Source organism: Sus scrofa, chromosome 3 (assembly GCF_054392235.1).
Source record: "Sus scrofa isolate SSC_HxYL_T2T_F1_AM1 chromosome 3, Sscrofa_HxYL_maternal_Yorkshire_Landrace_v2.0, whole genome shotgun sequence".
NCBI classification, from domain to species: domain Eukaryota; kingdom Metazoa; phylum Chordata; class Mammalia; order Artiodactyla; family Suidae; genus Sus; species Sus scrofa.
This window is the reverse complement of record NC_139385.1, coordinates 106,456,832-106,601,010: the sequence shown is the minus strand read 5'-3', so window position 1 is coordinate 106,601,010 and position 144,179 is coordinate 106,456,832. Positions and strand designations below refer to the sequence as shown.

At 46.7% G+C, this 144,179-nt stretch overlaps 1 protein-coding gene and 2 long non-coding RNA genes across 7 annotated transcripts in view; 2 read left to right on the top strand and 1 right to left on the bottom strand.

Moving 5' to 3' along the window:
- Nucleotides 1–62,014, top strand: part of PRKCE (protein kinase C epsilon) — a 514,046-nt gene extending 452,032 nt beyond the window's left edge. For 4 of the 5 annotated variants that reach the window (XM_021088294.2, XM_085019379.1, XM_085019382.1 and 1 more), the window contains 4 exons: nt 24,508–24,646; nt 30,584–30,772; nt 34,363–34,509; nt 58,712–62,014. In XM_021088294.2, the coding sequence (XP_020943953.2) occupies nt 24,508–24,646; nt 30,584–30,772; nt 34,363–34,509; nt 58,712–58,858 (622 nt within the window). In that variant the 3' untranslated portion in view covers nt 58,859–62,014. Of the gene's footprint in view, nt 1–24,507; nt 24,647–30,583; nt 30,773–34,362; nt 34,510–39,639; nt 39,670–58,711 lie in introns of all 5 variants that reach the window. The other variant, XM_085019380.1, reaches the window with a different exon arrangement.
- Nucleotides 10,164–21,077, bottom strand: LOC146404831 (uncharacterized). The gene is made up of 3 exons (XR_014842030.1): nt 20,875–21,077; nt 18,227–18,285; nt 10,164–15,970 (listed from the first exon to the last, which is right to left on the bottom strand). It is a non-coding gene; the product is annotated as an uncharacterized LOC146404831 (long non-coding RNA).
- A 688-nt stretch (nt 62,015–62,702) lies between the features above and the next one.
- LOC106509830 (uncharacterized) lies at nt 62,703–142,371 on the top strand. The gene is made up of 3 exons (XR_014842028.1): nt 62,703–63,031; nt 139,469–141,925; nt 142,211–142,371. It is a non-coding gene; the product is annotated as an uncharacterized LOC106509830 (long non-coding RNA).
- Nucleotides 142,372–144,179: the final 1,808 nt, after the last annotated feature.

Here is a 144,179-nt window from a genome sequence, read left to right as displayed (position 1 = left end):
CTTGGAATGTATATTTCAAATTTAAGAAATAGGTTTACTCAAGTTCAGTAACAAAAATGTGCAAATACAAAGGAAAGGAAAAACTTTACAAAGGAAAACACTTCAGCCTCCCCACCTTTTTTTGTCTACACACTGCTCAAGGGAAACTCAGCGTAAAAAGATAAGCAAATCACACACTTTTTTTTTTTTGTCTTTTTATCTTTTTTAGAGCTGCACCTGTAGCATATGGAGGTTCCCAGGCTAGGGGTCGAATCTGAGCTACAGCTGCCGGCCGACACCACAGCCACAGCAACGTGGGATCCAAGCCACGTCTGCCACCTACACCACAGCTCATGGCAACATCAGATCCTTAACTCACTGAGCGAGGCCAGGGATTGAACCCGCAACATCATGGTTCCTAGTTGGATTCTTTTCCGCCGTGCCACGACGGAAACTTCGCAAATCACACACTTTAATGTTTTCAGCTATTGCCTCCAATTGTGGAACAGTTACTGGGAAGTAGGGAGACTAGAACAAGGTGCAATGAGATAATGGGGCTAGAAGAATTGTGGGTAAGTCAAAAGCACGACTCCAAAGCAAGGAATTATTTCTCTTGGAGGAATGAACAATTTCTCTCCTGTTTGCTGTGTAGAATCCTAAAGAGTTCCATTCTTTATCACAGAGCTCTAAAGCAAATGCAATGGTTTTTATATTTTCATCCTTCTTTGACCCTCTTAGGTGTTTGGTGGCAAGGATTAGGGCCTTTCCAAGCACTGAGTAATCAAGTTGCTAACAATAAATAAACCAGTGTTTATGAGTCACAAATGGATTGAAAGAGAGGCAAACTGAAGACATGGCAGAGTTCAAGCGACTGAAGCAGTCAGGCCATTTCACTAAGCCTTCCTGTTTAGAAAAGTGATGTTTAAATGTTCGCTTATAAATGAGGAAATGTGGAGTTCCTGTCGTGGTGCAGTGGTTAATGAATCCGACTAGGAACCATGAGGTTGCGGGTTCGATCCCTGGCCTTGCTCAGTGGGTTGAGGATCTGGCGTTGCTGTGAGCTGTGGTGTAGGTTGCAGACACGGCTCGAATCCCTAGTTGCTGTGGCTCTGGCGTAGGCTCCGATTGGACCCCTGGCCTGGGAACCTCCATATACCATGGGAAGTGGCCCTAAAAAAGGCAAAAAGACAAAAAAATAAATAAACAAACGAGGAAATGTTAGTGTCAAGCTCTGGATACTCTTCTTATTTCCACTTAAAATGACATGGCTGGAGTTCCCGTCGTGGCGCAGTGGTAACAAACCTGACTAGTGTCCTTGAGGATGTGCATTTGAATCCCCTGGCCTCACTCAGTAGGTTAAGGATCCTACGTGGCTGTGGCCAGGGGCTGGCAGCTGCAGCTCCAATTGGACTCCTAGCTTGGGAATTTCCATGTGCCGTGGGTACTACCCTAAAAAAACAAAACAAAAAAATGGCATCCTGCCTCCTGAGCTGTCACAAAGAGTATGAATAGACAACATCCAGAAAGACTCTCCTTTTAAAGAACAGTTCAGTCTAATCAGCTGATATTAATAAAATTGAGTCCCTCTTCTTCTTCTGTGAAACCTTATTTGATCAGTACCCTTGACATGGTTCTATGTTCATTCCCCAACTGGAAATCCCTACTTGTGTTCAAAAATGACTGCAAATCTGTGGCTCTACATTTATGTTAGGTCTTCTGGGTGGAAGAAAAACATCATATTCTTTGTACCCCTCGCTCGTTGATCTAATGTTGACATACTACAAACCCTTTAAGAGCTCTCTGATCTTCAGCTGTGTCTAGCAGAGACCTTCATACAGTCCATGTAATGGCAAAGATGGCTGTGTCGCATGTTTATATAGTATCAGATGGTCCCGAACAATTAAAACATTTCTCCACGAGTAACCTCTGCTCATTTGGTAAATGTGTGATTTTGAGAGGAACTTTTTATATACAGTTAAATCTGTTCTGGACAAAGGGATATCTCACTTGGGCTCTCTCACTGGGGCACCAATGAGACACTTTGGTAATCATTCACAATAGTGTCTCGCCTATTTTAGCCACTAATTGCCCAGTATTTTGTGGTAATTTCTCAAATTCTTCACTGCCATGCTTTTGTCAAATATATGTACATAAACTTTAGAAAATGTGAATTTAGTTGGCTTGCATTTCTATCGATCTAAATATTAGTAAAACTGGCTTTGGAAAGAGTATGTGGGGGAATGAACTGATGGTCTGTACCACGGACCATACATTCTGTAGAACTCGGTGATCCAAATTCTGATAGGAAGGAAAAACAGGCACGGTCCCCATTATGAGACTGACAAGGAGGCCTGTTCCATTTCTGATAGACGGTGCTCCTATAGAAAGTTCTTTGAACCAGCCAGTAAGTGAACACAATAATGACTTGGGAGGCATTTTAGGTAACGATGGGTTTAAAATAAAAATTGGAGTTTGTGGAGGTTGGTTTGTCTGGAACAGAGGACTCTTGTGAATTTGGTCTATTGGACATTTATTTACCCTGCGGGGCTTAAAGTAGTGGGGAAGGAGTGTCAGTTTCCCGGATAGGGTTAACTGTATCGTCAGGAGGGAAATAAATTTGTCATTGACTTCATCTAGCCAAATACAACTGGCTGATGGAATTTTCCCACTTTTTAGTGTCTTTGAATAATTCTAAGTTCATACACACACTAATACATATGTACATAAAAAAAAAATTAAGTGCCAAGATACTTATTAGGTCCATAAGTAAGGACCCTCTGAGAAAAACAAATGTCTCAGCCTATGACAGTGAGTCATTCCTAATTCACATGAGAATTGAATAAGCATGAAAATCAAAGTCCATTCCATACCTGATCATTGCCTAACAAAATGGAGTGTGAATCAAAATCATGCTGTACGTGTCTCCATTGTATCTCAGTAAAGTACCTGTTTAAAATGATTAAAAATTATTTGAGGCAAGTTAATCTGTGCAAACAGCGGGGCAGACGTCAGCAGCAGGATTGGGGCTGCCAAGCCAGGGTACTAATAGCCCAGCAGGTTGGTTCTTGTCGAGTGGGTTCAGACAGTGTTATTTTATCTGCTTGGCATCCAGGCTGTGGCACAGGCTACACTAAGTTTCCCGAAGAGATTTCCTTAATGGGTCTGTCTTTAGTAAGTATGTCCAAGTGCAGGCTGTCTTGGTAGCTGACCCCCTTCAGCACACAGAGATCTCTCTGCATCTCCTCTCAGTGCCTCTCTCCATCCTCAGGAAAGCAGCCAGCAGATGTTCATTCAGCGCCCACTACATCCTAGGCCCCGTGTGGGGTCCCATGGGGATGAAGTGGTGAACTTTGTCCCTTTGTCCCCTCCTTGTGCCTAGTGGGGGAGACAGACAAGCAAACAGGCATTCACATCTCCTCTTCACCAACACTATGGCAGACACCTTGCACCTCTTAGCAGGGGCACTGGACCTAATAGATTGAGCCCATGAATGCTGTTTGCAGGAAGTGCTGGGAGGGGAAGAGTGTTACAGGCAGAGGGAACAGTCTCTGCAGAAGCCTGAAAGTGAACACTTACTATTTATATCTTTTATTTGATGTTTATTGAGACTTCAGTCTATATTTTCCACTTTAGCATCAGATCAAAAGCATTTTTCCCTGTGGAAACTCTTTCTGTAGTGTCCTTGGGTACCCCCACGGAAGCTAGCTAGCATCGATCAGAGTTTGACAGATGTGAGGTCCCGCCCCTCTCCCCACTGGGTTCGTTCTCACTGGAAGATGAATGCCATTGCCAGCAGGCCCTGAACCAGAAGGAGGCCACCCCTGAGGACAGGGGCAGGGGCGAGGTGAGGAAAGCTCTGGATGGTGAAGACACACCTCACTCATCTACAGTTGTCTTAGGCTCAGCATTGATAGACTTACCCTAGATGAGCACCTTTGAAACATGGGTGGTGGTGTTGAGCTTTAAAAACTGGCGTCTCTGTGTGCTATTTTAAGCCTCCAGACCCTTAGCCTAGGAGTTGAAGGGCAAAGGATGGAAAAAGAGAGGCTTCAGGGCCAGAGAGCCTGCAGAGTTGGGGCTTCCCAGTAGCTCTGCTGCTGCTGCTGCAGTTTCGATTCTTTATTTAGCTTTCAGGTTTGTTCAGTTCAAACTCGTTGATCCTTGCCCTTTGACAATTCATCATTGATATTTTCTTCCCATACTGCAAAAACCCTGGATTCTTCATCTCCTTTTCCTACAGCGTCCTGTGCAATGATTCCTTCAGGCTCGGATAAGATACTTAATGTTTTCTCTTATTCTGTAGTTGGAGTAGAAACAGCTGTATAGACTTTTTTTTTTTTTTTTTTTTTTTTTTTTAAGAGAAGGGGAGAGAGCCCTAAACCAGCATCTGATCCTAACCTCTCAGCTTCTGGGTCATGTCAACATGCACCGAGTAGCTATTATTTGTCCCAGCCTTCGCTTAGAGCACGGAGACAAATGCATTTGGTATTGCCTGTTCCTCACTGCTCTTCTCCCTATTGGTGTCTGCTCCCAACCTGTGCTGTGCACATAGTAGGTCATCCACAGGCACTTAGGAATGTATGATGGCCAGCAGGGTCTTTCCACTCTCAAAATACCTGTCTCCTGCAATAGTTCCAGGTTTGTAAGCCTTTGACCATGAGTAGCTGTCATCACAGGCAGTCTGCATAAGTGAGGGGTTTTTTGACTGGCCTAGGGCTGCGGGGCAGGGGGCTTAGGGGTCTTAATGGTGGGCATAGCTCTGGCTGACCTGCACAGAGAAGGAATTTGCTGGACAGAGATGGGGTGGATCACAGATACAACAGGCAAGCTGAAAAATCAAGGGGGAAATGGGTGGAGACCAAGAAGGCTGGACACAGCCAAGGCTCTTAGACATGACCATGGCCCACCACAGCCTGGGCAGCTCACAGCCTCTTCACCTGGGTGCCCTTGCCTCAGAAGTCACAGGGGTATCAATATGGCCCTACCTGGATGTCCCATGTCCTTCCACAACTCATAACTGAGGTACCTTCCTCATCCACCCATAACAAAGTCAGCTCCGGTGGGAAATAAAGATAAAATCTAATTATCATTAGTCACCAGTCAGAACCAGAGTCATCTTCAGATTCGTGTCAGACTTCAGTCTCACATCTGGAGATGGCACAATCTCCAGCTCGGTCTCACATGCTCTACCTTTCTAATCCTTATGCGGCATCATGGAGAGTCCCTGTTTTGGTGCATGTCCCCTAATCTTTAAGTCCTTGATCTTTAACCAGTTTTTCAAAGGCCCCTAGGTCCCTGGTAGATCATTAAAAATAAGATTGACAAGGCAATGACATGTTATTGAGAAGTGAAGGCTGAATGACGGCACATGATGTGCACAAGTAAGAACTCACCACACACTACCACTGAGCACGATGGCTTTAGGATTTTCTCCTGGTTCCATCAGATGGCAGAAGCCAAGTCTTAGAATTCTGTCTCACAGAAGCCAGAGCAGTTAGAAGGTGCTCAGTAAATGCTTACCCCGTAATGGACAGGAAACAAGGACATAGACCAGAGTTCATCCCAGCCTAAATGTTCCTTTCAATTCTAAACGTACTATTTATTGTTATGTTAATTGCTTGTCTCTTTCCACTTAAGAGTGTAAGTTCCATGAGGGCAGGGAACTTGCTTCCTCCATGCCAAGAACAGTGCATGTCACACAGTAGTTGTTCAGTAAATATCTGAATGCATGAATACATGGTCTTTTCTATGAAAGGGACACACGCTGACTAGATACCCTTGGGCAGCCTCTTCCCTGGAAGCTCTTGAGCCCTGGGCTGACCATCCCACTGTCCCAAGGGGACACCAGCTAGCCTTGGCTTCCTGCTGGAGGCCACCTATGGGAAGCTGGCTGGGCCCGTCTCTCACCCCAGCTCCAGCCGCCTCACCCATGGGGCCCAGGGCAGAGCTTTTCAGATTGGCAACTGCTTAGCTGGATGTTGTAAGACTCAGAATTGCTGCCATTTGGATTTATGATTTTAATTGTTTTATAGTTTATACTTGTGCCCTGCAGTGATTTTCCATTATGTCAGAACATTTATGTTTCAAAAAAGAGCAGGTATGATTGTGGGTATGTCTGTCTGTCTGTCTATCTATCTGTCTATCTATCTATCTATCTATCTATCTATCTATCTATCTATCTATCTGTATGTATATCTTAACAGCTCATCTCTGGAAATGTTATCCACAGATTAGGAAATTAGCATTTGTTTAACTTCTATTTGAAGCCACTAGTGCATGAAAATAGTGATTTTTTTTTTTAGTCTAATAAGATGACAGATTTAGCATTTGTATATTCTGAAGACTTCAAAAGTCGTTGTTTGCATTTCTATTAGCACACCAGTAGGTAAAAATAAATTGCAAAATTGAGAAGAAACCAATAACACCAATATTATCTAAGTTACTTACACTTCTATTGATTTTATGTAAAACATATGCTTATATATATGTATTATACTACAGATAGACACGCTAGTATATAAAATATGAATATACATGTACAAATTATACTAAAATATTTGTTACATATATTAATCATACTAGATACCTTGTTACATACACACTTTATTGTACGCATATATAATCATACATAACTCCCATCTCTCTATATATATGATATGTATTAATTATATTGTGTATGTATTACATGTATGTACAGTTGGCCCTTGAGCAAGGCAGGGGTTAGGGACACTGACCCTCCATACAGTGGAAAATCTGTGTACAGCTTACACTAAGTCCCCTGTATTTATAATTCTGCATCTACGATTCAGCCAGCCGTGGAGCATTATGTAGTACATAATTATTGAAAAACATCCGTGTATAAGTGGACTTGGACGCTTCAAACCTGTGTTGTTCAAGGGTCAGCTATACTTTCTTATGTGTGTATATTTTTTTGTTACCTATGCCATATTATACATGCCATAAAGTATTTTATTTAATTTTTGCTTTTTTTATAGCTACACCTGTGGCATATGGAAGTTCCCAGGCTAGGGGTCAAATTGAAGCTGTATCTGCCAGCAATGCCAGACCTGAGCTGCATCTATGACCTACACCACAGCTTACTGCAATGCGGGATCTTTAACCCACTGAGAGAGTCCAGGGATCGAACCTGCATCCTCATGGATGCTGGTCGGTTTGTAACCCACTGAGTCACATCGGGAACTCCCCACCATAAAGTACTGAGTATGATTAATATATGGGAGAGAGAGAAGAGAAGAGACTGAGGGTTATACATTGCCTGGGTCCATTCTTACATTGCATGTTACCTACTTTATTTCATGTGTACTGCATTGTGTATATTCAGGTAACACATAATCCCCAATATCTATATATTTATATCTATATATTTAAAATATCTCTACACAAATCATACTCTATACTTTATTACATCTATAATAAAGTAATATATAATTCTATACATGTATCTTATATATGTAATACAGTGTGGAGTATGATTAGTATAGAGGTATGTTTTATTATGAATAATAAAATTGTATTAATCATGCTATATACTTTATTATATGCATACATGTAATAAAGTATATAGCATAATTCATATGACATGCCTGGGCACATCCTATAGCTTGTGTTAACCACCTTTTTTTCATTTAAGTTTCTGTTTTGCTGCAGCACTTGAAAAAAAAAATCACAAATCATTTCTTTATATCAGAATAGAATATTTGGAGGACTTAATTTGCCATTGATCTGAACCTCCAGCAAACTGTACGTTCCTATGTTTAATTTGGTCAGACCACTTGCTTTCTGGCTGAGAAACTATCCCTCTCCCAGACCTTGTCACTGTCTCCCCTCGGCAGGCTCATTCATTGGCCAGCTGGGTTACCCCACACACTGACTTCATTTAAAAAAAAAAAATTAAAATATATACCTTTAGAGATTTGAATGTCTACAGGTGGAAATTGCCACTTGTCCTGGCCCCTCAGGTTAGCTCGAGAACGACAGCTATAAATGCTAAATCTGAGGGTCCGTGCTGCTCTGTGAGTACACCCCTGTGCCCTCAGTACACTCCCTGACCTTGACTGTAATTGAAAAAAGCTTTGCTAGAAAGCCAGGTATCACTTTTTCCAGAGGCAGAGTTAGGCCAACATTTTATATGCACCTCCCTCCATTGAATGTAACCTATTGCTTTTCATCTGTGGCCCAACATCCCGCCCTACTGTGAAGATACCTTCAGCTGGTGATTGCCAGAAAAGTCAGGGAGTGAGCAGTACTCTGAATTTTAGCTGAACGACATGAAGAAAATCCAAATCCTGCTCCAAGAATGGTCCTAAGGTTTTAAAAAAAAAAACAAAGAGTGACTGACTCAGACTTGCGTGCAAGGCTGGGTTGAGGCAGCGCCACTAGGAGGGCCCTGGGAGGGATCTAGGCCCCCTCCAGGCGGCATGTGAATAGTGGGATTGCAGCTGTGCCCCTGGCCCCACCTCCTCACTAACTGTCCAGAATCTTCTGATCAGTCTGTGCAGGTTCCCCAGGGAAGTGATGCATCAAGTCCTATTTTAGCCACTAATTGCCCAATATTTTGTAGTAAGGTAAGTGCCCACCTTAGCTTAATGACATTGAACAGATTTTCATGTCATTCAGAAGGGCTTATAGTTTGGGGAAGAGTGATTTTTAATGGGAAGTGAAGAAATCTCCAGAAGACAGTTGCCCCACAGATGGGGCAGAAGGTAGGTGTGCCAGAGAGGGCAGCCAGGAGACAGGGGGCCTGGGAAGCTGGACTGTTGCTGGGCCGGGCCTCCAGTGCACTCACTCACCCAGAGCAAGAAGGAAAGCTGCTTGATCCTTCTTGATGGAGATCGGAAGCCTCCTGGAGAGCACAGAGTTCCAGTGGGTTTTCTCTGAATCGGGGCTCTTCCTACATGGAGCCTAGGCTGCCTTGTGCAGAGATGTGTCTCCCGTTGTCACTCGCAGAGTCATTGCTTTGTTTTTCCCTCAGAGTGGAATTCTGGAAGTCCCTTCTCTTCTTCCCATTGCTAGGTTTGATGTTTTCGTTACTAAAGCTGTTCCCTGGGCCAACCCTGGCACATGATACCTCTGTTGATCTGGAAAGCTGTTTTTTGAAATAGACGATTTTATTTTATTTATTTATTGTTATTTTTTTAAATAGTTATTTCCCCAATACAATTTTTTTTCTACTATACAGCATGGTGACCCAGTTGCACATACATGTACACATTCTATGTTTGCACATTATCATGCTCCATCAAAAGTGACTAGACATAGTTCCCAGTGCTACACAGCAGGATCTCATTGCTAATCCATTCCAAAGGCAATAGTTTGTATCTATTAACCCCAAGCTCCCAATCCACCCCACTCCCTCCCCATCCCTGTTGGCAACCACAAGTCTATTCTGCAAGTCCATGATTTCCTTTTCTGTGAAGGTTCATTTATGCCCTATATTAGATTCCAGATATAAGTGATATCATATAGTATTTGTCTTTCTCTTTCTGACCTACTTCGCTCAGGATGAGAGCCTCTAGTTCCATCCACGTTGCTGTAAATGGCATTATTTTGTTCTTTGTATGGCTGAGTAGTATTCCATTGTGTACATATACCACATCTTCCTAATCCAGTCATCTGTCAATGGACATTTGGGTTGACTCCATGTCTTGGCTATTGTGAATAGAGCTGCAGTGAACATGCGGGTGCATGGGTCTTTTTCAAGGCAAGTTTTGCCTGGATATATGCCCAAAAGTGGGATTGCTGGGTCATATGGTAGTTTCATGTATAGATTTCTAAGGTATCTCCAAACTGTTCTCCAAAGTGGCTGTACCAGCTTACATTCCCAGCAACAGTGCAGGAGGGTTCCCTTTTCTCCACACCCCTCCAGCATTTGTTATTTGTGGATTTATTAATGATGGCCATTCTGACTGGTATGAGGTGGTATCTCATGGTAGTTTTGATCTGCATTTCTCTAATAATCAGTGATGTTGAGTGTTTTTTCATGTGCTTGTTGGCTATCTGTATATCTTCCTTGGAGAAATGTCTGTTCAGGTCTTTGGCCCATTTTTCAATTGGCTTGTTGGCTTTTTTGCTGTTGAGTTGTATAAGTTGCTTGTATATTCTAGAGATTAAGCCCTTGTCCGCTGCATCATTTGAAACTATTTTCTCCCATTCTGTAAGGTGTCTTTTTGTTTTCTTTTTGGTTTCCTTTGCTGTGCAAAAGCTTGTCAGTTTGATTAGGTCCCACTGGTTTATTTCTGTTGCTTTAGGAGACTGACCTGAGAAAATATTCATAAGGTTGATGTCAGAGAATGTTTGGCCTATGTTCTCTTCCAGGAATTTGATGGTGTCTTGTCTTATATTCAAGTCTTAAAGCCATTTTGAGTTTATTTATGTGCATGATGTGAGGGTGTGTTCTGGTTTCATCGATTTGCATGCAGCTGTCCAGGTTTCCCACCAATGCTTGCTGAAAAGACTGTCTTTTGAAATAGACAATTTTATAATCAGAATCACGAAGCATAAAGAGGAAGATAGCAGTAAACATAAAGGCAAATGATTCTATCTCCCTGGGCCTCAGGTGGATAAAAAGATCTCTGAGCTGCTATGTCGCCGAACTTGAGTCCCATCGGCAGCATGGCAGCGACTGGCCGGACCATTTAAAGGTTGCGATACTCTCTCCTCCTGGGGCTTCCTGCACACCCAGGCTCTTGCATTTCTTCTCTGGTTGTTCCATTGCACGTCTTGCCCATTAAAATGTGGGCCTGCTCACAGACCCATGGTAGCCTTCTTCTGTCCTCATATCATACCATCTTCTTGGGACATCCCACCCATACCCATTATCCATCTGGCCCAAACCTTCCTATATCACCCCCTGGTCAGCGTGTCCAGTTAGCTGTATCCACGGCACCTCAGACTCAGCCTGTGCAAGTTGAACGACTGGCGGGCCCCTGCCCCCACCTCCATACCCTTGGCCACGTTGTAAATGCACGTCAGGTGCAGCATTGAAGGTTGTCTTTAGTACTAATGATCTTTGTTTCATGAACTCCACTGGAGTGTGTCCTCCCTGAGGAAAGAAAGGAATCTCTCTGGACCTGCCTCATCCTCGTGGACCTGTGCATTCCCCTCAACCCGCAACCCTGAAAGAACAACATGTGGTGTGAACACACCCTCTGCGCTTCCCCAGCGGCATGCACGCACCCTCGCATCACTGATCAGCTGAAAAGCGCCGCTTGGTCTCCAAGCAAATACCTTCCGTGGCCAAATTAAACAAATACACATAGAAGGCTTCTTTTCTTAAGAAAAATAAAATCTGTTTTCCGTCCCTTCAGAGGTCAGTCCGTTTTCAGCTCCCTGGCCTTGCCTGAAGCCTCTGATATCTTCTGAATAACTTGGGTGACCCCCCACTTTGCAGGAAGACGTGCTTTCTCTACATCCCCCTCAACTCGTAGGAGTTATATTTGTGTTTCATCTGCCCTTTATCTGGGCCGGGGTGACCTTCAAGACGCCGACCACTCTCCTAGCACGTGGCTCCTTGTATGGCTGGACACGGAAGCCCTGCGCTTACTAGTTCTGGCAGCTGCTCACGCTGACAAAGGAGCTTGAGGAGCGGTTTTTCTGGCCTGCGGGGTCCAGGAATGCTGGGCCCTGCGTAAGGTTCCATGGTCCACTTACGCCAGGCTCCAGGCCCACCCCACGGAAAGGTTACTCTTGGTCCTTTAGCTGGAGTGGCCCTTTCTGTGCTGACAGAATGCTGGCTGGATTTCGAACTGCAAGTCGCTGGGCCCAAAAAAGGCAAGATCAGCCGCCCTTGCCTTCTAAGGACAGTCGCAGTGTCCTGTTTGTCCCTCCGGTATAGAACTTACACTTACCATCCCACGTAGTCTGGACATGGGTCCACCTCTCTCTCCAGACCCATCCTTGAGGACAGGGACTGTGTCCTCTCTTGCATCCTCAAGGCCAAGCACGAAGGCAGACCCCAAGTGGCAAGTCAGTAAATATCATGGAACATTATGCCGCAGGGCCAAGTAGGGTGTATTAGGAGTTGCAATGATGCCATTAATTAGACTGTCATTAGAAGGGGCTTAATACAGGTGCCGCCTATTTTCCCATCCAGACCCTGAGCAGACCTTGGGTGCCAGGCACTTTGCAGAGCTCTGGGGACCAGGCTTGTGTGTGAACACAAAGAGGTTAGTTCTCATGGAGTTCGTGGTAGGGAAACTGTAAACTCAAGGACATATACAAGCCAAATAACTGCAAATCGTGATCATTGCTGCGAAGGAAATAACTGACGAGACTGGGATTAAAGGAGGGGTTGGAGGTGTTGCTCCTTCCTTTACCGTGGGATGGTGGGGTGCTTTAGACAGGGTGGCCGAGAAAGAGACATCTTTGAGGAAAGGGGATGGAGGCAGTGGATTGGAATGGGACAAGGAGTCTGTTCTCCGGAGAGAGGGAGCAGCAATGTGGCAAAGGTCTCAAGGCAGGAACGTGCCCAGGGATCTTGAGGAACCGTCAGACACCCCTGCGGCTGGACAGAGGGGAAGGTGGCACTAACTGAGAGGGTGGAGGGTCAGCCTGGGGCCAGAGTAAGGTGCTTGGATGCTGTTCTGACTGCCTTGGGGGTTGCTGGTTGGCAGAGGGTTCTTCCTGAGTATAACCAGAGAAGGGATTAGGAGATGCAAGAGAACATTAGATTGCCGCTGCCTCTGATGGTTCTGGCCCTCAGGGTCCTTAATAATAACATGTTTTAGTAGTTCTTATGTTATCTGAGAATAAGGTCATTTGGCTGCCAAGGGCCATGACCCACAGATTCACTTCTCTACTCTTTCATCCATTTGACCAACAGGTATTGCAAAGCTAGGCTGCATCAGGTGCTGGGGGAGTGGGCCAGTATGAAAGACACATACCCCAGGGGGACCTGTGATGAGACATCGAGGCAGGAGACAGTCCCACACATCTGGGAACCACCCACCCACCCCAGGTCTGGATTTTGAGGGGATGTGATAAGGGAGGAGATGACAAGGCGAGGCTGGTGATGAGAGAGTCCACAAAGGGTCTCTTGTGCCATGGAAGGAAGCAAGTTCATGGGGCGCCACTGAAAAACGCAAGGAGGAGGAGAACATCATCTGATTTATATATTGTGTAACACATCTCCTGGCAGAAGTTTGCCCCAGCATGTAAAAGGGAAGCATTTGGTGTGCAACAGCCAGGATTGCAAGTTCAAGCTTCATGGGCTTCAGCTGCCTTGGCCTCCCAGGATCTGAGATGAGAAGGGTCCTTGGGGATTAATTCCTCCAGCCACAGTATCTCGTATTTGAGGACAAGTAAAGATGAGAGACACAGTTGTCTTGAGGTCACCATTGTCCTTGGTTCTGGGCTGTGCAGTGAACCCCACAGAGCCATTTCAGAGAGCCAGTTGACTGATGGACTGGAGAGGAATAGGGGGACTGGGTGTAAGTGTCATGATGGTCAGGGCAGCTCATCCCACTTCCTGGGGACACAGGTCAAGACCTGTTTCCCATCAGTGGAGGTCAGGGTATTCTCCATGAGTATTCAGAATAAGAATTTGCTTTCATTACCTCGGATTAAAAAAAAAAAAGTAATTGGAGAATCATGCCCTCAGATACATTATTCTGCAGTGATTCCAAGTCCAAGAGCCAGGTACAGCCCCAGGCTATTTATTTTGGCTGTGAACAGGCATGCTGTTTTACACCTCAGGTTTCCAGCTGTCTGGGGTAGTAGCTGGGAGCCTGCTCTCTTCAGACAAGGGGTCATCTCTTTGGTCAAAACAGTAGTGTCTAGCTTATCAGTTACATCTTATAACTATGTTGCTATCAGTGGAAAAGCAACTACCACTCCAAGAGCAACAACTATGTTTGCGATCCTACCAAAGGACAAGCGTGTGGATACAGTGCTTTTTTTTTCCTTCCCCAAGCAACATAGCAAAGTGATTACAAACATGGGAGTTGATGTCAGGTAGCACCCACTTTGTCACTCACCACCAATGTGTTCTGGGCCAGGTCAGTCACCCCTGGGAACCCTCTTCTTCCACTTTAAAATGGGGAGAATAATTGTCTTACCAGATCCTAGGCTCTTTGTGAGATTAGATGAGATATGGCATATAAAAGATTTAACCCTAAGCCTGGTATACAAAAAAAAAAAAAAAAAAAAAAAGGCATTTGGAAAAAAAAAAAATGGTCGTTATGAGTTTGTTCCTAAATGATTAGACGTTTCCTATGAAAAGACTTGGAGAAGTCTTTCTCTGCACACCAGCCCAGAGTGAAATATTCTCATGGATGGTCAGGTATCGACACTGCATTGGAGCATTGTCTTGGCTCTGAAAGCAGAGTGTGCTTTTCTCTTTGCTGGAGAGGCAGGAGGTGCAGTCTCCTAGGCTTCTTGCTTGCCGTCCTATCTGGCGTAGGGTCATGTTTGAGCGACATGGCCCTCCTGGGAGTAACAGGAGGTGCTGCCGCAGAGAAAGCTGGGATGAAGGATAACAGCAAATCACCAGCTTTTGCCGAAATCTTGAGGGGGCAGAGGGTCTTGCTCTTGAACGCATGGTTAAATGGATGAAGGCGTTTGGCCACATCTGCCAGAGGAGCCTGGGTTCCCATCTTGATTAACCACAGTCATTGTCGAGTCTCCTCTCTCCGTCCAAAAACAAGCCGAGTTTCTTCATAAGCTCCCCCTGCGGGCCTGCTCTCTGCTGATCCAAATAGTTGGCATCCTGAGAAGTAATCTCTCTCTAACCTCTTATCTTCAAGTAAGTGGAAGAATCTGCTGTCATTTCTGTGGCACTCAGGCCTGAGCTGTGTGCAATTAGTGTTGCGGTGGGGTGGGGTGAACATACCAGGAAGTGAGGGCATTTGGAAAAAAAAAAAAAATGGAGCCAGCATGAAGAGGAAGAAGCATATGGGTCCCTTCCTTTAGGGTGCATATGGGTCCCTTCCTTTAGGGTGAGTTTTCACGTCAAGCAAAAAAGAAAAAGAAAAATATTTCCATCTTTTCTTGTGTGCAAAGGGTTTCATGGGTACCAGCGCTTTGCCAAGTCCTCCATGGTTTACAGAAGAAAGAGTTTTCCATCCCCTATTTCTGGGGCATCTCCCGTCAAATTGGGAAACCATAATCTTACAAGTGGAAGAGGGTGAATTTAGGGCTGAGAGGGCTGAGGTGCTCTGTGGGGGAAACAGGACTCTACCAGACGTTGAAGTGTGGGTGCCAGCTCCCCTCACTAACGATAGGCGTTGCTGTCCCCAGAGTTGTTTGTCTAGAAACTGGGGATGGTGCTACTCCCCTCCGCCACCCAGGGCTGTTGTGGTGAGTAAGAGAGATGAGGTGTGTGATATGGCCATGAGGTGTGTAAGCCGAGGAGCGTAGGACAGGTTAGAGCCACCATCCACAGCACTCCCTCGGGCCCCAAGCCCAGCGTGGTGAGCCCAGGTCCTGTGCAGTCTGCCGAGGATCTGGAAGCAGTCCTGTCTGTCCTGATTAGAGATACCTATGCAGCCCCACCGCCTGCTCCCTGCCTCCCGCCCTTTGTTTTCTCCCCTGGGGCTCCTGGTGTTCCCATCAGGCATCATTCCCCAGGCCCAGGGGAAAAGCGCTGTGATTTTTCTCACCGGGCTAAACAGAAAGTTTCAGCCTCCGACTCTGTCTCTTTCATGTAAGTATCAGCCATCCCTTTCTCTCACATGTCACAGTGGCTGCGTGCTTCCATTTTTTTATCCCACAGGGTCTCTCTCAGCCGCTTATACACAAGAGGAGGTAATAAATGTTCTTCAGAACTTAAAAAGTGCCTGTTGTGGCTCAGCAGTAATGAACCCGACTAGTATCCCTGAGGATGCAGGTTTGATCCCTGGCCTCTCTCAGTGGGTTAAGGATCCAGCATTGCCGTGAGCTGTGGTGTCTGTCACAGAGATGGCTCGGATCCAGCGTGGCTACAGCTCTGATTTGACCCCTAGCCTGGGAACTTCTGTATGCCATGGGTATGGTCCTAAAAAACAAACACAAAATTAGTTTTTAGGGATCTAGTGGCTTGCCTTCATAGGGCATGTGTATTTTCAGAAATGACAGAGCTCCCTGCAGAGGACAGAATTTTTATCGTTCCCATGGATCAGACTCTATGCTAGAGCTTTCACATCAGGGACATCATTTAATCATGGCAGTTTATCCCCATTTTAGAGATAAGAAAACTGAGTCCTGAATATATTTGGGACCAGCCCAAACCAACATCATCCAGCTAGAAAGAAGTAGCAGAGTTTGTGTTCACTACTGCCTCATTGCCTACCAGGAAGAGGCAAGTTGGGAAACCCATCCAGCATCTCAGATCACAACAGAGGTGCCTACAGCTTCTTAGAAGCCTTTAGATGCATAGACAGCTTTGGGGGGCCAGGGTGTACAATTCTTAGAAGCCAAAATATGTGTTTCAAATTGTTGGGAACATATTTCTAGAGTTATCAACAGCTGATTCCTTGTCATGTTAAAAGTACACTTTTGTTAAAAGTAAACATATAAACTTGAACTAACACTGATCTCACCCCATCTCCCACAGACACCCCTGCTCCTGAGACCTTCTTTACACCTCACTTCTCTCTCCGCATGAGACCATTTCTTCTCCAGCTCAGGGGATCTTTGCTTTTACCCCCAGATTCCTTCTGCCTTTCCCACCCCAGTAAAGTAGTACAGTTGGTCATATAGCAGGAAACCTTTTTTTTTTTTTTTTCCTTTCTAAGACTAACCGCTGGGTCTTTCCCCTGTCCCCTAATTCTAGGTTTTATAGAATTTAAAAAAAAAAAAAAGGGATGTTTAAGGAATTTCCTTTCTTGGCAGCTTTTGAGTTTCTGGAGGAAATCTGTGCTTCTTTCCTAAGGGATCCTTGGTCAAACCTTCCTGCCTCTAAGTCCGTCCTTCCCTGTCATCCCCTGTGCCCTCTCGGCCTCCGTATTCCCCTTCTCACCACGAAGCCTTCCTTTCTCAGCCCGGAGGAATTTGGGTCCTATCACCAGATGGAGATTTCCAGCTCATGGGTCTTACATCTGCCATAAGGCGGTCACAGGCAGGCATGTGAGGTCAGCTCATTGCTGCTTCCTACCAGCCCCTGAGACCTTGGGCAAGTGACTTGCCTTTTCTGAGCCTCCACTTCTTCATACATTTCAAAGGGTGGTTGATGATCCCAGAAGTCAGCAGGGTAGGTGCGGTCAGGGTTCTTGTCTCTCAGGATGAAATGGCAGAGGACGCCCCAGGCAGATGCACCCTTTCCTGATAGCCAGAGCCTGGCTCCCAAATCCCTGTTGGGCTTAGCAATCTGGGTCAGACCATCTGGCGCTTTGATCACGGTTTAAGACTTAGATTAGAGAAGTAGTTGTCCACCAGAGGCCGTGCATGGAGATGTTTGGCAATGTCTAGAGCCATTTTGGGTTGTCAAAACTTGTTGGGGGGGGATGATAATAGCATCTGATGTGTGGACACTAAACATCCTGCAGTGCACAGGACAGCCCCCCTCAACAAAGAACTATCCAGCTCCAAATGCCAGTTAAGCTCCTATGTGCCAGGGGCACAAAACCCTGGACCGGAGAAACGGTGCATGACCTGCTTCTTAACCCTCTTCCCTCCAGCCTGCACAGAGCCCTTTTGGACCTCTGGCAGCTGGAGGAGGAAAGGGACTTCCATGGAAGTTCTCACCAGTCCTCAGTCTAGTGGAGAAATACAGTATGGCAGCCTTTGATCCAGGTGCCCAGCCACAAGGGCTACAGTAAAAGTATTCTGCCTGAGGAAGAAATGCTAGGAGAGGGGACCCCCTAAAATCAGGGACTACCAAAGGAACTATCACCAGTATTCTGTAGCATTGTTCTTAATGCTCTCTCATCAACACAATGAGAAGCAATAAGTTAGATAGAAATATAATCACTGAAAAGGAGGAGGCAAAAATGATCACTAATTACAGATGATTTGGAAAAGCCAGGAGAATCAACTGGAAAATTCCTTAACAAAAATAAAAGTCATTAAGTATAGTGGCAGGGCACATAATAGTTAGCAGAAATCAATAGCTACTAGGTGTATATGCAACCTGATAGATAAAAATGGAAGAAAAGACCCTATTTACAGTAGGAATTTGAGATATAACTTGGAATATTTAAACGTGGATTCAGTTGCAATGGATATACAAACCCAATACAACAGTGCTTCAGATAAAATACAGGTTTCGTTCTTTTTCATATAACTGTTATCTGGAGGTGGGTAGATAACTCACCTGGATCTTGGTCCTTGTCTTTATGGTCAAGATGGCTGCCATGGCTCCAGGCATCACATCTTCATTCCAGCAATAGGATGGAAGAAGGAAGGAAAAAGAAGAGTAAGGCTCTTTTTAAGGAGATTTCTACTCATCTAATTGGCTAGAAATTTCTACATTAACCACATCCAGCTCTAAAGAAGCCTTTGAACTCTAGTTTAGAGCAGCATCACTATGCGCGTGGCTTAAACAAAAATCAGCATTCTCTCACTAAGGAAGAAAGTGAGAATGAGTACTGGGAAAACCATCAGGCTGCCATGAAATATAACGGAAATTATACAAGATCTCTCAGAGAGAATTTTAAAATGCTTCTAGAGGACACAGACAAGACTTGAACAAATGGAAAGACAAACAATATTATTGAATAGGAAGACTCAACATCCTAGAAAGATCAATTCTCCCTGAGTTAATTTATAACTTTAAACATTTTCTCAAGAAAAAACATCACTAAGCATTTAAAAAAAAAAACTAGACAGATAATTCTAAAGTTCATATGGAAAAATAAACAAGTGTAGCCAATAAATTTTGAAAAAGAAGAAAAAGGGGGAGTTCCCATTGTGGCTCAGGGAGTTAAGGACCTGACGTTGTCCCTGTGAGGACGCAGGTTCGATCCTGGCCTGGTTCAGTGGATTAAGGATACGGCATTGCCACAGCAACATTGGATCCAGTGTTGTCATGGCTGTGGCTTAGGCTGGCAGCTACAACTCTGATTCAACCCCTGGCCTGGGAACTTCCATATGTAGCAGGTGTGGCCATAAAAAGAAAAGGGGAAAAAAAGAAGAAGGAGACCAGCCTTCCAGCTATTAAAACATGTTATAAACCTACAATAATTTTATAAGTATGGTAGATATGTGTGTTACAGAATGAAGAGTACAGAAATAAATCTAAATATATATGGATATTTAAGGCCAATATTTGATAAAGGTGGAATTTCAACTAAAGAGGAAAAGATAAACTATTCGACATATGAGATTGGGGCAATTTACTAGATGTCTGGAAACAAAGTTGGGTCTGTATAATTCACACCTTTTATCAGGATGAATTCCAATTACATCAGAGACTTATGATTATAAAAGCATAAATGTATTAGGGAGAAACTTTGGGAGAATTATAACTTTGGAATGGGTAAAATAAAGCCTTTCAAATTAAAACACCATGTCCAAACACCATAAAGCTAAAAATCAATTCAGTTACATTAAAAAATAATATTGGCCTGGCAAAAACCAACGTAAGCAATGTCAAAAGTCAAAGAGTAAACTCGAACAAGTATTTGTAATTCTTAGCCCACGCAAAGATTGTTTCCTAACACAGAAAGAACTCGTAAAAATCAATAAAACACAAACACCCACAAGAGGAAAATGGGCAGAAGACAATTTGCAGAAAAAATATAGAACACTTTTAAGTGTATGAAAAATGCTGAAACTTAGGCATATACTGAGAGACTGTATTTGCCTATCAAACTACTAGAAACTTGAGAACATACCATGGTGACAAGTAGGAGCTGTCATATGCTACTTACAGAGGTAAAAATTGTGCAACCTCTCAAGAGGGCAGTTTGATAACATTTATCAAAAATCCACATTTTTTGTTCTGATTTAGAAAGTTTTAGGAGATGCATACAAGGTGTCTTATGTACAAGCATATATAGCAGTAATATTTATAATAGCACAATATTGGAAGCATCTTAAATGACCGCCCCCCCAGTATGGTAGAGTACTATGCAACCATAAAAAAGAATTGGGAGACTCTTTATGTGCCAAGACAGAAAGATCTCCAGTATACCCAATATATAGATAGAAAAGATAAGGCATGAATGAGTGCATGTAATAATCTCCCATTCAGTTAAAAGCGGAGAAATGAATTTATATTCACATTATCTTATGTATGAAGTATGGCCAGGAGGATACACAAGGAATGAATAAAAAGCAGTTGTGTCTGGAGAAGAGCTGCAGGAAGGAGAATGTGTATGACGTACCCTTTTACACTTTCAGTTTTATGAGCTGAAACATGAATATGTTACCTACTGAAAAATGTTGAATGAAATTACAAATAAGTTGACTCATATTGAGAGAAAGGATTGTTGCTGTATTTTTTCCCTATTATTTAAGAAATAACCCAACTCCTTAAAGAAGGTCCCAGTCCTCACAGGTGCCCTGGCCTTGTATTTGGGGACTGAGACGCGAGGGATTAATGTCTAGGCAAGAGCCCCTCTTTGCAAGGGTGTCAGAATACAAGCTTAGGGAGTAGCAGCCACATGCCCCACGTGCGGGGCCATGACCTGTCTGTCAGGGGAACTTTCAAAAAGAAAAGCCCAGTCGTCCCGCCCTGCAAGCGAGGCCTCAGAGCAGGCAAGGCTGGGAGTGGACTGTCCCAGACCCCTCTTCCCAGGGAGGCTTGGGGACCCCTGGGGAGGAGGCAGAACTCAAAGCCAACAGGTGGAGGTATCCTGGGACAGGAATAGGAAGAAGAAAGGCGGGGAAGAGAAGGGAGGGAACCTGCAAGCAGAGCACAGCCCTCAGCCGCTGCTGCACGGGAGCAGCCTTTCAGGGAGACCACCTTCTTTCCGCCGCCTCACCCCCTCCCCACCCCAGGGAAGGCTGTTCTCTCACCCTTTCTCTCTCGACCCGGGCAAGCCTGGCTCCGGGCTTCCCTGAGCGTTCCGTCCACCAAAACCCCGTTAGCAAGTCACTGAACACCGGGACAGGATGCGTTTGGTTCCAAAGATATTAGTGTTTTTCTTCTCAATGAGACTGAAGGCCCCCCCCCACACACACAACACACACACCCTGCTGAGAAATAAAGTCTCAGTAATGGCCTTTCTGCACATGCATCTTTCCAGCTGCCCTTATCTTTCCCGTTACAAAGGAAAGGAATGTGTCGTTAACTCCTCCTTGGGACTTGGTTTCCATGCGGAGTTGGAGTTCAGAGAGTCTGAGGGAGATTTCATGCATCAGCGACAGGACAGGGGACTGAGATGCTTTGGTCTGGGGCCTCTTTCCCCACAGCAGAGGGGTAGCTGATGGCCACCCTGGGCCCTCAGCAGGAGCGGCCTCTCTCCCCAGGGAGCAGGGCAGGTGCAGTGGAGAAGATCGAGAGGTGAGGAGAAATCAGACATTCCCCCTTCTCTCTCTCTCTCTCTCTTTTTTTTTTTTTTTTTTTTTTGGTCTTTTTAGGGCCGCACCTGCGGCATATGGAGGTTCTTGGGTTAGGGGTCAAATCAGAGCTACAGCTGCTGACCTACACCACAGCCACAGCCATGCATGATCCAAGCCGCACTGCAACCTACACCACAGCTCACGGCAGCACAGGATCCTTAACCCACTGAACGAGGCCAGGGATCGAACCCAAAACCTCATGGTTCCTACTCGGATTCGTTAACCACTGAGCCACCACAGGAACTCCATGCCCCCTTCTCTTGCCCTGAGCAGGAGCCCCAAGCAGAAGGAAAGTCTGGGTCTGGTGAGCAGGACACACTGCGCTGCAAGTTTTAGGACGAGGACAAGGTTCAGGCTGGCTCAGAATCTTCTGGATCTCCCAATCTATTCCATTCATACCAGTGAGAAGGAGTCCTTCCTATGACATAACGAGGGCTTTACAAGAGAGTGCTTTGAATAATGGCGCATGGGGTCCTTGATAAAGCTGGGCTTGGTGGCTGGCCCTGAAAGTCGTCCCCCACCAAGGAGGCAAGAGGCGAGGAGTGTAATACACAGAGGCAGGATGCCTGCTCTCGGAGCAGAGGACCTGTGTTCAGGTCTCTGTCCCCCAACACCCTGTCACCTTACAGAAATCCCTTACCGTCTTCCAGCTCCCTGTGCTTGTTTCTGCAGTGTCCTTCCCAACTCTCAGGCCTATTCAGAACAGGCTTTCCACATGTTGTCCTCACTATTAGCATGAGTGTTGCCATGACAGTCATGGTGTATAGGTGTGGGTCGAAAGGCAGCTGTGGCCAAGTGCGAGGGACCTAACTCAGCAAGGTCATGGGGCAGCTTCTCAACCATGCAAACATTGGTGGGGCATCCAGCTCCCTCTCAGTGTCCTCATGAAGGAAGGGGGTGTAAGGGCGTGAAAGACTGGCTACCTTCACATACCTCATCACACTAACCCTTCACACCAGCAGGTACTAACCTGACAGATGAGGTTCCAGACCAGCTAGGTGCCAGCACCAGGACCACAGCCCAATTGTGATTATACCCCAGGCTGCCTGTGCCCAAGTCGTGTTCACCTTGCTGGTCCCCTACCCCAGCCAGAGCCAAGCCTTAGCCACATGCAGTGACCAGGGTGGGGACTGGGGAGCCCGGGTCGCAGGGGCTCAGCAGGTTGGGCGCCCTCCTCTTTCTGCAGTTCCCAAGCGTTTGCTGAGAGAAGCACATTTCATATGCTTTCCCTTCTCTCAAGAAGTCCCAGCTGGACACGGAAATGGGGCCTCGGGTGCAAGACAGGCCAGCCCCAGAGCGCTTCCTGCCCCACCTCTGCGCTCAGGCCTGGATTCCTGATGGTGGCTGGAGTTCACGTCCTGACGCCAGCAGGCTTGTGAGAAAGGCCCCTCTTGCTCTGTGTGCTGGGGAATCGGCCTTCTTCACCAGACCTCCCACCCCAGAGTGGCTGCTGAGAGAGAGCCAGGGGGTAGGACCTCCATCCAACAGTCTGGGTCTTTCTGGGGGACATGTCTGGAATGTGCAGACTTGGCTGTTTGGGGAATTCTTACCTAGAACCCTAGATTTTATACAAGATCTTACATAGAACCCAAACTGTGAAACAGGCCACTTGGGAACTACACTGGCTGAGGCTGGCACGCCCCGTGGCCTCGCTCACTGTGTAGAACCACCGGGCTCTGTAAAGCTCGGTTATTGCAACGAGTGTATCTCCCTTCCTGCACCAGACCCTTCTCCCAACTCAGCCTGTTGGACCCCGGGAGACCGATTTTAGAAAGACGTTGTGCTCAGGCAGCCTGGCCTCCAACTGCCCTCGGGTCCTCAGCGTCAATTTCCTGGTGTTCTAGGGTCTTTATGGTTGGTCTCAGCACACCTGCCTGGCCTCGCCATTTACTGGGGCCCAATTCTCTGGTCTCGTCACTGCCTTTTGCATCTACTGTGTTCTCCTTTCTCTCCCTCCCACCTTTACTCTTCATGTTCTTTTTGTTTTTTTTTTTTTTTGGCCTTTTTGCCATTTCTTGGGCCGCTCCCGTGGCATATGGAGGTTCCCAGGCTAGGGGTCTAATCAGAGCTGTAGCTGCCGGCCTACACCAGAGCCACAGCAATGCAGGATCCGAGCTGTGTCTGTGACCTACACCACAGCTCACGGCAATGCCAGATCCTAAACCCACTGAGCAAGGGCAGGGATCGAACCCGCAACCTAATGGTTCCTAGTCAGATTCGTTAACCACTGCACCACGAGGGGAACTCCTTCTCTTCATGTTCTATCCAGACCTTGGCACCTAGTCAAGCCTTTCTTGAGAGTCACTGTTTCCTGGAAGCCCTCCCTGCCTGCCCCAGCCAGCAGGGGTAGCCCCCGCTGAAATGCAACAGCTCACAAGAGCTGGTACTCTATAACTAGCACCTGATTCTTATGTGGTTTTATCCAATTCATTGATGCCAGAATCTGTCAGTCGCCTCCCTCTGTGATCCCCATGGTTAGCTCATAAAGGGAGGATCATTAGTTGCTTTTTTTTTCCTCTCATATCAAGATCCAGGAGTTCCTGACATGGCACAGTGAAAATGAATCCAATAGGAACCATGAGATTGCGAGTTCGATCCCTGGCCTCGCTCAGTGGGTTGCCGTGAGCCGTGGTGTAGGTCACAGACGTGGCTCGGGTCCCGCGTTGCTGTGGCGTAGGCTGGCAGCTACAGCTCCCATTCAACCCCTAGCCTGGGACCCTCCATGTGCCACAGATGTGGTGCTAAAAGGACCAAAAAAAAAAAAAAGAAAATCCCAATAATATGAATTTCAGCATATGGTTGGGCTTCGATAAATAGTTACCAACTCTTTTAAACCAAAGCAGTGTTGAGATAGTCCTGAGGTTACAGAAGCGCCTCCCTGATGTTGAGCTGAATAGGGGGCACCTTTGGCGGTTGGCCATTGTGGGCGAGAGCCCTGGACTGAAGTCCATTGGTGTTAGGTCAAGTCTCCTTGAAGGCTCTCCTTTCTCTGGCAGATTTCCCTGAGATCTGCCCATCTCTCCACCGCAGAAAGGCCACATTGGGTTGGGTGAAGCATTAACCATGTGCTTTTGGCCTGCCTCCTAGGGATTTGAAACTGGACAACATCCTTCTGGATGCAGAAGGTCATTGCAAGCTGGCCGACTTTGGCATGTGCAAGGAAGGGATTCTGAATGGCGTGACCACCACCACGTTCTGTGGGACTCCTGACTACATCGCTCCCGAGGTACGACTGTGGGCAAAGGGCTGCCTCCTCCTGCTGCCAGGGCAGAGGCCTGACTCCATCCCCCTGCGCCAGGTCATCTAGTGGTACTGGGGGAAGGCTCTGAAAAACTAGGGTGGATTCCAGGGAACAGAAAGAAAAGGAAATGTCAGAGGCTTGCCGATTTCTCCGTAAGGAAGTGGGGGTGATGGGGAGATAATGGGGAACTGAGAGTGACAAGCCACTCCCCCAACCCAACCAGGCCCTCCCTCCCTGAGCATCCTCTCTGGTACCAATCCAGAACTACCAAGGACACTGGGACCGAGAGCTGTTTGTTCACTTGCATCATCATTTGCACTTCTTTTGAACCAGAATAAAAGGGCACCATTGATGAAGGCAGCAATTAGCTTTATCGGTTCTAACTTGCCTATAGGAAAACCAAGAATTAGTTGCCATTTCTAGGTAGCAGTGATTCTGTAGAGTGGGTCCACAGGATTGAGCAAGAAGAGGAACGTGCCCAGGCCTATTTTCATGGAAATCGAAGATGTTCTTAGTGAGCCTCGCCAATGGGTTTCCTTTCATGGAATTGCTTAGGTGTTTCATTCATCATAAAATATTGGTTTGCCTTGAGTTTCTCCAGGTCAATCTTGCCTAGACTGAGAGATACATAGTGTGATATGATTCAGATTTAAGACAGAGTCTGTCATAGTTACTTAATCAAAATAATCTTGGAGTTCCCGTCATGGCTCCATGGTAATGAACCCAGCTAGTATCCATGAGGATGCGTGTTCGATCCCTGGCCTCGCTCAGTGGGTTAAGGATCCAGCATTGCCGTGAGCTGTGGTGTAGGTTGTGGACACGGCTCTGATCTGGTGTGGCTGTGGCTGTGTCTCCCTGGCCTGGGAACTTCCATATGCCATAGATGCAGCCCTAAAAATAAAGGAAAAAAAAAAAAAAGACGAAAAATGCTCTTGAGGGTTATGACACATGTGAGATGAGAAGGAAGTACCAGTCCCCTTTAAGCATTGTCTGTGCTGGGTAGAGCTTAGCACAGTCAGCTTTCATTTCCTTCCAGCGGGCATTGTTTGAGCACCTGCCAGACACAAAGCAATGTGGGGCTGAAGAATTGACTAAGACCCTCGTGGTTCTCCTAAAACGACTTTTTGTCTAGAGAGAGCGACAGATAAGTAAATAATTAATTAAGAAAAATCAATAGGTACACACCATCAATGGTAACCTCAGGGATCAGGGAAGGTTTCTTGGAGCACCTGGTGGATGAATTGGGTTGTAAAGAATCAGCAGGATTTCCTTTGGTGGGATGGGGTGGGGAGCATTCCTGAAAACAACAGGAAGGCTCCAGAGTCGGGGTGGGGCAGAGGAGGAGGTTCAGCATCCCTGGAATCTGAATCCTTTAAGGCAGGGGCTATGTTTCTAATCTGGGTACCCCAGGCTCCAGAACACATGTCAGGCTCTTGGTAATGGTTTGTTGAATGAATAAAGGAATGAGACCTCATGACGCTTCAACATCAGCGGAGAGCAGGGGATGAGAACGGGCTTGGCCTTTTTTAGAAAGGAAGATAGTGTGGCTAGAGCAGAGGATTTGCTGGTGCTCGTAGGAATGAATAAGATGAAGAAAAGGGGCCAAGGAAATTGGCCTTTATGCTGTAGGATCTGTGGGCTCACTGAGGGTTTCCCAGTGGAGGGAGGGCCATCATCAGACCCGTCCCAGGAAGAAGACAGGCAGCAGCAGGGTGGATCAGACGGCAGAGAGTGAGGGAAGGACGGTCGAAGCTTTTCACAGCCCAGACGCGACGCGGGGAAACCTGCAGGGCCAGTTGAAGGGCGAGGATGGCAATAGGTAAATTCTCATGGGAACATTCATCTTCTAAAACATCTGAAGGGCAGAGAATTCAGTCTGCCTCTACTCGTATATTTCCTTAGCAAGAAGACTCAAGAAATGGAGAACTCGTTGAAAGCAAGAGCTCTCCACTGGGACCTGCTTTTTCACTACCTCCTTATTCACTCTCTATCATCAGAATGCTTGGTTCCAGGCCCCCTGAAATCGATGCCAGAGTCCAAGGGTTGACAGCCCAGTGTCCTAGTCAAGGACCCAGCCCAAGGCAATATTCACTTTATCATGGATGAAACACCGATGCAACGTTCATGAAAGGCAATCCATTGGCGACACTCCCAATGGGCAGCTCTGGTCTCTGTCTATAGTGGGGCCCACACACCCTTCCCTCCCCTTCTACACAAGCGCCAGCTATGAGGCATTGCCGCTCCATGTGAAACAACAAACAGCCAGCGGTCTTACTGCAGGCACTTTACAGCTGGTAAGGGTATTGCTGCCTTTATCCAGGGCCCTTGGGAAGATTGAATGGAACTATACCTCAGAAGTATTCAGGGCCGTGCCCAGCCCACAGCAAGTGCTGGGTCAGCGGTGGCTCCATCATTGCCACTGTCGTTGTCAGGTCACACGGTGAGGGGTGGGGTGGGGTGGGGGGGACACAGTCCTGAGATTTGAGATTCCAGGTTAGATTTAGCCACTCATGCCCTCCCCCCCCCCCCCCCGTGTGACTTTGATCAAGGCACAAAATGTTTTTTGACCCTCAAGTACCTCATCTTTCAAATGGGACTAACAATCAGTTCCTGCCCTACCCACCTCATCAAGCTGTTTGGAGAATCTAATGAGATTAGGGCATGGAAATGCTTCAGAAAGCATAAGCCTATCTTCAGATAGGAGGGGCTGTGAAGTGCCCAGCTAAGCCTGAAACCAGAGACACCTTCTGAGGCATGAGCTCTGCCCTGGGCTTCTCTTCCCACCACATGCCCTTTGTTGACCCCCCTGGCACCCCCTCTCCTTTTGCCATACCCAGCCCCCACTCCCCAGCACATGGTGACCAGCCCTGGGTGGTGCCTGGTGCTCATCTACCCCAGCCCCGACCCATCAAGGGGTTGGCTGCTGCCCCAGGTGCCCTCCCATAGCGTGTGAAGCCTTGCCCTTCTCACCAGCTCCATCCATGACAAGGCAATTAGGGAGTAGATAATGAGGGCCAAGCCTAAAAGGAATTTTATGAAAGATGCCACCCCAAACAGGAAGGCTCTGGAGGGGCCTGGGGAAGGGTGGGCAGGGCTGCCCTATGGTTCTTCCAGCACCATCCTGTCTGAGCACCCACAGGGCCACCTGGAGGCCCTCTACCCTACCCCACACCGAGGAGGCACAGACCCAGCTGTGTCACCTCCCCAAGGCGGTGGGGGGGGGGGAGGCTACCCTAGTACCAGGACCCCCAGAGCCCAGGAGGGAAGGGAGCACACCCAGGAAGACACACGCAGAGGGCATGCATGGCAGCCAGAACCCTGAATGTTGGAACTGGGTGGTCACAGGGGTAGATTTGGAAAAAGGCTAGAGTCCTTACCCTCTGCTGGCTTACAGATGCCCCGGGGGGACGGTTGACCATGAAAAAAGTAACTAAAATCACAGTAATAGTGGAAAGTGCCTCTCAAATCTTCGGAGCAGGCAAGGCTCTAAGGATGTCAGAGGATAAGAGAAAGGTCGGATAAATCTAGGAAAGCTTTCTGGAGGAGATGAGTGATAGCCATGACCTTGAAGGTGGTATCATGGTGAGCCAGGCTAGGGCGCTGGGTCTTTCAAGGTGGAGGGAGGCAGGGGCTGTGGCTTTGCGACAAAGCAGCATGACTGGCTCCTCAGTGGGGCCTATAGCTCTGACCTTACAGCTGCCATGAGCTGACCACAGGGCCAGAAGACTAAAAGGTGCAGACCAAGCAGGTTACCAGCCCCAAATAAACTAAAGTTGGTACATTGGTTCACATTCCTTTTTTTTTTTTTTAAATTCAAAAGAGTCCCAAAATATGCACATTTTTGCTGCTTTTTCAAAATGCTTCTGCCCATCTTTTTGTTTAATCCCAAGCAAACGACAACCTCTAGAAGGGTGTTTTTTTGTTTGTTTTGTTTTGTTTTTGTCTTTTTAGGACTGTACCTGCGACATATGGAGCTTCCCAGGCTAGGGGTTGAATAAGGACCTTTAGTCGCATGCCTACGCCACAGCACAGCAAAGCCAGATCCGAGCCTCATCTGCAACCTATACCACAGCTCACAGCAACACCACAGCTCACAGCAATGCTGGATCTTTTAACCAACTGAGCAGGGCCGTAGAGTGTGTCCTCACGGATGCTGCTAGCCTGATTCATTTCCGCTGAGCTATGATGGGAACTCCTAGAAGGATGTTTTGAGTGGACCCCTGGATAGCCCACATACTCAGGCTCAGACTCCTCTTCCATCTTGGAGTCTGAGAACTGAGCTTGAACTTTGTTCTAGAACAAGTTACCTGAGAAGTTACCTACCTGAAGTGTCCTACAAGGAGGAGTGGCCTTTGCCATTTTAGGGGGAGTCCTTGAAATACACCTCCTTTGAGGACCCATGCTCCAGCCATGCTTTTCCTCCCCCTCCCACTTCACTTTTTGGAATTCTTCATGAAATTATAGTGCTGAGGGCAACCAGAAATGTCCTCTCACCCACCCTTCTGTTGGTGGGCAGCACCATGCCTAGTCCTGCTCTGACCGATAAGAAGAAAACATCATTGTGGGATGGAAACCTCATGAACCCTTGCTTAGCTCCACATTATTTCAACTCTGAACTGAGCATACATCATCGACCTGTTACATGTGATATTATATACATGGAGACCCTGCAGAAGAAAAATTGGACTCAGTACCACCTTCCTATTATATAGAGCTTTGTATTTTGCGAAGGGCTTTCAGGATCTTCCACCTTAATTAGTTTTGTGAGGTTACCCTGAGAACCTGAGTCTCTTCTGATAAATGAGGAAGTTAAGTGACTGGCTTGAGATCACCCAGAAAATATAATGCCAAACTTGGGGTGAAACTGGATGCATCCTGGTTGGTCTTGCATCTCCTTATAGCCCATGGCCAGTGCTGCAGAAAAAAAAAAAAAATGATGGGGCAGTTACTGGCTTTTCAAAAAGTTCTGCAGCTTCTTGACTCAGGGTAGAATTCCTCTCGTGCATTGCAATTCTGGTTCTGTTCGTAAAACGACGGTTCTCACATGTCATTCTGCACCAAGCTGATGGCGTGGAGTATTCAGCCTAATGTCATACATTTAACCTAAGTGACAATGACGCCATATACTTGGTCAGAGGGTGAAAAGGGAAAGGGGCAAAGATAGCATAGAGAAGAGAAGCCGCCCATGTCTAAGACAAGATGCAGCAGGCAACCAAGGAGGAGATTTGACTGGTCGCTTGCAAGCGACAGTGTTACTGAAATGCCTCAACTGAAAAGAAGGGGTCTCTGGGGCTTCCTAGAGGCAAGCAAATGAGGATTCATCAGTGAATCCTTAGACAAGTCATGAGGAACCATGGAGATGGGTCTTTTCTCAGAAAATGCAGAAAAGAGCGTAGTGGTTCTGTATGATTAGAACACAAATGGACGGGGAAATTAACTAATTCTAGCTTCTTATCTAAGAGCACAAGGCTTGCTAAATTCAGCATTGTCACCATTTAAAGGGGACTGAGGTCCTCCTCATCTTTCCACTCAGTGATCCAAGCGCTGGGCTGAGTGTGCCATGGGAGACCCGAATTTGCTGCCCTCACTCCAATTTTAGTGTCCAAAATATGCACAATTTTGTACGTGGCCCTCGGTCCAAGTCAGGAACGTCACTTGGTGCTCAAGCCAAGAAGCAGCAATTTGTTCCCCCGGAAGACAGACTGTGGGTGCTGACTTTGGAATGCTGGCCCCCAACATAGCCTCCCAAACTCAGTTTTCACTCAGCTGGCTGACGTAGAGCCCGGTTCTGCGTCCGTGGGCTCCGCTCTACGGAGGAGCAAGCTGGACATAACGATGTGCGCCTCCCCACGGGTGTGCATGGCACAGGTGTGGCAGCAGGGGGCAGCCTTCCATCCCTGACCTTTCCCGTTTCCCGAACAGATCCTGCAGGAGTTGGAGTACGGCCCATCAGTGGACTGGTGGGCCCTGGGGGTGCTGATGTATGAGATGATGGCTGGGCAGCCCCCCTTTGAGGCCGACAACGAGGACGATCTGTTCGAGTCCATCCTCCACGACGACGTACTCTACCCGGTCTGGCTCAGCAAGGAGGCTGTCAGCATCCTAAAGGCTGTAAGTCACTGACCCTCACGGCCTTCTGCTCCCCTTGCCTCACCTCCCCCCACCCCATGCCCCCTCTTCCTTTCCCCCTCTGCCTCTCTGTCCCACCTCTGCTGCTGAATGAATAAGTGGAGGGCAGTCACCGTTGGGGGGGGGGGGTTCAGGCCCATTGCAAGGGGCTGCTGCTGAGAAGTAGGGGGTGGGGATAGATTGCTCTTCTTGTGGGAAAGGGACACGATGTCTGTGTTTCCTGAGGAAACTCTGAACACACGTGTGTCCTCCAAGTGCTCCAGAGGGTCCAGGGCCAACCCCCCGCCACGCTGGGCTCACTCTGGGGACTGGACCCTCCTCCCTGACCTGCCACCACCCTGGCCACCTGTCTTCCTCCGGGCCTGTGATGCGGAAGAAACAGCAGAGGAGCGGGGGAGGGTACTGTGCCTCCCTGTCCGCGACAGCATCACTGGTCAGAAAAGAAGTATCCACTCAAGACCCCCGTGGCCACACTGAATTCACACATGTGACAGAGAGACTGTCCCCGCCCCTACAGAGAGTCCCTCACAGCTGAAAATTCGTAGTGCCTGCTAACCCTCGGCTTATAGTCCTGACTCCTTTTGCCCATCAGAACGCCCCAAAGGTCAGAGACGGCATGCCACACTCACATTTGCCATCGCCTGCCACCTGCCACGGTGATTTATTTCTCCTGTTTTGTTTTTTCAGTAGTGTCCCAACATCTACCCAATTATATGAGTTTTACAAAGAAATGTCATATCACTCTCATATATGGAAAATCAGTACCACTAGCTGACATTGAATGACAGAAATTATCACATGCAATTGGTAAAAAGAAAGACCTAGAGTCTGTCAGGGACATGTGCCCTATTTCAGAAAATGCCGCATCAGAAGACGTTGCTTCTTTCTGCACTTCATTTTTCCTTTCCTCTTCCCTCCTCTCCCTCTCCTCATTCCTTCCCTCCCTTCCTCCTCTATTCCTCTTTCCTTCCCTCCCGTTCATTGATTCGATGAATGACTACGTGTGGAGTGTTTCCAGTGTGCCAGGCATTGTGCTGGATTCTAAGTAACATTAGCGAATGTAACAGCCTCCTCCCTGCCATGTGGAGCTTGCAATCCAGCAGGAGAAGGTGGGCAGTATAGAGAAGACCCATCCGTATGCGGTCGCTACTGGGATAAGAGCAGTGAAGGAAGTGAACGTAGTAGGTTCATTCACTCTTTCATTTATTCAACACGTATTTGTTGGGCATCCAGTGTGTGCCCGACACTACGCCACATGCTGGCTCCTCTTGAGCACTGGAGGCAGCAGAACATGCCCAGTAGAGCCAGTCCCTCACCCCAGGCCCCAAACATCAGCCTGACACAGCTTCCTGTGATTCCCTTGCTGGCCCCCCAGGTGGGCCCTCGCCTTATGGATGACTGAGAGTGGCAGTTTTCAACTAGGGGTGATTTTGCCCCCCTCGCATCCCCCAGAGACCTTTGGCATTGTCTGGAGATGTTTTTAGTTGTCACAACTTGGAGGGGGTGCTACTGTTATCTCGTGGGTACATCCCAGGGACACTGCTCAACATCCTGCGCCACACAGGACAAGCCCCAACCACAAAGTATCCAGACCCAAAGGTCACTAGCACAGAGGTTGAAAACTGTGACCCATAGAGATTCAGAAGAAAGAGGTTGTGCCTGTGTCAGCTGGCTGGGGAGGATGAAGTCTCTGGGAAAAGAGCAGAGCCTCTGGCTCAGGGTCAGCTTCCTGAGACGTTAAAACCTGTGTGTTTATCCACAGCCCTGCTGCTTCCCCTCCCAGAAGTGGGGGGACAGGAAGAGCTGGGGAAGCGAGGAGAAGTCTTCTGCTCCCTTGGCCTTGGAACACTTCACTTCCTCACATTGTCACTCGATTCTAGGACCAGGCCGGGTTTTCCATGACTTTGGCCACTGAATTATGTCTCTGAGGGCTACTGCCTACGTTTAGAACTGTAGAGAAAGCCCTTTGCGTCATAGAGTTATACAGTGCACAACCTGTGCAACAGTATATAGCGGTGCTGCTCCCTTCCTCAGCATTGGGCCCTGAGGCCCAGCCTTTCAAGCCCCCATTCACTTGTCTCAATGTACTGAGTCCACAATGGGAGCCAGGCACTGAGCCAGGTGCTGGGAAGATTCGTATGCTGTAGAGCTCACCAGAGGGAAGAGATGTTTAGACAAGTTATAATTTACATAAGCGAGAAGCATGGAGTCTCAGATTCCCACAGAGGGATGAATCTGGGGAGGCTTCCCAGAGGAGGCAGCCTCTTGACTGGTCTTGGAGGATGCTTAGGGACTGGAGAGGGGCCTTCGACCAGGGGAGTAAAGGATGCAGAAGGCCAGCAAGAGCGACTGGCTAGTAGACTGAGTAGTTTCTGTGTACCACATGAAAGGGATATGGACTTTATCCTGTGGGCTACAGGAATCAGGGGTGACCCCTACCAACTGTTAGATTAGAAGGATGAAGTGAGTCGGCACCATTCCTGATCCCCAGGTACCCAGCACCCCTTCACTCTCTTATCTGTGGCTCTCCTGCCTCAGTACCATTTAGTGGGGGGGGCCCAGGTGCTTTGCTTTCCGAGATACCAGGCAGGAGTCAGTAGGAGGCTCTCCCTGCCTAGGAGACTCGCCCTTGCTCCTGCAGCCCGAAATGCTGTCATTTATCTCTTTGGGTTATAATTTGTCCTCTTAAGTTCCTTTGTTTAAATCCAGACTCAGCCTTCACCCCATGAAATGTAACACTCGGTCCCTGACACACATGCATGCACATTTCCATCTAGCGGCACTGATCGCATCTGCTCAGTTAAACTAATATTTGCCACCAGGACTGATTCATTGAATAGGAATAATAATTGTACCTGGGCGTGTGAGGTAAGACACCAGCCAAAAAGTATAAAACACATCAGTGTGATTTTTACGAACAAGCATTGAGAAGCAATCAGTCTTTCTTTTTCCTGTTTTTATTTATCTGCTGATCTATGCGGGACTTTGTGCTAGAGATTAAAAAAAATCAATTTTTTTTTTTTTTTTTTAAGTAGGAGGGCCGAGGTCCAGGAAAAGGAAAGATGAGAAGGTTGCTTTGATAACTGACCTTAACATGACTATCTGATCTCCTTTCCTTATCCCATAAAGGACCAGGGGCCGCATGATGTGAGTTTATCAGACCTCAGTCTCCCCAGTGAGATGACTCAAGAGCCTGGGGTGAATCAGGGGGTTAGAAAGAGTCTGAGTTCCTAATCCTGACTTGATACCTTGCTGGCTGTTTGACCTTGACCAAATTAATTAGCTTCTCTGTGCCTCAAGTACCTCACCTAGAAATTAGGGCTAATAAGAGCAACTGAGAGGCTTGTGTTTGGATGAAATGAGTCCACGCGTGTATATGCTGGGCGTAGACCGATGGCTGGTGTGGAGTGAGTCCCCCAGAGAGGCCTGAGGCACAGAGCCCCCGAAAGTCCAGAAACCAGGTTCGGGAGTTTGATGCTGAAGATGTGGCCTTGGCCGCCCTCCATCTTGCCAGACCGCCCATGCCAGCCCGGCCTTTGTCACTGACTCTGTCTCTGTCCTCGTCCCCACAGTTCATGACCAAGAACCCCCACAAGCGCCTGGGCTGTGTGGCGGCGCAGAACGGTGAGGATGCCATCAAGCAGCACCCGTTCTTCAAGGAGATCGACTGGGTGCTCCTGGAGCAGAAGAAGATCAAGCCGCCCTTCAAACCTCGAATTGTAAGTAGGCCCCGAGGGGCAGGCTGGTTCCCGTGCGCAGAGGGAGGGGTCTGGGCACATTTTACAACCAAGATGATGAGGGCAGGAGGTGGCCAAGAGGCCCCGTAAGAGACAGTCTCATTGGCCCTGGGAATTTCCTATGGCAAATACATAACCCAAAGCTGGAACCAAGGTGGCGATTTGATGTGGGACACAGAGGAACCCTTCGGATTTGAATGCAGATTTATTTTGATCCAAAATTCTAGGGGATACTAGTCTTCCACGTGTGGTAGAGATAGAAGGTTTCTGGATAGAGAAACTTTTTTTTTTATTGAGTCAAGTGAGAGGAAAACATTACCTGAATAATAGTCGCAGTCATCCTGTGGAGCTGTCCCAGAGCGGACAGCAGGGCCTCGGAGGCGGGCAGTTGAGGAGGTCTGTCCGCGTGGCAGCGCCTGGGGCCTGACCGTGTTCAGAGGCCATGTGTTTAGGCCGCGCCTCTGCCTTCCCTGGCCGGCTCTCCCTTCTGACCTCTTTCCAGCCTCAGCACAGGTTCCCGGGCCTGTTGTAATGACGCCTGTCGGAGGCTGCTGTGCAAAAGGGGGTTTGAAGCTCAGAGGCTGCAAAGAGGGACGGGCCTGTGGAGTCCGGGCTGGACTCAGAGAGCAAAGACAGGGTCATGGCAGTGACCCTCTGCCGGAAGGTGCTTTCCTTAGAGAGTGTGAGCGTGTGTGTGTGTGTGTGTGTGCATTTGAAGCGGGACATTCTTAATCCCGTTGGCTTCTAGCCCAGGGAGGCAATCATTCGGACTGAAAATTTGGGTAACCCGCTGGCTAGTGTCCTGGGAGTGACGAGGGCTGTGTAACATAGGAAGTTGCTGGGCAGAGCCCCGGAGTGGTGGGGCTCGGGGCTCGGGCAGGGAGGACCCGAGATCATCCAGTCCATCCTTAGTCACCCACATGTTGGCCAGAGGACCCCTCCTCCCTCACTTCCAAGTACAGAAAAGACCCTCTTGTGCTTTGGGCATCATCAGAGAGGAAATCTGTTATAGTCCAGTTTTCTAGGGAGGGGTGCCAGGGAGTGCTGTGATTCTCAGAAATCTTTCATGTCGGGGGGTAACTCTCAGCCGAAGGGTGTGGTCCAGGCCTTGGCCAGCCGAGAGCAGGGCAGGGGGCCGGTCCCTGGACACTCCGTGCTGTCACCAGTCCTCGTTTTCTTCCTCCTTGGTTTTGATGATTTTCTCTGCCTGGCACACAGCGTGGAACAGGCTAGATTCAGGATGACCTTCTTTCTTTGGTAATGTCACACCCCCCCCCCCCACTCTGGGGCCAGCCGCATCTAGCCCGTGCTGTGGGTTTGGGACAGGGCTCGCCGCAGCGCCTGCCTGCTGGAAGGCCCCTAGGGTCCTTGCAGGCGGTCTTTAAGGACAAGATGAACTAACAAGTTGCCCGAGTCAAAGCGAGGGGAAGCAGGAGACCAGAGGCCAAGCAGCGGAGGAGAAACCAAAGACTCCCATCCGAGGGTGAAGTGGTATTTTTAGGTTTGATCTCAGTTGACCAACCCCAAGAAAACTGGGAGGTAGAGCTGAGCAAGGAATCCAGGCCCAGCAAACGGGAACCCAGGAGGAGAGGAGGGAGCAGCGGACTAGCGCAAGTCTCCCAAATGACTTACACTCTAGACTCCAGGTCAACAGAAGGACTCCACACTAGGCTTGCAGAGGTTCGGGGCAGGGCAGGAGGAGCAGCCCCCTCCTGGGTGTGCAGGCTGGAGAGGACAAGCCCCAGGGGACCATCAGCAAGGGGTGGGAAGCGGGAAGGGGGCCTGGGAGGGGCAGAGGCAGGCGCGGCGTCTTTGTTGAGAGCCCACATGGAAGCAAGGCTTTCTGGAAGCTCTTTAGGATAAAAGGCACAAGGAGGTTTTCAAGGATGGAGTCGTGGAGAAGAGTCTCCCAGTGGGTACAACGGTGGAAGAACATGGCTCAGATGCAGTGGAGGTGATTGTTCAGAGAAAGCGGGAGCCCGGAACGGCTCTGCTCTCCAAGAGCTCTTCCCAAAGCCCTGGCAACACCAAAGGCACCTCACTGGAGCTTCCGCCCTGAGTCCAGGGCAAGTGCAGCCCCGTTGAGCAGTCCCTGGCTTCCCCAGCTTTGGGGGGCGGGGCGCAGCGAGGCGGTGGGCAGGAAGGATGAGTGCGAGGTTTCTGGTGGCCTGTGGGATGGACAAGGAGCCAGATACAGAGCAAAGGGGGAGAGTGAAGCGTGACTCAGCAGTGACCCAGCCCACCGGCTATAGGGCTGTCCCTGGCCAGAAGTACAGGTTTGCCTGTGGGCAGGGGGGGCCCCATCCTGGGTCAGGAGGTCAGGCAGGACTCCCTCTCCCCCTGGAGCACAAGGGCCCTGTAGCTCCCCTTTCCCAGGCCTCTCAAGGGGCCCCAACCTGGGACCAGAGGGCAGGACTCTTCTTGCCTCTTTTGCTGAAGGGCTCAAGTAGGCGTCCAGGGGCCGTCCAGGAGTGCCCACCAAGCTCAAAACTGTCTTAGTCAGCGCTCCTAAAGACTGAGCTCATCATTGCCTTGGAAAGCATCTTCTGTGCATGTTCCCACTCGCCTCCACCCCCCCGCAGACCTCCAGAGGCAGCCGGCACAATTTGGGGGGTCAGGAGAGAGGATTTCGATTTGGCTGGCTTGAATTCAGTTTGGAGGAGAGAATGAGACTATATCCAAAGGAGAGGAAAAAGGGAAGCTTGCATTGTACAAGACATGCTTCTGGTCACACTTGGAGCTGCACTGTAATGTCGATCCTTACTGAGTTCTTAGTTATCAGACTGTTCTAATAACTTGTCACTATTCAAGTTATTACATCTCTGGCCACATTTATATTCTTGGGACTAGAGATTCCACATTGGAGAAATGGTAAAATTAGAAAAGAAAGGAATAGTCTTCATCTAGCTAGCAAGTTGGAAAGATGTCCCAAATCTTTCCCTTAACCGAAAACACTTTGCTGAGAAAATGTTCGTGGCACCAGGCACCTGCGGGCTTGTGTATAACACATGAAGCCCCCTGCAGTGATGGACGTACTGTATTCCCCATCTCTGAAAGCCCTGCAGGACCAGTGTGAAAGCTCCCGTGGGTGTTCATAAGCTACCATGCCCTCTAACCAGCTCAGGATTCACCCCGGAGGTGTGGGGCCTGCCTGGCTAAGATGCCAGCCATGAGCCACAGATGAACTCCAAAAAGCAGGGTCAGCCTCATCCACAGACAAAACAGACAGCCACACACAAGCAGCCACTGGTGAGACTCTAGGAAGCTGAGGGATGTCCCCACAGAAGTCACCTTCTATTCACGGGGCAGGGAGTTCCAACACAGGACAGGCTCTCCTTGGGCCTGAGGTGTCACGTAACTTGAGGACACCTTCGATGGCCTCCCAGGAGAGCAGGGAAAGAAAGATTTTGATGGAAAGAGGGAGGACAACTGCTTTGGAGCCTGACTTGGGAACAAGTGGCTAAGATGGTGGGTCACAAGCAGCCAGGGACAGCGTGAGCATCTTAGATCTTAGGGACAGACATCACATCAAGATAACGGGAGGAAGGGGACAGGTCTATGAGCCACACACCTTAGTGGTGGCCAGAAGAAGACCCTGGACATGTGTTCTGGGGGGAAAGGGGAGCACAGACTCCCTGATCTCGTCAGGCTGGCAGTCCCCAGGGCATTTGTTTGAGGACCTGGGGCCACCAGGGAAATCCAGGTCTCCTCTGTCGGAGGCTAGCTTCACTTGCTCCATTGACTCACCCTAGAATGCCACCTTCCCCCAGCTGCCCTCCACTCCTCGGTGGGCCATACCAAATCTGAGCATCCCAGGAGGCATCCTGCCTGATTTGGGAAGGAATCGGTCTTGTCTGGTGGTGGGCTCTGGTCGCGAGGCGGATTCAGGTCCATGTCATCCAGTCTAGGAATGGAGAAGAACCGGGACACAGTGGCCAGTGTCCAGAGCTCCCGATCCAGACAGAGCCCGTCCATGGCTGGAGGACACAGTGCGCCTGTGCTCTGCCCAGGCTGGCTCCGCTGGAGGCTGGGGTCCCTGGATCACCCCCACGGGGGGCTGAGGAGACGGCAGGAGCACAGCTCCCAGGCCTGGTTTCCATTCCCCCTGCAGGAAGCCTCAGCCCTCTAAAGACAGCACCGAGGAGATTTTCCAGATCCGAAGCTGGAATTTGGCCTCTGGTCAGGTTCCATCCAGCCCTTGGATTGACTGCTGTCCCCTCCGGGCCTTTGCCTTCCTGAGATGTTTGCTAGGCTGAGATTCCTGCTCCCTGGCGCCTGAGCCTCCCTGGCTAACCCCTGCCCTGACTCACCAGCTGTCAGGAGTCCACTGGGTCTCCTGCCTTCAGGTTTTCGCCGCATCGCACTGACCCCACCCCAGGACATTTTTCAGGGGCCTCTGCTTCTGCGGGGAGATTTCCCTCTCATCTTCCCTCCCAGCTATCTTATCTCCTATGTCCTCCCTCCTCCGCTCTCCCTTTTATGTTCCTGCCGCCCACCTTTTATCCACCCACATGCTCAACTGATTTTGCACAGGCGATGTGCCATCAACACCGAACCAGAGACTTGGTGCCAGCACGCCCTCCAGTCAGTTTTCTGGGGGTGGCTGGCCTCAGAGCGAGGGTGTACGGCAGTGGGCGGGTGGGGGAGTGGAAAAGCCAGCTGGCCTCTGATCCTGGCCAACGTCTTCACGCTTGGAATTCACGGGTCTATCCCACTGGGGATTGGGCTCCAAGATGGCAGCATCATGTGCTGCCCATAGAAGGCGCCCGTGTAGCTTCTGTGTTCCTGGTAGGCTTGTCTTCCTTGGGGACCGTAGGGGGCAGAAGCGACGCGTTTGGCATGGTTGAAGGGTGTCGTTTGACCCTGTAGATCGTGGGGATTTTGCTCACTCCTGCTTCTCTCCTGCGCACTCCTCCCTCTCCCCTCAAAAAGCATGAGGCTCTGAGGTTATGGCTCCTGGGGCTTTAGTGCTGGAAGAGGCGGGGGGATGCCAGCGGCGGAGGCGGAGGTCTGCCTCCCAGCAGCCTAGCCGCCCTCAGTGAAAGCCAAACACCAGGAGGGAAATGCCGGCCAAGTAAACTTGTCTTTGTGTACGTGTTCTCTCTTTTCAAGTTTGCGTCAGTGTGAATGCCCCTCTTTAAGGTAAGGCCTCCAGAGTGGGGAGTCTCTCCAGGTAGGTGAGCCCGCAGGCCCGGCGACACGGAGGCCCCTTTCAACCTCATGATCTGTTCCATCCAGCCGTCCACACTGCATGGCGGGACTCCCAAGGGAGGCCTTTCCTGCATGCTCCTGCATGACTGGGCTGTGCTGAGAGAAAACTGGGAAGTGGGCCTGAGCCCCTCACACCCTCACCAACTCAGCGGCCGGCGGAGGAGCCCTGCTGAGCAGGCAGCCCCCTCCCCTAGAGCCAGCCCACCAGCCCAGGGACCACCTGACAGCGCAGACCATGAAGCCAGAGTCCCAGTGACCATGAGCAGCTGTCCTTGTCTTCTACCTGGCAGAGCAGGAATGGGGCCCAGGCAGTCCCCACAGACGTGGGAGGACATCCCACTGGCCTGCCTCCAAGTCAGAGCGAGAGCCCTTAGCTTCCGAGAGGCGGCAGGCCCCTCCCAGTGCCAGGATGCTGGCCTCAGGCTGGACGGCCTGGAACTGGAGGTCCAGGATCCTGATCTTGGTCTTTGGCCCTGGGTGGTGGCATGGTACAGAGGACAGGGCACTGCCTTCTCCCCAGGGAGACTTGGGTGGGAATAAAATTGCTCTCTTAGCCATGTCAACCTGGGAATTCACTTCTGGCCTCCTTGAGCCCCGACCTGCTTATCTGTAAAATGGGGCTGCGAATGCCTGCTCACAGAATGACCGCAGAACTAGATTACAAACAAGATGTTTGGTGCGCTAGAGAGCCTCAGCAGATTTTAGCTCCTCTCTCTCCATTCACCACCCCAACCCAGCCTGTGAAAGCCTTTCTTCCGCTTATCCCAAGACTCCAAGCATCAAGAGTTAAGGACTACAGGAGGCGGGGCGAAGTTGGGAGGCTGGGATGTGGAGTCAGAGGCCACCAGGTTCCCCCCGGGGCTGCTGGGTCTCGGGAAAGTCATCTCATCTCTCTGAGCCTCAGTTCGCTGATCCCTAGAATGGGGGGAATAATAGATACTGTGAGGATTGCCGTGAGGAGGGAAACAACGAGAGATGTGAAACGACTCGGACAGTCCTTGATACACAGAACGCTGGGAATGCTGGCGTCTAAGCTGAGGGTGGTTGGACTGGACAGTGTTCCTGTTCCAAAGGGATGAGGGGGGGCTAGGTGTTCAGAAGACGGATGACGCCTTGCAGTCAGGGGAGCCCCCATCCACTCCAGGGCAGAAAGGTGTCTGAAGACTGGCGGAAAGCACGATTCAGACTCTGCCAGCGAGCCTCCCGCTGCTGAAGTCCGGCACAGCCAGTGGTCTGTGCCAATGGAGGACTAGCAAGAAGGCCCTGCCAGCACTTTGCCCCTTGGAACGCCTGCCCCAGGCTTCCCCATGTGGTCCATCCCCCTTTTATTCTGCGAACTTGCTCGCCACCTTTGCTGTGCCTGCCTCCAATCTCAGAAGTGTTTTCGCTGCGCCCGCTAGACGGCTGTCAGTCCCCCAGCCCTGAAATGGTAGCAGTGACAGCTTCCCGAGTATTTCTGAGCTAAACAGCCTCGTGGGGCATCTTTGTCTCTGCGGGAGAGAGTTCTCCATCGGAGAATTCTGACTGCAGGAGATTCCCCGTGGCCTGGGACTAAAAGGCGCACCTGTGCCTCACTTTGGGCCCCTGGCTCCCCCACCCCAGGGGAGGAATTGGAGCCCTGGGCTGGGCATTTTTTTACGCGCCAAAGGTTTTTTTAGTTATGACTGGATAGCTGTGAGGTTGGGATTCCCCTTCATGGATTCACCAAACTAGCATATAAGATCCTACCTGGGAGCTTGGCACCAACCAGGCTATGCCTGATGTGGTGGGGGTCGGGGCTGGGGGGAGTAGCAGGAGCCCTCAGGGAAGGTTCTCGAGGGTTGTTGGAACTTGGCAGAGAAAATCAGGCATGGTTAGGAAGAGGGAGCTGTAGGAGAAAAGGCACAGAAGGGAAAGGGAAAGGCAGGATCCACATCAGCTCTTTTTAATAGGTCTTTATTGAGTACATGCCTTGTGTTTTGTGCCCCCAGGAAGCCCTGGAGGGGGAAGTTGACATTGACAGTTGACGTAGTAGAAAGGAATCCCCACAGCCCCGAACACGTTCACGTCACCATGTGACATGAGGCGTTTAGATGGCAGGAGGAGATACAGCACATGAAATATTTGAGGAATACCAGACAATGGGCTAGAATCCAGGATTCCACTTGGGGAGGGAACCTTGAGGTTGGCATAGTGACTAACATTAGAGGCCAGAGTGGGAGAAATGGCATGAAGAAGACACGTTCCCCCCCTCCCCGCCCCAGTCAGGCCCCTGTGGGTCAGGTGAGCCACTTTCCACCACCCCCAGTCTTGTAGAAGGTCCTGTGGGGGAGGGGGCTACACTGCAGGCTGAGCAGCGCCCTCCTGCTCATCTCTGCAGAGAAGGCTACCGGCTGGTCCTGCAGCCAGGAGCGGAGGTGCAGTGGTCTGAGGCTGGGTAAAGTGCATCGAAGTGAAAGCCAAAAGAACCCTTGAGGGGCTCGGTCCTCCAGCTCTCAAGCCAGCTTTTGCTCTTTGAAGGGTGCAGGCACCAAGGGACACTTGGCAAGCTGACAGGGCGCCTCCGCCCACACCAGCCACCAAGTCCAGGATCTTGAATCTCCAGGGGCACATCTGTCGTGGAGGAGAGAAGCTCTTGGAAACCCAGTTTTGCATCTCGGGGCTTTGGTGTCCTGTTTACTCCTCCGTGTGTGTGCTAGGGTCCAGGGTGGTATCAGAATTGGATTCAGTCTCAGCTTGCTGCTCAAACATTATTCTGGAATTCTGGGGTCCCATAAACAGTGGGTTTGTGAAGGTTCATTACGTTTCCACATCAGCATCAGCCCCTTCAAAGTGAAAAGGCTTGGCTCACGGGCCCAAACCCCTCTGAGCCTCCATGTTATTAGGGCTTCTTTCTGAGACCTGTTCCACTCCTAGAGGGGTTTCCTTGGAACACAGAGCTTGGATGTCAATGGAGTATTTCAGGTGTGTGAGCCCAGCTAGGTGAGGAGGTGTCCAGAGTGACGGGGACACTGAAATATGATCATTGCCTTAAGTAGGGAGATGGGAAGATAAGCCTAGAGTGGAGATTGTCAGCTGAGCTGACTTAGGAAATAAACCAGACCTCGGCTAGGAGCTTCAGCCACTCCTTCCTCCTGCCTACCACCAGCTGGTACCTCCAGATTCAGGCTAAGGTACCCAGGTACCTGGGATGTGGGTGTTTCACTGAATGATTCAGAATGCTGTCACCCCAAAACATGGGATTCCAGAACTTAGCCCCCACCCTGTATTGCAGGCAGTGAGCTAAGAGGAAAACGCTGAACATAAGCTGGGTCCAAGTCCCTGCTGTTAGAATCTGTGAAACGCTGAGCAAGGCACTGAATCTCTCTGCTCCCTTCCTGTAAAGTGAGGGACTTACACAGTACCTAAGATTCCTCCCAGCCCCAGCCACTCCATGTCAACCTGCTATGTGCAGTTTTATTTTTATTTATTTATTTAAAAAAAAAATTTTGTCTCGGAGTTCCCGTCGTGCTCAGTGGTTAACAAATCCAACTAGGAACCATGAGGTTGCAGGTTCCATCCCTAAAATTTACCTGCTTAATGTATACATTTTGAAGCATTTTAACAAATGGCCTCACCCATGAAACCACCAGCTCTTGAATCTATAAAACATCTCTGTCCCCTGGCCATTGCCAGGTGCCTATGCCCCAGTCCCTGATCGGCTTTCTGTCACTGGACAGATTTCTCTTTCCTAAGAGTTTCATGGATATGGAGTCATGTTGTATGTACTGTTTTGTGTCTGGCTTCTTTCATTCAGTATGGTGCGTGCCAGATTTGAGATTGGCTTTTTTAACTTTTTAGCATGGAAAACTTCCAGCACGCACACAAGTAGCGAGAAAAGGAGAATCCCCATGTGCCCATCACCCAGTAGCAATGATTAGGAAGCTCTGGTCCATGTGTTAGGGGAAGGGTAGCTGCTTTGTTGAGAGCTACATCCTGAGCAACAATTCCTGCCTGGCGCATAGTAGGGATTCAGTATACCTGCGTGGAATGAATGAGTGAATTCTGCAGATCTGCATTTTCCAGAACATGTTTCTCCCTTAGTGCCATCTCTAAATTCTTTTCTCACCTTTTATGGCCGAAGATGTATTCCAGCATGTGCCTGGGAATTGGGGGTGATAAGATCCTGCATTAGGAAACCCAAGATTGTTGAATGGTAAGAGAAGGTGGGTGACCTCATCTTGACTTGAGAGGCATCTATTAGAGTGTTTACGATTCTCATTTCAAAGCCAGAAGGCAAAGCAATAATAAAAAGGCCAGGCCAAGAGAGCCTGATCTCCATCCAGGACATTTTCATAAATATGGGGGGGAGGGGGGTGGATGAGTTGAGGACCAGAGATTTTTGCCAGGACCCAATTGCAAAGTTTCTGCTTTGAGTACGCCAGACATCTCCCTAGAGTAGCTAAACTCAACAGCTGTCAACATTGACGCTGCTTTGAAGAGTCCACGATAAATGAAAAAAGAGCCGCATGGTTAGAGACCGAGCGGGACCGACTTCGCCCCCATGTGTCTGCCCACTTGCAGCGAGAGCAGGCGCAGGTCCTGCCGCTGCACGTCCCACTGCGTGGGGCCAGCTCGCTGAGGAGCCTGGCACCAGAGCTCAGGCCTCAGGCAGGCCGCGGCAGGCAGGGTACTGGCTCCTCCTAAGGCTTTTTATTCCTGGGTATCGGCACTGGGTTTTCTGCACATTTTCAGCCCCACACCCCTGCTGGGTGTCCCTGTACCCTACTTCCGGGTCTACCCATCAGAAGGTTGTAAGATCAATTCACTGGGTCAGGTGCAGAAAGTATCTTTCACAGAGACTAGGCTGGGGTAGAACAGGATGGAGTGGAATAGAGTAGCATAGAATAGAACGAAGTAGAATATTAGACAAAAATGCGGACTGCGTCACGTGGTGATTGCATCACGGAGCTAAGCTGCATCGTTTCCTGGGGTGGTGGCACGAGGCGATGTACCCTGGGTCCCATAGAACACATTTGTCTTACTCTTGGTCATAGTGAAGAATTTCGAAGGGCCGTCCCCCCTTCACCCCTCATGCCTGAGAAGTGACCCTAAAGGCTCCAGTGGGGATGGCAACCTCATGCACTGTGAGGGATACAGGGCAGGAGGCAGCTGTTGGCTTGTGTGTTTGTTTGTTTTTATCGCAGCAACAGCAGTATTGGTGGAAGCTGTGCCTGTCCACCTGTGCAGGGCTCAGCCCTTTGCACAGGTGACCACATTGGCGCCTCTCAGCAGGAGGCAAGATGGCACACGCGGCGACACAGCCTGGAGTCAGAACAGGCTGAATTCAATGCTGGCTCCACCACGGGCTGGCACAGGTTTGGGCAAGCTGTTTGCTGGTCTTCACAGTGGGGGTTGTGGCAGCGCTGCCTCCCTGTAGGGTGGACATGAGGTTAACTGAACCAGGCGGGTGAGCTTTATGATGCAGCCTGGAAAAGTCACCCTCCGTGTGCTATATTATGTCATCCACATGGAGGGACTGAGCTGTGCCAAGCTCTGTGCAGGTGCTGGAAAGATGCGACAGACACCCAAGTGAAGCCTCCGGCCTGTGGAGGAAGCAGTTACCAAATAAGTCACATTTTAGCCCCAGCTACAAGGAAGGCCAGGAAAGAGAGGCACGGGGTGGTTGAGGTGTGAGGGGGACCAGCCTGGGTTGAGGATGGTTCCCCAAGAAGGGGCATTTCTTTCCCACACAGCTGCTCCAGACCCTTCTCGTTAGCAGCAGAACAGAGGCCTTGTGGCCTCAGGAAGGGCTTCCGAGCTCCTTTGTGGAATTCGAGCTGGAAACAGACACTCCCTCCTCTGGTAGCTGGTCTTGGAGGGGGCACCTCCCCTGTGTGAGAAGAGCTTTTGCTCCCAGCAGGGCCCACGTATCTAAGGCCCGGCTGTGAGCTGGGCACCACTAGTGACAGAAAATGCAGGGGCTTTACTCACCCCAAGATGTGCCTCTCCCCCCCCCACCCCCAGGGGAGCCAGGATTCTTAGGGCACTCGGGGATGCCTCAAGGTCATGGGTAAACGCTGAACTACGTGTCATCAGGGCCAGTGAGTGCTGTACGTATCCCAAGGAGGTATCCATAACCATCCAGCCCCAAATGAATCTTGCTCGGAATGTATGCTTTATGCTTTTGTTACCAAGTTTTTAAGCTGAAGCTGTGTCCATGCGGGAACCTGGGTGGGCCTGGGGGGATTTGAAGAGGCAGATATCAGCCCCACCCTTCCCTATTGCCCGGAAATGTCTCTTTGCCACAAAGGAGAGAGGACACGCTGTGTCTGTGGAGCTAAAGCCGAAAGGCAAGGGGCTCCCCCTGGCCTGGAAGGAGCCGAGATACACAGCCTGCATCCTGGGGGCTTTTGCCCACCATTTTCATGGGGACATTTGGGCCTTCCACGGAGCATTACAGAGGCCGCAGGCACCGCGCTGTGGTGGGACCCCCCTGGTGCGAGGGACTTGAGCAAAAGGGGACATCGCTGGTCCTGAGATGGCTCCTCAGCACCCTCTTCTCTGCGGATTCCTCAGAGAGTGACTTACTGTACCCCTGGCCAAAGCCAATCCTCCGCCGCTTTTTGTGCAGCCTTCAGACTGGGAATGCGTTTTAGGCTTTTCTTAAATGGTTGAAGAAGAGTATTTGGTGACGTGTGGCCATTATACAAAGCGTGAATGTCCATGTCCATGAATCAAGTATAACCAGGACACAGCTGGGCCCAGTTGCTTGCGTCTTGTCTGGGGCTGCTTTTGAGCATGTGGCAAAGTAGACATGTCATGACAGAGACCCTGTGGCCCACAAAGCCTAAAATATTTACTGACTGGCCCATCACAGAAAATGCACCACGCTTGCTCTAGGAGTGGGAACCCAGGTCAAGAGGTCTTGCTTGAAATAATTTACTCAAAACGATTGAGCCATATAGAAGCAGCTTTGAAAATCTGGAGTTCCTGTTGTGGCTCAGCAGGTTAAGGATGTGTCCATGAGGATGTGGGTTCAATCCCTGGCCTCGCTCAGTAGGTTAAGGATCTGGCATTGCCATGAGCTATGGTGTAGGTTGCAGACATGGCTCGGATTCCCTGTGGCTCTGACTGTGGCTGTGGCATAGGCTCCAGCTGCAGCTCAGATTTGACCCTTAGCCTGGGTACGTCCATATGCCACAGGTGCGGCCATATAAAGAAAAATAAAATCACCTCAATAAGATTCCCTACTTTACCGAGGGCACCTGGGGACCATGTTCCCTGTTTCTGTGGGAGCAGGGGATACCAGGAAAGTTGTCTTGAGTTCCCCTTTCATGCTTCTGTAGGTTTTCAAACTGGCCCTGCCCTCCAAATGAGCCTTCAGGTAATTGCCCCCAAATATGGCTTAAAAAGAACTGTAGGAGTTCCCATCATGGCTCAGTGGTTAATGAATCCAACTAGGAATCATGAGGTTGCGGGTTCGATCCCTGGCCTTGCTCAGTGGGTTAAGGATCCGGCATTGCTGTGAGCTGTGGTGTGGGCCACAGACGCGGCTCGGATCTGGTGTTGCTGTGGCTCTGGTGTACACCCTTAGCCTGGGAACCTCCATGTGTCCCAGGAGCGGCCCAGGAAATGGCAGAAAGACAAAAAAATATAAAATAAAAAATAAAAAGGACCGTAACAAGGAGTTCTAATTGTGGCCCAGTGGGTTAAGGACCCAACATAGTATGCAAGTTCAATCTCTGGCCTTGCTTAGAGGGTTAAGGATCTGGCATTGCCGTGAGCTGCAGCGTGGTGTAGGCCGGCAGCCGTGGCTCTGAATTGAACCCTGTTCTGGAAATGTCCATATGCTGCAGATGTGGCCCATAAAAAGAAAAAAAAAAAAAAGTACCATACCAAGTGTCCCAAGTTTGGTAACAACTTCTTTATAACAGGGATACCCACCCTCCCCTGTAACAGAGATCCTGAGAACTGGATCTATAGACCACTCATTTATAGACACATTGTAGTTGGCTGAACTCATTCGAACACTGAAGTATTTGCTGGGTGTGAGGGAAGAGGTCAGTGATAACTTATAAGAGTTTCCAAAGCAACTCTTCAAATAAAATTTGTAAAAATGTGGATATTTTCATGGTCTGGCGAACGATACTGTGGGGGCAGGGAGAGAAGGGAAAGAGCTGAATTCCATCATCAGCTGATTTGACAGAATGCAGCTGTGGCTGTAGTTGGTTGGTTCAGGATGTCTGTTGGTCTGAAGGACTCAGTCCATTTAAAAAACGCATCTGCATGTGCAGGCTGCCCGAGGAGAAGGAGGGCAGCTCCTCCTCAGATGGGGACCCGGGGATGGGGGCAGGGCGTTCCCCCGAGGCTTGGGTGGCTCTGTGCTAACGCGGAGGCCACCATGCTGTCATGCCCCTCACCCGTGGACCAGGGAATGGTCGGGAACCAAGGGGCTTCCCATTTTCAAATGCCCTGACGCTTAACATCCGTGCCTAGAGAGCACATGGGTCTTGATTTTCTTCTCTCCTAAAAGGTGGAACCAGCCTTTGTGGACAGAGTAGAGGTGACTTACTAAGTAGAGCAGCGGCCACAAACTGAGGTCTCAAAGAGCCATACTTTTTAATTGAATGGGTTTTTCATTGACTTGGCTGCTCCAACACGAGGAGCTCTACCATGAAAATGTATCTGGGGCATTTCTCGGGAGTTCAGAAGACCTGGGAGCCTTGGGTCTGTGTCCCTGAAGGTGGCACTCGCGGGTGAGGCCCCCACTGCCACTGTGCCCCCCATCTCCACAGCCCCCTCTGTGGGGAAACACACACACACACCTGCTCATTACAGAGAAAAAGGAGACATGATGTCACAGCCAGCAGCGCTCACAGGAAAATTCACCTCTTTCTTGTTTTTCTTATCTCCCTTTATTCCAGAAAGGTTGACGATAACCCACCAGGATATATAAAGCACAGACTGTAAATGTAATGGTAGTGAAAATGAGTAAAGACAAACAAGGGTAGGAAGGCAATAAAAGAGCCAGGAAAGTCCTTTTGGGTGGGTCCCATTTCTGGCTCTTCACTTTTGAGAGAAGACTGGTTAGTTCCAGGGTTTGGGGTCTATGGGACGTGAAAGGACACAGGTTGCCCCCGTGAAACAATGATTATTCTGTGAACGGAGAGCAAGTAGAAACCTCCCCCAAGGATCCTCCCAAAGGTAGTGCTATTTGTTCTCACCATATTGTTGACATAAATATGGACAAAGAAGCCCTGCTAATAATTTACATTTTTCTCTCTGCTATGTACTGTTCTCACTTCTTAAATATATTATTTAACCCTAGTAATCTTATATGGGGAGAACCAATACGATCCCCATTTTATGGATGAGGAAACTGAGGCCCAAGAGAGACTACATGATTTGCCCAAAGCCACAAAGCTTAGCACACGTGCTACACCACCAGGCTGCCTCTCAGGGAGCGGCATCTGAAGGAAGCAGTGTGGTTTGCCAGAAAGGTCTTGGGTGCCTCGATGTTATGAAGTCTAATATAAAATAAGGAAGGCAGGACATGGAATCGACAAGACATGCCAGTGTGTGGCATGAACCTGAGAGGAAACTGAATCTAGAACAACCTTAGGCCCCTAAATAGGCTTTCAGGCAACATCAAACCCTTTGAAACTGCTAAGAAAAAGAGGGAAGAAAGAGATCCATTGCTGCTTGACACAGAGGCACTTGACCAGACTGCAGATCGGAGTCAGTCACGGAGCTTAAAAAACATTCAGAGGTGTGGGCTTCGCCTGGGAGATTCTGATTCACAAGGTGTGGGTTGAAGCCCAGGTGCCCACATAGATGCATGTTTGTTTATGATGCACAAGCAGAGTGGAGAACCACTGTCTTAAAACAGTGACAGGAGTTCCCATCATGGCTCAGCGGTAACGAACCTGACTAGTATCCATGAGGACGTGGGTTCGATTTCTGGCCTTGCTTAGTGGGTTAAGGGTCTGGTGTTGCCATGACCTTGATATGGGTTGCAGATGAGACTCGGATTTGGTGTTGCTGTGGCTGTGGGGCAGGCTGGCACCTGCAGGTCTGATTCGACCCCTAGCCTTGGAACTACTATATGCTACAGGTGCAGCCCTAAAAAGCAAAAAAAAAAAAAAAAAAAAAAAAAAAAAGGCATCACAAAATGCAAGACTGTTATACTGCCTCTAACTTTTTTTCCAAAGAGAAATATCTTCAAAATACAGAGATTAGGACAAAAACGACTCTTAGGTGAATCAAAACCCAAGAAGGGGGAGTTAATGAATTGTATTTAATGAAGTCACCTGGGAGCTATGGCCTGCCAGGGTCAGATCCTGGGGAAGTTCCCCTGAACCCCTGGAGTAGGGGTAGCAGCACTGTCGTGTAAAGTTCAACCTCTGTGCCGCTGAGGTTGAAGCCGCCACTCTAGGCCCAGGAGAGTGGCTGCTCAGATTCATGAAGACTCTTCCAGGCCCACTGTTGGGTTATTTGGATTGGACAGAAAAGAAAAGTGGTACCAAATGATGGGAGATGGGCACACGGTCTCCCAGGATTCAAAAATAGGGAAAATGAAGTCTGGGATACTCTGAGATGGATTTGATGAAAGCGAGGGGCTGGGGGGTGGGGGTGGGGCTATGGAAAGATTATTGGCAGACACTTAGGGAAAAACAGTCATCTCTTGGAGCCAATTAACTTCATTTCTAGACTAATAAATCAGAGAAATGGTGCCGGCATTGTGCATCTTTATTCCAGCGAAACCATCCAGAGTCGCTGACACCATTCTCCTGAACAAGATAGAAAAAGTGACCGTGGCTGGTTGGTTCTCATTGGATTTAACAGCCACACCCCCACAGTGTGCTGGTGGGGCCACGTGTCAGCTTTGCCAGAGGGCTGTGGGTGGAGGGCAGATCAGAGGGCTCTGAGCCTGAACTTGCCTGATATAGTATTTCTCTAGCATCTTGATATGCATCTTGACAGACAGATGGAAGATATGCCAATCAAATTTTAGGATGACAAGAGGCTGAAGGATATGGCAGATAAGATGGATGACGGAAGAAAAATGACATTCACACAGTGCTTTAGAGTTTACGTGAAGTTTAATTATATGCTCTCATATCATCCTCAGCAAGCTAAGCATATTTATTATTCCCCACTTGCTTAGTAGCTACACTGAGATGCGGAGAGGTAAATTACAGAATCATTATTTATGGTAATTTTGACAGCTGAGAAATAAGGACCCCCAAGAGGAAGAAATAAAGTTTAAATGCCAAGGGTTACGTTTGGATGCGAAAAATCCATTTCAGAAGATTGGGGTTTGTGTTCATTTCCTAGGGTGACGAGAGCAAAGTACCACACAGCAGGTGGCACACAGCCACAGAAATGCCTTGTGTCACAGTTCTGGGGGCTGGAAGTCTGGTCAGGGCATCTTTGGAGCCATGCTTCCTCTGCAGCCTGCGGGGAAAGGATCCGTCCTCAGCTCCTTCAGCTCTTCATGGCACCTGTTGTTCCTTGGCTTGTGGCAGCATTGCTCCACTCTTCACATGGTTCTCTCCCCACATCTCCTCCTCCGATGCTCCCTCTGTGCCTGTCCGTCTCTGTGTCCAAATTTCCCCTTTTTATAAGGACACTGTTGTACATCAGACCCCACCCGATGAGCTCAACTTAATTTTTTTTTTAATTTGATTACATCTGCAAAGACCTTCCTTCCAAATAAGGTGGCGTGCTGAGTTTCTGGTGGTTAGGCTTTCAACACAGCTTTTGAAGAGACATGGTTCAACACACAACAAGCTTTTTTTTTTTTTTATTAATGAATTTTATTACATTTGTAGGTGTACAACAATCATCACACAACAAGCTTAAGTTGGAGAAAACTCAGAGCGTCAGCCTTTGATCACAGGCACTTAAGATTTGATACATGGAGTTCCCGTCGTGTCATGGCACAGCAGAAATGAATCTGACCAGTAACCATGAGGTTGTGGGTTCAATCCCCGGCTTTGCTCAGTGGGTTGAGGATCTGGCATTGCCATGAGCTGTGGTGTAGGTCACAGACGCAGCTCGGATACTGCAGTGCTGTGGCTGTAGTGTAGGCTGGCAGCTGTAGCTCCAATTCGACCCTTAGCCTGGGAACTTCCATGTGCTGCAGGTGCAGCCCTAAAAAGCCAAAAAAAAAAAAAAAAGATGTGATACAGCATTGAAACTGTCTCGGATATTGGTTTAATTTGAGAATTTCCACCAACTAGAGAGAGGGGTCATGTACTGACTGCCCTTGGCATTGCTGAGGCCACAAGACCACAGAGTCAGAAGTCAGCCATCAGTTCTGGCTGCCACATTCTAAGAAGGAAGTGGATTAGAAACTGGTAGGGTACCACCAAGGCCAGACAGGTGCTGTACAGGGCTCCACGAAGCCCAGATCAACCCTCTATGTGTCTTCCTTTGTTTTCTATAAAGAGAATCCAAAATTATGATCAGTTCTTGGTTCACATAATCAAAGCGGGGGAGGCAGGGGATGGAAGGGATAGAAGAATATGTTGAGAGAAATTTCTAGGCAGGGGATACTTAACCTGAATTTCTGTTGCAGTCTTCATTTTTGTTAGGCAAGACACTCTTCAGTTATACATTGCTTATTTTATTTAACTTCATAGGTGAGCACATGTGTATAAACATACAAACAGATACACATGTACTCTGTCAGGACTTGGGTACAATGAATATACATCTATGTGTAAAGATCCAGTTAATTGATGCTGAGCACGCATTCTAGTTATTCAACTTCTCCCTCTTCAGAAGTTCCCCTTGTGGCTCAGCAGTAACCAGCCCGACTAGTGTCTGTGAGGATGTGGGTTCGATCCCTGGCTTTGCTCAGTGAGTTAAGGGTCTAGCGTTGCCAAGAGCTGTGGTGTAGGTCGCAGACACAGCTCAGATCCTGCATTGCTGTGGCTGTGGTATAGGCTGGCAGCGGCAGCTCCAAGTCCACCCCTAGCCTGGGAACCTCCGTATGGCACGGGCGCGGCCCTAAAAAGCAAAAAAAATAAATAAAAATAAATAAATAAAAAAATAAATAAAAAAAATAAATAAATAAAAAAATAAATAAATAAAATAGCCTCCTCTGAGGCTATTTAAAGGAAGAAAATGGAGCTTAGATAAGAATAATAACATTTCCAAGCTAGGAGGACTTTTGAGTTTGGCTGTTGCAGTGACTAAAAGGACTTTGAGCAAATGAATATTAAGGGGCTGCTACATGTCCTGCTTTGCCGTAGGTACCTTGCGGGATATGAGGGGAAACCATGACACATAAAAATATGAGAAGGAGGGAGCAAACGTGTGTTCCAGGAAGAGCCATGGGGACCGGTCAGGGAGGATGAGATGGGGGAGGCTGGTGTCAGGAAGACTCCGGACGGGGTTGGAACCTGAAAGCTGGCCTTGCGGAGACCATGTGGAGACAGCATGTCTCCCCATTTCTGGTCACACATGTGGGACAGGGATCCTGGCTTGCGATCATTCTGCTACCTGGTCACTCCAGGCTGAGATGAAGAGGTAAAGAGGTGGGTCTGGGACCCCATGCCCCGGCCCGTAAGATCAGGGGTTTTTCTCAGCGCCTTAGAACAAAGTCATGTGCTGATCTCCTAGTAATCAGATGAAGACAGCAGCAGAAATCGCTGGCTCCTCTGAATACTTGTGTTTATGACTTCAGTTCACCGAGGGCCATGAAAGAACTGTGCTAGACAGTCAGGAAGCAAGCATTCAGGCAGCCTGCCCAGGGCCGCACTGGGGTCCCAGCCCTGCCACAGCTGGCTGAGCGTCCAGCCCTCAGTGGCCTCGGGGTGATTTAGAAGGCAGCTCCACCAGCTTTGCTTCTCAGATGCAAGATCTCAGAAGGATCTGGAATGACCTGTAACTCGGTTTCCTAAGTTCTCCCTCCTGCCCCACTGCAGGCACCGGAAGTGTGCCCTTCCCACAGGCTCAGCCCCCGACCTGTCAGATCCAAGACCTGCCTTCCAGAGGGAGGAACGCCCAGGGGAACAGAAGAGTTGTTTCCTCCACCACAGGGGTTAGGGACATACGCACCAAGTCCCTAAACTTCTCTTAGCCCATCTATCTTGATGAAAATTTCCCAAACCCTGGTCCATCCTGTTTCTGTCTCATACCAGCCATCCGAGAACCCTAGCGCCTCAGGCCAACCGCTGCTGGGAGAGGAAACCCCACCCCCCAGGCCTGAGCCCGCCTGTTTCTCAGGGCCCCGTGGGGCTGCGGTGGCCTGAGTTGCCCCGCTCCAGGCCTTTCGTGGTCAGGCCTCAGCCTTCTCCAAACAAAAACAAAAACACCCTCTGGCACAAGAGCGCCCCAAGTCCTGAACCCAGATGGCCTGACTGGCTCTAGATAACGCAGCAGCAAGAGAGGTGCCTTCGGTTATTTTTTTCCTCAGCTGTTTTTGGAGCCCTCGCCATGTGCCAGGCAGGGTGCCAGCCTGGGGGTGGAGTGGAGGGGTCCACCCAGTGCCTGCCTCCAGAAGGAGGTGAGGGCCAGGTGTGGTAAGTGCCATGATGAGTTAAGACTGTGCCACCATTAGAGGCCTGAAGGGACCAGGAAGGCTGGCGGCAGGGCATCTAAGCCAAGAAGGGAAAGGTGAGCGGAAGTCAGCTCGGTGACGAGGACATGGGGCAGGAGGCAAGGAGGGGAGAGGGTGCTCCGGGCAGAGGATCAGCTGAGCAAAGGCTGGGATATGGGAGGAAGCCAGTGAGTGCAGAGAACGGCGTGGTTCCACCTGGCCCAGGAGACGGAGCTGGGCAAGTAGGCAGGGACGAGACCCCCCTGAGCCCTAGAAATGGGCGAGAACCTGGGACTTTCCCCAAGAGCACCGAAGCGCCCTCCGAAGCATCTCAGTTGCTGGAGGAAGCCCTGGGCTGTCCCCACAGGCCATGGCTCAGCCCTAGTATGGCCTTTGAGAGCGCCCAGGGCAATGCAAGTTCAGTCCCTGCCTTCAGGAAGCTCATGGCGCCCCCGGGGTGGATCACGTGGACTGTGCTGGAAACACAGCCAAGATGAGCCCAAGGCGTGCCCACGGCACTAAGACTCAGAGGCAGAGTAGGGAACTCATGTTTATTGGGTGCCTGCTGTGTGTCGGGGTCTGTACTGAGGCTCCCAACAGCCGGCATCTCATTTAGTCCCCAAGGCAATCTGTAGGGCACCTGTCACCACCCCCCCTTTGCAGCTGAGAAGACCAAGGCTCAAAGAGGTTCCCGTCCCAGTGTCATCTCACCAGGAAGGGAGGCAGGACCAGGAGGGAAGGTCAGCCAGTGCTCTGTCTCCTGCTCCATGCAGCCTCTGTCAGCGAGGGTCACAGGTGGGGAGGGGGGAGCTTCATGCAGGAGCTGAGGTGTGACGAGTTAGGAGGCTCTTTCTCCTGCCTCACTGTCACCCCTCAGGCTGTGCAGTATGGGCCAAGTGTCGGGCATTTAGACTTGAGTGGAGGTGCATGGGTGATTAAAGACCCAGGTAAACAAGGAGTGTCTCTAGGAATTTGCCTGTCCAAACCTTGGAGTCGAGTCTTGTGGCTGCTCTGTAAGGCAGACAGCAGCCTTCTAACCAATGAAATCAGTAATTAAAGGATATCATCCCCCGTTGTCTCCAAGTCTGAGGATGCCATGCTGCCTACATGCTACAAATAGAGGATGGTATTTGGAAAACTTCACAAGCTTTTAAGGTTAATAGGAATTGCACATAGTGGGGATGTTAGTTATTTGAATTGGAAGTGAGTGACATGCACTTAAGATATCTCCAAGCAAAATAGGGCCTGGGTCAGATTGCATAAGAGGCGCGTGAGCCAAGCCCATTCTTCCATCGAGCTCTTGAAGATTGGCACACTTGCTCCAAGACCGCAGATGTTTCTGGAACCCCCTGGAAAGCCCAGAGTTGAGCTCGATTGCTCCCCAAGCCAGCCCGCCATGGAGCTAGAGGCCCTCTGGGAATGACGTCCTTAGCTGTGTCAACCGAGCCTGGTTCCCTGGTACACACTCAGCACATTATGACATTCAGACATCCTGTGGAATCTCGCTTCGTCACTATGCCCAGTTGACCTCAGGAAATGAAACCAGTTTCCATGACTAATGGACACGAATGATTGAAGGTGAAGCACCAGTAGGTAAACAGGGGAGCCAAGGCCAGAGCGTTTGCAGGTTTTCCCAGGTTCTCTACACACAGCCCCTGCCCCCTCATTAGTGATCCGAGAGAGGGAGCTGGAGGGAGGTGGTCTTGCCCCTGAAGGTACCAGGCACGGCCCACCAATGGCAGAGTTACAGACCAAGTGCCCTGTCCCTTGCTGATCTTCACCAACGCCCCCTCCTGCCCCGTTCCCTCTTCCTCCTTCCCCCGAGGATGTGCCTTGGTCGCCTTCTGCGATGGTCCACAGTGCTTTTGCCAAGGCGCTGCTGGCTTCTCCTCATCCTACTCCTCCGCCAGCACCGCTGGCCCTTATGACCCCTCCTCCATCAACATGAACCCCTCCTGGTAGATATCTTAGATATCTTCAGAGGCGGTGTCACCACACCCCTTCCCCAGCCCCGCTTCCCGAGTCCGGCTCGCGTCACTGGGGGGGGCGGGCTTTGTGGTTCCTCTCTGAAGTCCCTCTCCGGGCAGCGCCACCCTTTTCCTCTTGCTCTGTACACACCGGAGATGGAGACCGTGTCAGCCTCTTGCCTGAGGCCTGCCCTCCCGTAGAAATGACCGAGCTGCTCCTCAGCTTCACCATCTCAAGGGGCAACACACACGTCCATCTGCTGCAGGGCCTGTTTCCATCCCTCGAGGTTTTCTGTGTCCCCCTTCTGTCTCCCCTCCAAGGCCTCTGAAACCCCCTGAGGCATGCGGGTGAGACCAGAGAGAAGACACCAAGCAGGACTGATGGGTGCTGAGAGAAAGGAAAGACTAGCTCAGCTCCACTCCTGCTGTCTGCCAGTTCAGATCTCCATCTGGGGCAATTTAAAAACAGACTCCCTTGCCAAGCTCAGCCATCCACATTCCCACTCTCTCCCCGATCCATAGCCTTCACCCAGTGTGCTGGCCCCCTGGCCAGCCTTTCTGGCTTTGCTTTGGCCCAGTGGCTTGACCTCTGTCTCCTGGCTGAATTTGACCCTTGCCATGTCTTCCCACTTCTCCAGTGTCCGGCGTTCCAGACGTTCTGCACCACGGGAGGCATCGTGCTGACAGCTGGATTTGAGTCTGGCTCCGCTCTGAACTCATTGGGTGACTCTGGGTGACAAACAAAACCTCTTTGAGCCATAGTTTCCACATCTGCAAGATCAGGATAATAACACCTGCTTGTTCCCAGGATCTATAAGCAGAGGGACATGAAGATGCTCTGTAAACTGTAAAGTAGCGCTTCCCAAACTATCTTCTGCAGAATTTTGCTCCCAGGAGGGATATTAAGGAGTATTACGAAGCTATTCAGGAAAAAAAGCATTTTATGTCCCATTCGAGGAGGGCTGGCCTTCCACAACATGAACCCGGTGTCTTGACACTAAGGCTTCTGCGAGCCTTCAATTTGCCAACATGCACGACAGATCTCCAAGAGCAGAGCAGGGTCCAAAACAGAGCTTTGTTTCACAACCACTTTTGGCATAGACTCCCTGTTGACATCTTTTGGGTTACTGATCTCCATAGACCGTAGCATAGATTAATAATATCTCTCCTCTAAATGGTAATGGCGATCTTTCCACACGAGGGATTGCATCGTCCCGATCACTAATCCTGGATCACGCCAATTAATCAGTGTCTGAAACAGTATTTCCAGACCTCCTTCAGTCTCCCCAGCATTGTGCCAATGACGGTGGGGGCCAGGGGACCTGGTACTGAAAGCCTCTCCATCCCCACACTGGACTTTGCCCCAGCAGCTTGGCCAACCCCCATTGTCCCGTGTATACGTCTTTCGTGTTCCTGCCCCACCCCACCCTCTGCCCAGGTACCTTTCTCCCGTCTCTGCCAACATGATTGTAACTCCTTCTTCAATCTCAGCCAGGCCCTGACTTCTCCAGGAAAGTTTTTCTAACCATTGCAGTGGGGTCTAGACATGAATACTGGCTCCCAGTCAGCAGTGCGCTCCTAAAGGCAGGGAGTTGTCATTCACACTTCCTGATTTTCTCCAAAACTCAGGTTTGTTTGACTGCTCCCTTCTACCCCCTACAAATCATAAGTTCAGTTCCGGCAACTTGAACCTCCAACAGGGTATCGGTCCCTCTGAGCTGGAAAGTCGGTAGCGGGCTTGCTGATGTATTCATTCATTCAGCAGATACTTATTGCTAGGAACCCAAGGCTGAGTCGGACAAGGCTTCTGCCTTTAAGGAGCTCATGGTCAAGACAAAAGCATTAACAATTCACTGCAAGTCAGCGTGTCAAGCGTAAGATAGAAATGATGTGGAAACACAGAAGAGGGTCCCGGGAGATAGCAAGTGGGGATCAAGGCAGGCTTCCCAGAAGATGGCCAGCCCCCTCAACATCCTCCTGTTTATAGAGAAGATGTCATCCGGAGCAGACATGGCAAGGTTATGGGGGTCTCCCTGTGTGGAAGAAAGACCACTGGAGACTTTGTGGGAAGGGGATGATTCCTTAGATCACGGGGAGGAAGATCTCACTGGAGCCAGAGGGTTAGAGCAGATGCTGAAGTGGAAAGTTTGAGATGGGAGCTTGGCATCCCACTGTCCCAAACCCACACACACACTCTCACACTCACACTCCTCCCATGCACACAGTCTATGGGAATCCCACTTCCCTGCTTTTCCATCATACCTCTCACCCCTTCTTCCTTTTCACCTGGACTCATTCTTCCTCTCCAAGTCCTCCATCACCTCCCGGTCCTGGGGCCATTCGTCGTTACCTCATTGGAACAGCTCTATGTCTGCTCTCAGTAGCTAGAGGTCTGCTTTGGCGAGAGGCTGGTCGGCACGATGCCCACTTCCTGTGGGGGGCCCTGGGGAGGAAGGTCAGCCTGGAGTCAGTGCTTTTTCTTGTCTTCCTACAGAAAACCAAAAGAGATGTCAATAATTTTGACCAAGACTTTACCCGGGAAGAGCCGGTACTCACGCTTGTGGATGAAGCAATTGTGAAGCAGATCAACCAGGAGGAATTCAAAGGCTTCTCCTACTTTGGTGAAGACCTGATGCCCTGAGAAGCTGCTCCAGGCGGAGTTTGGTGATGCTGCAAGCAGGGGTGCTGGGAAGATTCCAATTTTCCCGAGGCTCGGAAGCCCTTGAACCACTTCTCCTCCCTGGAGCCCCGGTCCCTTGTCCACCCTCTATTTATTGCATTCTCTCGCCCCAGCTCCTCCCTCCTCCCACCTGGCGACCAGAAAGGCACTCTTCATTCTCGTCTCACCAGTAACGCAGAGTGGCACAGGGTGGGCAGTTTGGACCCACTGCCATGTCTGATCTGTGGGCAAACCTGGCTTCACTCCCCGGGCGCTTCTGGCAGCGAAGCAACTTCAGTTCTTTTATTGCAAAGGAAAGAAGAAAAAGAAGAAAAAAGCAAGTGAGACTCTGGCTCTGTTCTTGGACATAGAGTCCTGACAACTTTTGCTTCCCATCCCTCCAGTGCTCCTCTCTGCCCTTCTGTCCAGGAGAAGAGACTGGTGCTTCTTTAGTGCAAGGGTGGGCACCCTCAAGGCGTGCTCAGGAGGGAGAGAGGCCGGGAGATGCATGGGTTGGCTACCTGTGTCGGTTTGCTCCGGAATGGCTGATTCGTGCTTGCTTTGGTTTCAGCTCGGGGGCATGCCAATGTTCTGTAAGCATGTATCTCGTGGAAGACGTCGCTCTCTGTAGGAAAAGAAATTTGATTTTGAACTCTATTAATATTTGAAAAATAGATTATCAAATTTGCTTTTCTCATTGGCCAAAAGACGTAATTCCCAGTGTTAATACAGGTAGACATTAAAGGGCTAACACACAGTGAGAAACCAGTCATCCAAGGTTTATGCTCTTAATGCCACACTGGCACGTGGGGGCTGTGTGAATGGAGAGAAAAGGAACGGAGTAGTGCTCGTCTTCGTTACTCAAGTTCTGCCTGAACTCCAAGGCCAAGCGGTGGGCACGACCCTGGGGTTCCAGCAGAACTCAGCTCCCAAATTCTCTTTCCGGTTTCGTCCTCAGTTCCCAGCATAAACTCTATTTATTTTCTGCGGCAGTATGTGATTTTTGCGCACTTCTACCAAATGGTAGTACTACTGTGTTGTGGTTTTTAAACATTAAACATGTAAAGTTCAATATGAACTATCTGCTTTTGGAACGAGCAGAATGAGGCTAAACATGGGTTATGCAGAGGGGATCAAGAGACTGAAGAGCAACTAAGTTGAAAACTGACAGTGTGGCAAAATGCGCTCAGAGTTTTGTTTCTGTGTGACATGCAATGGCAACTCATGTGGACACTATTTAATGGATGTGATGTTACCTCCTGTAGATACGCTAACAGTGTTACATTCTTTGATTTCCAAGGGTTCTCTGTGGCTTTGTGTATATGTTTCCCAGAGGTCATTTGATTACCTATTTTACTGAATTGATTTAGCAGGGAATGGAATCCATTCCACCTGTTGCACGTGGATTTCCCAGCTGCCCCTAAATATATATTCTTGTGAGTGGCAAAGTGGCACTAATGAAGCTTTTTGCCTTTTGTACATTTGAGATTTTTGTATATAGTGTTTGCTGCAAGGCCTGTGGAATTAATTCATTGAATTTAGAGGTATCAACTGCTGCATGTTCAGGCATATTATAAAACTTTAGTCTATGAAAGAATAATTATAATAATGTCCAGGTGCAATACTCTGTAAGCGTATTGGTTCAAGTTACCGAGAGATAGACTGTGTTTCCTTCTTTCTTTTTTTTTGGGGGGGGGGGCAGGGGATGTTCTTTGTATTGTTTATTTCATTTTGGGTGATTTTAAAAGATGTAAACATATATTAAGCTATATTAAATCTCACATATAGTTCTCCGTGCTCTATTGTGCCCTGATAGAGATGGAGAAGAGAAAGGGATGTTTCTGATGGTGGTTTCAAAGTTTGAACAGTGACTAGCTCAAGCCCATAGAGAGTTGGTGTCCATAGTTGCCCGTATTTGCTGGTCAATAGCCTTGGTTACTAATGATGACATTCAGTTCTCTCTCTCTCTTTTTTTTTTTTTTAAACTCAGGTGTAATTATTATCTGTTCTTATAATAATTGCAAATATTTTGTGATATCAATTTGTGTGTCTGGCATACCAGTGAAGAGATGAAGAACAGTAGATTAATTTAATTTATCTTCGGTAACTTGACTTACTGGGGAGAGACTATCTCTGGAGTTGAGTACAAGCACAGAAACATCTTTATGGTGGCATCATCTCATTTTTTAGGAAGACGTGACAATACTGCCCATCTGACTCATGCGTCACTACTGCTGTTTTCTCCTTTGCTTCCTTCACCATGATGAACTCTGAACACCCAACCAAGCTCTAACTTCAATGCCATATGGCCTCGTCCAAGGCTTTGGTGGCATTCCCATATCAGCAAGGGTTGGGCCCTTCCTACAGGACAACTGGCAGTTTCGTTGGGAAGTCAAATACTACATTCCACCTGGCAGCTCCAGGCAGTCAGCGGGTTGCCTGGCCCAGAGATGCCCCCTTTCAGCACCCAGAGCAGCCCCCTTTCAGCACCCAGAGCTGGGCTGGCTGGGATGCATCCTGCTTGGGGCTGGAGCTCATCAAGTTCACACAGGCAGATTCCAATCCCATGTAGTCTATAGAAGAAAACGTGTGTTTCTTGATTATTCATTGTTTCATTTTAGTTTTCACAAGAGTTTGGAAGCAGACACACTATTGCATTTCTGCCAGCTCTTTCTAATCTTTCCAGCTCTCTTTCTCGCTCTCTTTTTAAGGAAAAAAAAAAAAAGATGGGAGGTGCAAAAAAAAAAAAAATGCCAAAAACTATATGAAGGATAGCTATTCTCCTGTGTTCTCTCATTATGGACTTTGTGAAGTGGAAACATACTTTTTTCCTCCAAAGGTAAAAATGCATTCTTGCTTTAAAAAAAAAAGAAGGCTAAAAAAAATTACCTCTTTTTAAATTATGTGCAAAATAATTCTGGCTAAATATGAAATGTATTCAATTTTAGGGATTTTTTTTTTTTGTATTGTGATGCTTTATTTGTACATTTTTTTTTCCTTTCTGGATGTAATTTTAATCTCTTGCCATTCATTAGTGTTATTTCATTGTAAACATTATTGTGCCAAATGTACTGTATTCAAAAGGATGTGAATGTGTATTGTTTCAGAACTTAATAAATACAATGATGTTAAATCTTATTTCTCAGTCCCAGTGAGCATTTTTATCTCCTTGGCGAGGTGCAAAGGGGACACTAATGAAGCTTTTTGCCTTTTGTACCTTAATGATTCCAAATTTCAAAACCTAAACACGGTTTCAGCTTTCTTCTGATCCTTTGAAGATGCACAAAGGATACAAATGACCGTATTTGCCTACTTCCCTTGCTCATCCCTGACTGGGCGCTGTGCACTGGGACTGCCAACCAGAGGGGTAAAGGGGGCCTGCGCGGACTGGATGTGGCTCTCAGCTGTCTCAGCGGGAGCTGCCTTGGCGTGCTAGAAGATGAGCAAGCCTCACCGGGAGCACTTCGTTTTCATCTTTCTCGAGAAACAAATGCTGAATCTTACCTGCCACCCATTCAAGCCTCTTCAGGATTGTTTCTGACCAGCTACACAGAACTTCAGGCCCGAGGAGTCCAAGAAACTCCTGCAAGGCTGGGAGCGCCCCTGCAGGCTGCACCTGGAGCTGAGAGGCCAGTGGGGCTCCATGCTCAGCTCTCATCCTCCCCCAGGGCCCAGCCAGTGTCCCTGGCCATCACGGTGACTCAAGGGCTCTCCAGCTTCATCCTTCATTGTGTGGCTCCTTCCTGCCTCTTCATGTCGTGCCAGTCCTACCAGGCTCCTCCTCTTCTTTCTCCAACATGGAATTTTCAAGAACACTTGAAACTCTGAGGTATGCTCTTCAGTACACCAGAAATTCCATGTAACCAGAACTCCCTGTGCCTTAAGAGTATGGACACGATTGAACTTTTACTATTTGTCATCCTAAGGTGAGGGAGTGACCTAAGTTGTCACCCTTTCATCCGTCAAAATCACTTTATAAGCCCTCTGATGATTTTGGTATGTTATCCTGAAGATAGTTGCCTCTCAGTGCCCTCCCTCCACCCCGCCAGCAACATTGTCTACGTACCTTGATGTGTGAGCATGGACCTCCTGACCCACTCCAAGAAGAAGGTTGCGTTTATCCTGTATTTTCCTGATTCCGGCAGCTGTTTCTAGGTAAGTGACCACACCAGGAGAAACAAGCTTCCCACCGGCATGCCTGTGTGAGCATGAGTTTAAGTAAAAATTAAGAGAACCAAATTAAAAGATGCCATTCTTGAAAGGTCAGAAGACATCTCCAAGCATTTTGCTGGATAAAATATGACCGGTCCAGGGAGCTCCCCTGGTGGCTCAGCAGTTAACAAATTCAGTTAGGACCTATGAAGATGCGTGTTCGATCCCTGGCTTCATTCAGTGAGTTAAGGATCCAGTGTTGCCATGAGTTATGGTGTAGATCACAGACATGGCTTGGATCCCCCATTGCCTGTAGCTGTGGCATAGGCCAGCAGCTGTAGCTCCAACTGGACTCCTAGCCTGGGAACTTCATACGCTGCAGGTGCAGCCCTAAAAAAGCGAAAAAAAAAAAATCAGTCCACACCTTCCTTGCCTAGTGGTCCAGAGGAGATAACTCCCATGTCCTGGAGAGGAGGAAACCCATCCTCTAAAATCTATATGCTCCACAAATCACTGTGAAGCTACAAGAAAAATCAATTGCTAATCAGTTTCCCTGATTTGGATCTTCCTCCCCCAACCACGTTCCAGGAGGGAAAGCCAGGTACTGCCAGGCCTATTCTAGGAAATCCACGGCCACTGGTTCCTGGCAAGGGTTAGATGGCTCCAGACCTGCTTCAGGAAGGCCTGTCTGTGAGGCTGTGCCCCTGAACTGGGAAACAACAGGTCCAGCAGACTTCTTGCAGAGGGAACCTATGGGAAAATGGGTCCTTCTTTATTTCCTTGTACCTGAGGACAGTCCAGTATTTGGGTTACCAGCAGCCTGAAGATTTCCATGCAGTAAAAATACTGAACCACAGAGCGTGTGTGTTGTCATAGTGCTTACAGTGGAAGAGAGATGGAAAGAGTGTAGAGGCCACCTCGTGAAGTCTGTTTTTCACTTTAACATTCTTTAGCCTAGACAACAACTCAACTTGTGCGGTATGTTTCAAGTTAGATCCGAAGGATGATCAGCTGTCCTAATCAGGAATACACCCTCCAGCGATGAACAGCTGACTGGATAAATAGAGTTTATTCAGAAGGTACTAACAGGTACTTTAGCTCTCTCTTATCTCCCATCAACTCCTGGAAGTTTTGTTATTAGAATAAAGAATGCTAGCAAAGGACTCAGGGAAACTGGCAGCTTGTTAATTAGCATAAAGGAGGTCAGAAGGTGATATTAGTGGTGTTTGAGGATAAGTAGATTGGCAAAGATATTTTAAGACAAATCTCCATTAAAAAATAGGATATAATAAACTAGAGAGACTTCAATTTTCCTACTCATCAGGGAAATGCTAATTTAAATAAAACTGCAATACCACATCGTGCCCACCAGAATGACTGTCAAAAAGGTAGGCTTATCAAGTTCTACTAAGGATGTGGAACAATTGGAACTTTCAGTGTCTTGAGTTTGAGTATAAAGTGGTACAACGACTTTGAAAACCTTTGGCAGTATCTACTAACGCCAGTTCTACCTACCCTTGACTTCACAGAAAATTTATCAGCTGGGTAAATGAATTGCAGGATATTTACACCACAGAACACTAGGGAGACAAGAGAACGATTTGGAACCACACACAACAACATAGATGAACCTAGCAACGTAGATGGATCTCACAACATAATTAAGAAGCCAAACCCAAAGGAGTACGGATTGTGGGATTCCATTCACAGAAAGTACAAAAGAGCCAATCTGTGCTGCCAGAAGTCTGGCTAGTGGTTGCCTTTGTGGGGAGGAGAGGCAATGACTAGAAGAGGGCATGAAAGGGCTTCTGGGGAGCTGGTTTAGTTTTGTTTCCTGAACTGGCAAACAGACATGTTCACTTGGTGATGAATCATTGAGCCATCCCCTTATGATCTATGCATTTCTCTCTATATGTATTATACACCAATTAAAAATCATCCCTCCAACTCTAGGGTGACTTTTGGCTGTCACCCTTAGGGGCGGCACCCAGGCTGGCTCTGTAAACCACCTGCATCTCCCTGACTGTCTGGGAGCCATCCTGGTTGTCTTAGGCCCATAGACATCCTCAGCCTATGGCCAGAATAGTGTGGCATTTACTTTGTCTGGACCTTTCTTGTGAAACATTAGCAGAAACATCCAGATAGGGAGCTAGAACTTCTTGGAGCGTTCAGAAGGGCCACAAGATTTTTCCGTGCCTCCTTGCATAATATGATGTCTGAACAGGTCTCTGAGTGTGGTCTGCGACGTCGTTAGGGTGCAGCAAAACGTCCCCCTGTGGCAGCAACTGAGATTTACCCCCAAAGACCCCAGAGTGTGCATCACACACCTGGCTTAGGGAGTTTACAAGCAAAGTTTGATTTCAGCATTTTCACCGTGGGCAGGTAATTGTGTCTTCCTAAGCCTGTTTCCACGTTTATAAAATGATGATAATAAGACTAACCTTTCAAAAACCTGTTTTAAAATGCCAGTCAGGTAAAAGTTTCCAAAGCGTGGTATCTGGTACTGCTGCTACTCTTCCTCCTCCCTAAGGTGCCTCGTTCTTGTTCTGAGCGCAGCCTGCACCCCTGGGGAAGGGTGTCTTGGTATAAGCAAGGGCCATCTTTCTTTGCCCTGATTTGTTTTCCCTAGTCCTCTGACGTCCTGCCCCTCAGCATTCCTAGGGCACTTGACACACCCCACGCCGCCGTGAAGGACCCTCTCTGGGGCAGGAAGGAAACACTAGATGCAAAGTTGAGGTCCTGACCCTCGAACTTACAGCAGGAGAGGAGACCAGGCCTGATGCAAAAGAGCAGCAAAAGGCAAAGAGGGACAAAGCCCTGCAGACAAGCCAAGGGAGTCTAGGGAAAGGGGTTGGGGTTGCAGAGCCAGGTGGGCTGCCCAGAGGAGGCAGTAGTGAGAGGGCCCTGAAGGCTGAGGAGGATGTGGGTAGGCAGAGGGCCAAGAAGGACCCTCTGGGTGGCCACTCAGCTGCGGGTGGCAGGAGGGCTGGAGGTGGGGCCCTGAGTTCCAGCACAGGGCAGCAGTAGACCTCGTGTCATCTCTCAGCAGGAGATTGGCAAGGTCGGGGAATCCTCTAAATTAGTCAGATGGGGTCTGCAGGTGGTACAGTCTGAGAGGGCCTAGCCCTCCCCTTCAGTAAAGACACCCTTGTCTTTGTGTAGGATGGGCAGGCTCAGCTTCCACTGCCTGCTCTCTCTCGGGGTCGTGTAGATGCTGCCTGAGATCAAGTGAGCCTCAGTCCTAGGTCCCAGATGCTGAGTAAACAATTGCAAACCTCACTGCTTCTCAGGCCTTCTGTGCTTCAGAGCAGGCAGCCACCATTGCACCATTGGCTGTTGTGAGAGACTCCAACGCGGCCTTTGCTGGGCACCAATTGTGGAATCTCATCCTTCATGCTTCCTTCTTTATTAAATGTTCAACATGTATAATCTTTGTTCTAGACACTGTGCGACGTACTTCATGTAAGCCATCTTCTTTTTTTTTTCTTTGTCTTTTGTCTTTTTAGGGCCACACCCGCGGCATATGGAGGTTCCCAGGCTAGGGGTCTAATCAGAGCTGCGGCTGCCGGCCTACACCACAGCCACAGCAACACCAGATCCTTAACCCACTGAGCGAGGCCAGGGATCAAACCCGCAACCTCCTGGTTCCTAGTCAGATTTGTTTCTGCTGCACCACCACAGGAACTCTGTAAGTCGCCTATTTAAACCTCGCAGCAATTGCCTGGAATAGATACACCAGTTATTCCCATTTTATAGCTGAGGAAGCTGGAGCTCAGAAATTATATAACTGATTTACTTCTTACAATGTCACAAAACCGTTATCATCTTCTGCCTTTTCTACCCAATCAATTGCCCAGATCCTCAGTCCCAGTAGAAGCTGTTTGAACAGGACAGAGAGTATTTACAGGCAGGGCAGATGACAGCACTAGTCACCCACTCATTTATTCCACAGGTGTTCACAGGGCTCCTGCTACATGCCAGCCATTCATCTAGACATCAGTAAACAAAACAGGCAAAAATGTGCTCCCTTTTAGAGCTTATGTGGGGGTTGGGCATTGACCGACCATAAGCCATCAACATGACTATTAAGTGAATTCTATAATGTGTTAGAAGATCCAGGCCACCCCTCGTATTCGAAGCAAAGGTACAATGGAGGCGCAGACGGGAGGGCGCAATATTCTTTGTTATGAATCAAGCAGTCGTTAAATAGAATACGGTCTAACCTGGTCTCCTGACCAAGACGCCATCGTAACAACATGGAAGGCCAAGTTTGTATTTAGAGAGCGGGAAGGAAGGGGGAGGAAAAGATGAGCAGGGAGAAAGAGACTCCGAAACAAGGAGAAAGACCAGGAGGGAGGGGTGGCGGTGGCCCCAGCGAGGTTGCTCCTGCTCAGGTGAGCTGTGGGCTTGTCCCTGTCCCAGGGCAGCACAGTCCCAGCCCTGGTGACGTGCATCAGTGACTCTGTGCCTCCAGCCATGTCAGCTGCTCCAAGGAGCCAAGGGCCCATCCTGGTGGGCACTGTCCGCTAAGAAGTGGGAGTGGTGACGCAGTAGATGAACTCAGAGCAAGGGTGGGATGGGTGGTACCCACCTCCGCAGCCCTCCCTCTTAGCCAAGGCCAGATCCTCCTGGAGAGCTGAGCCCCTTCATGGGAGTAGGCTCGGAGGGCCTCGTCCTGGTCAATACCACCTTCAAAGTCACGATCCATGCTTCCTGAAATGGCCCTGCTTGCTGTGCTTGGGGGTGTTGAATCTGTCTCTCGTGTGTATGTTGGGGTGGTGGGGGCTCTCCTGGGGGACTCTGTGGCAGGCGAGGAAGAACAGATAGAGTCAAGCCTGGTGAGGGGATATGTGGACACGAGCAAGGTGGGAGGGGTCGAGCAGGCACGTCTGTTCCCACAAATCACCAGATTAAGCAAATCATTACCCAGCGAGGCCATGGAAGGACACAGAGTGGGGTGGGTTGCTGGAGAGAGGATGCGCCTGCCGGGGGAGGTAGGGACAGGAGGCCCCCGCGGGGAGGCATCAGCAGCAGCTGCTACGGGCACTATTTTGGCGGAAGTGGAGCTGATGTGATTGGTATGGGAACAGATGTGCCTCTCTTCTCTTGCCGCTCTGCCCCAGGTACCCCTCTGCCCTCTGTGCTCCATCAGAGGGAAGGAGACTGGCCTCTGATGTGCCTGCCTTGGGCCAGCCGGGCACCATTCCACGGGGAGGTGGTCATTAGGTCCCCGTTTGAGAAATGCAAGCTCTGAGGCACAGTGAGGTCAGGCAATTGTCCAAGCCACCAGGCAGCCCCTGGCAGATGCTGCACGCATGCCTGTGGCTTTTATCTGCATCCAGTAGTGGCCAAAGACCCAGCTCTTCCTACCGGGCTCCTGGTCATTGTTCCAACACAGGTCCTGCCCACTTTTTGCTTCCTCTTGCCAGAGAAAGTTCACCTCCATGCAAAATGACAAAGTAGTTTGATGGAATCAGACTGTGTTTCTTTCTCTAAAGACTTCAAACAAGAGCGCTAAGGAAAACGTGGCCAGGACATGGGGCAGAGGCCTCTGGGGACTCTCTTCCCCACCCTTCTCCCTATGCCACCTCCTAGCAGGGCCCTTGAGAGCTGGTCCACAAGCCATGCAAAGCCTGCATGCTCCACCCTGAGACACCCCTCCCATCACCAAAAAAAGAAACCTTCCCTATGGACTGTTCTAAGCAGGAAGCCGAGTTTTCAGTTCACTGGAAAACAGGAAATGCCTCCAAGAGTCTGAAGTCTTTTTAGTCCCTGCGCCTTCACACAGGGTCTGCGTCCCAGGCCAGCTGCTGAGGACGACGCCCTAAAAGCAAGGTCGCCTCAGCCCCCAGCCCCAAGAGTGTGTTCCTTGGCACCACTCAAAAGCCCTCTTGACCACAGGAGCCAGAGCTGACTTCAGCCCCTACTCAGGACACTGTACATTCTGGACCAGGCAGGAGGGCCCAGACTTCCAGGGATGCTGTGTGAAGCATGATGGAGGCTCCGTGGCTTTGCAAGGAGCAAATACTGACCATGGATGAAGACCTCACCCCAGCCAAAGACTGACCTCTCATCCCTGCCAGACTGACCTCTAAACCTTGTCAGAAATTAGCTGACCCCCAACAAAGCCTGACTTGCTAGACCCTTCCTGTGGTTGATTTCCCCATGCTGGCTCCAGACTGACCCTCTAACCTTGACCTTATAAGAAACCAACCACAGCCAAGCTTCCTAATCAAACTCACCTGCTTCCCAACCTTCTCATCCATTCGTAATCATCGCTGAGCTTCTATGGGGTGCCACATGCTGCCACATGAGCTCAGCACAGTCCTCACGGACCCTGCAGCTCAGGGTGGGGGAGGTGGTTAGCATGCAGCTCTAATCAGATTGGGAGCTGGAGAAAGGGAAAGAGGAATTCTTGTCTGAAAGCTTGGCACTCTCTCCGACTTGCTGGGTGACCTTGGGTTGGTCACATCACCTCCTGGGCCTGGGTCTTCTGCATTCATCTATAGTGGGCTGATGGGCTTAGATGGTGTCCAAGATTCCAATCTTCAAGGGCACATGCCAGTGATGGAAGCCTAGTCCATGATAAGCATCTAGGATATGAGGCATCATTACAGGGTTGGTTGGTGTTATTCTCATGAGAAGAAAGCCAGACTCAGGAGCTGATACGGAGATCAGACACTTTCACTCCCGCATGGAGATAAGGGTTCAAGGAAACCCTCCTCCATTTGAACATTGGTTTATTGGTCCCACTACAGACTGGGGGGCCCTGATTGGACACAATTGATTCTTCTTCCTGTCTCAGCTTTTCTATCTGTAAATCGATCTATGACACTAGCAGTTCAGGAACTTTGGAGGCAGACAGATGGACCTGTCTGAACATGTGGTAATTCAGATAAATGACTTATAACTAACTGGAAAACAAAGATTCAGGCTGTCATTGTGTTCACCTAAATGGTAGGGGAAAGAGGATGATGTGTGATTAAGATTATCCAAGGCCTGGCACAGGAATGGCCAGGTTACAGTTTGAATTCTCCAAAGGGGACTGAGATGAGAGTGGGTAGATTGTGGGTGGCTATGGAGGGAACAGACTGTTACCTAGGAACTTATCCCTACCTGCTATCATAATCTTCATGCATCGCCCACTGCTAGAAAGTCTACTGTTGGGAAGTAGCAGCATCAAGCACAGGCACTACCTGCATATCACCTTTCACTGGCTACCTGTGTAGAGCCTGCTTCCTTTACCAGCCCTCTTCCTTGCATCAGCTGAGGGAGAGCAGGACTCTGAAAAAGGAGCAGACACTGATGGGGAAAATCCACCAGAGCAGCTGAAGATAGATGATAGGTCTAGAGTAGCAGTTCCCAGAATGAGGTCTGAAGACTCCTGGGGATCTCTAAGATTTTTTCATGGAATGCATTAATTATTTCTTGTGTCATAAATTACCCCAAAACTCAGCTGCTTAAAACAACAAACAGGTGTTCCCATTGTGGCTCAGTGGTAACAAACCCAACTAGGTTACATGAGTATATGGGATGTGGGTTTGATCTCTGGCCCCACCCAGTGGGTTAAGGATCCGGCATTGCCATAAGCTGCAGTGTAGTTTGCAGACATGGTTCAGATCTGGCGTTGCTGTGGATGTGGTGTAGGCCGGCAGCTGCAGCTCCAATTCGACCCCTAGCCTGGGAACTTCCATGTGCCAAAGGTGCGGCCCTTAAACAAAAACAAAAAAAAACAAGAAAAACCAAAAAAACCCCAAATATTTATCACTTCTTAGGATCTCACAGTAAGTCAGGAATCTGGGCATGACTTAGCTGGATGCCTTTTCTCAGGGTCTCTCACAGGCTATGGCCAAGGTGTTGGCTGGGCTGCAGTCTCATCCGATGACTCACCTAGGGAAGGACCCACTTCTAAACTCAGGGCCGTGGTTGCTGACAGGATTCAGTTCCTCTCTCAGGGCCTCGGTTCCTTACTGGATTTTGGCCAAAGGCCTCCCTCTGTCCTTCACCAGGTGGGTTTTTCCCTTGTGAAGCTCAGAACATGGCACTGACTTCCCTCGGAGCAAGGGAGCGAGAGGGCACCCTCGAGATCAAAGCCACAGTCTTTCTCTTACGTCATCTTCAGGGTGACTTCCCATCACTACAGCCATGCCACTTCACCACTCACTTCCTTGGAAGTGAATCACCAGGTCCAGCCCACACCCCAGGGGATTACACAGGACATGAGGATCAGGAGGTGAAGATCCCTGGAGACACTCTAGAGGCTGCTCTATACACAAGGGTCTCTCTTTTCCAACTGTACATCTCTGGGACACTTGATTTCTTTCTATGCTTCAACCAAACACAATATAAGAGCTTTCCTAAGAAGTATATTTAAGACCCAGTTGCCCTGTAATAAGCTCACAGTAAAGAGATTTGTAGAAATAGGAGTTCCCACTGTGGCACAGTGTGTTAAGAGTCTGACCACAGCAGCTCAGATTGCAGAGGCAGTGGTTCCATTTCCGGCCCAGTAAAGTGGGTTAAAGGATCCGGCATTACCACAGCTGAGGCATAGGTCACAACTGAGGTTTGGATCCAGTCCCTGGCCCAGGAACTTCCATATGCCATGAGTGCGGCCATCAGATAAATAGATTTGTAGAAAGAGAAAACAATGCCACTCTGGGGATAGATATAACCAACATTAAAGCAAACAAACAAAAAACCTCTTGTTGGCTCCACCTCGTAAATCAACTATACTTTAATTTTTTTAATTCCAAAAAATATTAAAGTAAGAATAAGAGTTCTCGGAGGTCTTCATAATTTTTGAGTGTAACAAAAGACTTGAGACCAGCAAGTTTGAGAACTACAGGTCTGGAAAGGCACAGCTAGGATACAGCCTGAGGAGGGTCGCTTGGTGGGAGGGTGGGGGTGGAGGACACGCTGGGAGAGGTCTCTCTGCCAAACACCATCGGAGGCCTGGAAGCTTGGGAAAGGGGTGGTTAAATCCAGCGAGTGAGAGGAAGGGCCTGAGTCTAACTTTCACTTTCTTCCCAGTTCTGCACACAGGGCGTCTCTGAGTGTTTGCCCTTTTCTGCCTCGGTGTGCATAAATAGGTCCCCCACACAAGCATCAGCTGGCCTGAGCCCATGTGCGTGTGTGCATGTGCGTGTGCGTGTGCGGGCTGATGCGGGCGAGCATGTGTAACATTATCATGTGTGCATGTACACCAGTGTCTGTGTGCCTGTTTAAGCGCAGGTGTGCCTGGGGCCCCTGGGACTGGGCAGGGCCTGGCCAGCAGGCCCCCGAGGCACCCTGCAGAAGGAGGAGGGGGGTAGGGGGTTGGGTGGCATGCCCACCACCGCCACGGCTGTGGACCCCTGAAATGCCCTTGGCCTCTGCTCTCAGCATGACTCTCACATATTTTCATCTGCTATGGGAACTTCCTGATTAGCTTCCTGTTGTTCTTGGACTTTTTTAGTTAGGTTTTTTTTTTTTTTTTAAATGTCATAATTCTTTAATCGGCTTTTTTATTTTGCCCGGAGAGGCACTGTGGTCCCTGGCCCCCTCTGAGAGAGGGAGAACATATCCTGTTAGGGCAGCCCAGGTACTTAGCTGGAGGTAAATGTGCCCAGGAGTTGGGCTGGGGCATCAGCACCTCTTTCCATCAAGATAAACCCACCCTTCCAAAGCCCCAGGTGATTTTGTAGAAGCTGTTCCGAGCAGGGGCAGTGGGAGGGAAAGAAGCTTGGGGGTGGGGGAGCGGTGGGCAATGGGCCTCCCTGCAATTTGTCTCATGGGCACAAGGATCATTTTGAGCTGATGATTTTGAGAAGCTCCTAAAAGAGAGTTGAAGTTAGTCTCTGTAGGGAAATTTACTTTTGCAAAGGAAATCACCTTTCTCTGTAAGGGTGTCTCCTCTCAGTCCTCTGAAGAAAGCCCCTACCAGAGATAACGTTTTCTGCCTGAGACTGAAGAGCAGGGCAACTTCCTTGCCTTTCCCCCTGTCACCTTCTGGGTTGTCTGCTCCCCCCAGAAGCCCCAGGCCCCTGTCCCTTTCCTTTGTCCAGGACGATGTACATAAGCCTCGATCCTCTGTGCCTTTTGAGTCTCATGTTTTCGTGGGGCTCCCGTGTGCAGGTACCTGCATAATTAAAGTGGTGGTTTCTCTCTCCTGTTCATCTGTCTTACGTCAATGTAGTTCTTAGGCGAGTCACAGAACCTGGACAGGTAAAAGGAAGAATGTTTCCTCCCCTGCAGCCTCAGGGCAGACTTCTCTAGGGGTCAGGGAGGTTCTGGCCAGGGCAGTGTCCCAGGATTGCAGGGCACAGTGACTCAGCAGTTCTGCTCCGTGTCTGTCTTTCCCACCACCTCTGAAGCTGCAGAAGGGAATGAAGCTAGCAAGGAACTCAGCAGCCAGAGCCCAGCCTCAGCTTGGCCCAGCAAGGCCCCAGCCTCACCCCTGGGCAGCTGCCTCCCAGAAACTGGTGCCTGTTGCTCTCGCCAGCCCTCCGTTCATGCCCTTCCCAGCCACCCTCCACGGCATCAGAGTCTTCTTTCAAGGTGCCTTCAAAAGCCTCTAGGAAGCCTTCCTGGCACTCACAGGCCAGGGGAGAGCTTGGTCTATGACGCCCTCCCCAGGGACCCCCTCCTCAGGACTCCCATCACCTGCCCTCATGGCCGGTCCAGGGGTTGAGCCATCCTTGTCTGACCCTCTGGATTTCCTGTGTGCTCCAGTGGGTCCCCAGGTGCCTGCAGGCCCTCCCCCAGCCTGCTCCTCCAGGCCCTGGGTTCTGAGCCTAATCCTTTTTTCTCCCCACTTTTCCTCTAAATGCTCTCAGGGGCAAGTCCCAGTCCGAGTCCCTTGCCTGGGCTGTGAGCTGGCACAGCAGGTCCTGAATAGGATTTGTTTTTCTTACTGTTTACTCTCCCAGTGCCTTGATATGACTCACCCATATGCAACTAGTAATAGCTGATGTGCTCCCTGCCCCCAACCAAGAGATGACCATATAGGCTGGAAACTTAACCCAAATGACTGTGGAATCTCAGGCCCCTTGGAGGAGATGCAGGCCGGCTGCCTCTTTCGCCCCTGCCAGTGGCTGAGGCCAGCTGCAAGACACCAAAGCTAGACCACCCCACTTTTCTTGCCTGCCTAGAAAGGGAAAGCAGTCTCCTCCACCTGCCAGTAACTCAGGAGGCCTCCATACAAATGGGAACCATCTCCAAGTATCATTCAAATGAAAATGTGGATTCTTGGGCTCCACCCCTCAATTTGCAAAGTGGGATTTGAGCAGGGGAGGTTTTTAAAGTAATCTGGTGTGCAGTCAGGGCTGCGAGACCTTCTTCCTATGAAAGGGTGTCCCGATTTCTAGCTGAGTGACTCCTTGGTAGGTGCCCTTAGATGCTCAGAGAATTGAATGACAGAGAAGGGGGGACCATGCAAGGAGCATGGTTCTGAGGCCTGGGGCATCTGCCACTTTCTTTGGGAGACTGGGCCAGTTTCTTGCAGTGGCCAAGTAGACACTCACCCCTGCCTCGCAGGGCTGCTGGGAAGGCAGAGATGCCTGACGTCCCTAGGATGGTCCCTCACAGGACACAGGGGAGTACCCAAGAACAGGATGCAAAGAGAAACCTCTCAGCCTGTGTTCAGGACCTAGTGCCTGCCCTCCCCAGCCTTGGCCTAAGGGGGCTCCTTGAAACTATTATTTATTTGACTCACCAAGATTGCTCCTCTGGGCCCAGCCCAAGCAAGCAGCATTCCTGGAATCTATTGTTTATGACCATGGATAAGAGGACAGGACATCACTTGCTGGTTAACCATCTCCTCTAGAGCTTATCTCTGCCCAGGATGTTCAAAAACAGCCGGCCCAGACACTTTTGGCCCTGAGGCTGCTGCCCTCTGAAGCCACCGCAGCCTGAAGTGATGGTTTGGGCTGTGAGCCTGTGACCCAACTCACCCCCAGGAAGTTCTCCTTCCTCTGTGCTGTCCCCCTCTGGACCCACTGAGGGAACCTCCCCCAAAACCCGTTCAACTTCCACCATCTACCTTCATTTTTTAAAAATTTAATTTATTTAATTTTTAAATTGAAGTATGGTTCATTTACAATGTTGTGTTACTTTTAGGTGTACAGCAAAGTGATTCAGTATATATAGTCATCCTTTTTCAGTTCTTTTCCCTTACAGATTATTATAAAATATTGAGTATAGTTCCCTGTGCTATACAGTAGGTCCTTGTTGCTTATCTGTTTTATACATAATAGTGTATATATGTTCATTCTCACCTTATAATTATCTCTCCCTCCACCCCCCCCCCTTTCCCCTTTGGTAATCATAAATTTGGTTTCTATGTCTAAGGTCCTATTTCTGTTTTGTACATAGGTTCATTTTTTATTTAGATTCCATATATAAGCTACATCATACAATGTCTTTGTCCAGCTTACTTCACTGAGTGTGATCATTTCTGCGTCCATCCGTGTTGCTGCAAATGTCATTCTTTCATTCTTTTTTATGGCTGAGCTAACATTCCATTGTATATTTATATCACGACTTCTTTATTCATTCCTCTATCGGTGGACATTTAGGTGGCTTTCTATGTCTTGGGTATTGTAGATAGTGCTGCAGTGAACACTGAGGTGCATGTATCTTTTCAAATTATGGTTTTCTCTGGATATATGCCCAGGAATGGGATTGCAGGATTATACGGTAACTCTATTTTCAGTTTTTTAAGGAACCACCACACTGCTCTCCATAGTACTAATTTGCATTTCCGCCAACACTCTAGGAGTGTTTTTCTCCATACCCTCTCCAGCATTTATTATTTGTAGACTTTTTCATGATGGCTATTCTTATCAGTGTGTGGTGATACTTTGTTGTAGTGTTAATTTGCATTTCTCTAATAATTGGCAATGTTGAGTATCTTTTCATGTGCCTTTTGGCCATCTGTATGTCTTCTTTGGAGAAATGTCTATTTAGATCTTCTGCCCACTTTTTGATTGGGTTCTTTGCTTTTTTGATATTGGACTGTATGAGCTGTCTGTATATTTTGGAGATTAATCTCTTGTTGCTCACATCACTTGAGAATGTTTTCTCCCCTTCTGCAGGTTGTCTTTTTGTTTTATTTGTGGTTTCCTTTGCTGTGCAAAAATTCATCTACCTTGATTTGTATTGATAAAGGCCTCACCACCTCAGGCCTCCAAACACTCAAGCCACAGAGTCAAGATGGTGATTTAAAATGTTTTCTCATCTCCCAGTCCTCCAAAGACACTAACTTATCCCTGCTTGCTTCAGCCATCGCCAGAGTTCTCAAGGGGCTTCCTGCCCAATCATTCCTGAACCGAGTTTTATCCAATCCTCCTTTATTCCCTCCTTCCCAAACCCTCCCATTGGACTTCCATCACCTCAACCCCACCTTTGGCAACTTCTACTATGCTTTCAACCTCTTTGTACCTTCAGGTCCTCCCAGACCTCTGCCTGGTCCCTATAGCCCTCTCAGTGGAGGCAGTTTCCCTGGTCTGGAACTGGGGTAGGGGTTTTCCTTGCCCTCCATTGACATTCCCAAGCCTTTTTATTCCTTCCTTCAAAATCCCAGCTCCTATGACACTGAATCCATGTCACCATATTTTCTGCCTCCATTGTCCCTCTGTCCCTCTCCCTTGTACCTCCCAGCTCTTCCCCTCTCCCATTGCAGACTCTTTGTTTCATCCTTGCCCTCACTCTAAGAGACTCTAACATCCATGTGGCCACTGCCTCTAACACTCTAATCTCCCTGTTCCCAGACCCTCCTGCCCCCAGCTCCAACCTCCTTCTGCTCCAGCTCAGCCACCACCACCCTTATGGTCACCCCGTTTCTATTCAACACCAGCAACTACAGCACTTCCGAAACTCAACTACGAGCCTTGTGCCCTCTCACCACCCCCTTCTAGCCTTCTGGCCAAAAGTGCACCTACTTTTTATATCCCCTCGAGGCGTCTTCAACTTCCTTGAAACTTCCAAACCCTGAGCCCATCAGTTTTCCCCCATCATTTGTCTTTGCTCTTCACATTCCTCTCTACCTGGCTTAGATTCCATCACTACCGTACTTTTCAAACTCCCTCAGCTTACTTAAGACTTAGTGTTACTTGTCTACCAAAATCCCAAACTTGGTTAAATCCAACAATTTCACAGAGCCTACTCTGAGCAGATAAATATTGGCTAAGAACAATCACAAACTCGGGAGTTCCCATCGTGGCTTAGTGGAAATGAATCTGACTAGCATCCATGAGGACTCGGGTTCAATCCCTGGCCTCGCTCAGTGGGTTAAGGATCCAGTGTTGCCGTGAGCTGTGGTGTAGGTTGTAGACACTTTCAGATCCCGCATTGCTGTGGATGTGTTGTAGGCTGGTGGCTACAGCTCTGATTCAATCCCTGGCCTGGGAACTTCCGTATGCTGCAGGTATGACCCTAAAAAGACCAAAAAAAAAAAAAAAAATCACAAACACTAACTCATAGGTTTCTCTTTATGTTCATAATGACAAACACAGTAGATGTTTAACTCTTCCTGGTCATCCTTGGATGGGTCCCAAATAAGTTTGTTCTCCCACTCTAGAAAATGACTAATACCCTCCCTCTCTCACCAAAACTCTGACAACTCTTCCCATCCCACCACCTTTAGCTGATAATTTTGCCTTATGCTTCATGGAGAAAATAAAAGGCATCAGTCAAAGAATTCCTTATCTTTCCACCTTCAGACTTATTGTGGTAGGGACAACTAGGACAATTTGCACAGAATTCACTATAGTGGACACTCCTGATTTGCTGCTGGTTTAATGGCAAATTTATATCTTCTACATTAAGTATGATTGCTACCTTTTTTTTTTTTTTTTGGTTTGGTTTTGTTTCATTTTGTTTTTGCTTTTTAGGGTTACACTCGTGGCATAAGGAAGTTCCCAGGCTAGGGGTCTAATCGGAGCTACAGCTGCCAGCCTATGCCACAGCCACAGCAATGCAGAATCCAAGTTGTGTCTGCAACCTACACCATAGCTCACAGCAACACTGGATCCTTAACCCACTGAGCAAGGCCAGGGATCAAACCCGCATCCCTCACGGATACTAGTCAGATTCATTTCCACTGCGCCACGATGGGAACTCCTCATGTTACTTTCTAATATCAGTTTGCTATGAGTCTGGTTTGTTTTATCAGGAGTGAGTGTTGAATTTCATTAAATATGCTTCTGTATTGACTAATAGAACTATATGGTGTATAGTGACCATAGACAGATAAGTAAGAAATAACTATAAGTCACTGAGATTTGATGTTTTATATGTTGCTTGACACAATCATAGCAAAATCTGACTAATATACTTGATAAAATAAGTTGGATAGTTTTTCTTCTCTTTCTATTTTCTGAAACGATTGTATATTTTTTCTATTCTTTGAAACAAAGCTTAATTATAAAGCCATCCGGACCTGGTGGCTTTTAAGAGAAGGCAGCTTTGGTTACTGATTCATCTTATTTTAGTCTCATTAGTTTAGTTATTTATTTTTTTAATGCTGTCATTTTATATTATTTTTTATATTACTCAATGAATTTATTATATTTATAGTTGTATAATGATTATCACAACCCAATTTTATAACATTTCCATTACAAACCCCCAGCATCCCCCCATGCCCCAACCTCTCTCCTTTGTAAACCATGTTTTTCAAAGTCTGTGAGTCAGTATCTATTCTGCAAAGAAGTTCATTGTGTCCTTTTTCCAGATTCCGCATGTAAGTGTAGCATTTGATGTTGGCATCTCATTGTGTGACTGACCTCACTTAGCATGATAATTTCTATGTCCATCCATGTTGCTAAAAATGCTGTTATTTCGTCACTTTTAGCGGCTGAGTAATATTCCATTGTGTATGTGTACCACATCTTCTTTATCCACTCCTTTGTCAATGGACATTTAGGTTGTTTCCATGAATGGGAGAAAACCTTTGCAAATGAATCAACTGACAAGGGATTAATCTCCAAAATTTATAAACATCTTCTGCAGCTCAATACCAAAAAAAAAACAAACAACCCCATCAAAAAATGGGCAGAAGATCTAAACAGACAATTCTCCAAAGAAGACATACAGATGGCCAAAAAAACACATGAACACATGTTCAATGTCACTCATTATTAGAGAAATGCAAATTAAAACCACTATAAGGTACCACCTTACACCAGCCAGAATGGCCATCATCAAAAAGTCTGCAAACAATAAGTGCTGGAGAGGGTATGGAGAAAAAGGAACCCCATGACACTATTGGTGGGAATGTAATTGGTGCAACCACTGTGGAAAACAGTATGGAGATTCCTCAGAAAACACAAAATAGAACTACCATTTGATCTAGCAATCCCACTCCGGGGCATCTATCCAGAGAAAACCATGACTCAAAAAGACACATGTACTCCAATGTTCATTGCAGCACTATTTGCAATAGCCATGACATGGAAATGCTGTCATTTTAAATTTTAATAAAATAGATAAATTCATACTACATAGAGAGCAAGTGCATTCACTCAGATAAAATTTTAGAAATATTTTCTATAAAAAGTTTAGTAGTTGATTGGAAGTGAATCCATTAGAACATTTCTATTAGGTACAGCGTTTCCATCCTCACCCCCATTCTTATTAATTTTGAGAAGAATTTAAAGTACAGAAAAGTACAAAAAAATAAGACAAGATATCCATATACCACAAAGGACCTGACCTAGTCTCCATGAGGATGTGGGTTCAATCCCTGGCCTGGCTTAGTGGTCAAGGATCTGGCATTGCTGCAAGCTGTGTCATAGGTCGCAGATGCAGCTTGGATCTGTTGCCCAGGCTGTGGCATAGGCTGCAGCTGACCCCTAACCCTGGAACTTCCATATGCTGCAGATGCAGCCATTAAAAAAAAAAAAAAAAAAAGAAAGAAAGAATGAAAGGAAAGAAAAATGTGTTGTTTAACCTCTACATATTTGGGGATTTTCCAGTTATCTTTCTCTTACTGATTTCCAATTTAATTCCACTTCGGTTTGAGAGCAGACATTGATTTCTATTCTTTAAAATGTATTAAGTTATACTTTATGGTGCAGAACATGGTCTATCTATCTTGGGGAATGTTCCATATGAGCTTGAGAAGAACGATTATTCTGTTGTTAAATAAAACAGTCTATAGTTGCATATTAAATCCAGTTGATTAATGCTGTTGTTGAGTTCAACTGCATTCTTATTGATTTCCTGCCTGCTGTTCTCTCCATTTCTGGTAGAGGGGTACCAAAATCTTCAACTATGATAGTGGATTCTCCCATTTCTCTTTGCAGTTCTATTAATTTTGGCCTTATATGATTTATTGCTCTGTTATTAGGTACATGCACATTAAGGATTGTTATGTTTTCCTGGAGGGATGATCCCTTTTTTATCATGTTTTGTACTTCTTTAATCCCTGATAACTTTCTTACTTTGAAGTGCCCTCTGACTGAACTTAATATAGTGACTTCTTCTGTCTTTTGATTAGTGTTAGCATGGTATCTTTTTCTCCATTCATTTATTATTAATCTATATGTGTCTTTGTATTTTATTTTATGTTTTTTTTTTTGTTTTTTTTTTTTTTTAGGGCCACACCTGCAGCATATGGAGGTTTCAAGGCTAGGGGTCTAATCAGAGCTGTATCTGCTGGCCTACACCACAGCCACAGCAATGTCAGATCCAAGCTGCATCTGTGAACTACACCGCAGCTCATGGCTGTCTTTGTATTTTAAATAGGTTTCTTTTGGACAACATATAGTTCAGTCTTGTTTTTTTTCTCTACTCTGACAATCTGTCTTTCAGTTGATGCATTTTGATCATTAATGTTCAAAGTGATTATTGATATAGTTGGATTAATAACTACCATAGTGGTACTGTTTTCTATTTGCTGCCTTTGTTCTCTGTTCCTATTTTTGCCTTCTATTTGTTTTCTTCCTTTTGTTGTTTTAATTGAGAATTTTATATTATTTTATTTTCTCCACTTTTTTTAGCATACCCTGTGTGTGTGTTTAGTGTTTGCCCTAGAGTTTGCAATACGTATTTACGACTAATCCTAGCCTACTTTTAAATAACACTAGCTGCTTCACAGGTGGTATGAGAACCATATTATAACAGAATAGTCCTATTTTCTCCTTTCCATCCCTTGTATCATTGCTGTTATTCAGTTCACTTATATAAACACATGAATGAATATATTTTACATCTATATACACACATATATAACTTTTATTTTGAACAAAGTACTATCTGTTAGTTCAATTAAGAATAAGAAAAATATCCATTTTTTATTTTACTTCTCACTTATTTCTTTTTAAATGCTTATCCTTTCTTTATGTAGATCATATTTCTGATCCATATTATTTTTCTCTGACATTTACTATGAAAACCCAGTTTAGGTCCTAGAGGTAAAATTCACAAAAGTATAGGATCACCCCATGAATGAGTCCCCCTGGATTTTTTAACCCTCAAACTTGTCTGCACTGAGTCCCAGGCAATTTGTCAATTACAATTCAGGTTTTCCTACCCCAGCACTTGTTCTCATTATGGTCTCCATTCATGAGTCTCTACTCCGGCGAGCAGAGACTCCCAGTTTTCACCTGTCGGTCTCTCTAATCTGTGAGCAGTGGTTTGCCCTGTGTCCTCAGCACTCTTATGGATCCAAGAAGAACTGATTTTTCAATATGGTCAGCTCTTTACTTGTTAGAATTAAGTGGCAATTTCCAAGCTCCATATATGCAGAATGGGAAACTAGACATGGCAATTTTTTTTTTTAATATAGATGAGGCATTCATAAGGCTTACACATCAAGAGGTCTAAGAATTACAGAATAGGAGTTCCCTTCTGATAATGGTGGAGTAGGTAGCTCCAACTAATCCTCTTGCTGAGAATAACTGAAGAAGAAACATAATTTTTTTTTATTTCTCGCTTTCTTTACATAACATTTATTCATTTATTTATTTTTTCCACTTTACACCATGGGGGCCAAGTTACACTTACATGTATACATCTTTTTCCTTTTTTTTTTCTTTTTCTTCTTTCCTTCTTTCCCTGAAACATAATTTTTAAAAAATAATATCTTAGAAACATCAAAGAACTTGACAAATACTGAAGAATTGTTGGGAGACAAAGACAACCCAGAGAGTTAAGACAAATCACTCTAAGCCATGTTTGCCTTGAGATAATATACCTGGATAAACAGTTATAAAGACAACCTGAACTAGTTGCCTCGTGGAGTCAGGAGAAGGGGACAAAAGTCAGAGCCAAGAGCTTATCATAAGTTATCAGGAACTCTGGTTAAAGCACTCCTCACTAGATCTTCAGGGTGGAATAAACCAGAAATAAATCAGCTCTGGCATCAACTTCCCATCATCTGGAGGTTAAGGTATCTAAAGCCTTTAACTTGGATTAAGGTAGTCCTTGACAAGAGGAACAAGCAAAGCTCTTTTGTAGAGGAAGATAGCACCATTATAGGTACAAAACTATTCCTAAAAATAGTTATTACATACAATCTACCATTCTTTAATAAAAAAATAACCAGGGTGTACAAGAAACAAAAGAGTGAAAATTTAACAGAAACAACATACAACGGAAATAGGCCACCCATCTCAAGAAGTTAGAAAAAAATAGCAAAAATAACAGAATAAAAATAGAAGGGAAAAAGAATAAGAATCAGAGCATGAATTAATGAAATAGAAAACAAACATGCTAACGCAAAGAATTAAAAACTTAAAAGAAGTTCTTTAGAAAGGTTAATAAAGAATAAAAGAAAAAATCATACATAACAAATGTTATAAATTAAAAAGGGTACATCATTACATATTATGTAGATACTATAAAGATATAAAGTGATATGGCGAAAATTTTTTTACATTTGAAAATTATATGAAATAAATTCTTGAAAAAATATAGCTTACTTAAATGTTACAAGAAATGTTAATAGAAATTCTGAACAATCGTATAACTATAAAATACATTGAATCAGCAGATTAAAATTTTTTCACAGAGGAGACTCCAAACTATGGATGTCTCTTATGAATCCTACCTAACATCTAAAGAATAAATAATTGCAATCTTAAATACAGACTTCCAAAAAACAAGAAGAATGTATACTCCCCATCTTATTTTGTGAGACTAACAAAATCTTGATATCAAAATAAAATAAACGTAGTTGGAAAGAGAAAATTACAGGCCCACCTCACTCAAGAAATACAGATGCAAAAGTCCTGCCCGAAATAAAAGCCAACTGGATCTAGCTATGTACATACATATACATACACACATACACAAACATATATATATATATATATATATATATATATATATATATATATATGTATATATAATGTTAAATAAATATAGTAAACAATTTGGGTTATACCAGTAATATGAGATTGATTTAATAAAGAGTTTCTCAGCCTGTACAATATTTCCATTTGGGGCTGGTTAATTTTTTGCTCTGGGGAACTAACCTGTTCATTGCAGAATGTTTAGCAGCATCATTGGCCTGTAGTCACTAAATACTAGCAGCAACATCACCTTTATTTCTGATAAGCAAAAATATCTCCAGACATTGCTAAATGTCCCCTGTAAAATTCCCCATGGTTGAAAACTAACCCAAAAATCAATCAATATAATTCATCATATTAATAATTACAAGCCAAACTCATATAATAATTTCAATAGATGCAGAAAAATGTTTCTTAAAAATAAATATTCACTTATGATTAAAAAAAAAACAGTTTAAAAATGAGGCAGGAAAGAAGCATATACAGCAGTGCAAATGCAGAGATTTTTTTTTTTTCTTTATGGCCACCCCCATGACATAAGGAAGTTCCCAGGTCAGGAGGATCCTTTAACCCACTGCCCCAGGCCTGAGGTTAAACCTGCACCTCCAGTGAAACCTGAGCTGCTGCAATCAGATTCTTAACCCACTGTGCCACAGCAGGAACTCCTCTATTTTTGTTTTTAAACAAAAAGAAATCTATTGGTTCAGGTAACTGGAAGGTTCTCAGGGTAGTATAACATTAGCAATGGCTAGATTCCACACCTCTAGCCACTCAGCAGGAGACAGCCTTTCTGCTGGGTCTGTTTTGTTCTGCTGACTTCATTTTCAAGCAAGCTCTCTCCACACAGTTTGGCATGGATACCAGCAGCTGCAAGCTTTCACCTTCTGTGGGTTGAGTAATCACACACTGTGCAATGCGTCTCATTGATGAGGTCTGACTCCTCTTTTAAGCTGGGCTCAGGGAAGAGGGAGAGCCCTCCAACCTGCACGGATGATCCCCCAGAGAAGAAGAGATATTCTTTCAACAGAAGAAGAAATGCTGAACAAGCAAAACAATAGGTGTCTTATACTGCGATTTTTCAAATGCTGTCCCATGAAAGAGGACTGCCTAGTTCATGTGGCCATGAGTTCAGGAGCTGAATGGTTCTGACTCTGGATTTCTTGTGAGGTTCAGCAGGATAATTGGCCAGGGCTTTAGTTTTCTTAAGGTCTGACTTAAGAAGAATGTAACTGAAGAATCTGCTTCTAAGGTGGATCACTGATAGGATAAGCAAGTCTGTGGTCTTTGTTGGTACAAGATTTCAGTTCCTCACCATGTGAGCCTCCTCATAAGATAGTTTGAGTATCTTCTTGAGATGACATCTGGCTTTCACTAAGCAAGTGATCCAAGAGCCCAAGGAAAATGCTGAAATGTCTTTTATGAATGGCTTTGGATATCATCCATATCATTTCTACAATATCCAGCAGGTCACACCTGGCATCTCTTTCTTTTGTAGGAACTGCCCAAGAGCATAACTACTAGGAGATGATGGCCAATGAGAAGGGGCAAGAATAATCAAATAAATAATAAAAAAAAATTCCCTAGATGTGAAGCTCATGAGATGCTAGATTAAAGAGCTTTTCAAGTTTGGTGCACAATAGATTAAAATAGACCCTCTTCAGTGCATATCATCCAAGTTCAGAACACCAAACATCAAAGACAAATCTCACAAGATTCTGAAAAGAAAGAAGTAATATGTCACATATAAACATTTAGAATCAGAATGACATCATAATCCTCAAAGTCAAGTTTATAAGACAATATAGTGAAGCGGTGTAAAACTTCTGTTAAAATATTTTAAATGTAGAAATTTATACTTAAGACAAACCATCAATCAAACTTTAGTGTAGAATAGAGACATTTTTAGATATTTGAGTTTTAAAAATCATCTCCCACACACCCTTTCTCAGAAACTTTGGGAAAACAGAAGATCCAGGAAACAAGGGATTCAATACAAGGAAGAGGAGAAGGAAATCCCCAAAATGATGGAGAAAGGAATTCCAAGAACAACAGCTATGTGCCAAGTGCAGAGGGCAAAGAGAACTGACTTGAACAGATTAGAAAACTCGGAATATTGTTCCATGTGAATATTAAATCTATAGAACACAAAATATGTTAGAACACAATAAGAGATTTACACAACTGAGAGAGTTTGAACTTGAGTTTGACAAAAGGTAATATAATGAGAAAATAAAACAAGTGTTAACTCCAGAGAAAACAAAACACAGTGTAGGAAAAGGTAAAGTAATAAAAATTTACCTTATGTCTCAGCTGGAACTGGCATTTACAAAGTCACAAAAAATGTAAATACAGAATCATGATCTAACTAAATTTTGATATAACTACATTGGGAGTACAGAAGAATGAAAAGCATGCATTTACATGATGGGACAGGCCAGGGATTAAAAAAAGAGCTAAATCCTCATTTTCCATAGTGGGAAATCAATAGATAATATCTAGAACTGAAAAGTCAATAAACAGCAGTATAAGAATGTTACTTAGAGATGTGGAAGTAAATACCAAACGAATCAACTAAAGTTGTTGAAATTAGTTGCCTCTGGGGAATAGTTTTTCATGGAGGATGTGGAGCTAGAGGTGCTAATTTTCATAATAAGTTCTGAATAACAAGTGTAATCTTCCAACTATGTTCGTGTGACTTTAATCAAAATAAAACTAAATAGAAAGGATTTGGAGAAGATGGCACAAGGAATATGTCTCCCCACCTGCATGGGTAGAATCTGTCTAATGTAACTATTTTGGAACTCTGGGTCTATTGAAGGCTTGCAACTTCCAGGAAAAATTTCACCAGTAAATTGCTGTTAATTTCAGTCAAGTTCAACTCTTAGGATTGTTGCAGTGACCCATCCCCTACCCCAGACCCATGGCTAGCAGCAGAGCACATGTTTCAGGAGAAGCCCTTGTATAGCTTGTGGGAACAAGGGTGGAACTAAAAAACAAAAACAAAGACCATCTTCCAAATATCAGGGTTCTGTGCCCCATAGTTGATTGGTGCTTCAGATCACAAAGGTGCAGACAAAAAGTTGACAACCATTGTTGCATCTCTACCCATTTTTGCAAGCTCCTATCCCTTCAACTTAAGTGACTTCCAGGGGATTTAAAGGACTAACATTCTCTCTTTCCTCCCTTGCATTTTTTTTCTTTTCCCCCTTTTGGGAGCCAGAAACATGGAAGAACATGATATTAAAAAGCAACTTTGTAAACAGGGAAATTTAAAAGGTGACTGCACATGCCAAGGGAAAGGTGAAAGCTCAGAAAAGACCTTTTAAGTTTATACCTCAGGCATATCTATGGCACAGAGACAGTCTGCAATCTTTGTTTAAATAAACAAAAATAATATTAAAAAATAGCAAACTCTGGGGAAGGGCGAGAGTCTGATTCCCAGAGTTATCAGATTATTAGATTCAAATATCTGATTTTCAAACAAAAAAAATCACAAGGCATGCAGAGAAACAGAAATGTATGACTTAATCAAAGGGAAAAAGTTAAATCAACAGAAACCATCCCTGAAAAAGACCTGAAGGCAGACCTACTAGACAAAGACTTTAAAACAACCAACTTAAAGATATTTAAAGAACAAAAACATTTGAAGAAGGCCAAGAACACAATGCATGAAATTATTGTATGGAAATATCAATAAAGAGATAAAAACCTAAAGAGGTTTTTTGTTTCTTTTGACTTAGATGCTGGTTTGGGAATGAAGTTCAGGGCTAGTCTTAGGATTCAAAAGGCTTGAGATACATTGTTTTGGGGGCATGAGGTCAGGTTCATCTCTAGGTATTAGGGCATTAAGCTAAGATAAATCTTGGAAGGCTGGTCCTGAGACACCTGTGTATGGTCCCCCAACCTGGGATCTCCTGCTAGAAGTTACAGGAATTGGTTGTGGTGCATGGAGTTGCAAACACCACCATAGATTCATTCCCCATTGCACAGTGCTGACAGCATAACTCCTAGAAGTCAGCTCAGCATGCAGGGCCTGTCCAATAAACCAGTGGTCATTAGAAAGCCCTTAGCTACTTTCTCTAATGTAAGCTGTCATACTGAACAATGATTGCAATTCAAAACAAAACACAAAATTCATTTGTATGAATGAGGTTCACTGGGCTGCCGAGGTCATGTCTAATCTTGACCTCACATTTTTGTGTGATTTACAATGATTTTGTGTTGTTCTCATTCATTGACTTAATCATGACTACGTAGAATATGTTTGAACTTGAAAAATAAATTCCTATAACATTTTCATGTGCTTTTAGATGTTTTGTGTGTTTTACCTATTGGGCTTTATTTTTTTTTTTTTAACAAACTTTCTTTAAAAATTATATAATTCTTTAGCTAAAAAAAGACCCTAGAAAATAATATCCCCCACTTCTTCCCTGAGCTGGCCTGGATTCCCTTGACCCAGTAAGACCTCAGCAGATTTATGCTGGACTAGAATTCAGGAGGCCTGGGTGCCAGTCCTGGCTCAGCTATTCCCTAGCTGGATGACCTTGAGTAAATCCTTTAGCCTTTCTTAGTGCTTTTTGTCAGCTGTCACATAGAACCTAGTACCTTTCCTATCTACCCCATGGGATTATTTTCAGGAGTAAATGAAGTAACAGGCATATAAATTTGTACTCTGTAAAGGCTATGAAAGTGAAATGCTTTTATTTTGATAATGAAGAGAATCCTCTCTGAGGTTAATTATTTCTGTTCTCTAGTTTCGCTAGAAGGGAGGCAAGCCTGGATTACCCAATAAATCTTGAGTGCCTTTCTGAACTGGCCACCATGCCAGAGGCTGGTGATACAGAGTTGCATGTGATGCAGTTCTTGCTCTCAAAGAATCCACAGTTTGGTAGAGGATGCAACTAATAATTGCAATAAAATGTGAGAAATGCAGTAGAATGGTTATGGACAAAAAGTGGTGGACAACTAACTCCGATTGGAAAGTATTGTTAATGTTAGTTTTGATGTTTGAGTTTTAACATTACTTCCTCTAGTATTAAAATTGCTAACACCGTAGCTTTGGTAATGCACATTAAGAAAAATTATTTTGAAGTATAGCTGATTTACAATGTGTTAATTTCTTTTGCATGGCAAAGTGATTCAATTAACACATATGCACATATCCATTCCCATATAAGTTATCACAAAATATTGCATAGACTTCCCTGTACTATACGGAAGGTCCCCGTTGACCAACACTTCCATTTATAATCGTGTGCATATGCCAGTCCCAAACCCCCAATCCATCCTTCCCCTCACCCTTCCCTTTTGGTAACCATAAGTTTGTCTTTGAAGTCTGGGAGTCTGTTTCTATTTTGTAAATAAGTCCATTTGTATCATTTTTTCAGACTCCACATATTAGTGATCTCATATTACCTTTGTCTTTCCCTGTCTGACATCACTTAGCATGATAATCTCTAGGTCCATCCATGTCACTGCAAATGGCATTATTTTATTCTTTTTTATGGCTAAGTAGTGTTCCATTGTATATATGTACCACAACTTCTTTATTCATTTCTCGGCTGATGGACATTTAGGTTGTTTCCATGTCTTGGCTATTATAAATAGTGCTTCAGTGAACATAAGGGTGTATGTCTCTTTTTCAGTAAGGTTTCAGATTTATAGCTTACACTAGGGGAAGTACTACAATTGGTGCTAGATCGTTACTAATGTTCCTTTTCTCTATTGTCACAACGACCTTGTTTCCTCTCTTGTTATAGGTGAGGGAATAGAATCACCTGGCTAGCTAGTGGCAGAGTCACATTCAGACTTCCAGCTATGATCTTGCACATTCATTGACAGCTTGGGTCTCACAGCAACGCTGGGAAATGGGCAATAAACGAACATTACCCCAATTTAGGATGGGAAATCAGGATGTGCAAAGCTTTGCCAGGCTAGACTCCACAGCTGGGCTTCCTGTCTCCAGCTCCACTGGGCGCTGTTACCTTGAGGTCAAGGTCAAAGCCCTCATAGGCAGTGGGGGAGATATTTTGGGGTAGAGCTGTCTCCCTGGCACCTCTCAAATCTCATCTCGGGAAGCAGCTGCCCACTGGGCCCGGGTGTCAGACCTGTCCTGGCTAGGCCTGGGGCCCTGCTGTTCTGGAAATCTCTGGAAGGAGATGCCCCTCCTTGTCTCAGTGTCTTCACCACGAGGTGGGCTGGGCACTGTCTACCAGGGTCTTCTCCACGTTAGCATTCTTCTTGTTCTTGTTCAAGGAAGGGACAGGGACACCAGAGGAGAAGGTGCCCCTTGGCTTGAGGCAGTATTTGGGGTGATAAAGAAAAGCTTCTTCTTTGATGGACTGCTTGGGCTTGTCCAGTGAAAATGGTCCTTCTGTGGGACCACAGAGCAGAGTGGTGACTTCAGGGCTTGAAGAGTGGTCAGCTGGGATGAAGTCCAAATACACATCACCTCAAGACCTCCTGCGATGTGCTTCTCGGACCCACTGAGGATTTCCTTTCTCTGTCCTGCTGCCTCTCCTGGTCTGCCTCTGTCCCTCCATCTCTGCTGTGTGTCCATCATGGCTTTCTCGCCCCCGGTCACCCTCAGCGCCCAGCATCTCTGACACACTGTCTCTCTTTCCTCCTTTCCTTCGCCCTCCCCTTTCCCTGGCCTCTTCTCTCAGCACTCACTGTGTCTCCCACCTTGCCTGCCTCATGCAGACCTACCCACGTTCAGGATTCCTTGTTCTTCCTGGAGAGATTCTTTAATCACATCTGTTAAAAAGTAGGCAAGTTGCACTCTTCAGACGCCAAGGGAAAAAAAAAAAAAAAACCCAGTCATCTTAATTTAACCTTTTTCTCGGCCCACTGGCCTGTGGCTGGAGCAAAAATAGGTCTCCCCACTTCTGGCACACACACCAAGCTGTAAGCCAGCCCAGTTGGCAGATACACTGCGGGGGCCAGAATCCTGTTACCCAACTCAGGGCCGGTGCCAGAGCTCCAAGCCCGGTCAGGCCTCCTAGCCAAGGCCACGTATGGGCCTGAGGGGGCCTGGGGCGCTGAGCTTCCCACCCATCTGACCCTTGGGCTATGGCTGGTACTGGTCAGCTGCTGCCTCCTCTTCCCCAGTGGGGCTGCAGGAAGGGTTCAGCTGGAGCCCAGCCCCCTGTCAGCTTGTCATTATGCTGGGTGACACCTCAAAGCCCCAGGCAAGCTGTCAGGTTAGTGCCCAGCCTAGCACCATTAAATTTATTGGACTAACATTTGAATGAGGATTTAGCATTACATAATGTTATTACCTCATAACAGTCTAGTAGAAGAGTTTTATTGAGTCTTTATAATGACCAGACCGAGGCTCGTAGAGGTTAAGTTCATCCAGTCAGGAATGAAGCTGCTACTTAGGATTCTGGAATTTCTTGCCATAATGTCCCCAGACCAGGTTCCAGTGCCAGCATGGACCACCTCCCCAGGCCTGATTTCTTAGAGTGGACCACACCACGCATGTACGCAATCTCTGGTCACAAGGGTGGACACGGGGCAGAAGTTCGCTAGTTGTGGGTGGACCTTGGACATGTAGGCTGGAGTGTCCCCACATGAGTGTGAGGTCATCTGTAATGCAGGGCATTGCTGGGAGTTTGAAGAAGAGAAGAGTGGACCAGCAGAGGGGGGGCGTGGAACTGGGGCCCCAGCTGCCAGAACCCCCACCTTCAGGCATGTGCACTCCCAGGAATCTGAAAATTCTCGATGTGAACCGGGCCTTCTAGGTCACCTGAGCGTGGGCATTGGTGGAATTAGGAGGACAAAATATATTTTACTTAAGTGTTTATTGATTCAATTTTAACTGAAATATTGAAATTTATGTCAACTGGGCTGTCACTAGGCAAATGAGCTCTGGGCCCCATAAATGTTAGGTGGACCTGGTGAGCTCCTGAGCTCCCCCAGAATATCTTATAAGGTCCTCCGACGCGAGCCAGGCTCTCTCCCCAACCTGTTCCTCCTCATGGTTCCATACCCAGGAGTCTGTTCTGTTTCCTCTCTCCCCCAAACACCATATGCCTACCACCAAATCCCATCTTTTTCACCCCCAACCATGGCACTCTACCCCAGAGCCACCCCCAAGTGCCCTTCTGGTCCTCCTGACCGCTCTCCCTGCCTCCAGCCTTGCTCTGCTCTGTCCTGCTCTCCACACTGCTTCCTAAACAGCTCAAAATCAAGTCCAAGTGCCCCACTGCCTGCAAACTAGAACTCCAGCTTCTCAGCCTGCCCTTCAAAGTGCTTAGTTCATCATGGTGTTGGTTGGAAAGATCACCTGGCCTCCTCGAGCAGCAGGGGTGGGGAGGCCAGGTGAGGGCTAGGGGGAAATCCAACCATGTAAACCTCAACCATCCGGTTGGCAGGAGCCAGGAAGAGCCACGCAGAAAGACCAAAGTGGACAGCGGAGTCAGAGCTCCTGAGGGCAGGAGTATGGTTTAGGGGCTCAGCACCCAGGCCACCTCATTGCCTCTGCAGCTGGGTTTGCCATGGAAGGCCAGGCTCTCTTTCTCATCCCCTCTGCCTTTTTTTTTTTTTTTTTTTCGGTCTTTTGTCTTTTTAGGGCTGCACCCGCGGCACATAGAGGTCCCTAGACTAGGGGTCAAATCGGAGCTACAGCTGCCAACCTATGCCACAGCGACAGCAAGGCCACATCTGAGCCATGTCTGCAACCTACACCACAGCTCATGGCAATGCCGGATCCTTAACCCACTGAGCGAGGCCAGGGATCAAACCCGCAACCTCATGGTTCCTAGTCAGATTTGTTTCCGCTGTGCCATGATGGGAATTTCCCCTCTGCCTTTTTTTAACTTTTACTCTTACCCCACAAACCAATACCTTTCTTTTTTCTTTTTTTCTTTTTTTTTTTTTTTTTTTTTTTTTTGTCTTTTTTGGGTCACATCTGCAGCATATAGAAGTTCCCAGGCTGGGGGTCTAATCAGAGCTGTAGTTGCCAGCCACAGCCACAGCCACAGCCACAGCCACAGCCACAGCAACACCAGATCTGAGCCACATTTGTGACCTACAGCACAGCTCACAGAAACGCCAAGTCCTTAACCCACCGAGGGAGGCTAGGGATCAAACCAGCCTTCTCATGGATGCTGGTCAGGTTCATTACCACTGAGCCACAACAGGAACCTTTCTTTTTTTTATCTCTACTCTACCAGCCCCGCTCACCCCCACCCCTGACTGTCCAGGGAAACAATTTATTGACCCAACCAGTCCCAGTATTCCTTGGGCAGAGTTCTTGCCAGACCACCTCATGGACAGGATTTGGAGCAGATGTTTGGCCCGATCCAATCAAGGTGAGAGCAGGGAGATGGGGCTCCCAAGGTGAGTTGGTCTCTCCCCATCCTGGGGTGAACTGGCTGGCTTCCTGGCCTGGCCTGGCCTGCGCATCAGTGGGACCCCAACCCACCATCTCCAGAGGTTTCCCTCCTTGAGATCCCACGGTGTCCTTCCAAAGCTTCCTCATCTTTGCTTTGCCAACTTATGCTGGTCCCATCACCAGGTACATTCAGATTTCCTGGCCCCCATCATGCTGCCCCTCCCCGCTTCCCCTCCAGCCTTCTTTAAACCCCTCCCGCTCAAAGGAACACCTCATTCTGGGCCCCTGTTGCTAGCTGCTTATAATATCTTATAGCGCTAATTTCCCTCTTGCTTTTATTTCTGTGAGTTGTCACATATCTCCCTAATTGGGTTGTAAACACTATGGAAAATGAAGATTCCATTATCCACCTTTGTACATAGTCCAAGTGCTCAGCACAGAATACCACCTAGGATAAGCTTCCAGTTACATACTGCGATGGATTTAAAAAAAGATAAAAATGAATAAGTGGTCTGGATAAACCGGCGTGGCAGAGGAGCCCCCATTTTTTAATTTTTTTCCCTCCATGCTGCATCTTCTGAACACCAAGAACAGACTTTAAAGCCCTGGGAGCTTAACCTCCACCCCACCCCACTGGCTGCATCTCACCCTGCACCAGCTTCTCCTCAGCCAGACCCAGGGTCCTTCCCTCTGTCCCAGCCGGCAGGCTGTGGTGAGGGCAGCGTGGGCCACCTAGGAGCCTGAGCGGTCATGGGCTCTGCGTGGAGAGCCTGCCAGGGCAGCCCAGGATGGGGCTGGCCTGCTGCTGGGGGCCCAGGAGAGATGGGAGGCGTGGGCAGCCCCAGCGTGCTCTCCCTCATGTCCTTGAAGCTTCCCCTGTCCTCTGACTCAGCTCCAGCATCTCAATTTGTGGATGAATGCCCTGGTCCTAGACAGAGAGCCGATTCAGCCCAGCAGGGTTTCTGGAGGGCTCCCAGGAGGGGGAAGCCCGGAAAATGGCTGGGGGGCAGTGAAGCTGGAGTGCTGGCCAGTTCGCTCCAGCTGCAGCTCAGGGCACGTTCTCCTCTGCCCCCCACTCCCCACCCCACGCATTCTTCTGGTGCCCTCAACAGTGCCCAGCTTTACAGGGCAAAAAGGAGCCTGGAGCAGACCTTGGGAGCCCAGCTTCTAGTGTCCTACCCTCCCCTGGCCTGTTCCTCTCACTCCCCTGTGTGGGTACAGAAGTGCCTGACTTCTACCAGCAGATGGGCATGACGTCTCTACCCCGTGGGGGTCCCTACACCCCCTGCCCCAGAGCTGCAGAGGGAGTTGAACCCCTATTGAGCTCAAAGAGCCCCCATATCAAAACTTGATATCATGTGATAAGTTAACATGCAATAAAACGCACACATCGGAGTTTCTGTTGTGGCTCAGTGGTTAACGAATCCGACTAGGAACCATGAGGTTGCAGGTTCCATCCCTGGCCTCACTCAGTGGGTTAAGGATCTGGCGTTGCCATGAGCTGTGGTGTAGGTTGCAGATGCGGTTCGGAATCCGCGTTGCTGTGGCTCTGATGTAGGCCAGCGGCTACAGCTCGGATTCAACCCCTAGCCTGGGAACCTCCATATGCTGCGGGTGCAGCTCTAGAAAAGATGGAAACAAAACAAAACAAAAAAACCCGCACATATGGTTTCACCATTTTTGACAACTTGGGTGCAACTGTCACCCCAATTTTACAATATTCCCACATCCTCAGAAAGTTCCTCATACCCCTTTCAACCACGTTCTGATTTATATCACCATAGATCACCTTGGAGGTTGACTACCTTTTAAATCTGCATCAGAGGAGACATCACCAGCCCCCGGTTGTGTGAAAAGAGAAACTGCCAAGCAGCATCCAGTTCTGAAGTTAAGGGCCCTGTCCTTCCCCAACCCTCCTCCTGGGCATCCGCACCCCACACCTGCCCAGGTGCTACATAACAGGGCAGCAGGATCCACAAACGGTGCAGGGAAAAACGGAACTTGGCGCCAGAGGATCTAAGTGAGGGCCCTGGGTTTGTGCGATGTGATTGGGACAAGGCACTCGCTCTTTTGGAGTTTGGGGTTCTTTGGCTATATGCTGGAGTCACCCCCCCACCCTGACATCCCCAGGACCTCTGGGAGAATTGAAGCCAATTTTGCAGCCAACTTTGTAGGTGGCAACCAGGCATCGATCAAACAATTAATTGACTCAGTAGCTAACATGATCTCTGGGGGGCCAGACATCATGCTAACAACTTCCTTTAACCTTCAAGTCCGCGGTGTTACTATAATTTATCCCCCATTCTACACATGGGAAAACTGCGCCTCAGAGACAGGCCCCAAGCCAAAGAGGAAGAACGCGATGGTTTTAGCATTGGCGTAGGCAGCCACTCCCGACTCACAGGTGGCTCTACCATTCTTCCTCCCAAACAATCCCGTAATTGCTAAAAAAGAGCTATAGCCGCCAGACAGCCGTTTGTCAACAAAGACATGCAATGCAAATGCTCTTTGTTATCATTCCTATCAACACATTTTAAGAGCCAGAGAATTAGATGACAGTCCACAGGTTGGTGGTTGGTCTCGTTGGTCTGTCCTAATAAATTTCAGAACATGACTCTAGCCTCTTCTCCCTGGACCCACAGACTATTGCCTTTCCACTTTAGAGACAGTCCTTCTTCCTGTCTAACTTCAGTCTCGCTTGCTGTGGAGCCAACATCAAGTTCATCACTGGTCTTATTACAAACCATGATGTGTACAAGAAAGGGCTCATCAGCTTCTGCCCTGCAGGGCACCCCAATGTGCTGAGGCCTGAGGGGGCTGGCTGGTCACCCCAGTCCCCTCCCCGTCCTAAGCATGTGAGTTGCAGGGCTTCTCTGGGGATGGGGGCGTAGAAAGGAAGGATGAAAGGGATCTAGAGAGGGTACCTGAGCTGGCTTTCCTCGGCTCCTTCAGAGGCCCTGTGTCTGGCTCCTTTTCCTGGGAATCCTCCACCCGCCCCAGACTTCGCCCCATGTCCTTGTGGCATTTCTGCAAAGCTTGTCAAGGGAGGGGTTTGGGAGAAAAGATAGCAAAGGGTCTGGGCAAGTCCTTCAGGAGAAAGGCCTGGTGCTTGGGAGTTTAGCTCAGGGATACAGGCCTGCTAGTTCACCCCTTGACCTTGGCTGGGCCGAGGCCTGTCTTCTCTCCTGCCAGGGGGATAATATTACGGCCTCCCAGGGCTGTTCCGAGGCTCAGATGATACCAAGACGGGGAAAGGACTTGGCAAAGCAGAAGCTGACGTTCAGCCCAAGGGACTGTGACAAGGCACACAGTGATGCAGGGAAGGGCCCGGCCCCACCCAAGGGAGCCCAGGGCCAAGGGCCTGGCTTGCTGACCCCCTTGTAAGCCTCCCCATGGACCCCTCTGGGACAGAAGGACTGTCACTCAAACCAAAGGGCCCCCAGCTCTGCTGTCTGCAGTCTGCCAGGGGGCTTCTCTGTTCACCCGTGAGCATCTGTCAGGCCTCTCTGTGATGGCAAAGAAGGTTCTGTGGGACAGCACAGTTTTCTGGGAGTCTCTGTAAATGTGACCCCCTGTGGGCTCCTGTGGGTCTGTGTCTGCGGATATGTTCCTGTCACAGAGCATCTGTTTTGTAAAATAGTCATCTAAGATTTATTGTATCTGTTACGTGGAAATGGGGTACCTTGGTCTCCAGGCATCTGGTGGCATGGGGATTGCGTTATAAAGTGTCGGTGTGGGGTTCACGGGGCTCCAAAGCCACCCATGGCTCCCTATTCCTCAGCATGTCCGAGGGCCTCCATGCCTGGCGCACACATGCCTTTCTGGCACAATTGTCCACTGTGCCTGCAACTCTCCTTCTCTGTTCCTGCTTCTATGAAGGTGCCCGTTTGTAAGTCTGTGTATGTGCTATGTACGCCCCTGGTGTGCACCTGAGCCTGCCCTCCTAATGCACCTGTCATTCATTCAGTAAGTATCTATCAAATGCCTATTACCTGCCAGGCATCACACTGGGTGCTGGGGATTCAGCCATGAACAAGGCAGATGCAGGGCCATCACTAGCCCATTGGGCATCTGTGTGAATAAGAAAAAGCTACCCCTATTAGAAGATGCAGTCCCGTGGGTGCCTGGCTTGATGCATAAATGATGCTTTTACACAAAGCAAAAGAGCCTTTTGTTCCTGGCAGGCACAGCCCCAAATTGAGGTCCACAGCTCGGGAGGTGGAGGTAGGGCCTGGACTTCAACCCCACTCACCTCCCTTGGCTAAGCCAGGCACCCTTGGGCACTGAATAAAACACACCTCCCAAGATAGCAGCCCGGGAAAACTCCCCCCTACCCGTGAGGTAACACAGGAGCTCTGTGTGTGTCTGTGCATCTCTGTGGCCTGCATGCGCATGCAATGTCCTCGTGCCCCTCTGTGTATTTGCCCCTGCTGCAGTGGCCCTATGTACCCGTTTCTGGGAGGCGGGGAACCTCTGTGTGGGTGTCAGCCTGTATGTGTGCACACCCGTAGCACCCACAGCACTGAAGGCTATTTCCTCGCCATCCTGCTCGTCTCTCCAGAGTGACTTTCTCCACTTCCCTAATTGTTCTCCTTTCCCAGCGGACCCCACGCTCTGTGAAGTCTTTCCTTAGCAGAGCAGCGCAGAACTACTTCTCAGGAGCGAGGAGATCAGTGCTGGGCCCAGCCCTCCTCCTAACCTTCTGCTTCTGCCGTTCCCTTCTCTGGAAGGACAGACTGGGCCCCTCTGGCACCAGCAAGGCCCTGGGAAAAGGGCATAGCTCTTACCTGAGGGCTGAGGCTCCCTCTGCCTGGGAATCCCTGGGAGCCCCCAGCCAGATCCCTAACCCTTCTAAAGACTGCCCCACGTGGAATGTGACAGGCTTGTTCATTCTTTGCTAGACAAGTTCTGTCCGGTCCTGTCTCCACCCCTTTGCTCAGGCCACTCTTGTGGGCTGCCCTCCCACCCTTCAAAACCGAGGGCCACCTTTGCTATGAACAGTAGTGACAGCGACCCACTACTACTGCGTGCTCCCTGGGCACCAGCGTGGTAGAAGCATGGATTGCTCACGTGGTGGACTCTGGTGTTTAGACACTAATCATACACACCATCTCATGGAAATCTCACAACAGTGTCACGAAGTAGGCAGTAGTGACATCCCAGGTTTTGAGACAAGGAAACCAAGGGCCAGAAATGTCTGAGACCTTGCCCAAGGTCACGATGCCCCGCTAGCTGACCGAACCCATCAGGACTGGCCTCGGATCTGCCTGCCCCTTGGGCTCCCGTGCTCACAACCTCAGGTCAGCCTCTGACCTCTGCAGCTCAGTTACTCCCCCTGCTCTGAGTTCCTAGTGGGTATCCTGGCCATCTAAACTTATACCCCTAACTGTTGTCTTAAAAATATAACTACTTTAAAAAATACTTTAAAAATACTTTCTGGAGTTCCTGCCATGGCTCAGCCGTGAACAAATCTGACTAGCACCCATGAGGACGCAGGTTCGATCCCTGGCCTTGCTCCATGGGTTAAGGATCTGGTGCTGCTGTGGCTGTGATGTAGGCCGGCAGCTGGAGCTCTGATTCAACCCCTAGCCTGGGCATCTCCATATGCCGCGGATGCGGCCCTAAAAAGCAAAAACAAAAACCCTAAAAAAAACCTTAAAAAAATTATAACTACCTCCCCAGCTAGATTGTGTGTTTCTGAGGGTAGGGACTGTCCTTTCACCCCTTTGTTTCTCTGGTTCCTCATGGCTCAGTAACAAGATGTTACTGTCGAGGATGATGCTGATGGTGGCAGTGATGATGGTGGATGGAAATGGGGCTGGTAGTGAGTGAGCCCCCTGCCTACAGCTGCTCCCAGCCTGCCTCCTGGAAAACAAGGTCATGGTGATGGCCCAGTGTGACCTGGAGGAGCTTTCCTCCTTGTAGAAGAGCTTCTTGATTTGGGAGACGCTCAGGGGAGCCTGTGCCTCTGGCCTAGGTATCCCAAAGGGCTTCTCCAGCCCTGAGGATGCAGAGGCAGCAGCTCCCTGCCCCTCCTCCTGGGGCCTGCATTCTGGCAAGGCCCCCGCCCATCGACACACTCCTCCCCAACTGGGGCCCTGGGCTCTGCGGGTCTGGGTGGGGAGGAAGTGGGAAGGAGGAGGGCTTCCCACCCAGCCTCTGCAGCTCTGGTGAAAAACGATGTGGTCCTTCCTATAAGTTCAGAAATCCCATCCCCACAGAGGCAGGGACCAGGTGGAGCTGACCACCCCGAGGGCAGCCTAGCGGGATGGTCTGGACCTGGGAGCCGCCTTGGAGGTGCCTGCAGCCACAGGGCCTGGACTGTGACGTCTCAGTTGACCTGAAATCAGAGTCCTACCATCTGAGAGGGCCAGAGGTGGGGGCTGTGGGCCGTGCTCTCTGCAGCTTCCTCAAATAACCAAGGACACGGTAAGCACTTGACACGAGGTGGGCGAGATCTCTGCAAGGCCTTTCCTGCCCGGTGGATAGAGGGGCTAGCGCACCCAGTGGGCTCACACAAGGGGAGGGGTAATGAATTCTGAAAGCGGTCCTTGGATACCAGTGGCGCCACATTATGTTCAGAGGGAAGAGCGTGGAGGGTCAGAGGGCTCTGGGGAGGCCATGCAGGGAGAGGAAGTGGCGGTGGCAGTTCCGCAGGGCGAGGCTCAGGGGGTCAGGTAGGTTACCCTTGGCAGGGCGGAGCGACGCGGTCAGGGTGATGACACTGCAGACACCGGTCCCTAACTGGTGGGTTTCACTTCCCCCTCCAGTGCAGAGAAGCGCACCGTAGCCTCACTTGACCTCCGGGATTGATATGGCCATTTTCTAGATGTGCAAACTCGGGGTGGTTACTTCTCTTCTCTGAGGCTCCGTTTCCTCATTTGTAAAACAGTGATGAAAAGTCTTATCTCTGAAGACCGTTTACTTTCTGTTTCATCATTCTTCGGGCTAAGATAGTCTTCTCAAGGGGAATGTCTATTCTTCCTCTAATTTGAATGAGGTGGGTTCCCTGATTTCTATCTCTCAAACAATATTGATTTCTATGAGCTCCGCCCAGTGTTGTGTGTCATGAGGGAAGCAGGGCCTTTGGCATGGTTAGGCCTCCCTGGAAACACAAAGGTTGGCTCTATAGAGACAGGATTGTGCCTTAGCATGGGCCAGGGCAATGTGGACTAACTGCATGGGCCAGAGGGCAGGGGCTGCACCAGCTCATCAAAGGGGAGCACCAAGGAGGCCTGGAGGAGCCACGAGACACTTGCCGTAGAAGCTGACACTTGAACGAAGCTTTGAGTGGTTAAGATGTCCAGCCATGTTTCATATGAGTGATTTTTCTGCTTGTCTTTTGATTTTTTGATGTTAGTATATTAATTATCTATTGCCACCTAACACATGATGCCAAAATGTAATGGTTTAAAACAAGAGATATTTTGGGAGTTCCCATTGTGGCTCAGTGGGTTATAAATCCAACGAGTACCCATGAAGATGTGGGTTCGATCCCTGGCCTCCCTCAGTGGGTTAAGGATCCAGTGTTGCCACAAGCTGTGGTGTAGGTCACAGATGCAACTTGGATCCTGCGTTGCTGTGGCTGTGACGTAGGCCAACAGCTGCAGCTCCAATTCAACCCCTAGCCTGGAAACTACCATGTGCCAGAGGTGTGGCCATTAAAAAAAAAAAAAAAGGCATTTGTTATCTAACAGAAACTATGGGTCAAGAAGTCTGGAGGGGCTTATTTGGCTGGTTCTGGCTTTGATCTCATGAAGTTGTCAAGGGCTACACTGTCATCTGAAGGCTTGATTGGGCTGGAGGGTTCACTTCTAAGTTCTGCCATGACTATTGGCAGGAGGATTCCACTCTGCACTAGCTGTCAGCCTGAGGCTTCAGTCTCTTACCATGTGTACCTCTCAGCATCCTCCCAATGTGGTGGTTGGTTTCCCCCAAATGGAAGGAGGAAGCTGCACTGCCATTGATGACCTAGTCTCTGATGAGTCACGCTATCACTTCTGCTTTTCCTATTCATTAGAAGCCACTCTTCGGCACAGCCCACACTTAAAGGGGAGGGAAATTTCACCTATGGAAAACTTCACCTGTGGAAGGAAAGAGTATCGAAAAATTTGTGAAAATATTTTAAAGCCATTGCAGTTTTTCTTTTTAACAAGAAATATATACAACATTTGCAAAAGCAAAGAGAATGTATAATGAACCCTCATAGACCCACCATCCAACAACTAATTGTGAATAATTATAAACTAGGCCAATATCTTGTATCAGGTTTATTGAGGCATAAATGACATACAATGAACTGCACATATTCCAAGTCCCCAATGCAATAAATTTTGACCTATGCTGGTGCCCATAGGATCATCGAGCTAACAAACACATCTATCATGACCAAAAGTCTCCTTGTGCTCCTTTAAAGTGTATTCCTTACCTCTCACCCACCTCAGCCCATTCCCAGGCAACCACTGATCTGCTTCCTGTCATTATAAAATTGTTTACATTTCTTAGACTATTATGTAAATGAAACTATAAAGTATGCATTCCTATTTTTGGATTCTTTCACTCAACCTCATTATTTTGAAATCTGTCTCTATTGTGTGTATCAATAGTTCATTCTTTTTTTTTTTCCCTCCTTATTAGGGCCACACTCGCAGCATATGAAAGTTCCCAGGCTCGGAGTCAAATCAGAGCTACAGCTGCTGGCCTATGCCACAGCCACAGCAACACCAGATCTGAGCTGCATCTGCAACCTAAGCTGCACCTCGCAGCAATGTCAGATCCTTAACCCACTGAGTGAGGCCGGGGATCGAACCCGCATCCTCACGGGCACTGTATAGGGTTCTTAACCCGCTGAGCAATGATGGGAAATCCCAGTTCATTACTTTTTATCACTGAGTAGTAGTCCATTGTAGGGAGATATATATATTATAGTTTGTTTATTCATTCACCTGTTGATGGACATTTACAGTTTCCAGTTTAGGGCAACTACAAATGAGGCTGGTATGTATATTCACGTACAGCGTTTGTGTATACATATGATTTCATTTCTCTTAAGCAAATATCTAGTAGTGGAATGACTGAGTCATAGGATAGGCTGTATTTAATATTTTAGAAACTAGCCAAACTCTTTGGCAAAGTGGTTGTACTAATTTACATTCCTACCAGCAACATAGGAGAGTTATTCATTCCACATTATCACCAGCACTTGATATGATCAGACTTTTTAATTTTAGGCACACTGAAGTTAGTAGTGGCATTTCATTGTGTTTTAATTTGCATTTCACTAATGACTAATGAAGTATAAATCTTTTCATATGCTTATTTGCCATCCATATGTTGTCTTTGGTAGGATGTCTGTTGAAATTTTTTGCCTTTTTTTTTAATTGGGTTGTTTACTTCTTTAGAGTGTTGAGAGTCCTGCATATATGCTGCATAAAAGTTTCACCTAGGAAATGTTGCAAATAGCTTCTCCTAGACTGTGGCTTATCTTTTCATACTTTTAAATGTTTTTTTCAAGGGAGTTCTTAATTTTAATGAAGTCCAATTTTTCTTCTTCTCCCTTTAAAATAGTTTTTTTTTTTTTTTAAATAAAAGCGATCATGATTTTGGTGTTGTAACTAAAAAATCTTTGCCAATTTCAGTGTCGTAACTAAAAAATCTTTGCCTAATCTATGCCTAAAGATCATAAAGACTTTCTCCTATGTTTTCTCCTAGAACTTTCGTAATAATTTCAGATTTTACATTGAAGCCTATGATCCATTTTGAGTTAACTTTTATATTTGGTTCAAGATAAGGTTCAAAGTTTTGTTTTGTATGCATACATCCAGTTTTCCCAGCACCATTTGTGGAAAACACTCTTCTCTCTCCACCTTTGTCAAAAATCAATTGGCCTCCTCTCTGTGGATTTACTTTTATTTCTGGACTCTACATTGTTCATTGATTTATTTGTCAATCTTTAAACCAATACACATTATATTACTGTAGTTTTATAAGATTTTTCCTATTTTTTAATTGAGATATAATTCACTCATTATAAAACTCACTTTTAAAGTAGTCATTTCTGTGGATTTTATGTACTCACAGAGTTGCATAAGTACTACTTCTGTCTAATTCCAGAACATTTCATCACCAAAAATAGAAATCCTGTATGCATTAGCAGTCACCCCTGCTCCGTCCCCCCCGCCCAGGTCCCTGGTGAGCACTGATCTACTTCTGTCTCTATGAATTTACATCTAATGATATGGTTCCTTTCAAAAAATAACCTTTCTTTCTTCCCTCCCCCTTTCGGTGATAATCTTGAATCCCACCTTCTTCATTTCTTTGCACTCCTTTATAAGAGTCTTAACTGTGCCTTATAATTCCTAAAATGCTGTTTTAAAAAATTGTAACTTTGTAAAAAGTCATGCTGCATGTGATTTGGGGGACATATTTCTTTCGCTTGATGTCATTTTGCTGATTTTTCTTCATACAGTTGTCACTGCAGTTTATTTATTTAGACTGCAGTATCATCTCCCATAGGGAGACAATATATAATCTTCAGCTCTCTGTGGATGGATGTTTGGTTTGTTTCCAAGTTTTTACTATTGTGAATAGGGCTGCTATGAATACTCTTGCACGTGTTTCCTGAGTACATGTGTGTGAGTGAAAATCTAGGGCATAGGTTACGTTAATTTTCAACTTGAGGAAATAATGCAAGGCTGTTTTTTTCAGAATGTTGTCACCACACCCACCAGCAGGGTACAAGCGACCATGGGGCTGTGGATGCACATACTCCAAAAAGTGTATCGCCAGACTTTTAAAAAATAGTCCAATAGGTGCAAAATGGTGTTTCATTACGGTCTTGATTTGTGTTTCCCCACCCCCAGTGATGCCGAACATCTCTTCCTGGCTTTATCGGCCATTGGTGCTTCCTTTCTGTGAAATCCCTGTTCATGTCTCTTGTCCATCTTTCTGTTGGGTTGACTGGGTTTATCATGATTTCGTATTATACATGAATATATTCTCAATACTAACCCTTGTCCGTTGTGATACAGCAAGTGTCTTCTCCCAGTGTAAAATCTTTTCACTCTCTTTAGATCGTCTCTTGAAAAACCAAAATTCTTTTTAAAAATTTTTTTCTCGACCTGTAGTTGATGTTCAATGTTGTGTTAGTTTCTGCTGTATAGAAAGGGATTCCGTTATACATAGATATATTCTTTTTCATATTTTTTCATTAGGGTTTAATCACAGGATATTGAATATATTTCCTGTGCTATATAGCAGGACTTTTGTTGTTCATCCATTCTATATATAATAGTTGGCCTCTGCTAGTCCCAAACTCCCTCCAACCCTCCTCCACCCCATTTCCCCTTGGCAACCATAAGTCTGTTCTCTCTATCTGTGAGTCTGTTTCTGTTTCATAGATAAGTTCATTTGTGTTGTATTTTAGGTTCCACACATAAGTGACATCATAGGGTATTTATCTTCCTCTTTTCTAATTTCCTTTGCTTAGTATGAGAATCTCTAGGTCCATCCCCATTGCTGAAAATGGCATTAATTCATTATTTCTCATGGAGGAGTAATATCCCATTGTATGTATACATATACCACATCTTCATGCATCTGTCAGTAGACATTTAGATTGTTTCCATATCTTGGCTATTGTGAATAGTGGGATGAACATAGGGGTGCATGTATCTTTTCAAATTATAATTTTTTTCTGGATATATGCCAGGAGTGGGATTGATGGATCATGTGGCAAGCCTATTTTTAGCTTTTTTTTTTTTTTTTGTCTTTTTTTTGCCATTTCTTGAGCCACTCCCGTGGCATATGGAGGTTCCCAGGCTAGGGGTCAAATCAGAGCTGTAGCCTCTGGTCTACACTGCAGTCATAGTAATGTCAGATGTTTAACTCACTGAGCAAGGCTAGGGATTGAACCCACATCTTCATGGATACTCGTTGGGTTCGTTACCACTGAGTCACAAGGGGAACTTCTATTTTTAGGTTTTTGAGGAAGCTCCATACTGTTTCTATATTGGCTGCAGGATTTACACTCCCACCAACAGTGTGTGTGTGTGGGGGGGGTGTTCCCTTTTTTCCATACCCTCTTTAATATTGAAAAACAAAAAATTCTTAATTTTAATATATATTATATTGAAATATTTCATATTTTAGCCAATGTTTTTTGTTTTAAGAATCCTTCCCTACCCCAAGGTATTGAAAAACACTCACGCATATTTTCTGCTAAGCATATTAAAGTTTTGTTTTTGACACTGAAGTCCTTAATTCTCATGTAGTTATAAAGAAGGGATCTGATTTGATCTGTTCTGATTAGAATAGATTTTTGTCTAGTTTCTTTTATTGAGGAGCCCTCTTTCCCTACTAGTTGACATCCACCACATACATACCAGAGTCCCATGCTGCATGGATCTGTTTCTGAGCTCTCGGTTCTATCACATTAATCAATCTCTCCAACACTGACCCACAGGTAAACTGCACTGTCAGCCACGAGAGCTCTAAAATAAGTCCCGATATCCAGTAAGGTAAATCCCTCCCTGATTATCTTTAAAATTGCTCCGGCTATTCTTGGCCATATAGTTTTCCAAATAGAATTATTTTCTCAAGTTCCCTAAAAATCTCCTAATGGATTTTCAATGAAATCATATTTAATCTACAGATCAAATTGGGGAAAATTGAGGTCTTTTTGATAATCATCTTTCCTGTCAATAAATATAGTATTTTTTCCATTTATTTATGCTCTTTAAATATCTCTCAATGATATTGTCCTAGTCTTCAATATCTTTTTTTGTAACCACCATTATGTGAGAATCTTTTTTTTTTTTTTTGGCAAATAAGTGCACAATATCTTTTGTTAGATTTATTCCTAAGAATGTGATGTTCTTTAATGCTATCGTAAATGATAGGTTCCCTTTAATTGCATTTGCTAGTCAGTTACTGTTAGTATATAGAAATGCAGCTGATTTTGAGTATTTGACTTTTGAGTATATCCAGGTACCTTTATCAACTTTCTAGGCTTTTACAATTTTTGTCTTTAATAATCTTAAATCTTTTTTTTTTTACTTTTTAATTATAGATGTTTTGCAATGTTGTGCCAGTTTCTGCTGTACAGCAAAGTGACCCAGCCATATATACATTCCTTTTATTATCTTTCATCATGGTTTACCTCAGAAGATTGGATATAGTTCCCTATTCTATGAAGTAGGACCTCATTGCTTATCCATTCTAAATGTAAGAGTTTGCATCTGCTAATCCCAAACTCCCGATCCATCCCACTCCCTCCCTTTTCTCCTTTGGCAACCATAAGTGTATTCTCTATGTCAGTGAGTCTGTTTCTATTGTGTAGATAGGTTCACTTATGCCATATTGTAGATTCCAAATATAAGTGATATCATATGGTATTTGTCTTTCTCTTTCTGACTTACTTCTCTTAGTATGATAATCCCCAGGTGCATCCATATTGTTGCAAATGGCCTGATTTTATTCTTTTTCATGGCTTAGTGCTATTCCATTGTATGTACATATCACATCTTCTTAATCCATTCATCTGTCAGTGGACATTTAGGTTGTTTCCATGTCTTGGCTACTGTGAATAGTACTGCAATGAATATAGGGATGCATGTATCTTTTTGACTCTGTATCTCCTAACCTTCTTTACATATTTTCTATTTATTTGCTTTTTCTGTTTGGGCATTTTCTTTATTTTTTCCATTTCATTTTCTGGTTTGTGAATTCATTTCCCAGTTGTAACCATCCTGCTGTTTATCCATCTGTTGTGTTCTTTAATTTAAACATTTTCTGTTCATGACTAATATTCCTACTTAGTTCTTTTTTTATGAGATATTCAAATGGCCAGCTGTTTTGGCTGGGGTTCATATTTTCCTAGGGGTATTGGATAGTCCAGGAAGATTCCAAAGGTTCAAGGGATGGCCAATGAGTAAACCTTACAGTGGAAAGAGCCTCACATACCAGAAAACCACAGTTCCCTATGCATTAGCTACAGCAGGCCTGGTGCCTAAGGTCCATGATATTTAAAGGGCCCATGAAAATATATTACTTCTAATTTATCTTAATAGAAAAAAATGAATATAATAATAATGACTAATAATAATGAGTCTAACTTGAATTATGTTCATCTTTATATTAATGTGGTCACCAAATATAATTTTTACTGTATTTTATGAAGAGAGGTGACCAGGGCCCACCAAAGTTTTTGTGCAGCTCCATCTCCATCCCATAAAACACAGTCAGTCACTCCTCATGCTCCCCTCCAGCCCCAGAGACAGAAGTGCATTAGAAGACACTCCTTAGAAAGTCGTTTACCAGTCCTGGGGGTTGGAAGGAGATGGGATAAGAAAGGAAGCCAGCTGGTCCCCACCTGGTTTTGTCAGCCCCTCTCAAGCCCACAGCTCCTGCAAAGCCCTGATTTGACCTTGGTGTCACCGGGATAGGGACAGGCACCGTCTGACTCAAGGGAACTGTGATGGAGAAGCAAGAGCAGGCTGCCAACAGTTCCTGTTTTTTTGATCCTTCCATGGTGTGCTATAAGCCTCAGGCCAAAGTCACCACCAGACACAACAAATAAAAATAGCTCCTATTGTCCCAGGGGGTTCTCACTGATTTCTATCTCACAGTTCCTTCTGGGTTGATCTTGTAGGAAAAGAGTCAGCAGTGGTGCTCCTTGGAGATGCAAATCTTACTCTGTCCCTCATCTGGCAGAAGAGCATTTAGTGGTTTTCCATTGGGCTTCTGGATTCCTAACTCGACTCAAGAAAAGGAAGAATTAATTATAACCTCCATGTCTACCCTCCTCCTAACTCTCTGCTGAGAAGAGTTACAATCCTGAGTGCTTAAAGTGGAGAACTGCTGACTTGGCTGCACGGAGAAGAGGGCAGAGGTGCTGAGTATTAATGGGTCACGTGCACGGCTTGTATTTCTCTATACAGCTGGGTAGGTGCATTGACTTAGTAGATTAGGCCATATCTTGTTTTACAAACCGGGACAATTTTTTCCTCTCTGTCCTTGACTTCTTCTGTACAACCCCAGAAGAATACAGAAGTTGGTGAGGTTACAAACTTTGAATCTGGGCCTAGGGGAGGAGCAAAAAAGTCTTTTTCAGCTTAGAGTCTAAGCGTCATTCTTCAACACAGCTTTTGTTCAAGATCTGCACTGGTACAGCTAATAATTGTCATTTTGATACCTGTTTGGCTCCTGTTCCTTCCAATGGGAACTTTCTGGGGCTGTGAGGAAGAGAGAAAAAGAAATGATAGAGGAGGATTCTGACTTTCCAGGATTCCTAACCACAGTGTCATCAATTGCCAACAGCACCTCTTTGCTCTTGACGGTGAAGGTTGACCAGCCCCTCTGTGAGCTGGCTCCTGCATTACCATGGCAGTCTGCTTGCCATTCCACCTCTGCCTGTGGCAGTCCTGGACATGCTGGTCCTACTGAGTAACCCTATCTGCAAATTTAGCGGGCCTGGCACTTGGCATGTATTTATCTGTATCTATATGTCTACCTGTATAGCTATCTAGATAGATATACAGATAGAGATATGTGTGAAATAGATAAAATTAAACATGTATTTTCAGCCCCACTTCCTGAATGTAACTCAGCGAAGTTAAGCAATTTTCCCAAAGTCACACAGATCTCGGATGACATCAGGTTGGCCTGATTCCCAGGCCCTCCTCCTCTCCACAGGGCAGGGCAGAGAGCCGCCTTCCCTGGCACAGCCCCATTTGCATCCCGAGAGGGAAACTTGGGCTCATGGAGATTACACGCCCCGGCGCTGACAGCTTGCTCAGCCTGTCCACTTATCTGCCATCTATCTTCCTTACTAGTGGAGATACTGTAGGCATAGTTCTTATTAAATTAAGCGTAAGATGAAATCATTTATTTAAAGCCTTTACCTGTCCATTTCCCCAGGGCAGTTCTTTATGAAGTGATTTCTCACATTTTCCTAGTGACTCAGCTAGTTTGATGGGGTGGTGTGCCAGGGAAAGCTTGAGAGAGAGGAGAGGAAAGAGAGACAGAGAGCTCAGAAATGATGGGTGGGTAGCAGGAGGAGAACTCGGTCCAGGAAGTATGAGGGTGGAGAGTGTAGCCAAGCCTACAGCGCAGGCCCTCTGCCCCCAAGGAGCCCTGGGAGCCAGCCAAAGTGCCCTCCTCAGAAAGTATGCTCTTGCCGAGCTGCTATTCCCTTTTGAGCACTGATTTCCTCCAAGAGAAAAAGCAGCTGCTCTTAGCTGGGGCAGGAGGACCTCAGGGCACAAGGAAGGTCCTGAGTTCCCAGAGTCCTGGGAAGCAAGCTGGAAAGGCCTGGAAAAGAGAAGAAGGAAGGAGGTAACACCAGAGGCTAGAAGTCATCCAGGGTGGAGTGTGAAGGTGGCTGGGCCCCTGTGAGGGAGGAAAACTCCCTAGAGTGAGATTTGAGGCCTGAGATAGTGACAGGGCCCAAAGAACCAATAAATAAGTAAATAAATAAATAACCAAGGTCTTACCACTTCTGCTCTCAAAATTTTGAGAAACTCCACAGTAAGACTGGGGAGAATTTGTGAAGAGAGGCAGGTGGTTTGGAACAGAGACACTAGTCTGGTCACTCTACTCCCTGGCCTCAGAGTTCCCATGTGTCACATAGGTGTTGATCTGATTATTCTCTCAGGCTCTTCAAGCCCTGGGTAGGATCTTCTGCCTGGGTTGAAGCTTCCTGATGATGACTGACTTGACCCCCAGTGACATTAATCCCACCACCGTGTATGGACCATATACGGGGTTCTTGAGGCCCAGACTCTGCCAGGAATCCAAGTGTAGACAAAACAGTTTCTGATGCACCTCAGAGTTTGGAGCAGGCTAGCCACCCAGGCAACCTGATAAGATCAAGATCACTGACCTTGAATCAGCACACCTAGGTCCTAAGACCAGCTTCCTGTGTGACCTTGGCCAAGTCTCTGACATTTCTAGGCTTCAATTATAAAATGAAGAAAGTAATATTTTCCCTTACAACCCTATGTAGGTTGAGAGATTTTAATGGCACATGATGGTGAAGGGACTTGGAAGAATATAAAGAGCAAGATGTTATGACCAATATTGATATTACTATATAGCTGTGAAGGGGGGGCTCTAATCCCTCCAGACATCCAATTTTGTGAATGAAGAGGTGTTTTCTTTGTATTCATTTAAAAGCATATCATTTCCTTTAAAGAAAGAGATTATTCCAGACTGGGTACACAAGGTGCTGGTTCTGCCATGCTCTGCCCTGAGAGATTCCCATCTAGGGGGTCATCAGGTTGTTACCATGTGATATTCCTTTTGGTGACAGCTGAAAGTACAAGGAGTAAGTGTCAGCAACCCTAGGCTGGCAAAGTAGAAAGTATGAAATCACTGCCCCCCCCAGGGCCGTGCACTGGTGCATGCTGACCAAATGATCCACAACACATGTAGGTCTACCCCCGTCTCTAAACTCTTCTCTCCACCCCACAACCCTGCATTGCCATGGCCTCATTATTCTGCCCCACTTTATTTCAGAACTCCTTCAAAGAGTTGACTAAACTCACTGTCCCCTGTGAGGAGGAAATCTTCTCTTATTAAAGTGAATATAGAAGGTGCATATCTTAACATTATAAGGGCCATTTATGACAAATTCATGCTTAACACACCATATTCAATGGTGAAAAACCTTTCTTTCAAAATGAGGAACAAGACAAAGGTAACCAGTCTTGCCACTTCTATTTAAAATAATATTGGAAGTCATAGCCACAGCAATTAGACAAGAAAAAGAATTTATCCAGATTGGAAAGGAAGAAGTAAAACTGTTACTATTTGCAGATGATATAATACCATATATAGAAACCCCTAAAGTCTCCATCAAAAAACTATTAGGACCAATAAATGAATTCAGTAAAGTTGCAAAAACATAATTAATGCACAGACATCTTCGCTTTTCCATACTCTAATAATGAACTACCAGAAAGGGAAAGCAGAAAACAATCCTGTTTAAAGTTGTGTCAAAAAGAATAAAATACATAGGAATAAACTTCTCTTAAACTCATGCCAGTTTCTCAAACTCATTCCAGTTCAACTTATGCCCCTATCCTTCCCCTCTTGAAAGAGCCACCCCTGTCCACTATGTTGCAAAATTGATGGTCAGTTCTCAGCCTTATCTTCCTTTACTTCTCAACAGTAGGTGACACAGTTGGTTGTTCCTCCTGGACATATTTTGGCTTTTGATGTCCAAAACCACTCTCTCTTGGTTCTCATCCAATCTCACTGGCTGCTCCTTCTCCATCTCTTTTGCAGGATTCACTTCATTTTCTTGATCTTTGAATGTTGAAGATCCCGGGTTTACCCTCAGGACTTTCTCTTCACCATCCATACTTGCCTTCTAGCTGAGCTCATCCAGCCCCACATTCAACCACGGATATGCCGATAATCCCAAATGTATGCTTCAGTCCAGACTTTTACCCTAAATACCATTCATTTATTCAATACCCATCCAAAATGTCCATTTGGATGGCATCTCAAACTAAAAATGTTCAAAACCAAACTCCTGACATCCCCTGTCCCCTCTCTTGAATATCTCTCTACCTCTACCTTAGCAACATTATTCTTCCAATTACTCAAGCTAAAGACTTGATTCTTCCCCCCCCCCCATTCTGTACCTGTAATCTATCAGCAACACTTGTCAGCTCTACCTAACCACTTTGTACCATTCTCACAGCCATCAGCTTGCCCAAGTCACTCAAAGACCTGCAACAGCCCCCTGCCCCCACCACTGCTCTACTTGCTCCATCCCCGTCCCTGTCCCCATGCTTCACTCCCAGCAGCCAGACCCTTTTAAAACATACAAGTAGATCATGATATACATTTGTCAAAATGGGAAGAGTGAACCCTACTGAAATCTTTGGACTTTAGCTAATAATAATGTATCAATTTTGGTCACCAATTGTCACAAATATGTCACACTAATATGAGCAGTAAACAGTAGAGAAAATTTGGGGAAGGGGTATGTAGGAACTCTGTAATTGGCAATCAATTTTCCCATAAACCTCACACCACTCTAAAAAATGGTCTATTTATTTAGGGAGAAAAGTAAATCACGTCTGTGCTCTATATCATCCAGGAACTTCCACCTCACAGCAGGGGAAGTGGGTAGGCAAAGCCCCTGCCATGGCCCACAAGACCCCCTGAGATGGGGTCTCCAGCCTCATCCTCAGCCTCTCCTTCACTTCATGGCCATGCTCCAGCCATAGTGGCCTCTTTGCTTTTCCTCCAATCAGCAAACACACTTCCCTGCCTCCCCAGCCAAGGAACCTGGTATTATACTACTCTTCTCATTGTTTGGAAAGCTCTTCCCCAGCTGTCATCTTGCTTCCCTCCCTTAATGTCTGCAGATCTCACCTTGAAGTTCACCTTGTCAGAGAAGTCTTCCCTACTGCTCTATGGAACATGGTACCTCCTCTCATTTTCTCTCCCTTTATGGTGCTTCATTCCTCTCTGCATGTAGCACCATATGATATCTGATACATACATACATACCTGTGTGTGGGAGGGGATGTATGTGAGGGTGTAATTTTTTTTTTTTTTTTTTGGTCTTCCTCTCCTAAATGTTAGCAGCTGAACACAGAGACTTTGTGTATTTTGCTTACTGCTATATCTCTGGTGCTTAGAAAGAGCCTGGTACAAAATAGGTATTTAAGAAGTGTTTACTGAATGAATGAGTTAGAAAAGGATTAGAACCTGCTAGAGTCCTTCCTTGGATTCTACCCTGGAAAGCCTCAGAAAGTCAATATGGCCAGAGGACAGAGAGTGGCCCAGTCATCATAATAATGGCATTTGACTGAGGAGCTTCAGCAGCCTTGCCAGGGAGATGGCTACATGACCATGTCACTGTAGCTATGTGGTATCCTAAACAGTGAAATGTTTTCCATTGGATGGTTCAGGCTCCCTGAGACTTAGCTTTTTAGTTCATTTGAGGTTTTTTCCTGTTAGGTTTTTGAAAAGCCTAAATATGTCTCCTCTATTTGCAAATAGAAGGACCTAACCTAAAGAGAGGTATAAACCTACCCTCCATGCCAAGTCTAAAAATTCAGTATTAAGTTTAAGGTTATTTGTCTCCCTGGTTTCTTGACCAACCTCAACTTGTACCAGGTTTCAAAGAATCAAAAACAACAGAAGATAATGTTGTTTTTGATACAGGTTGATGTTATATGAATTTTTCTTCAATAATTTACAAAAAAAAGTATGTTTTCTCTAAATCATGTTGACTTTCTGGTCAAAGATAAAACTAAAATTCACATCACATAACGATGTTTCAAGGAATCAAAAACAACAGATAATGCTGTTTCAAAATGCTTATGTTACAGATAACGTATTTTCAAATAAGTCTTTCTTTGCATCTCTGATGTTGTCTTTGGCTTTCTTCGTAACAGCAGGGTGATTGGGTCTAAGGCTATGAATCCTGATTATGCCCAAGTGCAAGATAGATTTTCTTTTTTTTTTTTCCCCATCTTGAATTATTTCTCAGAAAAGGAGTCAATTATTGTCAGGTGCTATAAATGCTCTTATTAGCAGCACTCTTTAAATTATTCTTAACGATAAAGAGCGGTTAGAAGAAGAAAAATCCAGTGCTTCTCAAGCCTGGCTGGAGTCTCAGGTGCATTTTAAAAAGTCCTGAACATCTGGCCCCACCTGAGATCAATCATATCAGACTCTCTGGGGGTGGTGCTGGGCATCAGTCTTTTTAAAAAGCTTCCCAGCTTTTTCTGTGCGCAGTTAGGGCTGAGTATCTCTGCCTCTGAAATGACCTCAATCCTTGCTAATTTTGCCTGTTTATAAAAGTCACTGCTCAGAGTCAGTGCCCAAGGAGCTAAAGAAATTTAACTTGGATTTTGTCATTTTTCTTGGGGATATGTCTTCCGTCTCTTCTTATCCACCCATTCTCAGGAAACTGGCAAGCTTAGTCACACTGAGGTGTCAATGACTGAGATCAGTCTTGTGTTAGCCTTTTGACAGGACATTCCTTGCCTTGAACATGAGGTGACGGGTAGGGGGGGGGAGGCTTCTGCACCCACGCCCCTTTCTATGCTCTGGATACTAGCTGCCTCCCCTAGGGCCCATCTGGATCCCTGAGGGGAGCTCTAGGCCTTCCAACCGGAAAAATAGGGCATTCCAGGGCTGTAACTAGTTCTGGGCCTGGGAGCGGGGCAGTGTCCCTTTAATTTGCTGCTGGAACTGGGCAGCATCTGAGATCGGGACCTTTGGAAATATTTATCTGCTTGTTATTTATCTGGGCAGGGTGCGGGGGAGAGGAGAGGTCCTGGGAACTATGCCCAGAGCCAGAGAGAGTACAGGGAAAATTTCGCTAAATTTGTTTTAATAACTTTTACTGTACTTTTTTTAATTATAAAAGTAACAAATGCTTACTAGAGAAAACTTGGAATATGCACTAAAGTACAGAGAAGAAAACAAATAACCCATAATCCCCGAACCCAGAGCTCTCCAATGTTAAGAGTTTGGCATATTTCCATACAAAGCTCTTTTTTAAGCACACACACGTGCACTGTATGTAATTATGTATGATGCTGCATCCTGTTCTCTTTCCTTTAACATTATATCATGAGCACATTTCTGTGTCATCAAAAATTCTTTTAAGACATAATTTGGAATAGCTCCATAACATTCCCTCATTGGCTATCTCACAAGTTATTTAACTAATTTCCTATTGTTGGATATTTAGGTTATTTCCAAGTTTTCACTTTAGTGAAGAATAATGAGAAAAATCTGTCCACAATCTGCTCACATTTCTGATTGAATTTTAGTTTTATCTTTGACCAGAAAGTCAACATAATTTAAAGAAAAGCATACTTTTCTCTCTTTTTTTTCATAAACTATTGAAGAAAAATTCACAAAACATCACAGTCACCATTTAAACCATTTTCAAGTGTGGAATTCAGTGGCTTTTGGTACATGCACAATGTTGTACAGCCATCACCAGTGTCTACTTCCAGAATATTCTCATCACCTTGTACCCGTCACACAGTCCCTTTCTATCCTGCACTCCTCCCAAACCCTAAAAGCACGAATCTGCTTTCTGCCTGTATGGATTAAAGCCCACTATCCTTGTACTCAGGAATACCCCCAAACCTTGATTCACCTGTTGCCTAGGCTTGTGACTCAGCCTTCTTCAGCCTCCAAATCCTCATGTGTAAAACCTGAGCTCTTGACAACTTAAATGAGATACAGTATGGGAAAACTCATGGCACACAGTAGATGCTCAATCATTTTTTAAAAAATCACAGCTGAAATGGACTTTGGGAAATAATGTAATACAACCTTCTGTACAGAGAAGGAAACTGAGGCCATGTGGAAGAAAGTGGCCGGGCTCTTCCCCATGGAGCTGCATCAGAGAGCTTAGGTCTGTGCTGGTTTGCATGCGTGTTGTAGACTGCCAGTGCTCTGCTTTTTGTGAAGAGCACAGTCCCCAGTTCCAGTATTTACAGAGAGTCCTCAGGCCCAGAGGCCAGCAGCTTGCTGAGGCCCCCAGGGGTTCCAAAGCAGCTGGCCTCAGATTAGTGCTTGAGAACCCAGGCATCTGGTTACCCCTGTACCAGTGTCTCAATTTGTGTTCTCCAAATACCCAAAAAGTTGCTTAAGTGAAGATGGCAGTCTCAAAATATCACTCCACAGATTACTTATTAATTACAAGGGGAAGAGCATAACTTTACAATGGAGAAACCTGGTTGAAACCACCTTGACTACGTGGTCAAGCTTGGTATCACCAAGAATGTGCCAAATTGACATCTCGTGCCTCCTGATGTGATATACTGAGAAGCCACATGGCATCACCATTCACCACGGGTATTCCCACACAAAGTGTCTGACTCTCTACTCATGAGGACATGATGAGACAAACTCAGAGGTGGTCTCCAAACAGCTTGCCTGGGACCCTTCTACACTGTCATGGACAAAGAAGGCAGGGGACCCGTTGAGGATTAAAGGACACTAAATGTGTGTGTCTATATTAGATCGCGTATTTAAAAAAGAATAAGTAATAAAGGAAATCAGTACAACAACTGAGGAAGTTTGCATATGGACCATATGTTAGATAACATCATTTCATGTGTAATTTCTTGACTGTGATGATTGTATGATAGTTATGTAGGAATATATCCTGTTCTTATGAGCTATAAACTAAAGTATTTAGGGATGTAGGTTCGTGTGTTTGCAACTTACTCTCAAACATATAGCAAGAAAGAAAGTGTGTATGTGGAGAAAGAGAGAAATAAAGGAAATGTGGTAAAATGCTAATAATAGGTGGCTTTAGGTGAAGCTGGAATATGGGTATTCATCTTAACTCTTCTTTCAATTTTCCTGGATCTAAATTTTTCAGCATAATAAAGTTGGAGACAAATAATTTAATCTAGCCCATAGACATGTACCATGTGAATTTTATAGTGCATAAAAATTTTTTTTGAGCCAGTACTTAAACATTGAGGGATTTCACTTAAAAATTTTAGTTGGAGTTTCTTTTAGAAAACTAGCACGTTTGGTCACACTAAGCCCATCTTTTTGAGAGGACAATGGTTGGTGCTGCTGAGTGATTTCCTCCTGCTTTAAAGGGTCTCCCCACTCCAAGGAGGCATGCCTAGGCCCTTATACACACTGGCATTGACAAGGAAAAGCCTTGATGATGGAGAATTTGCACACTAGGCTGTCTATGGAGGAAAAGAGGGTTCTGGACCAGAAGCCCTCAGAAAGCTACAGAGAAGTTTGGGTTGCCAACGCAACCAAAGAAGGCCCCAAACAGCAGGATTGTGGACCTCCTCCTAGACAGATGGCTCGTGGAGATGGGGGCTGAGCCTCCTCCTTCAGACTGGAAGCCCTCTGAGGGCCCTGTCCTTATTAAGTGAGGGGCTTTCACGAGAGCAGGGACTGTAGGCTTCTGCCTTTGTGTTATTTCCAGAGAAAAAAGGGCACGTAAAATGACAGCAAGCACCCAACTAACATTTTAGGAATTTCAACCACACCAACGGCCATAATGACTACTCCTAGCGAAATATTTTGCTCAGAAGCTGTGGGCTATTGGTAGCCAAGCCATCACCATGGTACCCATCGTCTTGGCCAACCAATCACAGATCAAAGCAGGCTGGGGCAAGGGCAACACCTCATGTCCTCACAGAAGATTATGACACTTAATTGGCTAAGATGACTCTAATTAGGAGACACATACACATGCCTCATATGACATCATCGTAATAGGATAATGCCCTTGACACTGGTGGAAGAGAAAATTCCACCAGTGCTGTTCTCAGCTTCACCACTAACTCACTCTGCAAGGTAGGGTGAGGCGCTTAACCCATCCTCAGATGCCTCATCAATCAGTTGGAGACAATTGTCCTACTTCACAGGGATGTTGTGATGAGGGAACAGGATAATAGGTAGGCAGGTTTGGGGAAATACTGAGGAGTACTGAAATGTATTGCTTTAATATTGGGGGAATATATTATAATTTTTTTTCCTCTAGAGACAATGTCCCCACTCCAAGATCATCTAGTCTTTTTTCTTTCTTTTCTTTTCTTTTCTTTCTTTCTTTCTTTCTTTCTTTCTTTCTTTCTTTCTTTCTTTCTTTTCTTTTCTTTTTTTTTCTTTTCTCTTTTCTTTTTCTTTCTTTCTTTCTTTCTTTCTTTCTTTCTTTCTTTCTTTCTTTCTTTCTTTCTTTCTCTTCCTTCCTTCCTTCCTTCCTTCCTTTTTTTGCCATTATCTCTCCTTACTCCAAACTTTCCTTCACCCCATGCTGGAGCTCCTAAAACTTTCCAGAAGGGCTTTCTTTGAAGACTTTATTCCCAAAATGTGTATGGATGAGGCAAGGATGCTTAAACCTCAGGCCTCCCACAGGAGCAGGAATGGGCCTGCCTCTCTCTCTCCAGACTATGACTCTACCATGGACCAGGCACCAAGTAAGAGCATATTCCATGTTTGTTGACTGAATGAGTGAGCAATTCAGGGATGTAGGTGGGCCCTGCCTGAGTTAGGGAAGGAAGGAGGCAGGACTGGAACCGGCAGCCATGCTCTGCACAGCAGGATGGCACAGAAGGTAAAGAGGAAACGTCTGGATGGGGGATGAAGGACAGAAAGGCCTTCCACTCTGCTGTATGGAGAAGCCTCTGGTTTGGGCAGCTTCCCTCTCTCACACCTACTGACCTGGGTGCCAGCTGGGCAGAGCGAAGGGGCCTCATTATGGTCTGTGATCAGACTGTTGAGAAGCTCTGCACCTGACCTGAGGCCTGATAGGAGGAGCCTCTGCAGCCATCGTTCTGGGATTCACTGGGTGGAATGAAAAAAAAAGCCACACCTTAAAGTCACTCAGTTTCACTCTTTGGGTTTGTTTGAAATTTCTTTGGTGTGGGAAAGACATGGGCAGGAAAAAAGACTCCCAAACCCTCAAAGCACTGGGGTGACCAGAAAAAGAGGTAAGAAATGCATGAGAAAAGGAGGGGTCACTGGGCGTGGGGCTGAGGGCAGCACCAGGCACTGAAGGTGCTGAAAGAAGCTCTCCTCACCTAGCCCCCCTCCCCCGGGGCATGTGGGGGCATCCCGCAGCAGTGGAGAAGGGGGATAGAGCATTTGATGGAGATTCTTTGAAGTCAGCTTTTTTAAGAGCCACTTTTTGGCATGTATGTAAGCACACACTCATGACAAGAGTGACTTTACTTTTAAGCTATTATTTCTAAATCCTAATCTGAGATGCTTCAAAACAAGCCAAGAGAGGGTCACTATACTGTACAGCAGCAAGTGACTCAACACTGTAAATCAACTGTACCCTAAAAAAAATAAATTTAATTTAAAAAAAAATCAAATAATTGGGAAGACATAGTAGAAAAACGCAGTCTGTGTCAGTGTGTATGCAGGATTACGAAATAAGTCCTTTTCTTCTCAAATAATTACCGTCCCCCCTTTTCCACCTGACCCCTCTGATGTAATCACTTTTCTTAGGCAATCCTGTAGAATGTATTCTGCTCTCACGTGTGACATGAATGCCTTTCTTCTTGCATTAGCTCTTTCCTTTGTTCAGCAAGTATTTGTATGCTGAGGGACCACCGTGTACCAGGCACTATTTTGGGAGTTAGGGGAACAGATAGAGAATATAAGCCCTATGAGGCTATATTCTAAGCCCCCATAGGGCTTATATTCAAGTGGGAAGAGACAGGCACCAAAATCAAGAGAATATCCTATATTTACAAAATATGTTGGATATTGACAGGTAATGTGGGAAAACAAAAAGGGGAGTAAGGAATGTGTGTGTGTGTGTGTGTGTAGGATGGGTCAGGGGGGCCCTCACTGAGGATGCATTTGAGAAAGCCCTGAGAAGGTTGCAGAGTGAGCCACACAGCCATCTGGAGAAAGAGTGCTCCAGGCAAGGCAACAGTAAGTGCAAAGCGCACAAAGCAAGAAAGGCCAGCAGGAGCAGTGGGGGCCAGGGTGTCTGGAGTGGAGTGGAGTGGGGTGGAGTGGAGTGGGGTGGGTTAGTGGGAGGTGAGGTCAGAGGGGCCCAGGGAACCACATCCTGCAGGACTTCAGAGAACATCCTGGGAACACTGGCTTTTATTTTTTAGTGGGGGACAGGGCTTGGCTTGATCTGACTCCATTTTAACAGGGTCCCTTGTGTTTAGAAGAGACTATAAGGGGAGGGAGAGAGATGACTTCAGTTTGGACCAAAAGTAGCTGTGTTGTAGCTGGTGGGACAAGACAAGGTCAGCTTTTGGATACGTTCCAAAGCAAAGCCCACGGGTCTTGCTGATGAACTGAACTTGGGTATGTAAAGAAAAAAAAAAAAAAGAGAGAGAATGAAGTTGAGGTTGACTCTGAGCCTTTAGGACTGGGCCACTGGAGGGGTGGGTTCACCAAGAAGTAAAGGGGAAGACAAGAAGGGCTGCTGAGAGTTGGGAAAGAGGAGGAACTTGACTGTTGACATTTTGAGTTTGAGATTTCTATCAGACATCCAGGTGGGGATGTCAGGTAGGCAGTTGGATATGTGAGTGCAGTTATGGGAAGTGCTCCAGGCCAAAGACTTAAATTTGAGAATCATCCAATTTATTTTATATGTGTCTGGGTAGGTCCATCATGGCAAAAATGACATCTTTTTCATGTTTAAACTCTTGCTTACTCATAGGAGAGACCCAGTAAATATTTATAGACTGTGTGAATATGTTTTTCTGTGAAAATAAAGTCAGGATTAATTAAGTTGTGAAAACAGTGGCACTCCCCTTCCATCCTGCACAGATAATGGTGAAAGCCCAAGATCCAGAATGAGCTGATCCATACATGAGTCCTGGTTCTGCTGCTTATAACTGGGTCATCTTGGCCAAGTTACTTAACCTCCCCAAGCCAGTTTCCTCTTTTGTCAAGTGGGAGCGATCCTAAAGGTTAGTAACCTCAAAGGGTGGTTATAAGATCAGATCATAAGTGTGAAATGTACAGGCACCTTAGAGGTGGAAGTTAGTTGTGAGAAGCAGGCAAGGATTAGTAAAGACACAATACCGCTTCCCAGGTTTGTTGCTGTCTTGTTTCCCTGAAGGACTTTGAGTAGGGACCCCAGAAGCTGGGATTGAGAATTCAGACCAGCAGTGGGTTGGTCTCTGCCTGGCCCCATATGCCTCACTGTTCAAGTTCAGTTCAACACTGCTAACATCATTTTGAGGAGTTCCTGTTGTGGCTCAGTTGTAACAAACCCGACTAGTACCCATGAGGAAACAGGTATAATACCTGGCCCCACTCAGTGGGTTAAGGATGCAGCATTGCTGTGTGCTGCAGTGTAGGCTGCAGACGTGGCTTGGATCCTGAGTTGCTGTGGCTGTGGTTTAGGCTGGCAGCTGCAGCTCTGATTCACCTCCTAGCCTGGAAACTTCCATAGGGCTTTTTATGAGGCCCTAAAAAACAAACAAATAAACAAGCAAACAAAAATAAAACCATTATGAGGTACTACCACACACTAGAATAAAAACAAGATAAAAATCAAAGTAGGTGAATACTCATAACCCTGATAACACTAAGTGCTTATGAGAGTTTAGAACAATTGGAACTCTCAGATATTTCCGGTAAGAATGTCAATGGCACAACCACCTTTGAAAACTGTTTGGCCATCTTGTATAAAGTGAAACATACACTTAGATGATCCAGCAGTCCTTCTCCTAAGTATTTACTCCAGAGAAACAAAATTTTATGTTTACATAGAAAGCCACGTGTGGATGCTTATAGCAGCTTTCATCATAATTGCAGCAAACTGGAACCAACCCAGATATTCTGGTGAACGAACAAACTATGGTACATCCATAATATGGATGGACTACTACTCAGCAACAAAAAGGAACAAAGTATTGATTCAAAGAGCAACATAGATGAGCCTTACATGTATTTTATAAGTGAAAAAGCCAGAGCCAAGAGGCTCCTTACTGTATGATTCTGTTTATGTGACATTGCAGAAGAGACAAAACAGTAGGGTCAGGGAACAGATCGGTGGTTGCTAGAGATTGGGAGGGATGGATGACAGGAGTTGATGAGGGAATGGGAGGTGATGAGACTGTTCCGTATCAGGTACTTGTGGTGGATGTGCTACTCTTTACATTTTCCAAAACTCTTAGCAGTGAATATAAAAAGTGAATTTTACAGTATGTAAATTAAGCAAAAAACCAAAATGTGGGGTGAACTCAAAATGAAATACAAACTGTAACAAATGAACTTAACTGTACTACAAATGGATTAAAAAAATGAATAACATCCCTCCACTGGAGGGGGTGGAAGAAGAAAATAACCCACATAAATTTAGAAAACAATACATTGACTGGATATCTTGACACTAAAGAAACAGTACACAAATAATGTGGTTAGTAAATCTGTTTCTCACAGGAGTATACATTAGCAATTCTGAAAATGGATGTGCTTGGATTGAACAAATAAATAAATACATTATAAATAAGGAAAGCCTGTGTTCTCACTGTCAGAAAAAAAGAAATTACAAACAAGAGAGGAGGAAGGCCCTGTATGAACTCTACGATGTTGCAGTGGGTTCAGAGGCATCAGCATGAATTCTGTGTTTGTTTGTTTGTTTGTTTGTTTTTGTGATATAATATACCTAGCATTTAACATTGGCAGTGTAAAAGGCAGTGGCACTAACTACATTCTTATGTTGTGCAGCTAGACCCACTATCCATTTCTAGACCTTTTTCTTCATCCCAATCAAATGCTGTAAGCATGAAATGATAATTCTCCATCCCCCTGCTCCTTCCAGTCCCTGTTAGCCTCCATTATACTTGCTGCATCCGTGGGTATGGCTGTTCTCCATACCTCAGGTAAGTGCAGTCATACAGTATTTGTCCTTCCAGGTCTTGCTTATTTCATGTAACTTAATGCTTTCTAGGTTCATCCGTGGTGTAACATTTATCAGAATTTCATTCCTCCTCAAGGCTGATTCATGTTCCATTGTATCTATGTATCACACTTTTTTGATACATTCATTTGTTGATGGACACTTGTGGTTTTTTAGTACATGTACAAATTAATAGCTACAGAAATGGAGAAACATGTGTATTCTATGTTAGTAGGCACTCATGGATATCCTGTCTCTACCTGCTGAGACGGCCTGGAAGCAAGGGCACGGTGGCACTCATAAGCACACCTGGCACCCAGGTTGTGGTTTAGAAATACCATTCTCCAACAAAAGGAGCCAGGGCTTTTGGGAGGAGTGGCTGATTCCAGGCCGGGAGCAGGGGAGACGCAAGATGAGCCTGAAGCATCTTGTGGAGCCAGAGATTAAGGAAATGCTTTTGTTTTGTTTTGTTTTATTTTATTTTATTTTATTTTATTTTACTTTGTTTTATTTTATGTTATATTTTCTTTTTATGACCACACCTGTTGCATAGGGAAGTTCCTAGGCTAGGGGTCAAACTGGAGCTGCAGCAGCCAGCCCACACCACAGCCACAGAAACACCAGATCTGAGCAGAATCTTTGACCTACACCACAGTTCACAGAAATGCCTAATCCTTAATCCACTGAGTGAGGCCAGGGATCAAACCTGCATCCTTGTGACACTATGTTAGGTTCTTAACCCACTGAGCCACAATGGAAACTCTAGGAAATGCTTTTAAAAGGTTGAGAGCATGTTAAAAAGGCACAAGAGCCAGCCTGAAGGAGCTCCCAAAATCCAAAGCTGAACAATTTGTGAAATAAAGCTAATAAAAATAGTAATAATATGAATCCTAAGTTATAATCACAAAACTATGCATGAATTCACTCTGATAGAGATAAATAATTGAATAAATAGATAAATGGAAGTGAAAACATAAACCCTCTTTTCAGAAGAATTCCAACTAATGTAGAAAGAATGGAGGAAACAGAAAAGTCACCATTAGAATATCACTGTAATAATTGCTGCAGGCAGGATCTACACAGATGCTAAAATTAATGGGCAAATTTTGAGGAGAAAATGAAAATTTGCATAATCCCCAAACGTCATACCCTAGATATTTATCACCCACAAATCATAGCTTGACAGTGGAACAGCCCAGCAGACACCTCCTCAACTAACTGGTCAAAGTGAACATTCCCAGTAGGAAGACATGGACATCACAGAGCCTCTGATAGGACACGGGGAGAAGAACATATTGCTATTCCTGCCCCAAACATCTAACCCAATCTAAACATCAAAAGGGAACATACAGGAAGTTATCTTGTGGCACAGCAGGTTAAGAATCTAAAGAAGAATGGATGTGTGCACATGTGTAACTGAATCACTTTGTTGTACAGCAGAAATTATCACAATATTGCAAAGCAACTGTGCTTCAATAAATCTTGAAAGAAAAAAAAAAAAAAACCCAGTGCTGTGGTATAGGTCACAACTATGGTGGAGGTTCAATCCCTGGCCCAGGAACTTCCACATGCTGTGGGTGTGGCCAAAAACAAAAGACCTCATACAAACCCAAATTGAGGGAACTTCTACAAAATGTCACCAATCATGGAAGAAAAGGAAAGATAGAAACTGTCACAGATTGGACTAGGATGACTAAATGTAGTGTGAGGCCCTGGGTTAGATCCCAGAACAGGAAAAGCATATTAGTTGAAAAACTAGTGCAAATCCCAATGAAGTCTGTAGATTGGCTAACGGTATTATACCCATGTTGCCATCTTAGTTCTGATAGTGATCCTGCGATTATGTACGACCGTAACATTAGAAGAAACTGAGACAGGGGGATTGTGGGAATGCTCCGTACTATTTCTGTACCTTTTCTGTAAATCTGAATTTTTTTTCAGAATAAAATGTTTTTTAAAAAAGAAGGAATAAAAGCTTTGCTGTTCCATGTTGAAAAATAGACCTAATGCATTAGTCTAGTGAAATAGATGTAATAATTTATAAATTACTTCATCATAGAAAACTTTAGTGGTATGTGCACAAACATAATTGATGGGAGTTTCTGGTTAGGAAGATTTGGAGACCACTGTCCTTCAACCTGAGCAAAAAAAGATGGCATAGGATTCCCCTTGTGGCTCAGTGGTAATGAACCCAACTAGTATCCATGAGGACGCAGGTTCAATCCTTTGCCTGGCTCAATGAGTTAAGGATCTGGCGTTGCTGTGAGCTGTGTTGTAGGTCGAAGACTCTGTCTGGATCCTTCATTGCTGTGGCGGTGGTGTAGGCTGGCAGCTGCAGCTCTGATTCGACCCCTCGCCTGGGAACTTCCATGTGCCATGGCTGTGGCCCTAAAAAGATTTAAAAAAAAAAAAAAAAAAAAAAAAAGATGGAAAATACCTAGAATGGTTAAACTCAGAGAGACAGGTAAAATGGTGGTTGCCAGGGGCTAGAAGGAGGGGTGATGAGGAGCTAGTATTTAATGGGTACAGAGTTAATTATGCAAGATGAGAAGAGTTCTGGAGATGATGGTGATGGTTGCACAAAAACCAGAATGTACTTAATACCACTGAACTGTACACTTAAAAATGGCTAAGATGGTTCATTTCATGTAATGTGTATTTTAGCACAACGAAAACCAAAACAAAACAAGGACTGTGGGGTTTATCATTCGGTTCTACATGCTCTTGCTTCTCCATAATTCTTGCAAGTTAGGCTTTACTTCCCGACAAGGCTTCATGTGATCTGCCTCTGGAGTACAGCTTGTTTTGAGAGGCAGAACCACGGGACCCGGTATTAGCTCATGCTTAATCCACAGATAGGGGTGGACAGATGGGAAAGGTCAGAGTGCAGAAAGGAAGATTCTGTTCACTTGGGGAGAACTATTAACAAGGTTTCATTGAAGGTTATCTTAATCTCCCAGAGACAAGACAAGCCTCCTGCCCTTGGATCTCTGAGGCCTGGTTCCTAGGGGCTCAGGGCGAACTGGGAGACACATCCTCCCCCTCACTCTTCCTTCTCCACCTCCCTGAGGGGTCAGCCCAGTTACGAACATTCCTTAGTTCTATGGTATCTTCCTTTAGGCTTCAGGCTTACTTACCCCGTCTGTATCTAGGCAATGCGTCCACCTGTATAGGCAAGGTTCTGCTGGGATAATGAACAGTCCCCAGATCTCAGAGACTTTAGAGGTCGGATGTTTATTTTGAGTTCATTCTACACATCTAGCCCAGGTTGGCTGCAGCTCTTCTCTGTGTCACAGTCCCTCTGGTCCCTCTGGGATCCAGGATGTCACAGCCACCATTGGGAACACTGCAGTGATGGTGGGTGCTTTGCCTGAAAATGACCCAGGTGACTTCTGCTCTCGTTTCATTATCTAAAGCATGTGGGATGGCCCAGCGTGACTTAAAATCCTCCTGCAGGGAGAACACTGACTACTGGAGAAGAGTAACTAAGTCCACCACACTCACCCAGCCCCCAAAGCTTCCCTCCCTCCTAGAGAAAGACATTTGAGGGCTAGAGAGAACTCCATCCCCACCTCCATCCACACCCTACACACTGCCCCACTTGAAAGAACCCTCAATGCCTCTACCTCCTGTGGTCGAGGCCACAAAGCCCAATTAGGGGAGCTGGTCTGGAGTTGGTTCCCTCCATGTCTGTTCATTTCCTATTCTGTTCCCACACTCCAGGCTAGGGTCTGCCTAGAGGGCTGTGAGAGTCCCACCCTGTTCCTTCCGAGAGCAGCTCCATGCCATTGATGAGGAGCACACATGGGCAGCTCACAGGGGCCATTGTATGACTCATTGGCTTCCCAGAAGCTAATCAGCCAACTGGTGATGCACCAACCTATTTCCCCCTCTTCCCCTACTGGGAATCAGTGGCTGTAATCCTGGAAGATTAGGAGAATCCCTATCACTTGTTTATATGTTTAAGAGCAACAGGACCACTGAGTTTTCTTTTCTTTTTTTCCTTTTTGAGTAATGTAATGTAATGTAATCTTTATTTACGATCAGTCCTTTAGCAACTGATAAAGAAAGATGTGGGAGGATGCAGTGGGGGCATATCCGTGCATGTACCTAATTTCTGTGACCTAGCTGGATTTCACTTTACACAAATTTTATAAAGTACTCTTTTTTTTTTTTTTTTTTTTTTGTCTTTTTAGACACCCGTGGCATATGGAGGTTCCCAGGCTGGGGGTCCAATTGGAGCTACAGCTGCTGGCCTATGTCTCAGCCACGGCAGTGCCAGATTCAAGCCCCAAGCCGTGTCTGCAATCTATACCTCAGCTGGCAGCAATGCCGCACCCTTAACCCCCTGAGCGAGGCCAGGGATCAAACCTGAGTCCCCATGGATATTACTCAGGTTTGTTATCACTGAGCCACAACGGGAACTCCCAAGTACTCACTTTTTCTATACAAGTTCACTGCATTCCTAAAATAGCCAATTCCCATTGTGCATTTAAAATACTAATTGTTTTCCCAAAATCTGATTTACACCCAACTTTTCAGGGAGCATTGTTCCGTTGTAAAGCACAGCCTTGCTGTGCTGATGTTTCTCAGCAAATTCCTAGAACTAGAGACAATATGGAAATGGAGGGTCTTGGATAAAACAATTGGAATCTTTGTGACTCACCCCAAACTTGCTTCCCTTTGGGGATGGGGAATTTCTGGCTGGGAGGAAACAGATTCATTCATTTGTTTAACAAATATTTGTTGAGCTGAGTGGCTTCTAAGAGCTGTATACCCTGATAGGTAGTGCAGAGGATGCAAGAAAAGATTAGCGCCTATTACTGCCTGCTAAGAGCGCACAGTGTGGCTGTAAGATCATGTTCATTTGCATGACATTCTTCAGAGGTAGCTTCATGCCCAAAGACCAGAAGGGAAAACTGAGATCCAGATCCAGGGAGGTCGGGCCTCTGGCTCTGTCCCAAAGTCCCCTGGCTGAAGCCACCTCATGTCCAGCTTTAGACTTATTCTACCAGACAGTCCCCCGGGCAGGTAAAAGCTGCAGATGCCACCCTGGCCCTGTAAACAATCTCTACTCTTCTCTCCCTGGAGCACCTCCCCTCAGAAGTCCTCCTGAATAAACACAACTCCCTCCACCAACCCTGTGGCCTCCTGGGGTTGGGGGAGGCAGCCCTGACCCCAAAGGAGGCAAGTCAGTCCGGCACAAGGAGCATCCAAGCTCAGGAGCTTCTCTGTTTGCTTAAGTTAATTCTTTGTTACTGTTTGCCACTAATGTCTTATTAAATCAGGATGGACCGAGGTTGGCCTGGTAAGGTAATGCCTTTGGAGAGCCAGGAAGAATCGTGTCCTGAGGACAAAAGCTAGCACCTTGGTCTGCTTGGGCATGGTGGCAGTGACAGTAGCCCAGAGCAGCTGTCAGGACCTGGGAGATCTGGTTATTCGGGCTGCCAGGCAGGTGGGACTGTTTGCTGGCAAAGCCCAATTCCTTCTCAAGAGTGAAAGCACTTGTCCCGAAAGGGCAGGCAATTCTAATACTCACAGGAGGAAAACTCATATATGGAGAAATTTCTCTAAACCCGACCTGCTGTTTGGTATCAAGACCTCCTATGTGGAACAGTTCTACAAAAGGGTTAGGAAGACAACCTTTGCTCCTTGGAAGCTGATCGAAGGCTCCCAAAGCTCCTGCAAAGACACTGGGGGAGAAGATCATCTTAGAATACCAGTGACAGTGTGCACACGAGTGAGGTGTAGCCCTGCAGAAAGCAGCTGTGGCAGGTGCAAAGGAGCAGGTCAGATGAACTAGCTGACTTGGAACTTCTGTGGGATTGTTTTGTTGCTCCCTGGGGGATTATTTTTCTCAACATAAACACCCTGTGGCTCATTTGGAATTTTAAGGGGTGCGCTAAGCAGCACAGTTCCCTGCCTCTGGATAAGAGGTTGTTTTACACAATGTGGTGGTGGGGGGGGTCATATGTTCTTTTTGTTGTCTGTTTTATGCTTCCACGCTTTTCCTCTGATCAGGGCCACCCTTATCTGCTCACCTTGTTTAGAACATCCTGCTGTGGAAATGTTGGTCCCTCCTCTGTTTCTGCACTTTGTTCACGCCTCCCTCCAGCCAGCACAACGTGACAGTGGGGAACATAGAAAGCAGGACCTTGGAGTTCCCATCGTGGCACAGTGGTTAACGAATCCGACTAGGAACCATGAGGTTGCGGGTTTGATCCCTGGCCTTGCTCAGTGGGTTGAGGATCCGGCGTTGCCATGACGTGTGGGGTAGGCCACGGACATGGCTCGGATCCCGAGTTGCTGTGGCTCTGGCGTAGGCCAGCGGCTACAGCTCCAATTCGACCCTTAGCCTGGGAAACTCCATATGCCAAGGTAGTGGCTCTAGAAAAGGCAAAAAGACCAAAAAAAAAAAAAAAAAGAAGAAGAAGAAAGAAAGAAAGAAAGCAGGACCTTAAACTTCTCATCTATCCAAGAACCATGCATGGTGCCCATTATAACTGGATTTCACAAAATGTGATGGAATTAAGTCCAGTGCTTTGTCCCTGCCCCACCCGGGTGACTTAATGGCCTCCCTCAACTCCTTTGCAACTTCCCCAGCTAATTCCTAACCCAAATGCTTTACTCCACATCTCAACCTTCTTTCCTTAGAAAGAAATTACTGGATGGAGGATTCCCTAGGGGCCCAGCGGTGAAGGATTCCATGTTGTCACTGCCAGCCTGGGAACTTCTGCATTCCCCTGGGAACGGAAAAAAAAAAAAAAAATTAGTAGGTTGGAGGAAGCTTCTTTCCATGAGGAGGCAGTCTCTGTACCCTCCTGGCTGCTTGCTCGCCACCCGTCACCCGTCCCTACAGAGGGCAACAGTGTGAATTGAGAAAAGAGTTTGGGAGGGAAGCAGGTCAGAGGGCTGTCTGTCCCCCAGCTGCCGAGTCTGTACCCCAGAACTTGGATTGGGAAAACATGGGTGTTATATGTGGACGCCCTCAAGCTCCATCAGGTCCAGAAAGAAACTGAGGTCTTTTCAATAACTTTCTTGTGGAGAAAGACACATACCATACGAAATCACTTATATGTGGAAATGATGGTACAGATGAGCCTATTTACAAACCAGAAACAGACTCACAGACACAGAGAACAGACCTGTGGTTGCCAAGGGGGAGGGAGGGAAGTGGGATGGACTGGGAGTTTGGGGTTAGTGGGTGCAAACTATGACATTTAGAATGGATAAACAATGAGGCCCTGCTGTATAGCACAGGAAATGATAGAACATGATAGAAGATAATATGAGAAAAAGAATGTATATATATGTATGACTGGGTCACTTTGCTGTACAGCAGAAATTGACAGAACATAATTTAAAAAAATTTTTTTAAGTAGGCCAAAAGATTAAAAAAAGAATGATCTTGTGCCCCATAGGCATATAGTAAACTGGGTGCCCAGGGCCTGGCACCCCACTTTAATAAGTAGCTGTTTGGATCTTTAAATCCCTTCCCTGTTGTTCTATGTCCTGAGGGCTTCCTGACATGTATGGTTGCCTGGCTGGGTCTCAGGAGCTTCGATATTTTGAATTAGACACTGCCCAGCCTAGTGTAATCATCCAGCTTCACACTGAGTCAGCAGACACCCCAGATTAAAAGCTATGGCTCCTGACTCAGGCCCTCACTCATTGTGCCCACAGTCTTATGAAGGAAATCTCTAAGGGCGGGGAGCAAGGGGAACAGCGAGGAGCCAGCAAGGAGCTGGATGGGATTCTAGGTGAGGCAGGAAGGATGATGAGATGGCTCAGGAAGAAAGTCAGGACCCCCCCAGCACCCATCCTTCCTTTGCAATTGGAGTCTCCCTCTCCCCCACCATCCCCCATACAGCTCTCCACTCTGGCTCGATTCCCCAGAGATCAGGAGTACAGGCCAGCACCTCCAGTTCACAGCAAACTTTCACTTTCCCTGAATTCTGTGCCCAACCCCTCAAATGGGGGCATACGGAGGGCCCTCTGAACCTAAATCAAACATGAATTTCAAGGTCTGAGGTCAGACTACCTTGTCTGAGGATGCCTTAGCCTTCTCTTGCCCTGAGAAGCTGACACTTGACATCTTTCATGGAGCAGTCTTGGATGAAGATTCCTGTAAAGGAGTCCTGATTCCTGAGCCCAGAGTGGGTCCCACGTTAGATCATTCTAGGAGGTCCCTCCCTCTTCAACCAACTCTATAACCCAAGAGTAGAGTAAGCAGAGTAAGACCAAGAAGTAAACAGCCAAATGATTTTATAGCTCAGTTAACCTCAAGCCATCATGTTCATGGCTGGTGGATTGATCACTTAACAAGCTTTTGGAATTTCACTCTGGGAGCGTCATTCACATTGCTCAGACCTGTTCTGTCAGAGAGTTAGAGACCCTACAGGAGGAGCATTGAGCCTAGAGAAAGTAAGAGTCAGTCTCTAAATAGAAGGGATGCCTTATGGATCAAGGCCAAATTCAGTACACCCCAGAGAGGAGAATGATGTCAGGTAAATGGAGGTAGTGAGCTCCAGCCAATGGAGAAGTTTAAAGAGAGGCTGCATGTGTTTATGTGCCCATGATGGTTGGCTAACAAATCACTTCCCACCTGTTATGGACTGAGTGTTTATGTTCCCCCAAATTCACATGTTGACGTCCTAACTTCAGTGTGATGATATTCGAAGGTGGGGCCTTTAGGAGGTAATTAGGTTTAGAAAGGTCATGAAGGTATTGCCCCCATCATAGAATTACCGTCCTTATAAGAAGAGGAGGCACCAGAGCTTCCTCTTTCTGCCACGAATCGAGAAGGTGACCATTTACAAGCCACAACATGGGCCCTCACCAGGAACTGAGTCAGCCAGCCTTGACCTTGGACTGCCCAGCCTCCAGAACAGTGAGAGAGAAATTTCTTTGGTTTAAGCCACCCACTCTATGGTATCTTTTCATAGTAGCCCAAACTAAGATACCACCAGAGTCACTGATTTCATGGAGGTTCAAGAGATGGGATTGAGGCTACACCAACCTATGAGACCCTATGAGATGCCCAGAACATTATTTAAAAAAGGAAAGAACAGATTTCTCCCTTATCTCCTCCCCAAAGCAGGAGCAAATAAACCTTCTAAGGTTTGTAATTCCATTGGATTGTGGATGAACAGGAATCTGCAGTCTTTCATGTGTTTTCCTGGGATCTGGAGGATGCTCTTTAGGAGTGCTGGGTTTCACTGCATCCATCCTATGAATCCACTAGCATCATAGTAAATCCCCTGCTCACTGGGAGATTGCAGTGATAGAAATAGACCTGACTTACCAGAAGACATTGGCTGGACCCCTCCTGCAAGAGTCCACCTCTGAGGTGTCATTTTCTGTTCAGCCAACGCCTCACCCTCTAATTAATGTGGCAACAACTGACCTCTAGCTCAGAGGCGGAAAACAAAACAGGCAGGAAGCCAAGGAAGTCGGCCTGCCCTTTCTGTGGAAGGAGCAGGTGGTTCCCTGCTTGGTGAGTGGATGTAACAAATCCCAAGAGAGGGCCTTGGCCTCCCACCCCCTACCCTTCCATCGCCTTGAACCCCCCACCCCCCACCCCAAAAAAATCTCTTCTGCCCACAAAACTGTCAGGTGCCTTGATCTCCCAACTGGTTAAACAGCCGTGCCAGGGCGGGAACTCAGGACATTCATTACTTCAGCAAACCTCCAAGTTGTCATCATGGGAAAGATAATAAGACTCTTGAGGCTCCTCTTTATTTTATTTTTAATCTTGAGATATTTTGAAGTTACAGAAAAGTGAAAAGAATAATATAACCAGCGCCCATATTTTTCACTGCCGAAAATTAGCTAAGGTTTTATTTTCCAATCATTTTATCTTGTAAGGAATAAACATTTCAGATAGAGCGGAGTGCCCGTCTAGTCACTCCTCGAGCCTATTCTTACATTTCTGTTTGGTTTATGTAGCTTTCTGTCTAAATAAAAATAACGTAATTCTCAAAATTATAAAAGGGGACTGGGGCCCTCCGGTATTTCCAGTGCTTAGGGCCTCGTTTAGGGGGTCGCTGGGGTCCGGAAGAGGGCGGTCGCGCAGCGGAGGGGTGGCCCGCGCGCCCAGCGGCCGGTAGGGCCTCGACCCCACGTTCGTTCTCCTTCTCTGGGCGGGATCTGGAGGAGGCCCCGAGGCAGGGCCTCTTCCTCCCAAACCCGCCCAGGCTTCCGCTGCCGCTGGGCCTTCCTGTGAGCCATTGTGCCCGCGCGGGGACCCGCATTCGGCCAGCGTTTAGGAGGTGGGGGGAGCTTTTCCAGGACGCAAGACTGAGCAGCTGCCCCGCGGAGGAAGCCTTGATTCTCCGAGTGGCACGTTCTCCGCGGGCTCTGCCAAGTGCCCCGCTGGGCGGAGGTGGGGGGCGGCGCCACACCGGGGGCAAACCAGGCCTTGGGGTTTGCAGAGGAAACCGGGGTGCACTCCCTGGCCTCTTCTTTCCTTACGTCTTTTTCCTGGTCATCGGAGTTTTTCTTACTCCCAAACTCTGTGTTGGGCGTTGGGCTTGCAAAGACAGTTTCTGCTTTCATTCATTCATTGGCTCACTGGTTCCACAAATAGCTACTGAGTGGCTCTGTGTACCGGGCACTGTTCTAGGTACAGGTGCGGGGCGGGGGTGGGGGGGGGGAGCTGTGATACAGCCTGAGAACAAAATAAGTGAAGATCTTTGTGGAGTTCCCTTTGTGGCTCAGCAGGTGAAGAACCGGACTAGTATTCAGGAAGATTCAGTTTCAGTCCCTGGCTTGAACAGGATGAGTTAAGGATACAGTGTTCTCCCAAGTGAGTTAAGGATACAGCGTTGTCCCAAGCTCCCAAGCTGTGGCATAGGTTGCAGATGTGGCTTGAATCTGGCTTTGCATTGCTATGTCTATGGTGTAGGCCAGAAGCTTTAGCTCCAATTTGACCCCCTAGCCAGGGAACTTCCATATGCGTGGCTCTAAAAGGAAAAAAAAAAAAAATCTTTGCCCCCTCGAAGCTTACTTTCTAGCAAGCAGCTAATAATAGATGTGATAAGCATATTATACAGCAAGTGGTAAGTACTATGGAAAGACAGCGTAAAGAGGGTGGGGAAATCAATAATGGGGACCCAGGGAGCAGGGGAGCTGTCCGAAGGAAGAGCATTCTAGGTGGAGCAAACACGCAGGGCAAAGCCCTGAAGTGGGAGCCTGCCTGCTGGAAGGGGAGTTATACAGAGATGGTTTTCTCCCTCAACCACCTGTCTCACCTGGGCTCCCAGAGCTCAGCTGGAGGAAAAACCGTCTCCCAGAGGCAGGTTCAAGAGTGGCCATGTCTATGCTCCAGCGGCTCCGAGTGATCTGCAGAATAACACTAATAACTAATAACTTGGGATGCCCACACGCATCCTCCGTATCTGGACCTTAGTCCACTTTGCAGTCCCATTTCTGCCCCTTTCTATGGGCATCGTCCCCTGCAGCTTGACCCAGGACTGGTGGTTCCCCAGGCACACTTCGCTGCTTCCAGCAGGGGATGTGGCATCTCCTGGAATGTGATCCACTTTCTTCCTACCTGTGTCCACCTGACAAGCCTTTACTCTTCCTTCAAGATTCTATTCAACATCACCGCCTCCATGGAGGCTTTTTTCACTTGCCCTCTACCCCCGAAAGTTCCAGGCTCTGCTTATGTGACAGCTGGCACAGACCCTGACTGGCAGGTGTCTAGCTGAATTACAGTTATAGCCCTGTCTTCCTCACCTCTGTGTCATCAGCATTCAGCATCTGCCTGGCACGGAATAGATGCTCCTGAAGCCACATTGACCGACTGAGTGAGTGGTGTTGCTGCCTTGGTCCTCTGAGAGGGTCCCCAGGGGCCTGAGACAGACAGCCCCTTGCCTGCCCTTGGATATTAAGCAGACTCTATTCACAGCTGGACTCCTGGGACACGGATTTCCTGTGGGTGAGGGACTTCCGGGAGAAAGGCCCCTCATTTCAACCACAGAAAATGGCTGGCTGAGGGGCATTGTTGTCAAAGAGAATAGGAGAGGCCACCTCTCTCCCTGACTCCACCCCTGCCCTGGGTGCCAGGCTGAGGCTCCCACATAACTCCTGAAAACCCTGGTCAGAAATGCACTTCCTCTCCCTCCCCTAGGCACAGTGGCACTTAAAAAGAGTGCAGTGGGGGAGTTCAGTGGCTCAGCGGTAACACCCGACTAGTATCCATAAGGTTCAAGCCCTGCCCTTGCTCAGTGGGTTAAGGATCTGGTGTTGCTGTGAGCTGTGGCGAAGTTCACCAATGCAGTTCAGATCCCACGTTGCTGTGGCTGTGGTGTAGGCCAGCAGCTGCCTGGGCTCCCATTTGACCCCTATCCTGGGAACCTCCCAATGCCTCAGATTCAGCCCTAAAAAAAAGAGTGCAGTGGGTTGGCTGGCCGGCCACCCCTCTGCCCCCAAGTCCTGCCAGTCTTCCCTTGAAAGTCCCTGTCCTTTTCTTCCACTCCCACATGCAGTCTTAGTGTGGGCCCCCCTTCTTCATGCTGTGGCCTGGGATGTCTTGTGCCTCATGGCCTTGTCACCACCCCCTATCCGTTCCTACCCTCTCCCTGGTGTTAGAATCATCTTCAGAAAACTCTCTTTTCCAGCTCACTTCTCATTGTCCAAAGACAAAGTCTGGACACCCAAACCTGGTGTCCTGGGTCCTTTGAAAATTGACCCCGACTCCCTTGAGGTACTTTTTCTACCTCCTCCCCTTCACGGACCTCCTTCCAACGGTCTGCTCACTGCCTTTCCCCTCGGGAACTGTCCCGGCACTGGGCCTCGCCTTTCTGAAAGACCCAGCCTCTCCACATAGCCAGTGCTAACAAATACTTCCTCATGCGAAGCCTGCTAGGCAACCCTGGCTGAACCCATCTCTCAGCCCTGGATCACTATGCTTGCTACTGTAACAGTCGTTCGGTAACCAGTTAGATAGTCAGTCTTGAGAGCTTTGAAGGTCCCTTTGTCTTGCAGTTCTATTCTGACCATGGGTTTTGCTGTCAGATTTGTCTTTTTTTTTTTTAATTAAAATATAGTCGATTACAATGTTGTGCCAATTTCTGCTGTACAGCAAAGTGACTGAGTCATACACACACCCACACATATATATACATTCTTATTTTATATTATTTCCCATCATGATCTACCCCAGGGGATTGATTATAATTCCCTGTGCTATACAATAGGACCTCGTTGTTGATCCACTCTAAATGTGATGGTTTGCATCTACTAATCCCAAACTCCCAGTCCCTCCCTGTCCCCGCCCCTGGCAATCACAGATCTGTTCTCTATGTCTGTAAGTCTGTTTCTGGTTTGTAGATAGGTTCATTTATGCCATATTTTAGATTCCACATATACATTATGTTAAATGGTATTTATCTTTCCGACTTCCCTTAGTATGATAATCTCTAGTTGCATCCATGTTGCTGCAAATGCATTATTTCATCCCTTTTTATGGCTGAGTAGTATTATATTGTATATATGTACCACATCTTCTTCTTCTTCTTCTTTTTTTTTTTTTTTTTTTTTTGTCTTTTTGCCTTTGCTAGGGCAGCTTCCCACGGCATATGGAGGTTGGCAGGCTAGGGGTCCAATCGGAGCTGTAGCCACTGGCCTACACCAAAGCCACAGCAACGCAGGATCCAAGCCACATCTGCAACCTACACCACAGTTCATGGCAACGTCAGATCCTTAACCCACTGAGCAAGGCCAGGGATCGAACCTGCAACCTCATGGTTCCTAGTCAGATTCGTTAACCACTGAGCCACAACAGGAACTCCTGTACCACATCTTCTTAATCCATTCATCTGTCGATGGACATTTAGGTGGTTTCCAGGTCTTTGCTATTGCTAACAGTGCTGCAATGAATATACGGGTGCATGTGTCTTTTTTTCAAGGAAAGTTTTGTCCAGATATATGCCCAAGAGTGGAATGGCTGGGTCATATGGCAGTTCTATATTTAGTTTTCTGAGGTACCTCCATACTGTTTTCTATAGTGGTTGTACCAATTTACATTCTCACCAACAGTATAGGAGGGTTCCCTTTTATCCACACCATCTCCAGCATTTGTTCTTTGTAGACTTATTAATGACGGCCATTCTGGCTGTTGTAAAGTGGTACCTCATTGTAGTTTCGATTTTCATTTTTCTAATAATTAGTGATGTTGAGCATCTTTTCATGGGCCTTTTGGCACATCTGTATGTCTTCTTTGGGGAAATGTCTATTTAGGTCTTCTGCTCATTTTGTCATTTTGGTTGTTTGTTTTTTTTGTTGTTGAGTTGTATGAGTTGTTTGTATATTTTGGGAATTAAGCCTTGTCGACTGCATCATTTGCAGCTATTTTCTCCCATTCCATAGGTTGCCTTTTCATTTTTCTTTTTATAGTTTCCTTTGCTGTGCAAAATCTTGTAGTTTGAGTAGGTCTCATTTGTTTATTTCTGTTTTTATTGCTCTTGCCTTGGGAGACTGACCTAATATGACATTTGTGTGGTTTATGTTTTGCCTAAGTTCCCGTTTAGGAGTTTTATTGTATTATGTCTTATATTTACATCCTTGAGTCATTTTATTTTTATGCGTGGTGTGAAAGTGTGTTCTAATTTCATTGCTTTCCATGCAGCTGTCCAGTTTTCCCAGCACCACTTGCTGAAGAGACTTTCCCGCTTTATATTCTTGCCACCTTTTCCACAAGTTTGTCTTATTTCTCCATTTTTAGAGTAGGAGACTTGAAGATCAGACTTTGCCTTTGTCGGTCTGTAGCTTCTATGATCCAATAGTGCATGGCACACAGTAGGAGACTCATTACATGTTTACTGATGGAAAGTTCCCGGACCCGTATCCCGAGATATGCCTGTCCTCAGTGGTTCCCTGCACAGCTGTCATATGCTGGGAGTGTCACACACATGCCTTCTGTAGGGGAACTGATAAACATGTGCATATTGAGGGACCAGAGACTTAATACATTCGTCCCTCAAAAGGAATCTACCTAGAAAGAACATTTCTGAACCATCATTTAGCTCTAATGGAGGAACACCTTTATCAGTGAGGGAGGAATGGTTGGCATGGAACCTTTCCTGGGGCCATTCAACCATACCCTTTTTTCCCCAACCTTCTACGCCTGGGTGTTCTTCTAGACTGGGGTGTAGAAAGAGGAGACGTGAGCTCTCCATTTACAAGGAAACTCACTTCTCACTCCTTTAGTCCATGCAAAGCTGATTTCCCTAGATGTCACCCCTGAGAGGAGACTTAATGCATGGTTATGTGGATGGAGGGAAGCAGGTGTCATCTCTATTCCTCTGTCCCTGGCCATCAAGGTTGCCTGGAGCTCCTTGCCCAGAAGGTAGAGCTGTGAGAAGAAATCTATTCAGTCCTCTTGGGCCAACAGAACCATTGGGGAGACAAATGCTACTTGAGTGAAGCAGAGTGGGACAGACTGCCAATGGCACACAGGGTGCAGCATGGGGAAAATGGGTGTGGGATAAAGGGAGAGGGAGGGATGAATGTTCGTCAATTAAGCACCTATTGTGTGCCAGGCACTGTGCTAGTCACATTCACATCTGCTTCCTCATCTAATCTTCCCAACGATCTTGTGAGATAATTATCATTAGCTGCATTCCCCAACATAGGAGTTTTATTTCCTCTCACACCCTTTCTCCATTGTTCTTTTTTCCTGTTTTTTTTTTTTTTCTTTTCTGGTTATAATGTAATTAGTGTTCATTGTAGACATGGTATATGAAAATAATAAGAAAAGTACAAGAGGAGGAGTTCCCATTATAGCTCAGCAGTAACGAATCTGACTAGTATCCATGAGGATGTGGGTTCAATCCCTGGCCTTGCTCAGTGGGTTAAGGAACCTGTGTGGCCATGAGCTGTGGTGTCGGTCACAGATGCAGCTCAGATCCCACATTGCTGTGGTGTAGGCCAGCAGCTGCAGCTCCGATTCGACTACTATCCTGGGAACTTTCATATGCCATGGTTGCAGCCCTAAAAAGCAAAAAAAAGTACAGGGAGGTAAAAAATCGTCTATTATCTAATGACAAAAATATAACCATTAGCACTATGTGTATACATTTCAGTTTTTATAATCATTTTAAATCTATGTGATACCACATTGTATATACAATTTCCCATTCTTGATGACCTATATAACAAAAATATTTTGAGACATTAAAATTCTGGAAAAGCATCTGTAGTGCCTTCACAATGCCCCATTATATGGATATACAACTACTTTTTTAACTTTTCCCCAATGGCTGGACATCTGTTTTATATTTTGAAATTATAAATAATGATTCAATAATATATTTGTACCAACATCTTTCTCTAAATTTTTTAGGATAGATTGGAGAAAAAAGTTACTGGCTCAAACAGCATAATTGTGATTTTTAAATAGTTTTATTTTATGATTTTATTTATTTTAATTTTTTTATTTTTTGACTTTTGTCTTTTAGGGCTGCACCCACGGCATATGAAGGTTCCCAGGCTAGGGATCTAATTGGAGCTGTAGCCACTGGCCTACCCCACAGCCGCAGCAACACCAGGTCCAAGCCGCATCTGTGACCTATACCACAGCTCATGGCAATGCCAGATCCTTAACCCACTGAGCGATGCCAGGGATCAAACCCACAACCTCATGGTTCCTAGTAAGATTTGTTTCCACTGCGCCACGACTGGAACTCCCTATTTTATGATTTTAAAAGTAACGGTTGTTTATTGTGAAAAATATAGAACACATTAAAAAAATAAAATAAAATAAAATAACCTTTCAAATTACTACTATAACATTTTGATATGATTATTTCTCAGTCTTTTTTCCAATGATATATATAAGTGTAAAGAAACAGAGATGCCTAAAGTTGGTGTTCCAGTTTATACAATGCTTACTTATCAGCAAGCATTGTGTTATAATCATTATATTATTAATTATCTTTGAAAATATTATTTTTATCAGCCACACAATTCCACTTTAAGGATGCACCATACAAATTGAAGTAGTCTTTTACTCATGGTCATTTAGATTTCTGTTTCCGAAAACTTCTTATTAAGAACTCTTTTATGAGTGTTCTGAAGATCTGTGAATACTAATCTTTGACCTCATCTTTGATTATATCCTTCAAACAGATTCCTAGAAGTGAAATTACTAGGTCAAAGTGTACCAGCCTTGTCAAAGCTGTTGGTACAAGCTGTTGCCAAATTGTGTTCCAAAAAGCATTCCTAACAATCAAGCTGGGATTGTCTATCTCCCCATGTCCTTGTAATACTAATTATTATAGATTAAAACTGCAGTGGCTTTTTATAATCAAAATGTGCTTTACTTATTTAATTTTCATTTTTATAATTAATGATATCGAACACGTTTTGAAATGTCTATTAGCTGCTTGTATTTCATTTTTTTGAATTATCTGTTCATGACCCCATCCACTTATGTTTCTGTCTTTGCATATTTCTTGTTGTTTTAGATGAACTCTTTATATTTTAAGGATGTTAACTGTTTGCCTATCACAGTCATTCAGAAAGAATTTTTTCAAATAAAGAAGAAAACACGTCCATTTTTATAGATGAATAAACCAAAAACTCAGTGAGGAAGGTGGATTATCCAAGGTCACCCAACTGGCAGGTGATCTAGTTGGGATTTGAACACAAGTCATACTGGCTCCAGAAGTCTCAATCAGAAGAAAAAAAAAAAAAAGAAGAAGAAGAAGAAGAAAGAAGAGGAAGAGGAAGAAAAGGAGTGGAGATGGTAACAGTAACTTTGGAAGCCTTAGGTGTGGAACTTGACTATGTTCTGTGGGATGAGTAGAAGTCAGCTGTTGGTGGGGTTGGGGACACATTCGGAGGAGGAGGAACACCTTGCTGGAGTCATGGAAGCCAGGAAGGGTCCTGGCCTGGTGCCAGCTGTGCACCTTTCCATTCACTGACTTCAAGTTTAGGGACATGCTCCAGCATCTGTTTTCTCTTCATGACCCTTCAGAAGACTCCCTCCAGAATTTACCCATTTCCTCTCCAAACCCATGTGCATCCACACAACCTGTGCTATGTCCTCACCTCTATGTTCCCAGGGCTTTGAGGGGCCCCTTGTAATCTCTTGCACTGATTACATCTATTTAGAGATGGGAGATGCCTTGGTGGCAACATCCTCAGCAGAGTTCAGGATCTGAGGACTTCTTTGATTCTCTTTTCTTACCCAGTTACATTTGTTCCAATCCACATTTCTACTGATCCTTGCTGATTGGCTGGGAAAGAAAGGGGAAGAGGAAGGAGAAGAAGGAAAAAGAAAGAAGACTGGATTGTTGATCTCCTTAGGATGGGTACACATGGTCGTCTAATTAGTGTATAAGCTCCTTAACTTCTATGCAGCCTCTCTATCTCTGCCTTTCTCTTTACCAGGTACAGGGCGCTCATGGAGACAGAGCTCAATAAGAACTTGTGGGTGACTTAAGGGGATTCATACTCTGTCCAAAAGGTGTCTGCTCTCCTCCCTAGGAGGGAAGAGAGGTAAAAATGATAGATAAATGTAGTAGTTGCATCTTGCATTCTATGATCTAAGATGGATGCCCTTGGAGCGAGGCTAGAAGCAGGGAAGGGGGAGGTGGTTTAGGAAGGAGGAAGAGGAGAGGCCCCTTGCTCCTTGCCCTCTCCTTTCTCATGGCTCCATCTGGACCCATCCTTAGAGAGCGTGGAAATGCTTATAATTTCATCTTGGCAGTCAACTTCACTGTGGAAAATGGATGGAAACTTGAAGGTTGTGAAGCCTTTGTAAAAGCAAGGATGGAAGGGTAGAGAAGCCACCATATCCGTGGAGGTGGGGAGATGAAGTTCTTCAGGATCGACAGAAAAGGGTGAAAAGCCCTGGAAATTATAATTTTACAGGTAATCTTAAGAGAACAATCTTTCAGTTTTTAATTTCTTTAAAAGACCATTATCTAAAGCAACAACAGCAGTAATACAGCATAGGGCTTCTAACATCTCAGGGTATAAAATATATGAACACAGTAGAACAAAGGATGGGGGATGGTAAAAGGGAATCATACTGGTTTAAGTTCTTCTATGTGCTAAGGATGCAAATTGTAATCCCTAGTACAAATAATTCAAGAATAAAATAGATTTAGCTAAAAAGTCCCAAAAGTCAGTAAAATGGAATATTAAGATGTAAGTGATTAATCCAAAAGAGGGCCAAAAACAGGAACAAGGAACCAAGGGGACAAATAGAAAATAAATGACAGTACTTATTAATCGTAATATTATCCACAAAGGGGAGGAAGGGAAGGGAAGAAAGTAGATCTCTCTAAGGTCTTTCCCAGCTTTTGGTGTCCACACCACTGGTTTTAGTCCACACTCCCCTGTCTGCATCTACTAGTGGAACTGAGGCATCATCAAGTTTTCTTAACATCAGAACTGGGATGAGAGTGGGGTCAGCTGGTTCCTGGGTCTAATAATGGGCCCGTCAGGTAGAGGAGACCATGGTTATGGGTTTGTAATTAGAGTAGCAAGTTCAGGTAATGATTAGGTTTGGAGTCAAAGATATTATTTCTATTAGTTAGGCCTGGGTTTAAGGCCAACTTAGAGTTGGCAACTGCTTGGAGTTCGTGCTGGATTTGGTTTATTGGTCCCATCTGTAGTGTGGGAGAGGACTGGGCTTCAGGAATATTAGATTGGGTGGGATGGGCTGATCCAGCAGGGCCCCTGCAATCTCTCAGGGCAGTTATTCACATCCACTAGGTCTATTCTTTCCCATAGTTAATAAGCTTTTTCTCTTTTATCAATGCAATGCAACATCCATTGATTTAAAAAGCCTTTGATCACCTGCTATGTATCAGGCACCATTCTAAGTGCTGGGGATGCAGTGTGAACAAGACAAAATCCCTGACCCCACCGAGCGGATGTGCTGAGGGTGATAAACAAACATGAATCCAGGAGTTCCCGTCGTGGCGCAGTGGTTAACGAATCCGACTAGGAACCATGAGGTTGCGGGTTCGGTCCCTGCCCTTGCTCAGTGGGTTAACGATCCGGCGTTGCCGTGAGCTGTGGTGTAGGTTGCAGACGCGGCTCGGATCCCGTGTTGCTGTGGCTCTGGCGTAGGCTGGTGGCTACAGCTCCGATTCAACCCCTAGCCTGGGAACCTCCATATGCCGCAGGAGCGGCCCAAGAAATAGCAACAACAACAAAAACAAAAAGACAAAAAAAAAAAAACATGAATCCAGAGAAGAGAACCAGGCCAGCAGGTGAGAGTGATCTGGAAGTCTGGGAAGATCTTGTGATTGATGAGAAGGGACAGCAGGAGCAGAGGCCTGGAGGTGGGCAGAATGAAGGCAGTGTGGCACCAGTAGTGGGCAGGAAAGGCGAAGAAGCACAGCTGTGCCAGGTAAGTCTCCTGGGCTGGATTCCGGGGGAAGGTAGAAACAAGGGCGTGGCAGAGTCTCCCTTGAGATCTAAAAGACGACTCTGGCTGCTGTGTGAAGAATAGCCTGGAGCAGTGACAAGAAAACAAACAAACAAAATGAAACAAAGGGCTATGAGATAGGAGCCCTGGATTCCTCAGGGTGCTGTGTGAGATCTCAGCTACTTCTTCGCTTAGGCTCTCTTCTGGCTGGCTGGCTGTAAAATGCCGAGAGTGGGCTCTATGCCACTTTAGTTATAGAGACATAGTCAGTGCTAGATCATTTTGAAAAGCTGCCCTTAGAGAACAAGGGCTCTATGAAAGCAAAGGCTCCGGTATCTTCTTGTCCCCTCGGTATTTGAGACACTCAGTACATTCAGTCAATTAGGTGGAATGGGTGTAATAATAACTTGAGTTCGTTTCCTCCATGAACACTGTGGCTTCTGAGACGTCACTGGCACAAGAGCTGGTCGGTTACTTTGGTTCAAGAGGCCAGACTCAACTGAGTAGCCCCTTGTGCCAGCCAGATCCGTTCCCTCCCTTCCCAGCCCATGACCTGATCAGACAGCTTTTAATGGGGAGTCACCCGTCAGCGCGGGGGCCCCTCTGCGTGAGTGACCCTCCCCGCTGGGGAGCAAAAACAACCGCTAGGACTGAAGGCCAGCTTCCAGCTGCCCCACTGCTGAGTTGCTTCATTTCTCCTCCAAGGCCATCTCCCCTTAAGGAGGAGAGGGATAAGAATCTGGTCCTGGCTTCCTCACAGGGGGAAAGAGGATCAACAGAAACCCCTGGGGAAATGTCAGAGTGTGAGCTGTGTTGTTGCCACTGCAGCTGAGGGCACTACTCCTGTTGTCGGTGGGTTGGGAAAGAGCCTGTGACACAGGAGAAAGGTCTTTGTGCTCCTCCAGCCCTAGCCCTGCAGGCCCAATCCCAACGGAAGGGCATTGGAAAAAAAAAAAAAAAAAAAAAAAAAAAAGGTGCCCAAAGTCAAAACCAAAACACATGCAAGAAGCCAGACTCCATCTGCACATACACTTTGGGTGATATTTAGGTGGTTTCTGTGCACTGTATGTGCCTTCAAGTTCACTTAACTCTCAAGCATCCCTCCAAGTGGGTATTGTCATCCCCATTTCACAGATGAGGAAGCTGATATTCAGAGAAGGTAATGGATTTGTCCAAGGCCATCAGGTGAGTTGAGAAGCTGGGAGTCTGCCCAGGTAGGCATGCTTCCAAGGTCTCGTGTACCCCAGTGCTCAGACTTATGGCCCTGAAGCATTTGATGTATGTCTCCATCATTCTTTTCATGAAGGCTGGGACTCCAGATATCCTGGGAGCCCCTTGGGCCAGAGATGGTTGAGGATAAGCTCAGATCTCTTGGGACTGGTTGGTCATTCAATCCATCAAAAGACAAATAATCAATGAGACAGCAAAGATTAATTAGGAAGGGCCTGGCTGAGAGGTCCAGCAAGGGAGGCTGAAGATGTGCAAACCTGAGAATAATTCAAGAGCAAGACATAGCCACTGCCCAGTGGAGGGGCAATGCTGGCCCCCAGGAAGCGGCTGACCAGGGCTGACGGTGAGGCAGGGTCGGGGGCGGGGGTGGAAGAAGGTGGTACCATGGATTCAGCTGCCACTGTGAGGAAACCCGAGGCCCTGACCGCTTTCCCTACCAGGGCCTGGGACTCCCTCTAGGGCACAGAAGATCAGGAAAGGGACTTTGGGCATGCCGGCACAGCTAAGCCGTCCCACTGGGAGTGCCAAGCCCCCACATCTCAGCCTTGTTCAAGTGACCC